General features: G+C 50.1%; 4 protein-coding genes across 6 annotated transcripts; 1 reads left to right on the top strand and 3 right to left on the bottom strand.

Moving 5' to 3' along the window:
• Window positions 1-11,474: 11,474 nt before the first annotated feature.
• On the top strand, window positions 11,475-34,644 carry OGDHL (oxoglutarate dehydrogenase L; the record flags this gene model as incomplete). Of its 3 annotated transcripts, XM_082605290.1 has the most annotated exons (22): window positions 11,475-11,669; window positions 13,444-13,614; window positions 17,010-17,112; window positions 17,538-17,653; window positions 17,800-17,954; window positions 18,671-18,817; window positions 20,556-20,646; window positions 23,299-23,478; window positions 23,622-23,750; window positions 24,860-25,039; window positions 25,315-25,467; window positions 26,033-26,135; window positions 26,673-26,801; window positions 27,844-27,994; window positions 29,050-29,177; window positions 30,104-30,282; window positions 31,707-31,778; window positions 31,891-32,016; window positions 32,122-32,194; window positions 33,558-33,721; window positions 33,905-34,059; window positions 34,521-34,644. In XM_082605290.1, 22 exons carry the CDS (start codon window positions 11,475-11,477, stop codon window positions 34,642-34,644), a joined length of 3,024 nt encoding a protein of 1,007 aa, XP_082461416.1. The 3 variants fall into 3 exon arrangements, with proteins under 3 accessions (XP_082461416.1, XP_082461417.1, XP_082461418.1); XM_082605291.1 differs by lacking the exon at window positions 13,444-13,614; XM_082605292.1 differs by lacking the exon at window positions 24,860-25,039.
• Window positions 34,645-55,185: 20,541 nt separating this feature from the next.
• Window positions 55,186-64,448, bottom strand: LOC309792526 (UPF0728 protein C10orf53 homolog; the record flags this gene model as incomplete). Its single annotated transcript, XM_082602204.1, is given in 5 exon segments — window positions 55,186-55,218; window positions 55,223-55,248; window positions 55,901-56,020; window positions 64,352-64,415; window positions 64,419-64,448. Coding segments are annotated over 5 exon segments (273 nt in total).
• An 8,881-nt stretch (window positions 64,449-73,329) lies between these two features.
• Window positions 73,330-119,972, bottom strand: CHAT (choline O-acetyltransferase; the record flags this gene model as incomplete). The annotated part of the gene is made up of 14 exons (XM_082611392.1): window positions 73,330-73,599; window positions 75,333-75,470; window positions 80,368-80,430; window positions 80,586-80,727; window positions 83,687-83,809; window positions 86,417-86,545; window positions 87,431-87,531; window positions 91,395-91,564; window positions 108,443-108,620; window positions 110,517-110,697; window positions 114,462-114,515; window positions 116,021-116,139; window positions 116,803-116,994; window positions 119,907-119,972. 14 exons carry the CDS (start codon window positions 119,970-119,972, stop codon window positions 73,330-73,332), a joined length of 1,926 nt encoding a protein of 641 aa, XP_082467518.1.
• A 4,292-nt stretch (window positions 119,973-124,264) lies between these two features.
• Window positions 124,265-125,851, bottom strand: SLC18A3 (solute carrier family 18 member A3; the record flags this gene model as incomplete). The annotated part of the gene is made up of 1 exon (XM_082611623.1): window positions 124,265-125,851. One exon carries the CDS (start codon window positions 125,849-125,851, stop codon window positions 124,265-124,267), a length of 1,587 nt encoding a protein of 528 aa, XP_082467749.1.
• Window positions 125,852-130,213: the final 4,362 nt, after the last annotated feature.

Raw genomic sequence — 130,213 nt, 5'->3', positions numbered from 1 at the left:
TGCCCGCTCCACCTGGCCTGGGTCGGAGTGTAAAGAGCCAGCTGGAGGAGAACTGGTGGTAATGCAGAGGCTTGGCAGCAGCGGGTCCATCTTCCCAGGATGAAAACTCTGGCCTGTCCTCTGGAAGTTGGCAGCCAAGTCCCAATGCTGGGAGCAAGTAAGGTCTGTGGGAGGCAGCTGTGACTTGGGGAGCTTGTCGAAGTGCTTCTGGTGGAGCTGACCCCTCCAGGCCTATGATCAGACTACTGACACATCACCGGCTTATCAGAGGAGGCCTGCTATCCACTTTAGGGAACCCAGAGACAATTTTTAAAAAGCCACACGTCTTGGAACCACTTGTTTTTCTTAAGGTGGTAAAAGTTCCCCTTTTGGTTTCTTTTGGGGGTGATGACATGTTCTAAAATTGATTGTGGTGATGGTTTGCACAACTCTGGGAATTTACTAAAAACCATTGAATGGTACATTTTAAATGGGTGAGTTGTATGGTACGGGAATTATACCTCAATAAAGCACAGCCTAGGGATAGAGCCACACAAACATGCCTGATTGAGTTTGGACAAAGGTATAGAATCAATTCAATAGAGGGAGGATAGCCTTTTCAACAAATAGTGCAGGAGCAATTGGGCATCTGTAGGCAAAAAAAAAAAAAAAAATGAAGCTCAACCTAAGTTTCATCCCTTAAACAAAAATTAACTCAAAATGGATAATGGGCTTAAATATAAAACCCAAAAACTCTGAAAAAAATATAGAGGAGAAAATCTTCAGGATCTAGGGCTAGGCAAAAAGTTCTTAGACTGAAAACCAAAGCACAAGCCGTAAAATGAAAAATTAATAAATTGGACTTCATCAGAATTGAAAACTTTAGTTCAATATAAGACCCTGTTTTGAGGATGAAAAGAAACTACAGACTGGGAGAAAATATTTGCATACCACATATGCTGAAGGACTAGTATCTAGAATATATAAAGGACTCTCAAAACTCAACAGTTAAAAAAAAAAAGCAATCCAATTAGAAAGGGGCTTTAAGACATGAACATTTCACTGAAGAAGATACACAGATGGTAAACAAGCACATGAAAAGATAGATGTTCATTAGCTGTCAGAGAAATGCAAAATAAAACCATAATGAGATATCACTAGAAACCTATCAGAAAGACTAAAATTTCAAAAAAATAAAAGTGACAACACCAAATGTGGCTGTAAAAGGGTAACATAAGGGATTCTCCTGGTGATAGAAATGATCTATATATTGGCTGTATTGATAGAAGATGTTGATACCCTGGTTACAATATTGGTTTGCAAGATGTTACCACGGGGGGAAACTGGGTGGAGTACACAGTATCTCTCTGTGTTACTTCTTACAACTGCAAATGAATATAGAATTATCTCAAAATAAGTTTAATTTAAAGTGTTCCTTTTCCATGTCACTGATTTTAATACGTTTGCTATAAAACAATGATGTACAAAAAAAACCCATGTACATAGATTATTAAGGTTAATATGAATGTATCTTGAGAATGAATGATCCTACACTGATTCTGAGCTATTGGAACCTGAATTAATGAAGCTTTCATCTATAGTTCACCACCCACCAAGTGCCAAAAGGAGAGAGTTTGGAGAAGGTGGCAAGTTGAACTTCCCTGGGGTAGAGACTTGTCTGGAGAAGTCCTTGGGAGCTGGGGCCTCCTGGGTTGTGCCCTCTCTAGGAGAGGGTATGAAGCATGTGAGAGGGCAGCCTGGGGCATGGAAAGAGCCAGGGTGAAGAGACAGGAGGCCAGGCTGTAGCCGGATAGGGTAGGGAGGTCCCTGGAGGAAGAGAACCAGGCACGGCTTTCTTGACATAAGAGTAGCTGTTTTAGGCCCAAGCCATTTTGTGATCTAAGCTTGGCCACAAGCTTGCCCTTGCAAAAGAATAGGCCTCGGTATTTAATGATTTTAAAAGAACAAAGAATGTAAGAATAAGCAGCTATTACCAGACCAGGGAAATAACTTAACCATATTGGAGACAATAAATCAGTTGTAAAGGCTCCCAGTTCTGTTTCAAAGGTAAAGATTAGCCTGAAGCACATCCTTGAGCTATTGTGCAGGATCCAAGGATCCAAACCCCCTCAAGCACTCAACCAGCAGAATAACTAGACCCTAAGGAATGACGATGCTGACTTTTGCTGACCCTCGTGATGTCAATCAATCAGAGCCCAGACTCTGTTAAACTTTGCCTCAATTCTATGCTGAATTCTCCTCTGCTCAATCCCCTTCATGAATATGTATGCCCCCCTAGCTTAAATCTTCCCCAATTTTGCTGTTCTGGGAGACATAGCTTTGGCAAATATCCCTGGTGTTCTCCTTACTCATTACAAGTAATAAAATCCTTCCTTCCCCTGCTCTTTGGCTTGGCTGTGTCTTTTGGCTCCACACCCACCAAGAGGCAAACCCAGTTTTTGGGTAACAAGACTTCTTCATCTGGCTGTGTTCTGTGACCCTGTGCAAATATCAGCACCTCAATCAGTGTTCAGCTTTTAGTTGCACTGAATGAGTGTTGGGACTGGAGCTGGAAGTCTCAGAGTTCTATGCTGATATTTCTTTATTGATACACAGAGTGTTACTCTGCCTCCATCTACATCTATAAGTGACCTCTGCAAGTGGCAGTTTCCTCATCTCTCAGTTGTTGTAAAGAATATAAGGGATGGGGCTTCCCTGGTGGCACAGTGGTTAAGAATCCACCTGCCAATGCAGGGGACATGGGTTTGAGCCCTGGTCCAGGAAGATCCTACATGCCACGGAGCAACTAAGCCCGTGAGCCACAGCTACTGAGCCCATGTGCCACAACTACTGAAGCCCGCGCGCCTAGAGCCCGTGCTCTGCAATGAGAAGCCACTGCAATGAGAAGCCCATGCACCACAACGAAGAGTAGCCCCCGCTCGCCACAACTAGAGAAAGCCCGTGCGCAGCAACAAAGACCCAACGCAGCCAAAAATAAATAAATTAAATAAATAAATAAATAAATAATATATGGGATGACACCTGTTAAGTGCTTAGCACATAACCTGGCACTGTGGTGGGAGCAATAATCATGGTAGGAAAAAAGCGAGCAGTGTGAAGTCTGGTCAGAGGCCACAGACAGAGAATGGCTTGTGTTGGAAAAAAAATCGTGCTAGAGGAAACACCCAAGAAAATATATCATTATATACTTGCAGTCATTAAAACCAGGTTTATAAATATTTTAAAACATGGGAAATGCTTAAGTTGTCCTGTTAAGTAAATAACATATTATCTCAACTGTGTTTGTAAAAGATGTATTTTTAAAAGTGAAGATGAAATCTACCCCAAAGCTAACAGTATTTAGCCTCTGAGTGATGATCTGTCCTTTCGGTATCTCTCTTCAAAATAATAATATAATGAGATGGGAGAGGAAAGAGGAAAAGAAATGTACTTGTCAACTGTAAGCAGACTTTAAGGAGCAGCTGTATGAGAGGGTAGAATGGGGCCATCCCTACCCCACCTGGGGATAGAAGGAGCCTTGACCCAGGAGAAGCTGGAATTGAGGGAAAACCCTGGAGTCCTGAGTGGTTCTCAAATTAAGGAATGGAGCCTCCAACAAGAGCATTTTTCATTTCTGTATTCATTTCTAAGGCCACCGTAGCAAAGTACCACAGACAAGGGGGCTTAAACAACAGAAATTAATTTTCTCACAGTTCTGGACGCCAGAAGTCTAAGATCAAGGTGTCATCAGGGTTGGTTTTTTCTGAGGCCTCTCTCCTTGGCTTGCAGATGGCCACGTTCTCCCTCTGTTTTCACATGGTCTTACCTCTGTGTGTAAAGATGTCTGTGTCCAAATTTCTTTTCTTATAAGTACTTATAATGCCCACCCTAACTACCTCATTTTAACTTAATTAAGATCTTTAAAGATCTTATCTCCAAATATGATTATTATGATTCTGAGTACTGGGCGTTAGAACTTCAGCATATAAATTTGGTGGTGGGAGACACAATTCAGCCCATGACAAGTGTTAATTACCATATGGCTAAAACATCTATAAACAAAGTTAAAAGACAAGTGACAGACTGGGGGAAATAAATATTTTCAGTATTTATGACATACCAAAGTATTCTTATCCAGAATATATACAGAGTTTAGACGAATCAATAAGAAAGATGAAAACAACCCAGTAGAAAAATGCGCAAAGAAAATGATTAGGCAATTCACAGAAGAGGAATACAAAATAAACATAAAAGGGTTCTCAACTGCACTTACCAGTTTTATACAAACTAAGACAGTTTTTTTTCATCTATCATAATGGCACAAATTTAAAAGACTGATAATAACAAGTCTTGGCAAGGATGTAAGAAAGTGGGAACTCTCAAATGTTAATGGGGACACATATTGGAATAGTCTTACTGAAGACAGTAGCTATTAAAAATTAAAACATCCATTTCCTTTAACCCAGTGTTACACTTCTAGGAATCAGTATTGCCAAAATAGTTGCATGCGTGCTAAAGGATATACATAGAAGGACTTTTTTTTTTTTTGCTGTAAATGTCTGTTCAATGCAAAAGAAGTTAAATATAATAATTACACACCCCTACAATGAATGCAATATACCCATTAAGAAATAGGAGGTGATCTTACATGTACTGAAATTAAAATAAAGATCTTCAAGATAATTGAAAAAAGGAAGCAAATTGCAGAACTACAGTCTAGTGGATGAATTTTATGTTTTTATAAATGTGTATTTGTACAAGTAGACTTAAATAAATACATAGACAGTTTCATAAAGATGTTCACCCAGCTGTGGCCAGTAATTTCTGGAGGGGGAGGAAGGTGAAGCTGAGGCAGGTGGAAGGGAGATTTTCACATTTTGCTCTGTATCCTTCTGTATTATTTAAATTCTAAAGTCTATACAACCAGAATAAATACAAACTTGCATGCATGTTCTGTCAGAGAGAGAGAAGAAAAGGAAGGTTTCTGCTTCTGAAGATCTTTGCAGAGCCCATAGCCATGCCTCGGTGCTTCTCAGTCTTCTGAGACTAGCAGACATCCTCTTGGGAGTCTTAATTGCCCCAAATGTTTGCTTTAATCAATGTAATTAGCAGAGCATCAATTAGGCTAAAAGGCTCCTACAGCAGCTGCTTCCCTTCACTGCCCGGCCCAGACCGTTCAGCGACTCAGCTTCCCTCCATGGTGTGAGTCTCTCTCCATGGCTCTGTGTTTCCTCTCATGACTCTGAAGACCACTGTGGGCAAATGGGAGGTTCTGAAGTCTATTGATTTGCTAGGGTTTTGTTCCTGCCTGCTGTTGCATGTCATACTCTTCATCTTTCTTAAGTGGCTCATTGGTGGCTCCAACTTGTATACTTTTTCTGTTGTTCTCCCCAACCTGCATCTCCTGTTTCACAGCTCACTGAGATGTTCCACTGTCCCCACAGTCACTAAAGCCAGAAATCTGTGAGTTATCGTTGCGCCCACCACTCATGCCTGGTCAACCATTAAACCCTATGGAGCTGACTCCTAAATGTCTCTTAAATCTGTCCCTCTCTCTCTACCTCTACTGCCAGCCAGTGCATTATTGCCTCTCACCTGGATATATTTTTGCTCTCACCTTTTTACTCCATCTTCCCTCCAGTTGCCACAGAAATCTTTCTAAGAAGCAAATCTGACCACGTCCCTCAGAGCTTAAAATCTTGCTGGTATCCAGTACCCTACTGAATAGAGTTCAAACCCCTTGACATGGTAGACAAAGCCCAGTGTCACCTGGCCTAGGCCACCAGTTCCCTGTGTGCATCCAGGCAGTTACCATTCCCCTGGCCCTTCATACAACTCTGCTTTTGCATATGGTGCTTTCCTGCTGGAGGTCTTCTGTGCACGTGTGTTGATTTTTTTCTTTCCCAGCATCCACTCCTATTTCTTGTGCTACCTGAATCCCATGAACCATCTGCCTTTCTTCTCAATCCATGTGTGTTTCATATGGGTGGCTCCAGGTCCCCTCTTCCCCCCTTCAGGCCAAGCCAGATCATTTAGCATCTCTCTTCTTGGAATTTGAATCTTGAACATCATGAGAGCCTTGAAGAGTCAGTCCATTTCTGGCTCAGCCCTGAGACTAATTCTCCAGTTTTCCTGTGATTCTGAGTTATCCTTTAGCCAACTTTCCCATCAATTCCTTTTTCTTAAGCCAGCCAGATAATTTTCTGGTGCTTTTAATCAAAGAACTCCCAATGAACCCAGCCCTTCTGCATCAGAGAAACTCTTACTTATCCTTCAGGGTCCAAGTTAAGTGCCCACTTACTCCTTCATTTATTCATTCAACAAATATTTACTGAAAACATGCTATGAGTTGGGCACTATGCTAAGTGCTGGGGATACAATAGAAAACAGATATGGTCCTTGTCCATATGGACTTTAAAATATCTCCAAATAAACAATTCTTTTGGAGGGGGGGCTTTAGGTGCAGGATAAAGTTAATTATATTAGTCCATTCTGGCACCCTATCAGTATTGATATGGACAATCATTTAATTACCCCATATCTGCATCCCTCAATCCCCTCCCCTAGGCAACCATATTAATGTGTTTGATATGTATTTGAATGTGTTCAATATGTATTTGAATGTGTTCTTGTGAAATGTATGTTGTAGTTTTATGGGCCGGTGCTTTTAATTAACACCAAGAGTATTACGTTACATATTTCTTTTAGTTTTCTGATTTTCTTTGTGAAGCATGGTAGCATGCACGAAATATTTGAAACGAGATAATGAGCCTTAGAAGCAAATGTTAGGATTTTGCCTTTTACTTTGAGTGAAGTCATTTCAGGGTTTTGAGCAGAGGGGCAACATGATTTGAATTGGTGTTCTACAAGGAAAACTCCAGTGTGTTGAGATTAAAATTCAGGGGTGCAAGTGTGGAAGCAAGAAGGCCAGTTAGGGGCTGTTGCAGTAATCCATGGGAAAGTAGATGGCAGTTTGAACCTCGGATGTATATGTTCCTCTTCCAGGAACTCTTGTATATAAACAAGAGAAAAATGCAAGACAAGTACAGCAGGAAGCCCCCCAAACTAACAAACAACATGAGATACAAATCATTGATAAGCAGAAAAACGTGGATTAAAACAATGATATGACATTGCATCTGTTATTCTGGCAAAAATTATATGACCAGACACTGCCAAGAGTTGGCTGGGATATGAAGATTTTAAAATTCTCTCGCACTGTTTATGGGAATGCAGAATCAAGAAGCAATGTAACACTGCTGAGTCAAGTTAAGTATACACAAACCCATGACCCAGCAATTCAGCACTCTGTTATATATTCCAGAAAAATTTCCACATAGGTTCTTAAGGGAATGTATAGGAAGGTGTTCATTGCAGCAACAAGGAGGTAAAGGCAGCCTAGGTCTCCATAATTTGGACAATGAATGGGTAAAGTGTGTATCAGGTTTTGTGATAAGCACTTATGCGTTATCTCGTCTTTTCTTCAAAATAGCCCTAAGAGTGGGACTTTTAATAGTATCTGTAAATACTGTTTACCGTCTGTAAAACAGAAACTATCCTTCCATACACACAAACGGCCGCTTTTTTTTCTGGTTCACTCTCCTTAGTGTTTGGACGAGGACCCCGGGGTTCAGGGGCTCAGCAGCGTGCCAGGTTTCCCAGACAGACGGGGTCATCTCTCCTTGCGGTCTGCAGGATCTTCACTCTTCCAGGCTCCGAAGCCCTCCTCCCTGGGCCTTCAGCACCGCGGACAGCGCCAACGGGGCAGGGCTGGGCGGGGCGTCCTCAGAGACGTCACGGCGCGCGGAGTCTCCTCGGCGCTCGCTCGCTGGCTGCCGGCGCCGCCACGTCACGTGACCCAGATAATTGGTACAGCTAGTCGCGCACCAACTGCTCGCCTCCCCTGACCTGCAGCCTCTGGATCTCACTGCCGCGCCGACCCCCACTGGCCCGGTGAGCGCGGCGGCCCCTCCCTTCCGGGACCCTGCGCCTCCTCCTCTCCCGCTGTGTCGCGGGAGGCCCTTTCTGCTCCAGTCTCCTGGGTCCCGGGGCGCCGCAGCCCGCAGCCCTAAGCCGGGCCCGGGAGGTGGGAGGGGGAGTGAGCGTGACCTTGGCTCCGCCTTTGTTTGGCTGAGGCGTCCTCAAGGACCCTCAGCCCTTCGCGCGCATCCGACCCTGCGAGTGCAGTTCTTGTGAAGTGTTTTGCGTAAGGGAGCCAAGCTTTTAACGGTGGGGTTTCAGGCATCAGCGTGGGTTCTCCAGCCCAAAGACTACAGACTGTCCACGCCTTTCGTGGCCTGGGGAGGGGCCTGCTGCTCTTCGCCTTCTCAAGGAGCCCTGGCTGCGGAGGGCAGCGCTGGGGATGGGGATGGTCTAGCGCTATGTGCTTGGTGGGACAGGCAAGAAGCTTCGCAGTCTCAGGACCTCGTAGTGGGGGTAGGGGGCAGGGCCTTTATAGACGGCTTTAACAGCGGTTTCCGCTCACAAATGGAGAGACTGAGGCCCTGAGGGAGGCAAGACTGACCTGAGGTGGCAGCCAGCCTAGGAGTGCTTCTCCTTCCCTCAGGGAAATGTGGGGGGATGGGGTGACCCTGAGGTCCCAGCAGGGTGCCATGATGCCCCTCCACCATGGGCCCTAACCCATCCCTGCGTCCCCTGCCCATATATCCTGTAGCATATTGGAACAGGCCCCTTTTACCTTTGGGCTTTTCCCACCTCTGGCCTTTAGCTCAGGCCCTCCATCTCTGCCAAGGAAATAAGCACACCCCCTCCCTACCCTGCTTCCTACCTGGAGTCTGCTTCCGTGGCCCGAGTCTGCTTCCGTGGCTGCCTTTTGGGTTCAGTAAACTAGAGGTGGGGTTTATTCCTGAGAAAAGCCCACCCAGTTCCCAGAACGTGGGGCCATCGTAGGCCTGCCGGAGCATGGGTCCAGGCTCTGCTGCTGTCCAGCTTCAAGGTCTTGGGATCTCTACAGTGGGCGTATTGCAGAGCAGCCCAGATAGGGCCTTGCGTGTGGGAGGCTTAGTGGCCAGGGATGTCTGTCGTCATTATGTGTCTGAGGGTGGCGGTGGGGATGGTACTGAGTTTATCCCTAGAGAGGAGGCCACCAAGAGCTGACCAGAGCAACCTGCCTGTTAGTCCACGGGGGGCTGGGCTGGTCAGGGGGTGTGCACGGTGCCTGACCCTAACTCTTCCCTTTCACCTGTGTGGGCAGGACCTGGCAGGGCAGGCTTGGGCTTTGGCTCCAGATACTGAGGTTGACTCTGTCCCCAGTCCTCTAGGGCTCCTGAGTCCTCAGGCCCTGCTGGGATTGGGGCAGCGGTGGCTGGCTGGCTGTCCTTCTGTCAGGCCGGGTGAAGGCCACAGCAGTGTCCAGCGGCTGCCCAGATTATTCAGTGTTTGTGAAACACAGTGTTCCTGCACTGGGCCAGGCTGGACACAGCCAGGCTTGTCACTACCCCCTGAGCCATCCCATTCCCCTGCGGGGGTGGGTGCCAGCAGAGAGAGCAGCTCTGGCTGCAGCCGTTGGAAGGAGCATTGGCATTAAGAGAAATCTGTGTTTACATCATGACTCTGCAGGGAGGAGGGCACAGGCTCCGGAACCACAGAGCCCTACCACTCACCAGCTTAGCCTCTTTGTGCCTCAGTTCCCCTATTTGTAAAATGGGGCTAATCCAAGTGCCCACCTCTTGAGATTGTTGAGAGGGTTAGATGAGCACAGTGCCTGCCCCCGAATCAGTGCTGACTAATTGTGCTCTTATTTTTATTCCCTCAATGGATGATCTTGGTGTCTGGTTTTCTTTGCCTTAGGATGGGGATGTTAGAGTTTCCCCATTGGGTTGTTTAGATTCTTCTCACATTCCAGGCCAGTAGCTCCTGGGCCCTATGGCCATCTGGGCCGGGGCAGCAATCCTGTATTTGCCCAGGTCTCAGGGACCATCAGAGGGAGAGCAGGGGTTGGGACCCCGGCCCTCTGACCCCAGAACTCAGGCCTTGAGTCCCCACCCAGCACCTGGAGAGGTGCCGCTCCAGGAAGAGCCAGCCCCTAGCAGCCCTCATTAGGGCCTGGTGTCACTGGCTGGCGGGACATGCAGCTGAGCATGTGGATAGGAAGCTTGGGGCACTTGAGGCTCAGGTTCCAGCTGAACCCACCTCCTTCCTCCCTGCAGTGCAGTATATTTTTGCTTTTTAATTTTCCTCTGTTCAGACTTGCTGCTGGTTGCCCTGAGGAGCCCACTGTCCCTCGCTCAAGGAGACTGCGTCTCTGCCCTTTGCCTCATGTAAGTTTGGAGGGAAAGAGGGAGCACGTGGGCTAGGAGGACTGTGCCATGCCTTGCCTTGGGGCCTGACCCCTTGTAGAATAGAAGGTCCAGCCAGCTGGTTCTGGTGACTTGTTTGAGCTGGGGTGGGTTGTGTGCCCTGTGAGCTGGGCACATCTGGCCCCAGGAGCATTGACTCAGGGCCAGGCCCAGGCCCAGGCAGAAAGGCACACTTTCTGGGACTGAGTTATGCAGGCGGAAGCAGGCCCTCCTGCCTGCATGGCCCCTGGTGGGGTGGCCCTGGTGCTGCACCCTATTCACAGGCTGGGATTCTCTGGACAGAAGGGTGTTAGCAAGTATTCAGGGGGAGCTGTCTGTGTCCAGGCGTTGCTGGGGAAGAGGAGGGGGCTCTGCTTACGGTTGTGTTGGGGGGTGATGTAGAGGAACAGAGGTTCTAAGAGGAGCCTCTTATCCGAGAACCTCTGTCTTCTGGGGGGAAGAGGAAGCCCCTCCCCCCCCACCTCCCCATATGTACACACGGACTCCTGAAAGCCCGTCGTTCGAGCATTTTCCCTGGGAAAGAGCAGGTGAGATTGTGGGGGTGAGATGAGCTCCAGGTTCTTTTTCCTCTCCATCCTGAGTGGGCTTCCAGCCTGTATACCCCCTGAGCTGTTAGCTGTCCTGAGTGTAAGCTCTGGGCAGGGTATGGGAGCCAAAGAGGGCAGCTGCACCTGGGAGCTTGGCTGGGCAAGGCGCCTGCCTCTGGTCTGCCCTCCACTGTCCCCCAGTGCCCTTCCCTTCTCTGAGCCTCAGCCATCCCCTATGTGAAGTGGGGCCATTGAGGCCCGTGTGATTGGCCTTCTGGCCTGGGAGGACATGCTGGGCCTATATTGCAGTCAGGGGAAGTCACTGGTCCCTTTTGGTCACAATGACTAGAGACCCAGCAGTGCCATGGGCCTCGAGATAGTGCAGCTCAGCCAGACGCCTTGCTTCCGGCCTTTTCCTGACCGGGCATGGAGCACCCAGTCCCTGGAGGACTCTGCTGCCTGAGTTCTGGGGTGTTCAGGAGGCCTGGCTGACTGTCCCTCTCACCTCTGTCTCATCACTGCCTAGCCCAGGCCCACCTGCCCAGTAGGCCCAGCAAATGCCATATGAGTGGATGAGTGGCTGCCAGAGCCTCCTTCCTTCCATCCCAGTCCTGTGGTTTATGTCTCTCCCTCGTTGCCTGTGTACAGAATGAGTCAGCTGAGGCTGCTGCCATCCCGGCTTGGGGCACAGGCCTCGAGGCTCCTGGCCGCACATGGCGTCCAAAGGTACAGCAGGTCGTCTGGGCCACCGGCCACCTTCCCAAGCAGCACAGTTGGAGGCGGCTCCAGTTACATGGAGGAGATGTACTTCGCCTGGTTGGAAAACCCCCAGAGTGTCCACAAGGTTGGCACCCCAACCCTGCCCTCTGTGCAGAAGAGAAGGTCCTGGGGCTGGGCTATGGAGAGGGGAGTGGGGAGAAGCAACTTGCCTGCTCTGTGACCCCAGGCAGGTTCCTTTGTCTCTCAGGTCCTCCATCATCTTTATGAAAGAGCTTGGTCCTCATATTGGGTGAGGAAAGTGCATTGCTGTCCTGTTGCTGGACCAGCCAGAGGGTGGTGGTCTGGCTTGAGAAGCCCTGATAATGCCCTGCTCAGTCACACCTGGTCTGAGACCTGTCCCTGCCCCCTTTGTCGTGCAGTGCCATCTCCAGATGGCCTCTTGTTATATAGTTAGGAGCATAAGTGTTTACATATATAGTAAGCTGATAAAATAAGTACCCACGGATGGTAAAAAAAATTAAAAAATAAAAATCAGATGCCAGGACAAAAGTGAAAAGCGTAGCTGCTCTCTCTCCTTCACTCACATGCCTCAGAGGAAAGTAATATGTTCACATGATCCAAAACCAAAAAGTATTAAGTTCTACAGTGAAAAGCCTTCCTCCCATTCCCTCCCATATCTGCTCAGCTCCTACCTGTCTGTTCCCCAGTCTATTCTTAATTTCTTCTGTATCCATTCAGATAAACTTATTGCAAACATAACTCTGGATTCTCCCCCTTTACACAAAAAGTAACATGTAACATCCACTGTTTGCCCCAGGCTTTTTTCACTCCACATACATCTCCAAGATTTTCCATGTCAGTACCTCAAGAGCCTCATTTTTCTTTTTCCCAGCTGTATAGTATTCCACTGTTTGGATGGATGTTCTACATCCCCAGGGACAGGCATCTGGCTCATTTCCAGTCTCTGGCTGTCATGACCGGTGCTGTACTACATCATCTTGTACATTCATCATCCTGCACGTGTGCAGCTAACTGTGGCATAAATTCCCCAAAGTGGAATTGTTGGGTTAGAGGGCATCTGTGTACATAATTTTGATGGGTCTTGCCAAATTGCTTTCCACACAGCTTGTACCACCTTATTCTCCCACCAGTACTGTATGAGAGGGCATGGAGGAAAACACTTTTGTATGTGTTCTGCTAGAACGTGGAGGTGCTGGTGCATGTGCCCATCTGCTTTTTGTTTCTGCACGAATAGCAAAGCATACATCCTCTTCTGCTGTGTTCACTTTGCAACATATCTTGGCAATATTCCACATCCACAATAATAAATGCATCTTTTAAAAAAGAGACTACATAATTTTCCAGAATCTAAATTTACCATCATTTATTTAACCAGTTTCCTATTGATCACTGCTTAGATTGTTTTTACATTGTCATTTTTATAAACTATCCTGCAGGGAACATCCTTGTACATGTAGGCACACCTGTCCAAGTACATCTGTAGAATAAATTGCTGGCAGTGGAATTGCTGGTTCAAAAGATACATGCATTGGAAATGTTGAGGGCCTGCCTGCCCTTACCCTCCACAGAGCTGCCTCCAACCCACAGTGTGTGAGGGCATGTTTCGCCTATGGATAGAAGCCCATTTCATACCTAAAGCCCCTTGATCACAGCTTATAACCTCCCCCACCCACTACCAAGCTGGGTCCTGGAGAAATCCAGAATTTGGGTGGGGGCCTTGGGCTGATTGAGAAGGGTATTGTCGGCAGGGTCCTGGGAGGGCCCTGAGAGCTATGGTGATGAAGGAAGACTGATGTCCCCTAGGGCCCCAGCCTGGGCCACCCCCCACTACTCCCAGGCCCTAACCTGGCTGTTTTCTTGCTTCTGCGCCTGCCCAGTCCTGGGACAGCTTCTTCCGGAAAGCCAGTGAGGAAGCCTCTTATGGCCCGGCTCAGCCCCGGCCCCTTTCTGTTGTCCCTGAGAGCAGGCCGGCAGTGTTGAGCCGGACCAAGACCAGTAAGCTGGTGGAGGACCACCTGGCTGTGCAGTCTCTGATCCGGGCCTACCAGGTGAGCGGCTGGGAGGGTACAGGCTCCTGGGGTGTGGCCAGGTGCTGACAGCAAGAAGACTGGCTCAGCTCCAGTGTCACTTCAGAGAGCTTGGTGGCTCTGGTCCCTCCTCCTGCTCTTTGTCACGTTACCATTCACATCACTTACCACCACCCCCCCGTATTTTTTGTGTAAAGTGGTTTGTTTGTGGTCTTTCTCATGGAGTGTTATCTGTCGCCCACACCACTCTGCCCCAGAACCTGGAGAAGTACTTAGTGAGTGACCAGTTTCAGTGAGTGTTGAATGAAAGGTGAGTAGATTGCCCCTTGTTAATGTCTGTTTCCTCCTCTTGACTGAGCATTCCAAGAGGACGGGGGCTGATGTCCAGCAGGTGCTTAATTAGTGTTTGTGGAATGAATGAACAGTTCATTAAGCAGCTCTCCCCCATCAGCTGCTCTGTCCTGGAGACTTACGCTCCCCTCTGCTGGGTTCCCAGGCTGGGCCCTTGCTATGTCAAAGAGTCCTGATGATGTTTCCTATTCTTGGTCTTGACCGAACAGGACTAATTGGAGGGCTGTTCTGTGTGTTCACTCCATAAAAATGTAATCATTTGGGATCTGTCTGGGAATCAGTGGCAGGAGGTATTTCATAAGAGAAACTTGTCTTGAAGACATGCAGAAGGAAGGGTAGGGGCATCCTGGGGTCCTTGGCAGAGACTCCGTGGGAGGGTGCAGCAAGCCGCTGCAGGAACTCGGGGGAGAGGGAGGCCTTAGCAAATGGAAATGGTGCCTTGCCTCTGAATGACGCACTCTGTGTGGGATGGCAGCTGCCCGCCCAGGTGTGCTGGGGCGGAAGAGGAAAGGTGCACAGGACTGGGCTCCCTCACTGGCCTCAGGAGCCATGGATCGTGGGCCACCTGCGAGTAAACAGCAGTGATTGTAATTATGTTTTTCTTGGCTGGCTGAAAGAGGCAGAAAGTGATCTGACTGTTGACTTTGAAAAAGGACAAGGAACATAAAACTCTGTATGAAATACAGAGTAGCATTCGGAGTACGTCCTGAGGGCCTTATCTTCTAAGTACAGTCCGAGTTCTGCAGCAGCTCTTTGTTCTTTCACTGGCCAAGACCAAAGCACTAGGGTCCTTCTGGCAGGATGGTCTCTGGATTCAGGAATGTTACTCCTTACTTGCATGATAAAAATCTGCCTGGTAGTGAGCACCTAATGGGTGGGCTGTAGCCCCTCAAAGGTCACTTGGGGGCTGAGCTCTGGCTTGACTCATCTGCACATAGTACTGAAAAAAAACCCAGGCTGCTTTTTAATGCATGTTTTCAAGCATATAATAGGTAGAAGAATTATGTAGTGAACCCCCATCAATACAGGGCCAGTCTTGATTCATCTTACCCACCTCCGGCTCCACCCATAGGCCACTGATTATTTTGAAGCAAATCCCAGACTTCTTATCATTTCATTCATTGAACGTTTTCAGCATGTACTTCCAAAGGTAAAGCCTCCTTTAAAAATATTCAAATATACCATGATAGTATTATCACACCTAAAAATAGTAATAATCCTTAATGTCATCAAATACCCAGTTGGTATTCATGTTTGCCTGTTTGTCCTAGGATTTCTTTTTACTGCTTGTTTGAATCAGGATCCAAATAAAGCCACAGGTTGTGATATGTTGACATGGCTTTTCAGTCTCTTGTACTCTACTCTGCAGGTTCCTCTCGATTTCTTTTTGTGTTTCTTGCTCTGTGTGTGTGTGTGTGTGTGTGTGTGTATAAGAAACCAGGTTGTTTGTCCTATAGTGTTTTCTCGAGTCTGGATTTTGCTGATTGCATCCCCATGGTGTCACTTCATCTGTCCCTTTGTCCCATGTAATTTCTGTAAATTGGTAGTTAGATCTAGATGCTTGATCCAACTTAGATTTGATTTTTTCTGTTGTTGCAAAATCAGCTTCCTGGTGATGATGGGCACTTCATCAGTTAGCAGCTAAGGATAATTATTTCCTGGATACATTAAGTCATTGGGAGTGGTAAAAGTGGTGATATTCTAATTCTTTCTTTCTTTGTTTATTACCTGAAATACTTCTATCGTGAGAACCTTCCCTTTGTCGGCTCTGTTTATCCTGACGTACAAATTGTATAGGGAGGGCAGGATCAGTGCTTGATTTTTCCTTTTGTTGATGGATTTTCAAAATTATGACATGATTTCCTAGCATCCTCCAAAGATGGCCAATAAAGGTTTTTCTTCTTTTTCATAGTATGGTATGAATGCATGAATTTAAACATATTTAATGAGTTTCAGTCTGCTATAGATATTATCCTTTTTGTTGCTCAAAATGTGTCCTTATTCCCAGCCCCAGTAGTGTTTGAGCACCCCTTTGCTATCTGGTAGGACAAGACAAATAATTCATTTGTTTTGTCTTACTTTCAATTTTTAAAACTTAATTTTGTTTTATAGTGATGTAAAATATTTATAAGATTCCAAAGTCAAATCGTCAATGCAAGATATATTCTTAAAAGTCTAGCTTCTAGCCCTGCTGCTCTGCCCTATTTTGTCCTTTCCCCGTAGGTAATAATTTTCCTTATTTTATAGTTTTCTTATTTTACTATATATTCTTCTAATGCATATATTTCTTTTTTTTTTTTTTTTTTTTTTTTTCTTTTTGCGGTATGCGGGCCTCTCACTGTTGTGGCCTCTCCCGTTGCGGAGCACAGGCTCCGGATGTGCAGGCCCAGCGGCCATGGCTCACGGGCCCAGCCGCTCCGCGGCATATGGGATCCTCCCAGACCGGGGCACGAACCCGTATCCCCTGCATCGGCAGGCGGACTCTCAACCACTGCGCCACCAGGGAGGCCCCATATATTTCTTTGTAGACATGCAAATATATACAAATATATGCAAATGCATGTGTTTACTTTTCTCTTCCCTTTCTCAGATAATGGGTAGTTTACCACACACACTTTCCTGTAATTTGCTTTTTTGCTTAATAATATTTTGTGGAGACAACCTCATAGTGGCAGTTAGGAATTTTCCTCATTCCTTTTAGCAGCTCTGTAGTAGCCCCTGTGTGGATTTCCCATATCCATTTGCCAGTCTCCTGTTGATGGACATTTGGGAAGTTTTTAGAATTTTGCAATTACTAGTAGTACCATAGTAACTACTTCTGTGTATGCATTCTTTCCTGTTTTTAAAAGCTGCATGTTGTACTTTTAAACAGAGTTGAGCTCCTGCCACCTTAGTGGCTCTGGTGGGGTCTCCTAGGCAACTATTCAGTGGCTGGGTGCTGGAGATATGTGGAAACTTGAAATTCTGAAGGGGGACTTGAGGGGGCCAGGGCCCAGAATTTCAGTCTTGGTGAGGGTCTGTCCAGCTGCGTTCCAGCTCCGCCCCAACCTTTTCCCCTTCTCCAGATCCGTGGCCACCATGTGGCCCAACTGGACCCCCTGGGCATTCTGGATGCAGACCTGGACTCCTTTGTGCCCTCAGACTTAATCACCACCATTGATAAATTGGGTGAGTCGGTACCCTTTCCTGTTGGCCTGGCGACGCCAGAGCCAGCTGGTGCCTGTGCCCAGTGAGGGGCTCTGAGCCTACAGTGCCTCTGGGCCTTGAGTTTCAGCAGCCTGGGAGGCTTTCTTCTGACCCTTGCCCAGCTATGCATGGCGTCCCTGCAAGGGAGGTCTCCCCATCTTCCCTAGCTGGTGTGCCACGCTCAGCAAGCTTGAGACACCTGTCCAGACCCACCCTTACGGCGGCAAGCTAGGCTCTGACTCATGCCCTGTGCCCTGCAGACAGAGGGCCTTTGAGCTTTAGGCTAGACATGGCAGGAGGGTCCTGGGGGCACTGTTGGGAGGTCTGGGGATACAGCTGGGCCCCACCTGGGCCTGACCTCCCTCTCTCCTCTCTGCTGCCCGGGCTCTGCCATGTGTGCCTCCTAGCCTTCTACGACCTGCGGGAGGCTGACCTGGATAAGGAGTTCCAGCTGCCCACAACTACCTTTATTGGAGGCTCTGAAAACACCCTTTCTCTGCGGGAGATCATTCGGCGCCTGGAGGTGAGCACAGGCAGGTGTGTCGGGCACAGCTGATGAAGCTCTGTGGCGTGCGATAGAGGGAGGGAGGGCGCTGCCTTTTCTGTTCCAGATCCCAAGGCGGTCGGTCTTCTTCTTGGCCCCTCGTGGAGTGTTCCCCTTTCCCCCAGAACACATACTGCCAGCACATCGGTCTGGAGTTCATGTTCATCAATGATGTGGAGCAGTGTCAATGGATCCGGCAGAAGTTCGAGACCCCTGGTGTGATGCAGTTCTCCAGCGAGGAGAAGCGGACCCTGCTGGCCCGGCTGGTGCGCTCTATGAGGTCAGGCTCCCAGCACCACCCTGGGCAGCCTGAGTGGCTGGGGGGCCTGCTCCAGGGCTGTATGAAACGTCCCAGGCCCTGGCTAAGAAACTAGGAGGGTGCCTGGTAAGGGAAGGCAGGGCTGGATGGTGCTCCAGGAGAACATGACACCGAATGAGTATGGAAGTGGCAGAAAGATGTCCCTGTGTGGAGTGAGTGTAACAGCGCCTTCCTGCAGGTGAGGCACTGCCTGGCTCTGCCCCTGAACTTCTCTGAAGCTGGGTCTGCCCAGGGCTGCGGGGGCCTGGAGGAGCCCCTGGCCCAGCTGCTAGGAGTAAAGTGGCTCCCTGAGCAGTGACTTGTGGGCTGGAATTTGAGTTGAGCCGTGAGGCATCTTTGGGGCATGATGAGAGAGCCCCAGGGCACGTGTGTGCTGGAGGGCAGTGGTCTGGGAGCAGGGGAATGGCTAGTTGGAGCAGTGTGCCTGGAAGGGGAAGAGAGGGTGGTAACTGGGAATGGATGGAGCCAGAGGTCTGTTTAAGTTGGGAGGACCCTCAGCCTCCCCCCCGACCTACGCTTCTTGCTGGTAGGAGCATCATGGTGTCCGTGCCAGGTCCTGGACTGCGCAGAGAGAGGTGGCTTTGCAGCTTCCTGTGTCCTGGCATCCTGCTCCGAGCCCTCATGAACAGCCCCCAGGAGCCCAGCCTCTCCATCCTTCCCCATCTCTCCCCAAGCAGGTTTGAAGACTTCCTGGCCCGGAAGTGGTCCTCGGAGAAGCGGTTTGGCCTGGAGGGCTGTGAGGTCATGATTCCTGCCCTCAAGACCATCATCGACAAATCCAGCGAGATGGGGATCGAGAATGTCATCCTGGGGATGCCACACAGGTGGGCCCTTCTCCTCCCTGCCTCAGCCTTGTGCATTCTCCTCCAGGCCCAGCAAGCTGAGGTGGATAGGAGGCTTTGAAAATCAGAGCAGGGGTGTTGGTGGGACCTGGGGATAGAGGCAAAGTGGTCTAGAAAGTTATCAGAGTCCCTGGGCCCTGGGCTGCTCATCACAGAAAGCACATGGCCAAAGCCACATGGAACCAGGCTCTCTTAAACTGTTTCTCTCTCACCATGTTGCTGTTGTCCCCAGGAGTGTTGAGGTTACAGAAGAGGGGTATATCACGCTACTTGAGGTTCCTGTGGGCAAGGAGATGTGGAGGGGCACATCCCAGGGAAGTGAGGGCAGAGCCTGAGCAGGTGGCCTCAGGTTCACATCCCCTGGTGGGAGGTCTCTGGAGGTGAGCCGAGGGTCTCTTTGCCCGGCTGCGAGCTGGCCACACATTTCCCTGTGACTTTGATAGACTTGGAAGGCTGGTCTGGCCACTGGGCAGTTACCTCTGAGCTGGAGCCTGTGGGCTAATGAGGAATACAGCCAAGGTGGCCAGGAGTCCTGCTGAATGGGCTGGAAGAGGACATGCTGAGCAGTCTGGGGGGCAAAGCCCCTGTATTTCCTGCGCCTGTTTCTAGCTGCTCACAGGTGGGCCAGCCCCAGACTGCATCAGCACCAGGGGCATCAGGATGCAGTGTGAGGAGTGTCCCCACCCTTTTGGGCTGGCCTCCTGGGAGCCCGAGCTTTGCCACACAGGCTCCACGCTCTGGGGGTCCCAGAAATGCCTGGTGTCTGGTCAGAGGGTCGTGCAGAGCTGGCCCCGTGGTCTGAGGAGGCAGGGGCACACGTGGCTTCAGTAGAACTGTGGGAGAGGATGGTGCTGGGCCGTCTGGCGGATCTGGGACTGGGTGGTGGTGCTGGGCAGGCTCCTGGCCTGAGGAGGGCTCCAGAGCCAAGGGCTGCCCTCAGCCAGGCCTCCGTATTTGAGGAGGGGCTTTTGAGGCTGGAGGCTTTGCCCAGAGGGGCTGAGGGTTGTTCATACGGCTCCTGTGATCCCACAGCCCTGCCGCTGCTGCAGAGCAGGAGAGGGGCCTGCTGGAAGAGCGCTGCCCTTGTGTCACTGGGCCGTGCGGGGCTGGAAGTCAGGGTGTGAGCAGGCCTGGGGCCGGCGTCTGCTGGTAGTCTGTGGGGAGCGGGTTCGGAGTCATGTCCTGTGCCCCCATCAGGCTGGTGCCCACCCCTGAATAGCTTGCCCCCGATGGGAAGTTCAGGCTGGACTGGAGAATCCCTGGGCCTGGCTGCTTTCCTCCCCCCGCCCCTCAGTCCTCACTCAGCTCCTCTGGACGGGTCCTCTGGTGACTCCTGATCTTAGGGGCAGCCCAGTCCCCTCCTCCCTCTCCTTATCACTTCCATATCACTGGGCAGGGGTGGGGAGCCATGTGTGAGCAACTGTGATTCGTTAGCAGCTTGGGGTCAAGGTGCTGGGTTGGGCTCAGCTTTTGGTTGGGGAGAGGGGTGAGTAGACACCCTGCCATGAGACTGGGTGGCTCCCTGCTCGCGAGGGCCTCCTGAGTCTGAGTTGTAGGGGGGAAGCCTGCCTGCCCGGGGGGGCCAGCCAGCTGGACCCGCTCACATGCCTTGTAGATTGAGGCGGGATGAGAGGGCGGGGCCTTCCAGCCCCCATGCTAATTCTGATAGGTCCCAGGTGGGCAGGGAGCATGGTAAGAGCCCTGCCCCCTCTGGCTCCAGGGGCAGGCTGAATGTGCTGGCCAACGTCATCCGCAAGGACCTGGAGCAGATCTTCTGCCAGTTTGACCCCAAGCTGGAGGCGGCGGATGAGGTGGGTGCCAGGCCCAGGCCCCAGAGCCTCTGGAGAGCTGGGTATTTGGGGGTGGACTGGAGAGGGCCTGGGCCAGGAGCTTGCAGGCTCAGACAGACCTTGAGGTGAACGGACATGCAGAAGAGTGGGAGAGAGGCTGGGGGTGTCTGTGTGAGGCCCCTAAGGTGTTTTGGAGCCAAGTGCTATGATCTCCAACAGCTGGGAGAGCCCTCGGGTAATCTGGGCTAACCTCCCTCTTTCCAGTTAGGGGGACTGAGGCCCAGAGAGGTGTGCAGGGAAGTGCCTGAAGTTATTCAATTCAGCTCACGTGGCCATACCTCTGTGCCCAGGGTCCTGTCTACCTGCCCTGAAGGGCTGCCTCACTCACTTGTTTGACCAGCACAGCGGGGAGGTCAGGACGGTTTCCTGTGCCCACCGATGAGCAGAGAGAATATTCTTCTGCCCTCATCCCCTTCCTGGCACGTATACGTGTCATGTATGCCTCACACCCCATGCCTCTGCCCATGCTGGGCCCTCAGCCAGATGGCCTTCCTCCTGCTTTCTGCCTCTTTCCCAGCCCTGCCCATCTCCCCTTCTAGTGACTTTCCTGGTCCTCCAGGCAGCAATCCTGTCTCTCCCTCCTCTGTGCCTCCTTTCCCAGCAGATCTGTTTCTATTCTGGCCTTCTCCATCGCGCGCGTGCATGCGTGTCTGTTTTCCCTTCCAGGCTGGTAGCAGGGTGATGGCAGGGACCTCATTCCCGAAGCCCCAGCACTCAGCACAGGTGCATGGTTTGTTAAAATGAACCACATTAAATGACTGCTCCAAAATCATCCAGCACATTAGGCCAGAGCAGGACTAGAATCCACATCTGCTGGCTCCCAATCCAGAATCTTCCTGCCATCATGTTCATTTTGTTCAAGCACCTTCATCTCTCTGAGCCTCAGTTTGCTCTTGTGTAAAATGGGGATAAAAGTTCCTGCCCCCAGAATGGTTGTGAGGAATCAGAGACAACATGTGAGTAAACTGTAAAACCTGGCCAAAGGACACTTTAAACAAATTTACTTTTTTTTTTTTTTTTTTTGAGGTATGTGGACCTCTCACTGTTGTGGCCTCTCCTGTTGCGGAGCACAGGCTCCGGACACGCAGGGTCAGCAGCCATGGCTCATGGGCCCAGCCGCTCCGCGGCATGTGGGATCTTCCCGGACCGGGGCACAAACCCGTGTCCCCTGCATCGGCAGGCGGACTCTCAACCACTGCGCCACCAGGGAAGCCCCCAAATTTACTTTTTTTAAATAGAAAAAGAAATGTGAGCATCGTTTGAAGACAAGATTACACAATGAGAGTGTTTCCCTTCTGAGACCCCTTTCCTGCTCCCCATAGGCTCTGCTGTGGTCAGTTTTTGTGTTAAAAAGTGTGTACTTCCAGAAATGTTCCCCGCAGTGCAAACACACGTATGGATCCAGTACAGCTTTATTTGTAAAAAGCCAGGGGAGCAGCTCATGATGCCGCTGGCCACCTTGCTATTTTCACTTAACGAGCTGTCACTGTTTCAGAGCTGCACACAGAGCTCCCCGAGCTTCGAGTGCCCCTCTGGTTTCTGCTGTCTCCCGTTGATGAGCATTAGGTGGTGGAATGAGTGTCTTTGTGCACATGTGTGCGTGCAGTTTTAGATGGTGTCCGAGACATGCGGTGGCTGGAGCTGAGGAGGTAGGACTGAATTGCCCTCCAAAGAGCTTGCGGACAGCAGCGAGCCCACATGCTGTGTGCGAGGGTCCCAAGCCCCTGTCTTCCCTTACTCTGTCCAACCTTTCCATCTTGGCCAATGTGCTAGGTCCAAAAGTCACTGCATTTGAACATATTTCTCTGTTTCGAATTTGAGCGTCTTTTCACATGTTTAAGTCATGGGTGTCTTTTTCTGTAAATTCCTTTTCCTGGCTTTTGCTTATTTTTCTATGGGTTTTTTGGGCTTTATCTCACCAATTTGTAAAAGTGCCTTATGTACTGAAGGAGTTAGCCCTTTGTCTGCGTTTGTCTGATAAATATTTTCCCAGCTTGATTTTTTTCCCCTAATACTGTGCATGGATCTTCTTCCCCCATGGCAAATATAATAGATTTTAGCTGTCTTATCCTTTATGGCTTCTGAGGTTTGTACATTGTTTAGAAAGACTTTCCCTACTCCAAGATCATAAAGTATGTCATGTTTTCCCCTGATACTATGGCTTTGTCTGTACATTTTTGGTTACTTTGGTGTAAGGAGTTAGGTACGGGTCCTGCTCCAATGTGTGCCCAGAGACCTAGCCCGTGGTCTCCATGCCAATTAAGAGCCACCCTTCATTTCTGTGCCTTCACTGCTGCTGGCTGGCCCCTTCCTACAGGTGCCTTACCCCTTCACCACTCTGCCATCATTAATGCGGAGAGGATGGTTGTTGATAATGTGGTGGGGCTCTGATAAGGGAGCCAAGGCCCAGGGAACCTGCCTGCCTTTCTTAGGCCAGCCTGGAGGGCAAGAAGGGCGTTGTGCTGGGTTTGGGGGAAAGATGCAAGTGTGAATCAGGGACAAAACAGCCTTCCCAGGGAGCAGAATTCAGGGAATGTCCCAGCGCCACTGTAAGCTGGCACGTCTGGGATGGGGCTGGGGGGGAGGTTCATCACAGGCCACCTCAACCTTCAGGGCTCCGGAGATGTCAAATATCACCTCGGCATGTACCATGAGAGGATCAACCGAGTCACAAACAGGAACATCACTCTGTCGCTCGTGGCCAACCCCTCCCACCTGGAAGCTGTGGACCCCGTCGTGCAGGGGAAGACGAAGGCAGAGCAGTTCTACCGCGGGGATGCTCAGGGCAAGAAGGTGAGCTTGCCTGGGCCCTGAGGTCCTGGGTTCTGAGGGGTGAGCCCCGAGGGGTAGGCTCTGAATCTCTGAAGTCCAGGAGCAGGGCTGGGCTGCACGGGCTGGGGCATGGGGGCCCTCCTGGCTTATATCCTGCCCTGCAGGTCATGTCCATCCTGGTCCACGGGGATGCCGCCTTCGCTGGCCAGGGTGTGGTCTATGAGACCTTCCACCTGAGTGACCTGCCCTCTTACACCACCAACGGTACCGTGCACGTCGTCGTCAACAACCAGGTGAGGGCCTGGGCTGTGTGCTGGTCTCTGTCAGTGCCATCCATCCCTGAATCCCGGCAGCACTTTGAGGGGAGGAGTGAGGCGTTTCTGGGTTTAACCCCCCTGCTCTGCTACTTACCAGAGTGTGACTTCAGGCAAGATGCCTGATCTCTCAGCCTCGGTTTCCTGGTCTGTGGAACTGGGAGGTGTATACATCTGTCTGTCTCTGTCTCTGCCTCTCTCTGTCCTTCCCTCTGCAGCCCCCTCCCCCCATATTATATATGTGAGAAAGCAGTAAGGACAGAGGAAGATGGGTATAACCAGCACCTAGCACCGAGGCTGAACATGTAACTAGATGCTGCCTTGAGCTCCATGTGACCCAGGCAGTCTTAGAACACAACTCTCACAGCCTTTGCTTTTTTTTTTTTTTTTTTTTTTTGCGGTACGAGGGCCTCTCGCTGCTGTGGCCTCTCCCGTTGCGGAGCACAGGCTCTGGACGCGCAGGCTCAGCGGCCATGGCTCACGGGCCCAGCCGCTCCGTGGCATGTGGGATCTTCCCGGACCGGGGCACGAACCCGTGCCCCCTGCATTGGCAGGCGGACTCTCAACCACTGCGCCACCAGGGAAGCCCCAGCCTTTGCTTTTAAAAAAGGTAGCTGTGGTTAATAACAGCTCTTCTTCTGAGCCTGTAAAGCCTTGGGTTAACTACCTTATTCGCATATTAAGTCATTTAACCTTCACAGTATAATAACCCTGTGAGGTAGGAATTTAATGAGCCCTTTTAATCGATGAGGAAACAGGCTTTGGGAATTCAGCACCTGGCCCAAGGTTGTACAGTTAGTAACTGGTGAGACTGGGTCTTACCCCAATTTGCGCTCCCCACTCCCACTATATAAAATGATTGCAAGAGAAAGAGCAGGCACAATTCCCCTGGTGTTACTGCCGTCCCCGTGGGCCCCGCGGCTATGTCTGATTTCGAGGTCATCCACTGTTACCCCATCATGTCCCCTGCACCTCCTGAGCACACCCGATGGACCTCGAGGCAAAGGTGCCCCTCCCCTGGCCCCGTGGCCCTCTGGTCTCCCAGGTGGCTGCTGCTGTCTAGCTCTCAGTGCCTCCTGCTTCTGCAGATTGGCTTCACCACAGACCCCCGGATGGCCCGCTCCTCACCATACCCCACCGACGTGGCCCGTGTGGTCAACGCGCCCATCTTCCATGTGAATGCAGACGACCCAGAGGCCGTGATGTATGTGTGCAGTGTGGCGGCCGAGTGGAGGAACACCTTCAATAAAGACGTCGTGGTGGACCTGGTGGGTCTGGGGAACTGAGGTGGAGGTGCTCGGACTGTCCCTGCCGTGGCAAGTGCGCCGGGTCTGCAACATCTTTGCTAATCGGGGCTGAGCGGCAGGTTTAAAACCGCTGAGCACCATCTCTGTGGAGGCCTGGGGGTGGGGCATTTGGTGATGGATCGTAGTGGGGGCTGGTGAGGCCTCACGGGATGTGGCCTGCCAGGTGTGCCCCAGTTGTGCAGTGACTGCGCTAGCCACACCGCCTGGGCGCGGGGACCCACCCTCTGTCCCTGCAGGTCTGTTACCGCCGGCGTGGCCACAACGAGATGGACGAGCCCATGTTCACGCAGCCGCTCATGTACAAGCAGATCCACAGGCAGGTGCCTGTGCTGAAGAAGTATGCAGACAAGCTCATCGCCGAGGGCACAGTGACCCTGCAGGAATTCGAGGTGGGCCCCGTCAGCACCTGGGATCAGCCTTGCTGGAGCCGAGACCCTGAGGTGGTTGCTGATGTCACCAGCCCAGTGCTGGGCACTGGCGATTTATAGAAGTAGCCAATATGGTCCTTGTCCCCAGTAGCCCCCAGTTATCAAGGGGGACAGAGGACCAAAGACATTTACAGCCTGGTGGGATGCAGTGAACGCTGCGATGCATGGAAGCCCATCCTCAGGCCAGAGTCCAAGAAGGCTTCCTGTAGGAGGTAGCCCTGAGCCGGGTTTGTCCCCGTAGTTATCTGTGGATGTGCTTGCCCTCCCGCCTTCAGGGAGCTCTCAGGGCAAGGACTGTGAGTCTCCCCTGCGTTCCCCCAAGTCCCTTGCTGAGTGGAATCACCTGAACTCTTTCCAGGATTCCCTCTGCACTCTGGAACTTTTATCTCTGGTCTCAAGGTCCCTGTGGGCAGACAGTTCCTCTAGAACGTGGTGAGAGGGACCAGGGTTTATGAGTCTGGGTTGACTCAGCCTCTGGCTGCCCAGGGCGTCGCTGCCTCAATCCAGGCCTTCACCCTGATTTCAGGAAGAAATCGCCAAATATGACCGGATCTGTGAGGAGGCGTTTGGCAGGTCCAAGGATAAAAAGATCCTGCATATAAAGCACTGGCTGGACTCCCCCTGGCCTGGTGAGTGAGCAGCGTGTGGCTGAGAGTGATTTGCCTGGGCCCTGGGCTCTGGCACTGGGACCAGGACTGGAGTGATCCTGAATGAGGGCAGTTGCTGCCCAGCCCAGAGGCTGTGGGCTTCGTCCCTGAGACCCCTGAGGCTGTGTGGGGCTGATTCCTGCAGGTGGGGTAGGCGGGAGTAGAGGGAGATAGTGTCGCCCTTAGGATACATGTGATGAGCTGCTTCCTGGAAAGGGCTGGGTCAGGGAGGGTGTACCGCAAAGTGGAGTGGGCCCTGGGGGAGGGGTGCTCAGTGGGCCTCTCTGGGGTGGAGCTAGATGGCTGTGACCCTGGGTCCAGGGAGGGGCCTCGCAGGCGCTGGAGGGGAGGATGTTAGGTGGGTGCTGTCAGCTGTCCCAGGTCCCCAGGATGGGCTCAGGGCTTGAGTGCCATTGGGGTTAAGGGAGAGGTGGCCCCCTGAGTCCTGGGGAGACAGCCTGGCCAGGGGAGCTGAGGCCCCATTGCCACACACAAGTCACAGAGCCTCTGCCCTCTCAGGCTTCTTCACTGTGGACGGGGAGCCCAAGAGCATGACATGCCCAGCCACGGGTATTCCAGAGGACATGCTGACCCACATTGGTGAAGTGGCCAGCTCTGTGCCCCTGGAGGACTTTAAGATCCACACGGGTGAGGTTGCTGTGCAGGCTTCAGCATGGGCCACTGTCCCAGACATCGTGCCCCAAGGGAGATGGCATCAGGAGTCAGGGAGGCCTGGCCCTCATCTTGACTTGGTCTTGGGTAGATCAGCGGAGCTCTCAGTGCCTCCTTTGTGCCCCATGAGGTGCCTGTGTTAACAGCTCCTCTCAGGGTGAGCAGATGTGGATGCCACGCTCCCAGCTGGGTGCTGGTGACCAGGCTTCTGTGGGACACCTTGTATTTTCCCAGTGCCTTTGCCGGGGGCATCCCTGCATCAGGCAGAAGGAGAGCAGGGAAAGAAGGGCTTCCCATGGAGGGGGCGGTTGGGCCTAGAATGTTCGGCGGCAAGAGTGCTGGGCTGGGTGGATGACAGAGGGTGACCCTGGGCTAGTAGGTGGTCACTGGCTGCGCCTCTTGGCCATGATGGTGGCCATCGTGGCCTCTGCTCAGGCAGCCTGGAGGGACCCCGCGATGGTAGTGGGGCCCCTGTGCACCCTCTGAGCAGCCTGTGGGCGTTCCAAGAAGATTCCTCCATATGCACGTGGAGGCCCAGGTGTCTTGGGGTACCGGCTCTGTGCAGTCACACGGGGTCTGTGTGAGTGTAGGGCTGATGGGAGCCCAGCCTGGGCCGGGTGCCTGGGCTCAGATCCAAGCACCTTCATAGCTGTGATCGTGAGTAAATGACTTCCTTCTCCTGAGCCTGTCTTCTCATCTAGGGGTGGGGGAAGTTGGTACCTCTCCTGTGGGCTTATGAGAAACGTCCCTGAATCAACGAATGCAGCGTATGCATGTGGTGGATGCTCCTTCCTGCAGGGAGGGAGGCTGGTGGGGATGTGGGCTCAGGCTGGCCCGGTGTGTTGGCTGGAGTGGTGATGCTGGGGGAGGGGCCTCCTGCATCCTGCCGGGGCCCTGCTCGGTGGGAGGGGTGTACACTGAGTATGTACACAACCAGCCCAGGTCCCAGGGACTACGGCTGTCCCAGATGGGATGGCCAAGCCCCCGTGGCCCTCAGGCTGGCCCTCCCCTCCCACAGGCCTCTCTCGTATCCTGCGGGGCCGTGCGGACATGACCAGGAAGAGGACAGTGGACTGGGCGCTGGCAGAGTACATGGCCTTTGGCTCCCTGCTCAAGGAAGGCATCCATGTGCGGCTCAGTGGGCAGGATGTGGAGAGGGGCACATTCAGGTGAGGGTGGGGGGCTCTGGGCCCTAGGCCCTATGGGCATTAGCCTTGTGCCTGTGGGGAGCTGAGAGCTCAGCTGTGCTGGGGATCTCTCACAGTCGGCCCAGGGCCTCTGGAGTGGAGTGGCCCTTCCTTCTCTTCCTAGACTTGTCTGGCAAGCCAAGGAGGTGCTCTCAGGTAACTCCATCAGCACGCTAGCCCTCACCCTTGGGCCAACCTGTCTGAGGGCTGCTAGGCCGCCTCTCTGTCCCCACGGGGCCAGCGTGCAGAGCTGACTGCTTGGCCTAAGCTGTTGGTTGATGTCAACCCTTGTGGTTATCTATGGTCCTCAAGATCCTTTGTTTCTCTTCTGTGAACTACTGTCAAGCCAGCTCCCTGCCACCATCTTGCTTGTTCGCAGTTGGGTTTTGAGTCCAGATGAGGGACTTTACACTTGCCGGTTGTCCTCATTATATTTCCTCTGTTTGGGACCCCAGATGTTTGGGATCTCAGCTCCGTCTCTGCCATGTTATTGAGTCCTGGAGGTGTGGCTTCCAGTATTCGACAGGCCATCTTTCCCACGTCCCACTCCCTCATCACTGCTGCCCCTGCTCCAACCAGGGTACAGAGAGCCACTCCACTGCACCCTGAGTTGCATGTCAGTCCTCACAAGGCTTGGGGTTTGGCCAGGGAGGCCCCCCTTATGCACAGGAATTCCTGCCTCCTGTAAACCTGGACAGGGCAGGTGAGGTGGTAAAGGGGCTGGCAGGATGGGCAGGGAGATGGTGCCCCTGGGGTGTGGCCTCCTAGGGTCTCAGGCTCCACCCAGCATCTGGGAGATCGGCAAGGCAGGTCTCATCGGATCCCTCCTTAGGTGAGAAGCTGAGCCTCTCATGCCTGTGCTCCAAGACCTCTGGGGCATGTGTGAGGGCACCAGTGGGAGGGGAGGCTGCCCGGAGGAGTGACCAGATTGCTCTGGCTTTCCACGGCCTTCTTGGTGTCGCCATCCTGTGGGACTTTGCCTGGTGTCCTGCTCAGTCCACTCGCCTCCCCTCCCTTCCTGGTCTGTGTCTCTGCAGTCACCGGCACCACGTTCTCCATGACCAGGAAGTTGACCGGAGGACGTGTGTCCCCATGAACCATCTCTGGCCTCACCAGGCCCCCTACACTGTGTGCAACAGCTCCCTATCGGAGTACGGAGTTCTGGGTGGGTCAGAACTCTGCCTGCAGGTTGGGCGGGCCCTGAGATGCTTGGGAACCAGAGAGGGTCTTGCACCTCAGGGTGTCTGTTTTTGTTGTTTTGACCATGGTCTGGGGCTGGGAGGGGCCAAAGAGGCTCAGAGGCCCCTGGGTGGACCTGAGTCCTTGGACAGCCCTGAGGGACAGTGGTTGGGCTGCCCCCACCTGAGGCCACATCAGAGATGAGGTCCTGTCCCATCTGGCCCCTCAGAGAGCCCAGATGGGCGACGGTGCACTCTGGCCTGGGTGGGAGCTCTGGATACCAGAGCCTGTCCCTGGGCAGCAGTGGGCCCAGACAGAAAAGCCCATCGAGTCCACTGACTGCTGCTGCCACTGACCGGCCCTGAGCCTGGCCTGGCCACCTCCACGTTCCTGACCTCTGTCTTGCCCTCTGTGCCACCACACCCAGCAGCCCCGTGTCAAGGCCCCCTCCCTAGACTCGGCTCCCCAGACTTCCCCCCTGCACTCTCCCTTGGCTTGACCTTTAGCCGGCCTGCTTCCTCCCAGAAGCGGGAACCCACCGAGACTGGCCACCGCTTCTGGGGCTGTTGCTGCCCGTTCCCCTGTTCCCCTCGGCAGCCCCACCATATTGGGGGCCCCTTAGCAGGTGGGCCCTGCTGCCTCCCCAGGGTGCCTTTGGAGTTGACTCCTGGCCCACATAAGGCTGACGCTGGCTGTACATGAGGTCAGGGCTGAGAGTGGTACCTCTGTGTTGTCGGCGGCCAGGAAGGGAGATCCTGGCCTTTGGGCGCCAAGGAGTCCCCAGGCGCTTCTGTTCTGCTGGGAGGGACGGGCGGGGCAGGCAGCGCGTGGGAGGAAGGGCTGGGACTGGCCGGAGCCACCACCCCTTGGGGACCGTGTGTGACAGGCTGTGCCTCGGCATCTCCCGTTTAGGCTTCGAGCTGGGCTACGCCATGGCCAGCCCCAACGCCCTGGTCCTCTGGGAGGCGCAGTTTGGTGACTTCCACAACACGGCCCAGTGCATCATCGACCAGTTCATCAGCACGGGCCAGGCCAAGTGGGTTCGGCACAATGGCGTCGTGCTGCTGCTGCCCCACGGCATGGAGGGCATGGTGAGGGCCGTGGGGGCGGGCCCTGGCCGGCCTGGGAGAGGGCGGCTACACCCTTGGCCACTTGCAGAGTTGAGGTGGGGTATGTGCCTCCCAGTGCCCCGGAACCACATGGGTCTGCAGGGTGGGGCCTGCGTGGCTCTGTGTCACCGCTGCTGAAGTTGGTGATGCTACTGTTCTAGCAGTAGAGGGAACGGACATGCCTGAGTGCCCGCTCTGTGCCGGGCTCTGTTTAAAACCTTCTCTGCATGTTAACTCCTCCAGTCCTTACAACAACTTAAGGAGGTGGGACCTGTTCCCACTTTCCAGATGAGGAAACGGGGGCACAGAGAGGTGGAGTAGCTTGCCTAAGGTCACACAGCTAGTAGCTGAAATTTGAACCTATGTTGTCGGGGGAACAACATGTTGGGGAGAAGGAGGATGTGCAGGCCCTCGGGGAGGGGAGGAGCACAGCCTCAGGAGATGCCAGCCTGGTGGGTGTGTAGCCTGACCAGGTGGAGCGTGGGCAGGGCTGTGCTGGCTGCAGTGGATGGCCCCGAGGACCCGCTCAGCTTGGACTGGTCATGTGGTCAGGGATTGATCAGTACTTCTCAGAGTCAGGTCTCCCTGTGCCGTGCACTTTACACGCCACATATAATCCTATGGCATCCTCACAGCTGGACCAGGCAGTCAGTTCTCTTCCCGTTTCACGTGCGAGGAGAGAAGGCCTGTGACTGCCCACGGTCCCCCAGCTGTAAAGGTGGCTGGCATCTCACTGGGTGGAGCTTGAGTCAGGCTGGTTGCGGAGGGTTGGGCCGGCCTGGCTGGTGCCTGTGGCCATGGGTCCTTGGGGCATCCCCACTAAGGGAGGAGCAGGTCACCCCTGTCCCACGGAGAGCCAGCTTGGAGGACAGTGTGGGGGTTCTTGCTGCTCTTACGGAGCAGAGCAGCCAGGTGGGCGAGGGCAGGAGTAGGAGTCAGACCTGGGTTTGAATCTGTCCCTTTCTGGCTGAGTGACCTTGAGGTTGTTTCTTAACCTCTTTGTCCCTCGCCTTCTTCATCTCCATCACAGGGCTGCTTTCACAAGACGAGAGAATAATCTGTGTGGGGTCCGTAGAGCTATGTCTGGCACACCACAGGCACATAGTAAACCGTCACTGCCGTAGGTCAGAATGTTCTAGAGAAAGAGCATCTTGGCCTTTTTGCTTTTTCCTTCTGCCCCACATGTTCACACATGGTGGCTGTGGCCGGACCTTCGTCTGAGGGTACCTCCCTACTCTTGTCCCACATTTCTGGTGCTTTCCTGTGGTTGAGACTCCAGAGTGAGGGCATCTCCTCCAAGAAGCCCTTTAGACTCTCCCCCAAGCCCAGGGTCCCCGTCCTGTGTGACAGATACCCAATGCCCCCCAAACTCTGGCCAGCCTGGGCCATCTGGCATTTGCTTCCAGGGCCCGGAGCACTCCTCAGCCAGGCCCGAGAGGTTCCTGCAGATGAGCAATGATGACTCGGACGCCTACCCCGTGAGTGTTGCCCGCCCTCCCCCAGGACAGGACTGCACGCTGCTGTGCCCAGCAAGGCCAGGGTGTGGATGCCACAGGCAGGCCACCTCCCAGCCGCACCCTGCCCCTCCAGGCGTTCACCCAGGACTTCGAGGTGAGACAGCTCTACGACTGCAACTGGATAGTGGTCAACTGCTCCACGCCGGCCAGCTACTTCCACGTGCTGCGCCGCCAGATCCTGCTGCCCTTCCGCAAGCCGGTGAGCCACCCGCCCTGGTCGTCACTGTGACCGTACGGGGGCCAAGTGCAGGGCACCCTGGCCAAGCAGGGGCGGCTGGCAGCCGGGCACGTGTTTCCCTTCCAGCTGATCATCTTCACACCCAAATCTCTGCTGAGGCACCCAGAAGCCAAGTCCAGCTTTGACCAAATGGTTTCTGGTATGTGCCTGGGCGTGTGGGGGAGGCGGCTGATGGGGGGCCTGGTGGCCCATGTGTGACCTCTGCTCCCGGGACTCTTCCGTTTTTGCCTCTGTCCATGGCTCTGTTGGCCCTGCAGCAGCTTCTGGCATGATCCCCGCCAGCTGCTGGGTTGGGAGATTGGTGCAGCAGCCAGGTGGCTGAACCCACTTGGGTCACTTACATGGAGCACCAGGGCCAGAGGAGTGCACTGGGGTCCCGCAGCCTCCCAGCAGGGCCGGCCTGGCTGCGCCGGAAGAGCTTAGAGGCAGGAGGCCTGGTAGAGGTCTGCTAGTTCGTGGGACACTGAGTATCAGTTCACTCATCCATTGTTTTCTCTCATGAGCCAGACAGACATTTCTGGCCCTGGGGAGCCAGCGCTCCCTCCAAGAGCTCTCAGCCTCATTTAGCTGGGAGTCGGAGGTCAGATAAAGCACCCGAAGGACCAGGTTTTGGAATTGAGACATGACCCAGTGGAGGATCAGGGAGTAACAGGTGTGGGGCCTTGAGGCTTGCCAGAGCAGAGCTGTCTGGGAAAACGGTCCTGGGTTGTAGGCAGAGGGGCAGGGGCTGGCCAGGAGGACCTCAGTGGCGTGGACAGGTGCTTGTTCTTCACGTGTGTATGTGGGCATCCCCTCAGGTGTGGCGGGTGGCTGAGCCAGCAGTGCAGAGCTCTGGCATTGGGCTGGACCGCCTGGGCTGAGTGCCTGGTACTGGTGGGCCCTGGCAGCCAGTGACCCTCTCTGCCTCAGTGTCCTTATCTGGGTTGCAGGGACCCTACAGTACCTTCCTCAGAGGTTTTTGTAGTATTTTTAATCTGGCGCCTGGCACATGGCATGAGCTCAGGAAGGAAAAATGGATGGGACTTGGGGATGGAGGCTGGGCTCTGGGGCTGAGAGAGGGAGGACTGTGCAAGGTTCGCCTTCCAGCTTGGTGACTGGGTGGATTGAGTGTGCCTGGGAGGTAGGCATGGCTGGATGGGGAGCAGGATTGGGACAGTGACGCTGTCAGATGGGGATGTGACATCACCTCTGTCCCCTTCAGGGGCTCTCCCCATCATCCCCAACGCCCCTCCACCCCGTCACCTTATTGTTGATGCTCCCAAGGCTCTGCCCTTGGCTCCAGCCGCTGTCTCCACCCCTGTCCCTATGACGTCTCAGAGTGTCCTCTGTGCCCTGCTCCATTGTTTGGCTCAAGAGGTTCCTATTGCAGCCACAGGTCTAAATCTGGGGCTTGTCTTAGTGGCCAGGGAGAGCCTGGAGGTGCCAGGGATGTGGACCTGATTCCCAAGCTGCTCTGGCCCCTCTGGGAGCAGACGGCCCTGCCATGCCCTGTTGGTCCCCAGGGACCAGCTTCCAGCGGGTGATTCCTGAGGATGGGGCTGCGGTGCAGGCTCCCGGGCAGGTGCGGCGGCTCATCTTCTGCACGGGAAAGGTGTACTATGACCTGGTGAAGGAGCGGAGCAGCCAGGGCCTGGACGAGCATGTGGCCATCACACGCCTGGAGCAGGTGCGCCCAAGCCCCTCAACTGCTCAGAGTGACGAGCAAGGTCATATCGCCAGCCCCCTGTCTCTGGGCAGCGTGCCAGGGCTGGGGCCAGTGAGGGAAGCGGTGGCTGCTCTCCTGGGGGCCTGGCCGTGCGCATGCCCCTCTTCCCCTAGCTATTCCCTTCTTTCTCCCTGTCTGTCCCAGATCTCTCCATTCCCCTTCGACCTGATCAAGCGAGAGGCGGAGAAGTACCCAGGCGCAGAGCTGGTGTGGTGCCAGGAGGAGCACAAGAACATGGGCTACTACGACTACATCAGCCCACGCTTCATGACCATCCTGGGCCGAGCACGGCCCATATGGTACAAGGCTGGGTGCAAGGGGTTGCCCGCCATTTACCCCTCACGTCTGCCAGGCCTGAGGCTCTGGGGGCTTGAGGCCCCATCCTGGCTCTGCCCATCCCATTTGCTGTGTGACCCAGCACTGGCCACTGCTCTGCTCTGGGCTGCATTGGAAACTGAGGAGTTGGGCCCCATAGTCCCTGCTGGCTCTGTGACTGTCAGTGACAGATCAGCTTCCCCATCAGGGATCCTCTTTAATACGGCCTTATGGAAGGGAAACCTTTGTGTTTGTTCTGCAGCCAGAACTGAACTAGAGAACCTCCTGCGTGTCTCAAACCTCCTACCTTTGATCTTAGGCCAGTGACTTGGCCCCTTGGAACCTCAGGCTCTTCGTTTCTGCAGCTGGATTGGACCCGGTGCAGTCCTGGGGTAGCAGCAGGGCCAGGCTCAGCCCTCTGCTTAGCTTGACTCTCCTCCCACAGGTATGTTGGCCGAGACCCAGCAGCTGCACCAGCCACGGGAAACAGGAACACTCACCTGGTGTCTCTGAAGAAGTTTCTGGATACTGCCTTCAATCTCCAGGCCTTTGAGGGCAAGACATTTTAGAGCCTGCCTGGGTCTTGCTGTGGGGTTGTTGAGGACACCGGGGACTGGCTGGCTCTTCTGCCCAGGAGAGGGACTGTCAGGGGCCCCAAGATAAAACATACCCATGCAGTGATTGAGGCCAAAGAGTAGGTACCGCTGGCTTCGGTATTATGCCACCTTGGGCCTTTGTGTTTATTTCAGAATCTCTTAGGGCTGAGAAAGCCAGAGGGGTCTGATAGATGGGCTGTAGTTGTAGAGTGTTTCCCCAGCTTCCCGGGTCTCTCTGGAGTGTTTGTGTGGCTTCTCCGTCTGTGTCGTTCATGTCTCTGCAGCCAGTCAGCCACCCAGGAGCCTGTGTCTCTGGTCTCTTTCTCCCAGCCTGGTAGATTTGACTGCTGCTCACCCTGTCCTTGTTCGTCTGTGGATTCAAGAACTGTTCTCTTTTGTGCTCTTAGAAATAGAGATTTTAGCAATAACAACCAGGTGAAGCAAAACCATGCCAGGTGATTTATATGTGCTCTGTTTTATGGGGCGTGTCGTAATAAAATATGCCAGCTTCTGTGTGAAATACAGCCAAGGCTCACATGTACCAAAGTAGAAAACCAAATAACAGAGAAATTAGAAAATGCTTAAGGGCGACTTCCTGTTGTCACCTCATGTTATAAAGTTGGGGGAAGAGGCAGATGGTTTAGAGACGGTGAGGGATGGGGAGAAAGAAAAACGAAACATGTAGGGGATAAATATCTGCCTCCTGTGGCCAGATTTTCCTTTGAGCACCAGGCGATGTTTGCAGATCTGTCGGCATTGCCAGTCTTTAGCCTTTCATTGGTTTGCTTCCCTGCAAAGATGCTGGGGAAGCAGCAGCACAGGAGGCATGGTTTGCTTTCTGCAAATCATTTATTCCCTGCTCCCCTTCTCAGAGCACTTCCTCTGTGCTAGACGCTGGGACCCAGGGTGAAAGAAACGTGTATCTTGGAGCCCAGCATGGGAGATGGGTAAACAGTTTTCAGTTGGCCCTCCGTATCTGGGGGGGTTCCACATCCACAGATGCAAAAATACTTGGGGAAGAAAATTCCAGAAAGTTCCAAAAAGCAAACTATGTTACATGGCATTTACATTGTATTTACAACTACTTCCTGGCATTTATACCTTATTCGGTATTGTAAGTAATCTAGAGATGGGTTAAAAGTACGTGGGGGGATGTGTGTAGGTTACATGCAAATGCTATACCATTTTATACGAGGGACTTGAGCATCCGTGGAGTTTGGTATCTTCGGGGAGGTCCTGGAACCGATCCCCCATGGATACTGAGGGACTGCTGTCATTCACTGAATTGTGGGTTATGTTGGAGGTAAGTGCAGAGGGCTGTGGAAGTCAGGGAAGTCTCCCTGGAGATGATGGTGTTTGAAGAAAGAGTCCTACAGGACATCTGGGAGAGATGAGCCTCTTACAGAGCAGACCCGGAAATACTGATCATGGGGTTAGAGTGGGGCACCCTAAAGAAAAATATCAACGTGAAGTTGGAGGATAGGGTGTTAACATTCCATCTGCTCAAGTACAGCTTATTGGGGTACACGCTGAATCACACTGCAGGAACGTTCTAAGTGACATAAAGTAAAAGTAATTATAGCTGCCACTTATAGGATGTGTGTCCTGGGTCCTCTGCTGGGTGTTTTGCATATATTACTAAATATTCTTTAACCTTCACCATGGCTTTGCGTGCTGGGAATATGCCCATTTTATAGATGAGGAAATCAAAGTTCACATAAATTTGCAAATAATTTCATGTGAACCTTGAAGTTGAGGGCCACTCGCCAAGTCGACTTGGCCTCTGTCTGTGAGGCTACACTGCTTCCCTTGGGAAATAACCTCTTCCCATAGCATGTATTCCTGACCCTGTGGAAATCTAGCGGTCTGGGGTCTCTCCCTGCAGTTGGGCTGTGGCAGTGAGTGGGGACGCATCCTGTGAGGTGCCTGGGCTCGTAAGGAGCCCTCATGCTCTGGAGTTGGATGGTTGGTGCGTCCTGCCCTACTACACACTGCCCTTTCCTCGCTGTCTGTGTAGGGAGGCTGCAGACAGGCTGGTGGGGACCAATTGCTGGGGTTGCCAAACTGAAGAAAACCAAACACATGAAACGAGGGCTCCAAACTCTACAAAGATAATAACTAACACTGGGAAGTAAAATGGAGCTCATGGAACAAAGGCTTTATATGAACTGTAATAACTTCAGAGGGCAAGGAAGATCTTGCTTCTATGAAACAGTAACAGACTATTTAAAACAAATTAGATGTTTAGAAAATACCAAATATTGCCAAAACAAAGACATCAGTAGATGGGCTGAATGAGTTCTTTCATTGTAAGCCACAGAAATGACCCCTGGAATTTGTACGTAGGAAGCCTGGGAGACAGCTCATGGGGTGGAGTTATTTGACCTGAATAGATCTGGGGATCTGGGCAATAGAAACTAATGGAGAGCCTGGTCCATGCTGTTCTGAAGTTGAATTCTTAGATTTCTAATCGTGTTCAGTCATTTTGTCACTAACCTTAAGAGTTATATTCTAGGAAAGAATGTCTGATTGGCATTTCTTGGGCCATCCATATCTTTCTTGGAGTATTTTGTTTGACAGCCTATCCAAGACTCTGTGCAATGAATGGAAGAGGAACTTGGAAATAAACTTGGGGTGTGGTTTCCAGGAGGTGAGAATATGGATGTTGGGCAGAAGAAACTCTAGATGCCCACTCTACTTACTCTGCCACCAAGTAGGTGTGAGAACAATAACAGCTGATATTTATCAAGTACTTACTATGTGCCAGTCGCTGTTCTTGGTCTCTTCCACCTAATTATACCTGTAAGTTCTCACTGTGCCCCATGAGACATGTATTACTTTCGTGCTACCCGTTAAGATGTTGAGGCTCAGAGAGGTTGAGTAATTTTCCTAAGGTCGCATAGTTGGGATTCACATCCAGTTGGTTGGGGTCTAGTGTCCTTATCCTGAGCCACTGAGCCGCAGTTACCTCTGGACTCAGGTGCTTCTTCATAAGGTTGATTGAGAATTAAGTGAGGCAGTATGGACAGACACAGTGGTCAGTCCATGATGGTGGTTCAGTGTCTAACCATGTTGGTCAGTGTGGGTCCAGTTGGGGCTCGTTGGGTTTTCTCCATATGTGGGGAGTGAGAGAAGGTGATGTGAGCTGTTTTTCCTTTGAATAACTAAGGAAACTTTCATAATAAGGCGGAATTCTCAAAAATTGGAGGCCAGTGTTGAATTGTGTTACAAATGATCTGTCTCCCATTCTGTTTGTCACCTCTCTTTCCAGCTGAAGTGCAAAGTGAAAATACTCTGCAGTCATTTCCTTCTCAGAATTGCTGGACCCAAAAGAAAGGTCAGAGAAAACAGATGCTGCTGCTTTACTGCAGAGGATCTTAAAAATCAAACTTCATCTTTTTTCTCATGGGAAAAGTAATATATGTCCTTTGAGTAATAAAGAGACATTCCAGATAATAATAAAGCATAATAATCCCTAACATGTATTGATGGCTTCACAATGCGCCAGGATCTGGGCTCTGCTCCGTATGTTTTTTCATTTTTATCCTCATAATAGTCACATGAGGAAGATGTTATTACCACCCCCATTTCATAGAGGAGAAAACTGAGAATTGTGAGATTGAGCAATTTCTCAGCCACACAGATCCCAAGAGGGGGATAAGCATTTACACCCCGGCTCTGAATCTCCACCCTGAACTGTGCACATTGTGTTGGCAACAAAGAAAACAGCCATCTTTTTTTTTTTTCCTGTGTCCCCATTCCATAAGTTGACACACATACTTCACTTTGGCCAACCTTCAAAGCACTTTCTCAAACGTACACGTGCCCAGGGTTGTCGTGTTCAGGAAAGGGATTGGGGGTGGGGGCATTTTTTACTGGGATCTTACAGCCTGTAGAAATATATGCTTGGACCACCAAGGGCGCCATCCAGGCTGCGTCTCTGCACGCCAGGGTGGGCATCACTCATGCTGCGAGCAAATCAAGCTGCCTGGAAAACAACAATCACCATGACAAACTGAACAAGTTGGGAGATGGAGTGATTTTCCCAAACATATCACTGTTACGATCGTTTTTCTCAGGAAAGACTCCACAACATATACTCCTGTTTCTTTGCCAAAAGCCCTAACATGTTCTGACACCTTCTCCACATCTGATGAAGTGAGTCCCAGTGTTCCCGACCACCTGTGCTGCCTCTCTCCCTTCCCCACCAGCACACAGCTCGGCCACGCTGTTTTCTGAGCTTCATCTGGGTCACGAAGGCAGACTGGGCTTGAGTCCTGACTGCCCAGCAGCCTTGTGGCCAGGGGCCAGTTGCTTCACTCTCTGAAACTGTTTTTAAGGCTCCAGATAGCAGGCTTGGTAGCCGGCAGTCTGTTGAGAGCTCATTAACATACATGAAGAGCGAGGCATAGTTTCCTAGCTCAGAACAGCTGACCCAGGGAAGCCCTGCAGCCTGCAGCCCATCTTTTGCCTGGAATTGAGACAAGGAAGAGGCGTTTGCTGCCTGAGGAGAAAACAGGAAAGTGTTTGCTTCTGCCAGGAGGGTGAGGTGTGGGGTGATGGCGAGGGCCATGCAGACGAACATGAGGAAGACTGAAATCCCTTCCTGGGAGTATGTGATAGAAGCCCTCTCCCCTCTCCCGAGGGAAGCTTCCATAAATCCAACTTTGTGCGTGGCTGCCTCTAGGCAGGTGGGTTTATTTGGGGGCGCCCTAAGAGGAAGATGGGGTGAGTGCCAACAGTCAGCTCCTGCAGGGGTGAGGGTGGTGATTCAGGTCCCAGACTGGAGTGGGGGTCCCCAGAGCTGCAGCGAGCTGCCTCAGGTCCCAAAGGCCCTCCACCTGCTCTGAGCCGTGGCTGGTTTAATCTTGGTGAGCACCCCTGTTGTGTTTGGTGGCTGATCTAGTGAAAAACGTTTTGGTTCCAGGTGACAGGAAACCTAACTCACAATGGCCTAAGGAAAGCCAATCACACTCGCCTGGGTGGTGTCATGCTCTGATTAGCCGGACATGAGTTTTCAGCTGCAGCAGAGCAGAGTTTGGCTTCCCAGTGGGACCAAGAGTAGGGGAGAGGTGGAGCCCTAACGACAGGGCTGTTCCTGGAAGAAGTTGGAAGGGAAGCAGCAGAAGTGAACAGCCACTGCCCACCACAGTGGCCAAAGGAGAGAGCCAAGTCTTCTGTGCTCCACGGACCCAGAGGTTTTCCAGCTACCAAGAACCCAGGGAGACAGTTTTCTCTAGCAAGTCAACTGATCCCCAGAGGGAGATGCTAAGAAATTGTCAGCAACAGTTTGTACTAAGCACGTTTCTCCAAGGCATTTAAGCAATTTCCAACATGCTTTGTTAAACGAGAAGGCCACACTGCCCCTTCAGTAAGGGTTGATTGCTGGTATCTGAGCCGTCCGTTGTGGACCACCGTGTCGTTGAGAGCTCACTGGGTGACGCTTGCTGTGCGCCAGGCTCTGGGGCAAGAGGCACAGAGACATGAAAGATGACATGGCTGCTCCTTTGAGGAGCTCTATGACCCTCTCAGGAGACAGACACACGCTGATACGAGGTGCCAGGCATTTGTTCAGAGCCAGTGGAGGACGAGGGCTGCAGGAGACTAGAGAAGGGAGCCCACCAGGCTGTCGGGAGAGACAGGGATGAGGAAAGATGAGGAGCCTTTTGAGTCAGGCAGCATTTACCAGATGAAGTAGGGCATGACAGGAGTGCAAAGGCTTATAGACCAGGAGGGCCTGGTCTGGTCACTTAGGGCTGTGGAGCAGACAGTGGGCAAGTGGAGAGGTGAGTGAGGCCTATATCATAAAGGACTCTGATACCCGGCTGAAGAGTTTAGGCTTTATCCTGAAGCCATGTAGGGATGTTTCAGTCTGGGTTCAAGCTGTGAGCCACAGAGCTGACTCTGGCTGAGACAGATTCAAAAGAAAATGTGAGAGGGGAAGCCAGGGAGCTCAAAGAATTGCCAGGAAGTCTGCGAACGCAGGCTGGACTAAAAACAGGGACAAGGGGACTTCCCTGGTGGCGCAGTGGTTAAGAATCCACCTGCCAATGCAGGGGACACGAGTTCGAGCCCTTGTCCGGGAAGATCCCACACGCCGCGGAGCGACTAAGCCTGTGTGCCACAACTACTGAGCCTGTGCTCTAGAGCCAGTGAGCCACAACTACTGAGCCTGCATGCTGCGACTACTGAAGCCCACACACCTAGAGCCTGTGCTCTGCAACAAGAGAAGCCACCACAATGAGAAGCCCGTGCACCACAACGAAGAGTAGCCCCTGCTCACCGCAACTAGAGAAAGCCTGCGCACAGCAATGAAGACCGAACGCAGCCAAAAATAAATAAATAAATAAATTTATAAAGAAAAAAGAAAAAACAGGGACAAGGGGAGCCAGAGGAACACCTCAAGTCACACAACAAAACAGGCCTGGGAGGACCCCCATGGCTGTGGCTGCTGAAATGGCAGCCTGCACCACATGCCTCATTGGATGCTGGATGCTGCGGTTGGCATGACTGCCTGTATGACTCCAGAAACTGGACTAGCTGCCACAGCTGGAGCCACAGAACACCTTATCTGTTCTCTCTTCATCCTTGTGCCAAGAGCTCTAGAGTCAAGGTCTGGGGAAGGTGCATCCAGCTGCCCAAGTGTGAGTTCCTTGCCCATGTCAACACTCGGCTTCCACCAGGGCCCATAGGCGGAGAGACTCCCAAGCACACCATGATGATGGACAGCCAAAAAAACCCCACAAAATATGCACAGGGAAGAAACAGGGTCTGATTTATACTTTAGAAAGATTATTTCAGCAGCAATGTAGAGTGGTTTTCAGGAGGAGATAATGGAGACAGAATAACAAGAATCTAGTGAACTAGTCTAGGCAAGAGACGATGAAATCCCAAACTAGGGCAGAAGCACTGGCATTGTTGAGGGAAGGACAGATTAGCAGTGTTTCAGAAGCAGAAACAAGTGAAGATGTTAAAAGAGTAATTGGCTGTCTCCAAGTTTCCAAATTAAGCAGGATATTGATCATAACTTTAATTATCGAGAGGAATACAGTTGGAGAGATAGAGTTGGGGAGCAGATGTGTTAGGTTTACTGCAGGTTGTCTATGGACATCCCGTTGGAGATGTTCAGGAGATGTGAGACAACTATTTGTTTTTGTTTTAGCTACTCAGCTTCTATTTATTCTGGAAACAGATCCTCTATTTTCCTTTTGGGAAACTAACCTCTCTCCCACACAGTCCTTTAGGTTCCAATAGGATTGAGTCCCCCTCCTCTCAGTTCCAGAAGTGAGCATGACCAACCCAAGTCACAGTGATTAATTCAGAAATGGACACAGGACTCAACCTGAGCCAATGAGAGTCAAGCCCTGGGGCTTTTGCTGGAACATTTGGGAAGGTAAAGTTTTCTTCCTGCTAGGGCTGCTACGCTAGTGAAAGGTCAGCCTGAAGCAGCTTGGGTCAGCTTGCATGAGAATGAAGCCAATTCCAAGAGATGGAGACAGAGTCTGCTGTCACTGAGTGAGCACTTGTATCCAACCAAGCTTGAAGCTGTACATGTCGTTTTCAGTTAGACAAACCAATGCACTTCCTATTTTCTTAAGCCAACTGTATTTGGCTTAAGACATTTGAAGGTAAAATTTCCTGACTAGACCACTGGGATTTGGCAAAGAAATCAGGACTGGGAAAGGTGTTGGGCAATTATAGCTGAAGCTGTGGATGTGACCTTAGAGAGTGAAGGGAGAAGACGACCATGGACAGAATCATGGGGTGAGCCAATATGTGGGCGCTGGTACAGAAATACATTTAGAAACACTTGTAAATACCTTCGCAGTTATAAACAAGTAATACTAGGACCCTTGTTATAAAGTGCTAATCCTTGTAGCAAATTGAGAAAAGTTTTATTTAAGACAATTAAAAACACCATGCTAGTTTTGTTTTTTATTTCTACAGAAAACTACTGAGACATGATTAGATGTTTTGGAAGCATTTTTCAAAACCAGGGAAAATAGATGTTTCTCTAAGGACAGTTCCCAGGAAGGCACACACTATTCAAATGCCATTGGACTGCCTGGCATTAGTTCCAGCCCCCTCCTCACTTCAGAAAGTACAGTAATCAACAAGTAGTTTGGGATGTTTTCCCATTGTGAATTGTGGTCTTTCGTTCATTTAACCCATTTCCCCAGTGATGCTGAATTTCTAATGAATATTTAAACGACTGGAACATTTTAAAGACAAGAATCAGTCAAGCCTTGGAGCCTGATCACCGGCTGCTCTGAGCCTCCTTTGGTGTTATTTAGGCTTTACTTAATTTTGGTGAACTTTGAAATTTGTTGCACAGGCCTGGTTTATTTTATATGACACTTTAACTAGATTATTGTTGTCATCCACTGTTGTTGAAGTAGACTCAAAGGAGGTCGGTTTGGGGAAAATTACAAAAATAGCTCGAGTCTCATTCCAGCAATGGGAGGGGGTGGAGCTGGAATGCTTAGGCTTAGGATGAGGGTTTAGCCCATAGAGGAGGGCTCAGCTTCCAGACTCAGCCACCTCTCAGCTGTGTGAGAGAGCCTGGTTGAGTCCCTCACCTCCTCTGAGACTCAGTCTTCCCACCCAGTAAGAGAAAATACTGTGAAGGGCTGTATAAGAGTCTTTTTTTTTTTTTGTGCGGTACGCGAGCCTCTCACCGCTGTGGCCTCTCCTGTTGCGGAGCACAGGCTCCGGATGCGCAGGCTCAGCGGCCATGGCTCACGGGCCCAGCCACTCCGCTGCATGTGGGATCCTCCCGGACCAGGGCACGAACCCGTGTCCCTTGCATCGGCAGGCGGACTCTCAACCACTGTGCCACCAGGGAAGCCCTGTATAAGAGTCTTTTGAGGATGAGATGAGATCAGGTACATCAGGAGGTCAGAACAGTGTATGGCACTTTGCAAGGGCTCAATAATTGATAGATGTCAGCAAAGGAGCTCAGTTTTTGCCTTTTCTTATTTTTTGTCGTATACTAATAAAACAGCAAGTACTCATTTTTTTAAAATCGAATAACATAGAAGTATATAAAGTAAAAAGGAAAGTTCCCCTCCTATCTATTTGCCTTGATCACAGGTGACCCTGGGCAAGATTCCTTACATATTTTTACTTGTGCAAATGTGTACACACACTATACACAGACTGCACAATTGTTCACATGTATATGATGTGGACATCTTTACAAAACCAGCACCTATAGATAGATATAGATAGTATCTCATTCTTTTTAAAGTTGTTCAAATAGTTTGGAGAGAGGAGGTAACTGACTTTCTTCGGTAACGGTTTTATATATGTATAATTCACATGTCATACAATTCACTAATTTTAAAGTGTACAATTCAATTGTTTTTGATATATTCATGGACTTGTATAGCCATCACCACAATCAATTACAGGACATTTTCATCATGTCAAAAAGAAACCCCATAGTCTATCAGCCCTTCAATTCTCCACCCCCTTAGACCCCCAAGTCTGATGCAACCATTAACCTGCTTTCTATCTCTATTTGCTTATTTGGACATTTCATACAAATTGAATCATATAATATGTGGTATTTTATAATTGGCTTACTTCACTTAGCATAAATGTTTTGAAGTTTCTTCCAAGTTGTAGCATGTACCAGTACTTCATTCCTTTTTATGACCAAACAATAGTCCATTGTATGGATACATCACATTTTGTTTATCCACTTATCAGTTGATGGATATTTGGGTTGTTTCCAACCTTTGGCTATTATGAGTAAATGTTATGAATATTCATGTGCAACTTTTTTGTCAACATATGTTTTCATTGCTCTTGGGAGAGGAATTGCTGGGTAACTCTGTGTTTTAATTTTTTAGGAACGGTCAGACTGTTTTCCAAAGTAGCTGCACCACTTTACTTTCCCACCAACAGTGTATGAGGGTTCTGATTTCTCTATATCCTTACCAAAACTTGTTGACTTTTTGATAATAGCCACCCTAATGCGTGTGAATGATACCTCACTGTAGTTTTGATTTCCATTTCCCTGATGACTAATGGTGTTGAGCATATTTTCATATGCTTGTGTCAGCCATTTGTATATCTTTGAAGAAATGTCTATTCAGATCCTTTCTCCATTTTAAAATTGGATTATTTGCTTTCTTTTATTATTGAATTGTAAGAATTCTGTATGTATTCTAGATACAAGTCCTTTAACAGATGTATGATTAAAAATTTTATCCTCCCATTTCTGTAGGTTGTCTTTTCACTTTCTTGATGCTATCCTTTGAAAGACAGAAGTTTTTAATTTTGATGAAGTCTAATTTATTTTTTTGTTTTGTTGCTTGTGTTTTTGGTGTCATATCTAAGAAACCATTGCCTTATCCAGGGTCATGTGGATTTACCCTTGTGTTTTCTTCTAAGAGTTTTATAGTTTTGGCTCTTACATATGTGTCTTTCATCTATTTTGAGTTATTTTTGTATACAGTGTGAAGTCAGGATCAAACTTCATTCTTTTGCATGTGCTGTCCTGTTGTCCCAGCACCATCTCTTGAGGTAACTAATTTTTGGATCTTCCTCCATATACTGAATTCTCTCTTTAGTTCAGAGAGTCTTTCAGTTGATTCTTGTTTCTTGTGTTGTCAACAGCCCTCTGCTCTGCTGTGATCTGGTTTCTCTGTCAATCTAAACCCAACTGCTTTATTTCTTAAATGTTATTTATGTTATTTTTATTTAATGCTATTGTATAATAAAATATATACAAATTTAAATTTAAATACAAATTTAAAAGGTAAAAAGGGTGTCTAGTGAAGCAGTCTCCCTCTCACTGCTGTCCCTCTGCTACCCCAAGCGTGTTTCTTGGTACTTTATGCAGATTCAATGTATTCTCTTTTTTTTTCACAAATTGTAATAGTATGTACTTTTCTGAGCCATATTTTTCATGCTTCTTTGGACTTAAATAATATATCTTGGTGACTGTTTCATAACAGTGCTCCAGAAATATCTCTCGGTCTTTTTACAGGATGCACAGGTTTCCGCTGCTTGAATGAACCGTGGTTTATTTAACCGATCCCTTGTTAGTGAATATGAGGCAGCTTCCAATCTTCTCTTATTATAAGCCATACTGTAAAGAATTTTTGTACATGTAGAAATTTGTATTTGCAGATGTATATCTTCAGGATAAGAGGAATCTATTGAATCAAAAGATATATGGTTTAAATTTTTGACAAATATTGCCAGATACCTCTGCAGACATTTTATCAGTTTACACTGCTTCCATCAACGCATGAGTGTCTGTTTCCCACATCCTTGCCAACATGGAATGCTATCTCATTTTTTTGATTTAATATCTCATTTTTGATTTGCATTGATCTTATTATGAGTGAGGTTAAACATCTTTTCCTTGTTAAGGACCATTTATATTTCCTTTTTTTTTTTTTGCGGTACGCGGGCCTCTCACTGTTGTGGCCTCTCCCTTGCGGAGCACAGGCTCCGGACACACAGGCTCAGCGGCCATGGCTCACGGGCCCAGCCGCTCCGCGGCATGTGGGATCTTCCCAGACCGGGGCACGAACCCGTGTCCCCTGCATCGGCAGGCGGACTCTCAACCACTGCGCCACCAGGGGAGCCCTATATTTCCTTTTCTGTGAATTGTCTGTTCATGTCCTTTGTCTTTTTTCTGTTGGGTTGTTAATCTTTTTCTTAGTGATTTGTGGGAGCTCTGTATAGATTAAAGATATGAGTTGAAAATACCTTTCCCTATCTGTATTTTAATGTCATTTGCATTTTGATGTCATTTTCATTTTTTAAAACACAAAATCGTTTCTATTCTTGTTCAGTTAAATTTATCCATTTGTTTGTCTATGTCTTTGGGTTTTGAGTCATACTTAGAAAGGCCTTCTTCACTTCAAGTTTATAAAAACTTTCAAGTATGTGACTTTATTTACTACATCTAAATGTTTGATCCATCAGGAATTTATTCTGGGATAAGGTTAGGGGAATCCAGCTTTCCTCCAGATGGCTATCCCGTTGTCTAACAACATTTTCAGAGGAAGCACTCTTTTTTACTAATTTGAAAAGCACTTTATCATACCCTACATTTCTCTGTTTGTCGATTTCAGATTTCTATTCTATTTTTGACTGCTATCGCTTGTTTATATTTCAATGTAAGCTTTAGAATCAGTTTTTCTTGTTTCCAAAAATCCCTGTTGGCATTTTAATTGGGCTAACATTACATTTCTAGATTAACTTAGGGAGAGTTGATTTTTTTTTCTTTTCTTGGTCATGCTGCTCGGTTTGTGGCATCTTAGTTCCCCAACCAGGGATCGAACCCGGGGCTCCGGCAGTGAAAACACCAAGTCCTAACCACTGGACCACCAGGGAATTCCCGAGAGTAGATATTTTGTGATGAGTCTGCCTCAGTATTTAGGAGGAGGAAGGAGATACGAGGAGAGGGGCTTTTGAACTACCTAGAAATGTTCCCAGACCTACAACACTCAGCTTGTCCCAAGACCTGGCACCATAATCCTTCAGCGATGACTGAGACCCCTTTAATAGATATAGGAGATGTCTGGTGAGCATTTACTTTGTGCCAGCATGTGGCTGAGGTTTCTAGTCACCCCACATTAGCTGTACTCCTCATCTTCTTTAGTAATAAGGTGTTTTAGTGCACGTTGCTGCTTGGCTGAACATCTTCATTTCCTGGTCCCTTTTGGCCATGTAAATGCAGGATCATACGGGGCTTCTGAGAATTCTTCTTAAAGAGAAGGGCAAACCCTTTCTATTGCTCCTTCCTCTTTCTGGCTGCTTGCAACACAAGGCTGATGGCTGCAAATCAGTAGCCCTCATGGACTAGGAGGCTTGGTGCTAAGATGGGTGGATCAGTGAGGTGGATGGATTCGGGATCTCTGGTGACTGAGGAGCAGCCACAGTCTGCACTTCTGTGCTGGTCAGAATTCTCCAGAGACACAGAACCAACAGGAGATGTCTATCTATATCTGTATCTATATTTATTTCTTTATCTATATCTATATCTGTTTATATATATATGTGTGTGTGTATATATATATATATATAGCAAGAGAGAGAGAGAGAGATTTATTATAAAGAATTGGATCACATGACTATGGAGGTTGTAAAGTCCCACGATCTACTGTCTGCAGGCTGGAGACCCAGGAAAGCCAGTGGTGTAGCTCCAGTCTGAGTGCAGGAGAAGAAGATGTCCTGGCTCAGAAGGTCGGGCAGAGACAGCAAATTCTCCCTTCCCCTGCCTTTTGTTCCATTCAGGCCCTACGCCGATTGGAGGAGGCCCATCCACGGTGGGGAGGGCAATCCGGTTCACTCAATCTAATGATTCAAATATTAATTTCATCCAGAAACACTCTCATAGACACACCCAGAGTAATGTTTCAGCCAATATCTGGCATCCCGTGTCAAGCTGACACATGAAATTAACCATCATAACTCCCCCAACCCTTTTTTTTTTTTTTTTTTTTTTTTTGCGGGACGCGGGCCTCTCACTGTTGTGGCCTCTCCCGTTGCAGAGCACAGGCTCCGGACGCGCAGGCTCAGCGGCCATGGCTCACAGGCCCAGCCGCTCCGCGGCATGTGGGATCTTCCCAGACTGGGGCATGACCCCGTGTCCCCTGCATCGGCAGGCGGACTCTCAACCACTGCGCCACCAGGAAAGCCCCACAACTTCCCCCTTTAAACTGGTTTCAACCACTGTTATTTTGTGTTTTCCTTCGATGTGCTGCTGAACTTGACCCCACTCATCCAGAGCACAGGGGCAAAGAGTAGAGAGCCTCTTCCTGGATAAGCTCAGCATGTAGAGGAACAGGGAGAGAGGGGAGAGAAGCAAGCCAGCATCCTCCGTGTGGAATACCACACAGTAGGAAGCGCTGGGGGCTGTACCTGGTGCTGTAGGCGGGAGTGCGGTGGGGGCAGGGAAGGCCTAGAGGAGCGCCCGATAGATGAGTGGGAACCTGAAAACTGAGCAAGGTCTTGTCAACCAGAGAACAAAGCAGGGACATTCCAGGAGGTGGAAGCAGTACGAGGAGAAAGGCAGCAAAAAGAGAAACGTTTGCATTGAGGAACTCTGAAAAGTTTGGGGTTTCCTATCTGAGGTATCCTACACCAGATTGCCCTGTGTGTAGGATAAGGTCTAGGTCAGTGGTAGGACTTAAAAGGCATGAAAAAACATAATGAATTTGGGGAACAACTTGTAGCACAATAGTTATAGTAGTTCAGAAATATACTTCCAAGTTTAAAATAAAAGTTAAAAAAGAAGCACTTCACAAAAAATCATAGGCATGGTTCTCAGCCTAGGTTTCCCTGTTCAAAAACACTTGGGGCTTCCCTGGCAGCACAGTGGTTAAGAATCCGCCTGCCAATACAGGGGACACGGGTTCGAGCCCTGGTCCAGGAAGATCTCACATGCCGCAGAGCAACTAAGCCCATGGCCACAACTACTGAGCCTGCACTCTAGAGCCCGCGAGCCACAACTACTGAGCCCCCGTGCCACAACTACTGAAGCCCACACGCCTAGAGCCTGTGCTCCACAACAAGAGAAGCCACTGAAATGAGAAGCCCATGCACTGCGACGAAGAGAAGCCCCCAGTTGCTGCAACTAGAGAAAGCCCGCGTGCAGCAACAAAGACCCAATGCAGCCAATAAATAAATAAATAAAATTAACAAACAAACAAAACACTCACATCAGTAACAGCAGTTCACTTAAGCGCGAGCTCGCTCCCCTGGAGAGGGGCAGTACATAGTGTCAGAATCCACAGAAGGGGACTTCCCTTGTGGCTCAGAGGTTAAGAATCTGCCTGCCAGTGCAGGGGACACAGGTTTGAGCCCTGGTCTGGGAAGATCCCACATGCCGCGGAGCAACTAAGCTCATGTGCCGCCACCACTGAGCCTGCACTCTAGATCCTACGAGCCACAGCTACTGAGCCCTCGTGCCACAACTACTGAAGCCCGTGCGCCTAGAGCCTGTGCTCCACAACAAGAGAAGTCACCGCAATGAGAAGCACGCACACCACAACGAAGAGTAACCCCTGCTCTCTGCAGCTACAGAAAGCCTGTGCGCAGCAACAAAGACCTAACACAGCCATAAATAAATAAATAAATAAATTAAAAAGAAAAACAAAAAAAGAATCCACAGAAGGTGTCTGCAGGTCAAACATGGCCTAACTCTGTTACATTCTCAGGGACATGTGCTTCCCTCTCCATCCCCCTTTTCCCTGCTCAAGAATCAGCACCTACTTTGTCAAGTAAGAACACTTGCATTGTTTTTTATCCAAAGTTAAAAATCTAATCATGTAAGTGTGTGTTTTTATTAAACAGATATATATAGAAAGGCAAATAATTTTTATATGCCTAAACCAAAGGCTGCCTGGCTCTTCTTAGCTCATGAGTACAAGTGAAAGATTAGTAACAGAAGTCCAAGTCTGTACAGTAGTGTCCTCCCGTGTGGCTGAGGACAAGTCCACACTCTCTTTGTCTGGACAGGAGGGTGGAGGGGAACCTCGTTGTCTCCCACCTTCTCCGGGCCTTCCCTTAGGGTGGCTTTCCTCCATATTGCCTGGAGTCACCTCTAGCAGGTTCCGGGCCCACTGCCTTCCAAAGCCTCTGCTGCTGCTGTGCCCATCTTGGGGGCCTGCTTCCTTCCCCCTTGCTCTTCTCTCCAGCCCAAGAGTAGACACAGACCGGGAAGGATAGATCCCTTCCTTAAGTCCCCACATCACAGCTCAGAAGTCCAGAGCTTGCTGGAGGCTCTGGGAGAGTTGGTCACACTCATGGGGTACCAGCCACAGGATACTTTCTGGCCTAACCTCCAACCTACCTCCACGCTGCGGAGACCAGCTTCTCTCATGCTCCAGGACAATGTCCAAGCCCTCTTAGGCTCCTTGGAATCCAGGCCCAAGAACACGAGGCCCAGAGGGAAGGAGCATCCCAGCTCACCTATCTGGGGATAGCCTGCCCTGCCCAGGATGACATAGGGAGGGCAACTCCATTCCATTCACAGGGGAATCCCACCCTTCCTACAGGGATGTGCTCTTGCCCTAACTCCACCGTTAAGACCACTCTTCTCAGAGTGCTGAGGGCTTATGTGGATGGAAATCGCTGAAGCACATGATAAAATGCAGATCCCTGGGTTCCATTGCTGACTCAGAGCTTGGGAATGGAGCCCAGAAACTGCCAAACAGAGATCACAATATCAGTGTATCCCTGGAGTCAGAAGTCTTTGGTCTTAAATATTATATATTTAGGGTGTCAGTAATGCAGGCTAGCCTGAGCTTCCCCAACCTGTTATTCCTGCATGAAGAGGGGGTTGACACTTACCATTCTTCGGGGTCTCAGCTCTTGACCTCTTCTAAACAGCCGCTCAAACAGGAACACACACTTTCAAAAAGGTCTGTAACCATGCAAGCAAGTGTAGTCCAACACCTCGCTTAGAGAAGGAACATTTGCCATCAGGAGACACGACTTGGGGGGTGCAGTTCTACCTACAACTGGGCCCCCTCGTACCTGATCACAGGGAACAGTAAGGAGTTTTAGGGGCCCAGCTTCTCAAATGTCTTCATTTCAGAGATCAGTAAACAGAGTGTTTGCTTTTCATTTGCATAACCAAATGGTTTCACTAGAACAGAGTAGTGGACACACACCACCATCGTAGACAGGAGGGCTATGGGCCTCATGGGAAGGGTGACCTTGTGATTTACAGGGACAATTACATCCAGACCAAAGGAGTAAACTGAAGGGGTCCCAGGTGAACAGGAACAGATGGTCATCCTGCTAATGGGCCGGGTGCAGTGGGTTTTGTTTTGTGCTTGGCACTCTGTTTTTCCAAAAATTGAGCCAACACTTTAAAACCAAGAATTTCAAATAAAAATCCAGATTTCTGGCTCTTCTGCAAAAATTGAGGAGATTGGTATCACCAGGCCCGCCTCCTGCCCAGCAGCAGTGTTGCTCCCGTGAAGCGTGGGCGCCTGCTCCGCAAGGCCAGCATAGCTCTCTCCCCGTGGTGTCCCCCGGAGGCCAGGGCCAGGGGCGGTCACTGTGCTCTTTGTCCTGCTGTTTCCTTTTACCAGCTTAGTGCCACTTAGCCTGCTCCATTCCAACTCTGTGGCCTCACAGAGGGTGACCTCTGGCCCCCATGGAGGAGAACTCGGGTCTCCACCCCAGTCTCAGAGCATCAGCTCACAGACAGGACTGGAACCCCTGATCACACTACTGTACAAGTAACCACAAATAGACACTTTCCCATGAACTGTTTGAGCAGCTTGGGAAGAAAATTTCTCTGTGCCTTATGCTAGCGACCTGGGGTAGCATTTTCTCGTTTTTCACCTGGATCTGGCCAACTGCATGTTTCTTCTGGAAACTTGGCACTCACAGGGTGTACACATGTTGTCCCTTGAGTTGTTCTCCCCCATGGTGCCCACAAAGCGCACAATCTGGGGGTGAATATTTGACGCGGGGGGATTTGAGTGTCAAATCCCAGTATATTTGCTTTTGAGCGTGTTCAGAGTCCTTTGGGGTCCTCCCCATCCTTTCACTGCTCAAATATCCCAGGAGCTTACCTTGGAAACTGATTTTTGACGCAGTTCTCTTACATATGGCCCTGTCACAAGTTTTGTTTGTCAAGGTTTTGAAGGGTGAACTCACCAAGAGAGCAAGTACAGCCAGCAAGGCCCCAGGCAGCAAGCCCAAGGTGACCCCTAAAAATCTCCATTCTTTAAAAAATTTTTAAACTAGATGAAAAAAGCTTCCAAATTTTGTCAAAAAACTAAGATACAGCTATGCTTCTAATTTTATTCTGAGAAGACACTTTCTTTACACATTCCAATAGGGAAGAAATTGATTTGACGTCTTACAAAACTTAGATGTGATTTAATTAAGTGGACTTTAAAAGCATTAAAAGGCATCCAAATGCCTAGTTTGTTGAAGCATGGAGTACTTTTGCCTTCAGTTGGGAGCAAGCCATGTTTCCTGTGTCTCTGCAGGGAGATATCTTTTTAAGAAGACGTAAGACAGAGGGAGGCAGAGGAGAAGGATGAGGGCACATTTCTGTAGACCAAAAAATGATTACATTTCCAAAGACAAAGCTCTTCTTAATCAATGACAGAGAACAGCTAGGTTACATAGACAGATGACCTCTATGCCGAATTCTTGATTTTGTTTTAAATGTTTATTTGAAAAATACCCCCCTCCCGGACACACACACACACACACACACTCTCTCTCTCTCTCTCTCTCTCTCTCTCTCTCTCTCTCACACACACACACTCATATGCAAAGTAAAAATCAATTCCACCATTGAGAACATTTACAAAAAGGAAGAAATGATAGTCCTGCAGGCCTCCTCCCTCCACTCACCCCACCCACCCCTCCAAGCCTACCGCCCAGAGGTAACCCTGGGGCTTTTTCCAGTAGTGCTGATTCATACATCATTTCATTCTGATCTAACTTGGAGCACAGCGCCCTGGGCACAGGATCTCCCAGAAGCTTTCGGCACTTGATTTTTTCTTAGAACTGTGTGCAACCTCCCCTTACCAGCCCTTCTGCTCTGGCCATGGGGGAAAGGAGAGCAGGTTGGGTGTATGGGGGCGCTGCTCTGAGACAAAATACAGGCCAGGGTGGAGGGTGTGTCAGAGGAGGGCAAAGTGGCTGCAGGGTGGACCCTTTGTACCGGTTAACATTGGGGGTCCTGGAGCCTGAGGAGCTGAAGGTACCGCACCAAATGCAGATGGGAAAGCCTGCAATTTTATATCCCAGCAGAAAAGCTTTTGGCAATGAAAATAGGAAGCACCATTCAAGCAGGAAGAAATTTCCCTGGTTCAAGATAGAATGCTTAGACAGTCAGCAAATGTCTTGGTCACATGGGAAGAGGTTCAACATAAAAGGTTAAGTTAAAAAAAAAGATACGTAGTTGGATACATACAGCATGATCCCAAATTGGTGAAATCCATTTCTATGTATGTCTAGCTCTTAATGAACATTCAGATATAAATGGAAGAGACCCCAACTGAAATAAACCAAAATGTTATCAAATTTATACTTTATCTTTACCTGCATTTTTTCATTTTACTGTAATGAAAATATACTTCTTCTGTAGTGAAATGTTTATATGAAAACAAATAATAACTTAAACTGATCTTTGAGAAAAAGGGACTAAATCCAGGGTTACTAAAGACGTGTGAAAACCGACACCAGACACCGGGAAGAAGACTTGTTTTTAGCCTCAGGTTCTCAGCAAAGGTGATTAAATATTTCCAGCATCCTAAGTGATTCGTAATCTCTGAATGAAATCTGATAAAGTGGAACTTGGGCTGAAAATGAAAATTCTATCCCCTATTTCATCACGTGAGTGAAAGAACTTGGCCAAGTGGTTTCATGGAGTACCAGATGCCTTTGCAGTTCTGGGGCGCAGGGGGGTTTGAGGTTCCCTGGAGCAATGGGAAGGATGGCTCCCCAGGTGCAGTGAGGCTGCAGGGAGCAGGGTGGTCCCGCATCCCTGCGGGCTGTGCACCCAGAGCCAGCCGCTGCCTGTCACAGGCCCTGAAAGCCCTTCTCTTTCAACACGGCGCCCGGAGTCTTCTGTGAAGGAATCCAGCTTTCTTCTGTGATGCCTTCTTACCATGACGTCACGGTTAACATCATTAGATCAATATCTGCATTTCTCCCCTCTCCTTTACTCTACAGCTAAGGATGCATGCTACAGTTTGGTGCAAAGATCCTGAAAATAAAATGAACGTCATTTTGACGTGGCTGAGGTTGACACTGACCACAGCTAAAACCCTTCTTTAACTCCGCTGGCTGTGTTTTCCTCCAAGTGAGACAGGGAGCCACTTTCCCTTTCTGTCCCGGCCTCTTTCGGGCCCTCTTCAGACCAGCCTGTTGGATTGGCTAATGCAAAAGAAGGCAGATCATTTTCTTGTGATCTGGAATATAAATAAAGATTTATGTGAAAGAAAATAAATGAAGATATGTCGTTAGGTAATTATATATTACAATGTTATATATTATTCTATTGGGAGCAAGAAGTAAACCTGTAGGAATAGGCAAATTTCCAAATACTGACATTAACTTCTGGTTCAGATGTTCAAAGCCCACTATTCTCCCTCCCACCATCCCCCTCCCGCCTTATCCTTAATTCTACCTCTTCCTAGCTCTTCACTGCTATAGAGTGGAATCTCTGATGCTTCTGGCAACTTTGCGTTATTAGCAAGGGATGGCGCTTTGTTATTAGATTGCATTTTATTTCCTTCAGCTCAATGTGTACCTGATATTGGAGGGCTCTCCCTAGGGGTTGAGATTGAGAGATGCTGCAAATGGTGTCGTTTTATTACTTTGCGGGCCCCGTTTCCTTGCAGCGAGGTGAGAAACCTGGCTGTGCAGGCTGAAGGACAGGGGGTGTTGCCTTGCCTGAGCCCAGCATCCATGGCCTGGAATGGCCGCTTTTGCTTGTAACTGCAGAATGGCAGGAGGCACCTGCTCTTCTGCTGACTTCCGATGCCTGTTCCAATGAAGAGATCAGTAGGCATTTAGTACAGCTCTCCTGGCCTCTGCACAGTGGGTCTAGTTTACCATCGCCTCCTAGGGAAATAGATATAATTTTCTTTTAGCCAGCTTTATATACAATGTCGTGTCATATAAGACAAACATACGGCTTCCACTAGGAGAGCATTTCCAAAGGTCCCAGCCTTTATAGAGTATTAGTGGATTGGGAAAGCTTTTACTTTGAGCAGAGTGAGGCATGCATGATGCCAGCCTGCTGAGCCAGAAGCTCTCTGAGGCAAAGAAATCCATAGAACATAGATGATGATGCCATACACTGCCGACATATTAACTCTGATTGTCTTAGCTAGCCTAGATAGAATAATCAAACAGAGCAAAAACCATTTTCAAGGTAAATAATAATAAAACACACATTATTAAAATGAAAAACAACAAAACAACCTATTCTCCCTAAATTCGCACAGTCCCATTTGACGTCTAGAGCTAAAACTTCATTTTCTTTCCATCCCTCTTCTGTTTCCAGTGTTCTGGGAAGAAGCCCAGAGCATCAAGCACTTTACTGTGTATGGTTTAGGATGCGCTCATTCGTGTGCCACAGAGCATGAGGCTTTGAGTAAGAATTTAAAACTCAGAAAGAAACCCAATTTGAATATGGGCAGGACACATCGACCACTTCAACTAGAAATGGAAGTGCCCCAGAGAAGGCAAAATGCTGGTGGGAAGGGCTTACCATACTCCAAGTCTTTGATGTTGCAGTGGAAGACAACTTCTCCATTCACCACGAGTTCCACCACATTCCAGTCTTCTATCTTCTCTAGGATGGCCTGGTGTCCATCTTTAGCCAACACAGCTGGAAAAGATGGGGAAGTGTGTGGGTGCCATGGGAACAGATGAACCTGATATGCAGGTGTCTTCATGGATGGCAGCGACTGGTCTGCTCTCCAGTCGTTCATGGCTGTAACTCAACATCCCTGGTGGGTGCCCACCTGGTACTGGCCCCGATGTGCCCTCCCCTTTGCTGGGAAGCACAGCCAGAGACCTGAAAAATTTTCGTTTTGGTTGTGATTTGCCCCAGAGCCATATGATCAGTGAAAATATGAGCTTTCTCTAGGAAGAGTTTTTGAGCCTTCCTTAGCGAGGTGATGCTCAGTGTTGGAGGGGATATACAGAATTAGGTAAAGTCTTACCCTGATGATGGGACTATAAATTGGTCACCTTTCTGGAGGGCAGTTTGGAAGTACATACCAAAAGCCTCAAATGCCTCACAAAAATTAGAATTAAAAAAAATTCTAATCTCTGGCCCAGGAAACTGCACTTATAAGAAAGCTCCCTAAGGAAAAAATCAGAAATACAGACTTTTGCAACAAGGCAGACTTTTGCAACAAGATATTCCTTTCTGTACTATTATAATAGCAAAACACTGTGAATAACTTACATGCCCAATAATAAGAAGATGGTCAAGTAAATGGTGGCAAATGCATATGATGAGATTTTATTTGGACATTTCAAAAATGTTTATAAATTTTTAATAGCAAGAAAAATATTTGTAATATAAGCAAAAAATCAGGGTACAGGTATAATATATATTAAAATATGTATTCAGGGACTTCCCTGGTGGTCCAGTGGTTAAGAATCCACCTGCCAATTCAGGGGACACGGGTTTGATCCCTGGTCTGGGAAGATCTCACATGCCGCGGCGGAGCAACTAAGCCCGTGCGCCACAACTACCAAAGCCAGTGCGCTCTAGAGCCCACGTGCCACAACTACTGAGCTTGTGCTCCTAGAGCCCGTGCTCCACCACAAGAGAAGCCACTGCAATGAGAAGCACGTGCACCTCAATGAAGAGTAGCCCCTGCTCAATGCAGCTAGAGAAAGCCCGCACACAGCAGTGAAGATGCAGCACAGCCTAAATCAATAAATCAATAAATAAAAATATGTATTCTGTGCAATTAATGTGTATATATTAGGAAAAAAGAAAATATCCAGTGAGTATCTCTCTGTGGTGAGATTATGAGAAACTTAAAAAAATTCTTTTAGCATATTCTAGATTTTCTATAAAAATCAGGAAAAAAATTTTTTTAAAGCTAATGGACTAAATTTTTACTCTCCCCTTTGGAATCTGCATTTTGGTTATTACTTACATTCAACAGCTCCTTTCCTAAAGATCAGCTATGGGAAAATTGTTAGATTTATTCTCTTTTGTGGAAATGCAAGGGTATATGGGTTTAGGAGAAATGATGTACATGGAACAGCCTGGAGCTCTGTTTTCTCCAACACATTTCTCCCCACGTTTCCTGATATATTCACCCTATAACCTCAGTGTTAGAGTTGGTTCACTAAATCACCACCTTTGGCAGTCTTCATTCGTTGGTGAGAATTGTGGTTAGAATGGAAAGAGAAATCAGATGGTGGGCATGTTTTTTAAAGTCTTAGCATTTCAATCAGTCCTATGTGGAGAAAAGCAAACAGCTATGTCAGTTAATTGCATTTAATTACAGAGACAATTGCTGTTTCAAAATGTTGCCGTGTCCACTTCTTCATCTTTCAATCAGTTCAAGAACATCCAGCCCCAACTGTGAACATCTTAATTGCGTGATTTTAATTTCACTTCTGGAAAGGAACTTCAAAAAGCAGCTCTGCGAGGATCTCCATTAACAAGATAGTGCTCCTTGGGCACCCAGTGGTGGCCCTAATTGTCCTTGTGACTCACTGCTAACACCTCTCTCTACAGAGCACCGGCATCTTTTTCTTTGGCATATTTATGTTATTGTATCCTATTTAAGTGTCTTGTTCTTAAACATCTTTAGAGGAAGGCACTCAGTTTGGACCAGTGACTTGTTTAAATGAAGCAGTCCACCCAGTTTGGAATGGTCAGTGAATCGTCCAGGGAGGCATGAAGGCAAGCTTGTGGTCAGAGATTTCTGGGGATCAGATACTCCCCCAGCAGCGCCCCCTCTGGAGAGGGGAGTTATAGCCAGAGAGGGAAAAGCTGCAAGCTGGTAGGTTGGAGGCAATTTGGCATCCATGACCTTGGCTTTGCATTGTCTGAAGACGCTCCTGGGACATGTACTTCAATTTGATTGGGAGAAATCAGGAACAAAACAGCTTCTCCATGCCCACCTTACACCCCACCTCTGGGGGCAAGGTGCTACCTCTATTCTGATAGCACACAATACCAGCTCTCTAAATCCTGGGGGTTCTGGAGAGAAGGGGTGCAGGTTCCACCTGGGGCCGGTCCCTGTGACCACAGTGTAAGGGAGGGGGGGCTCTGTAGAAGGAGACCCGGGAAGGTGTGTACCCCACAGCCTGCTATGGCCCTTTCCCTGCAGAGCACATCTCACCAAGCCTCATGTAACATCTACGTTTGGGGTTTGTTTTATGAGAACAGCAGCACTCTTTTGTGGCAAGGTTTACCTAAGAAATAGGGTTTAATCCACCGAATAACCCACCCTATGGAGGTGGTGGCAGTGCCCAAAATGGGAATATGCCTCAACCTCTGAGCAAATGAAGTCCCACAGGAAGAAATCCTCCTCAACAGAGCATGTCAGTCCTCACTGTGCCTTACAAAGCCCCGTGTCTCCTTCACTGACCACAGTCCGTCCTCCCCCCACCCCCACCCCGGGCCTGGTGTTAATACAGCTTGTTGAATAAACAAGCTCCTAGTGGCACTGGGCACCTCCAATGACTCTTTTGGACCCCGAGTGACGTAAATCTGAGTCTTATTAAAGCGATAAGCCACCTCTGAGTCTACTTCATCTACTCATCCTCAGGATGCCTGTCCCCTTCTCACCACTCCAGGATGTGTTGAGCCCAGCTGTAGGGCGGCCAGTGCAGGCTTAAGGGATCAAACTCGGAGAAGCACCAGAATTCCTGCAGCTCATCCAAATGCCACCTCTCTACATGTAGGACCCTTTTTTTTCCTATGAGCTGCTATAGGTTGTCTATTCAAAGAAAGGTCAGATAAATATACTCCACGAAACAAAGTCTTTGCAAAGGCAGTGGCTAAACTCCAGCATAAATCAACCAGAATCTGTAAGGCCACCCGCAGAAAGCCTGACTCTTTGAAGTGGCATCTCATTCTTCAAGGGGGATCTGGGTGAACTGGAGGGATATGGAAAAGCCTCCCTCTTCTCAGTACTGGTGGAATTGTGTGCCACCTGCAAATGATTTACATGTTCCTGGTTAGGAAGTCAAGGCAAACAGACAGGCATCTCCCCCTCCTCTGCTCAGCACAGGTGCAAAGCCAATGACTATTAACGTGTGTAGCTAATGCATAGCTAGGGACAGGAGGATGGTACACAGAGCAACTTAGCTAAATAAGGATGGATTCTATGCTTATGAGTCTTTTCCTTTTTAGCAGGTCATTTGGCAGACTTAAGTACAGCAGGCAAGGCACAACCATGGCGAGGGAAATTAACACTTCTTGTTAAGCCTTAGTTAGTTTAATTTCATCAGTATTGAGGCCATAGTCAGGATATTTTTGCTAAGCTATTATAATTCATGGGTAATAAAGAAAGAAATAAGCTTTTCAGATTGCTTAAGGCATGGTAAGTTCAGGAGAGATCAGGCATATTTCCAAAGCCAGCAGGGTTTCGGGAAATGATAAAGGGCTATGATTTTTAAAGAAATGCACAGACCTCAGAGGCAGATTTTACAAATGAGAGCCTGCAAATGCACCACTCTGTGCTTGGTGTGATGTTAGTTGGGTCTAAAATGATGGGGGGAGTGTTGAACAGAGAAAGGGGAGCAGATGCTCCCTGCTTTGCTTCTGTTAACACCCCGGCATTTGTCACCAGCCCTCAGTAAATGTTGGCTGCCAGTATTATATGAACTACCATTCAGGGATATACAAAGCTAACTTTAAAAATCAACCACCTGCTGATACCTTGCAATACTCAAGTCTCCTTCAACCATAAAAATTCTCCCCTTGATCCTCTTAAAATACGCCTTCCCCTCCTCTACTGTGGGAAGAGCTGCCTGAGCTCTTTATTTCCTCATCTCTACCACTCCTTTACCTCCTGCAGTTGGAGCCTCTGCCCACCTTCTCCTGAACTTGCATCCTCAGAGTTGAAGACCCGTTAGCACATTCAGTGGCTCACCCAGTTCTCCCCCACCCTTCCAGCAGATTCATGCTCTGACCCATCTCCTTTCTTGCTTCTTAAAACACTTGTGCTGGTAAAAACATATTTTAAACTCTAAAACTTTATCAGATTATAAATGTAATGCAGACTGATGAGTTCTTAAAAACCTTAAAAATTACAGAAAAGTAAAGGACACAGATTTAAAAATCACCTATAATTCTTCCCCTCCCCCTCCTTTTGTCTTTTTCAGTGGAAGTGAGCTCATAGTGTATATAAAATTCAGGAATATGCTTTATTCCTTTAACACAATGGTTGTGGCAATCCAGCCCCATCGGTACACACAGATCTGCTGTGTTGCGTTTCATGTGACAGGTGTACTGCAGTGTATCCAGTCATTCCTTTTTCCGGTTGTTTCCAATTTTTCAAGATGACCAAGGAATGCAGAAAATCTTCATGGGCATGTTTCCATGTACATGTGCGAGTTTTTTTATATTTATGAAACTGAGAAATGGAGTAGCTGGATTCTACAGCATACAGGTAAATTTTAAGACACTGCCAGGTTGCCCCCCAAAGTTACTGTGCCAACTTCCCCTCCCATCAGAGGTCTTTGGGAGCACTCTCTATGTCATTCATCAGCCACGGATTTATCTTTTTCTAGAGATAACTCCTGCTAACAGTTTGGTGCCTATTAGCTATTTTCTTCTTGAAATCCTCATCTCACTTGCCTTCTGTACCTCCAGGTTCTCTCTTACCATTGCAGCCCTCAGAGGGACCACTGCCCATGTCCTGTGGTCTGCCTGGTTCTGACTTTCCTTGCTTCTTCCACAGTCTCACCTTCTGTGGTTCCAGCGTTCACTCCATGCAGGTTCATTTTAACTAGTATTTATCAGTCCTTCAGATATGCCAGGCACAGTTCCAGACTCTGGGACACAGCAGAGAACAGAACAGACAAGAATCCCTGAGCCCCTGAAGCATTCATCCCAGTAGGAGAGAAGGATAACAAGAGAAATAGGTGAAATATATGTTATGTTGGGTACTAATGAGTGCTAGGAAGAAATAAAAGAGGAGGGAAGGGAGATAAGGAAGAGGGAGGCTGAGGGAAGTGTCGACATTGTCAGTGGAGATGCTCAAGGAAGACCTGTCTGTGAAGGTGACTTTTGAGAAAGACCTAAAGGCTGAGAGAGTAAAGAGAAAAGACCAGGGACTTCCCTGGTGGCGCAGTGGTTAAGAATCCACCTGCCAATGCAGGGGACATGGGTTCGAGCCCTGGTCCGAGAGGGTAAGTAGCAACAGGGGGAAATGAGGTCAGGGAAGTCATCAGGAGCCTGGCAGGCCACTGTAGGAGCAACCAGAATGTTCTCGGAGGCAAGGGCCATGCTCTGACTCAGGTTTAATGGCATCACCTGGCTTTGAGAACATACTGCAGGGGACAAGGTGGTCGCAGGGGGCTCAGTGAGGAGGCCAGGGTGGTGATCCAGGCAAGAGATGACTGACGGTGGCTTGGACAAAGAGGCCGAGGGTGGTGGCAGGGAGGTTAAGGCGTGGTTGAATTCTGTCGGGATACTTTGAAGATAGAGCCAACGGAATGTGCTCCTAGACTAGATGGGGAATGTGAGGGAAAGAGAGGAGAGAAAGATGCCTGAGAGGTTTTTGGCTTGAGTAAGTGAAAGAATGGCGCTGCTATGAACCGAGATGGAAAAAATGCAGGAGGGACTGGTGAGTATTAGGAGTTTGGTTTAGGTATTTTGGATATATTAGTCCGAGATGCCTATTAAGCATCCCAATGACAATGAGAGGTCTTGACTGCAAATATATGATTTGCAAATCTTTTCTCCCATTCTATAGATTGTCTTTTCACTTTCTTAGTAGTGTCCTTCGATGCACAAAAGTTTTTAACTGTAATGAATTTCAGTTGTTCTGTTTTTTGTTTTGTTGCCTATGTTTTTGGTGTTCAAGACATACTTGCCAAGTCTAAGGTCATTCAGAATTGCCCCTGTTTCCTTCTAAGAGCTTTTTAGTTTCTAAATTTAGACCTCTGATCAATTTCGAGTTAGTTTTTATATATGGTATAAGGGTCTAACTTCATTCAAAAGATATTCACGTAGATATCCACTTTCCCCAGTACAAATTGTTAAAGAGAATGTTCTTTACGCATTGAATAGTCCTGACTCTCACGACAAAAGTCAATTGACTATAAAGGTGATGGTTTACTTCTAGACTCTCGATTCTATTCCATTGGTCTATATACTTATCCTTATGACAGTACCACACTATTTTGATTACTGTAACTTTGAGCAAGTTATGAAATCAGCAAGTGTGATACCTCCAACTTTGTTCTTTCTTGAGATTGTTTGGGCTAGTCTCAGTCCCTTGAAATTACCTATGAATTTTAGGATGAGTTTTTCCATTTCTGCAAAAACACCACCATTGAGATTTTGATAGGAATTGCATTGAATCTGTATACTGCTTTGGGAAGTATTGTCATCTTAACAATATTAAGTCTTTCAATCCATGCACATGGTATATTTTTCCATTTATTTAGGTTTTCTTTGAGTTCTTTTAGCAATTTTTGTAGTTTTCAGTGTATAAGGTTTGCACCTCCTTGGTTAGATCTGTTCATATGTGTTTTGTTCTTTTAGATGCTATTGTAAATGGAATTGTTAATTTCCTTTTGAGATGGTTTACTGTTAGTTACAGAATTACAATTGATTTTTGTGTGTTGATATTTTTAAATTAATTAATTACTTTTGGGCTGCATTGGGTCCTTGTTGCTGCACGTGGGCTTTAGTTGCGGCGAGCCGGGGCTACTCTTTGTTGTGGAGCACGGGCTCTAGGCACGCAGGCTCAGTAGTTGTCGTGCACGGGCTTAGTTGCTCCGTGGCATGTGGAATCTTCCCGGACCAGGGCTCAAACCTGTGTCCCCTGCATTGGCAGGCGGATTCTTAACCACTGCACCACCAGGGAAGTCCTGTGTGTTGATTTTGTATAGTTAAACTGTGCTGATTTTTTTATTAGTTCAAACAGTGTTTTTGTGAACTCTAGGGTTTTCTAGCCAGACACTGACTGGATCTGGAGCACAGCCCCCTGAACCTCGCCTCCCATCTCCATCCTCTTAGGGAGTACTGTTACTTTTACTTTAATCCATCACCCCTTTAAGGCTGTCCTGGTCCAAGATACTATCATCTCTCCCCTGGACCACCACAACAGTCCCTTGTCTCCCTGCTTCCATTCTTGGCCCCCTCTAATCTGTTCTACTCAAAGCAGCCACAGTTTCATTCCCCTGCCTAAAACTACACAGCCCTGCAGGATCTGGCCCCTGTCCACCTCTCTAGCCTCATCTTCCCATCAGTTCAACAAATACATAGGTCATTTGTTCATGCTTCCAGCATTTGCAGATATTAGTCCCCCTACCCGGAATGCTCTTTCTTCCTTTACCTGGTTAGCTTCTCCTCATTCTTTAAAGCTCAACTCAGATGTAATTCAGGCAAGTAAACCCTTCCAGATCTCTGTCCTCTCCCCTCCAATTATGGCCAGTGGCAGGTCCCACTATGATTACGCTCCTGTGTCAGAGCCTTGGCACAGCTGTCAGTTAGCAGTCAACAATGCCGCAGTCACTTCAAGGACACGTATCATGTTCATCAGTGTGTCCCCAGTACCTGGAAGAGTGTCCAACACATATTACTTGCTCAGTGAAGGTTTGTTGTGGGAATGGATGATCAAGGGACAGACTCTCTGCCATTTTTCAGCCACGTACCTTGGAAAAGTCACTTAATATTCCTGCTTCTCAGTTTCCCAATGTGTAAAGCAGGGTATGTAATATTTTCTATCCAGGTAATTTGCATTTACTACCCAGAACCCAGTGGACTCACAGTGTATGTTTCTTCCTGCTCTAATATTGAGGCAACAGAAGCCAGAGGAAGATGCTAAAACATCCTGCAGCTGTGGGGCTTAGGGCCGACTTTCCAGAGGAAGTAGCAATTGGTCTAGGTCTGAGGAATGAAGGAAGTCTAGGCAGAGGGCACAGCCTGCACAGATGCTCAGAGGCTGGGGTGCACCTGGGCGCACTCAGCTGGGTGGCCCTTTGGCGCTCAGCTGCCTACCTAGCAGGCCCTCCAAGCGGTAGGTGCGGTGCTCCACTGACAGGCCAACTGAGCTGTATGGCCCCTAGGGCATGATGACCGACGCGTTCCTGGGCATGGCCAGGCCTCCTGCTGGGGCTACGGGGCAATACACACTGCTAGGCAACTGCTTTTCAGGCCCTTGGAAATGGGCGTAGTCGTGCGTGGGTGGGCGGGGCCATGGAGGGTGGGCATGGAGCTCGAAGATCCCCTGCACCCCAAGTCCTCTGCCAAGTGCCTGGCGTAGGGACTGGGGGTGAGGAGTCTCCCTTCTTGAATGCCTGCACGAACTACTGTGTGCCCGCCTCTGGGGTGCAAAAAGGCCACTTGCTCTCGTAAGTGGCGCAGCCCGGTAAACACAGAATTTCAACTTGGTATGGCAAGTGTTAATGATAAATAACAACAATAGCCAGCGTTTACAGCTAGTTACAGAAAGTATGTGTCAGGCGACAAGCTAAGCACCTTCCATGTTATCTCGTTTAATCATTTTACCGTTTCTATGAAATAGGTTGTAATTTGTATTTACAAAACTGAGTGTCAGAGGTGCCAAGTAACCTTCCCAGGCAAGTCAGGCATGTAGCATGGATTGGAAACCTTTGTAAGGTATGCATAGATGTCTTTTTATTTATCTTGCCTGGGATTTGTTGGGACTCTTAAAACTTTGAATTTAAATCCTTCACCTGTTTTCGGAAAATTTTGAGCCATTATCTCTTCACATATTGCTTCTGTCCCATTTTCTCACTTTCCAGGGACTCCAGTTAAATGTATGTTAGACTTTCTCAATGTATTCTCACTGTATTCCTGCTGTATTCTTCGCACAGTCTCTTCTCTCCTGTGTTTTTCTCTCTTTCTTTCTTCCATGCTTCTTTTGGGATTGTATGTATGTGTGTATTCATGGATTGATTGATTGACTCATTCATTCATTCATTTTTACCTGTAATCCATTTTACTAATTTTTCTGCAGTTGTGTCTTAAATACTATCAAAGCCATTAATCTGGTTATTTCAGTTATTTATTTTTCAATTCAAGAATTTTAGTTTGGTCCCTTTTCAAATTTGCTGTGCCACTTTTTATAGAGTTCAGTTTCTTGCCAAGTTTTTCAGTTTGGTTTTATCTTCTTGATCATAGTAAAAATACTTGTTTTATAGTCTGTGTTTGGGAATTCCACTCTCTGGAGACCCCATGTGTCTGTTTCTGTTGTTATTTCTGCTAGTTTCTGTCATTTTGTCTTGTCTCCTAGAGTGCTTGGTTTACTTTAATTGTGTACTGGACATTGTACTAGAAAAATTATTTGTAGAAATAATTTGAGGCCAAGAAAGATGTTATTTTCTCTATAGATGACTTTATTTTTCACTTCTTGCCAGGTCCTGGTGGCACCAGCAACCCAGGATCATCTTAATACAATTTCAGGGCTTGAGATTTTCTGAGCCATCCAGATGGCCTGAAACTGGGCTGCAGTCCATGTGGAGGTTGGTTTATTTATATTTTTTCCTCATTTCTGTGGTGCAGGCTTTTTGGATCCTAGCCCAATGAGGATTGTAGATTACCAGGGTTCCCCCCCTTGGTGGTGTTAGGCTCCAATTTTTGTAAGCCTAACTCTGTAAACTCCAAATTACATCTCATCTTCTAGGTTGCCTATTCAATATCACTAGATATTTCCAGAGAAAAAGTATCTCCAGTGCTATGCTCTTCCTGATCTTAATCCAGTTAGCTCTTTTCTGATTTTCAAGAAGATTTTAAAAAACATATGTGACAGATTTTTAAAGATGTCTTATGTAGGAAGCGTAGTCTGAATTAAACTACTCTACCGTTATCAGAAACAGAAGTTCACCCATTGAGAATTTCGCCAGAGTTGCACTGAATCTAGAAATCGATTTGGGGAAAACTGAATCTTTCTGACGCCTTCCTATTTATTATATTGAAATACCTCTCCTTTATTTAGATCTTCTTCAATGCCTTTAAGTATAGTTTATTATTATCTGTGCATGGCTCTGCATGTCTTTTGTTAAATTTATTGCAAGTTTCTATTGTAAGTCGTGTATTTCTCATTGTGATTCTATTGCTGTATAAAATGAAGTTGACTTTATATATTGATTTTATATAAGCTACCTTGACCGTTTCTTATGATTTCTATTAATTGTAGATTCTTTTGGGTTTCCTATGTAGACAATCACATTGTCTACAAACAATGATAATTTTATTTACTTGAGTAAGCCTTTCTTTTTTCCTTCTTATTGGACAGGCTAGAACCTCTAGTGAAATGATGAATAGAAGTGATAATACTGCCTATTGTCTCCTTACCCTGGTTTTATTTTAGTTTTATTTTTAAAATATTTATTTATTTATTTTTGGCTGCGTCGGGTCTTAGCTGCGGCACACGGGCTTCTCTCTAGTTGTGGCACGTGGGCTCTAGCGTGCATGGGCTTAGTTGCCCCACGCATGTGGGATCTCAGTTCCCCGACCAGGGATTGAACCCAGGTCCCCTGCATTGGAAGGCGGATTCTTAACCACTGGACTGCCAGGGAAGTCCCCTTACCCTGATTTTAAAGGATAGAAAACATTTCCAATATTTCCCTATTTAGGATGATGTATATTGTATGTTTTTATAGATCTTTGTCAAGCTAAGTTCTTTTCTAATTCCATTTTACTATGAGTTTTTTAAAATTATGAATGACTGTTGAATTTTTTGAATGTATTTTTGTGATTTTAATGATTAGAATGATCCTATTATTTTTATTTTTTAGGCTGTTAATGAGTAAATGACATTTAGATATCTTCTGATATTAAAATACTTTGCATTCTTAGATAAACCTGAATTGATCATGGGTGTATTATTTCTTTTATATTCTGTTAGAATTTGTTTGCTAGTATTTCATTTAGGATTTTTGGATATACATGCATGAGTTAAATGGGCCTGTAGTTTTTCTTTATCGTATGTCCTAGTCTGGTTTGGATATTAAAGTTACACTGGCTTCAGAGAATAAATAAGGGAGTATAGAAGAAGAGGGAATATCCCTTTATTTATTTTGTATACAACTGAAATGAGCACTTCTTAGAATGTTTGGTAGAACATGCCTATAAAATTTAATGTTCTTGACACCCCCCTTTTTTCCCCTGAGTGGGAAGACTTTAAATTATCACTTTGGTTTAAGATTTATAAGACTATCCAGAAATTATATTTCTTCTTACATCAGTTTTAGTCAATTATATTTTTCTAAGAATTTTTCTCTTTTTAATCTGTTTTTAAATTTATTGCCATAAAGTGGTTGATGTGTTTTTGTTATCCTTTTATCATCTACTTTATTGTAGTTATGTCAGCTTTTTATTCATAATATTATTTATTTCTGAACTTCTCTTTTTATTTTATTGGTTTTACCAGAGACTTGTCTATTTTGTTAGCCTTTTCAAAGAATCAACTTTTCCTTTATTTAGCTTCTCTATTGTTTTTTGCTTTCTCTTTCACTGAGAGCTGTTTTTATGTTTATTACTTTCTTTGAGTTTACTGTTCCTTCTGCTTTCTTTGAGTCTATTGTTTGGTCCTTTTTTCTCACTTTTAAAGTTACACTTAGCTCATCAATCTTGAGTCTTTCCTCTTTTCTGATGTAAGTATAAATTTCCCTCAAAGCATCACTTTTGCTGTATCCCAGAGGTTTTGATATGCAGTATCTTTATTATCATCCTGCTCTAAGTATTTTAAAATTCCCATTATTATCTCTTTTTTGACCATGAGTTTTAGAATGGTGTGTTTTCTGGATTTTGTAATATTCTTAGTCATTTTCTCTTTGAATAGTGCTTTCCTCCCACTGTATCTAATCTCTCCCTTGTGAACTTCTATATGTATCTCTCCTGTATTTTTATTTTTTTAATAATGTTAAACACATCTATGTCATGTCTTCTCTTTGAGTCATCTCTTTTCTCCAGCCTTTGTGATATTATTCACCTGTTTCTTTTATCTGCTGCTTTCCCTCCTGTGAGCCATTTCTTGTGCTGTTTGTATTTTTTGACTGTGAGCTCATTTTTTTGGGGGGGGGGTACGCGGGCCTTTCACCGTTGTGGCCTCTCCCGTTGCGGAGCACAGGCTCCGGACACGCAGGCTCAGCGGCCATGGCTCACGGGCCCAGCCATTCTGCGGCATGTGGGATCTTCCCGGACCGGGGCACGAACCCGTGTCCCCTTCATCAGCAGGCGGACTCTCAACCACTGCGCCACCAGGGAAGCCCTGAGCTCATTTTTAATGGAGTGTTTTCCCCCTGGGGGTTTGGTGTGTCCAGGGTTGTGGAGAGTGGTTTTGTACTTGATTCTGCTGAGGCCCTTCGGATCTTACTAACCCAGGCAATTTAAATAAATTATTGGCTTGAATTACTGCTTTACAGATAAGGTGTATACATTCAGGTTCTACATCCACATGTGGCATAAGCTTATAATTAAATTTCTCAAGGATGTCTTTTTTCCACCATCTGCAGCCCTGAGTGAATGGCATGGTTCCTTAATGTTCCCCTGGGCTGATGGGAAGAGTGTTTCTAGTCCTTTTTAAAAAAGTATTGGGACACCCCTCTGAGGTTCTGGTTTTGTGAGGGATGTGTAGCTGTATCTCCCACCTTGGCTGGGCTGAGGTCATGTCCTGTCAACTTGCAGGGGTAGAAAAGCCCACTGTCAACCACTGGAGTCTGTGTCTGGTCCGACATAGCTTTAGCTCCCACTCACTGCTCTGTTTTGAACAGCTTTTTCTTCTGGAATGTGGGGATTTATTTTCTTTCTTTTGAACTTGACTATATGTTTAAAATTTCCTTCCTCTTTGTGTGTATGTTTTTATAGGTAGAAGGGGCCCTTCTGTATCAGCTCAGCCTGCCATTTTGCAGCTCCTTAAATATAAGAAATAGAGACCAAGGACAGAATTCTGGGGTCCAATGATATAAAAGGAACAGAAATAGGAAGTGAAATCCCACAAGGAGATGAAAGAAGCAGTAAGAAAAGAACAAGGAGAGAGCTGGTCCTTAGGAAACGAGGGAGAACAGGGCTTTGAGAAAGGTGAGGCCAGCTTTTCCCCCAGATGCCATACTGTTCATCCTGCAGACTCAAGAGGCCTCTTTGGAAAGAAAACTCAGAGAAACATAAAAGCAGGGAGACTGCCTGAATTTATAAAGGGAAACCAAGGTACTGGTTCTCTCTCTACCCCCAAGAAGAACTGCTTAGGGATAATTTGGAAGCTCGTGGTTGCTCTTGTGAACCTAGGAAGGACTCCTCCTTACATTTTTACCTGAATGTACCGATGGCTACCTCTCAGGACCTTCAGAGACAACAAGGAGGGGGTGGCATTATTTTGCATGTTGGGGGTTGGCTTGCCTGTTGGTACTCTTCTCTATCACCTATATCTTGTTATTTTGGGGCCACGTGTGATATATGTGATCAATAAGAGCAAACCCACATTACTTTCCTCCTGTTCCTTCCTATCCCCTCCATTGCTCCTGGAATGTTCTTAGCCATTGTCTTTTTGGATAATGCTTTTCTGCATCCCAGTCACACAAATTCATACATTTTAAGGTTCGATTTGGGCTTCTATTTGAAGGAATCTCAGTTCTGGTTCTGTGGATCCTTGGGGCTGTGGAGGGGATGTTGCAGCTGGGAATATACCTGTGCAGGATGCAGGGCCGTGCAGGGTGCAGGAACCTGTGTGCACATATACCTATGAGCCTGCAGTAAGGATGTTAAGTTTTTACATCACTTCTAAGTTTTCGAACAGTGACCATCTTCTGTCATCTTGCTACAACCCTGGAAATGGGTAGTGCTGATATCAACATGCCCATTTTACAGGTGAGGGAACTGAGGGCTAGAGAGGTGAAAGTGACATCCCCAAAGTCACTCTGTCTCTAACAGCAAGCTAGAGATAGAGCTGGGGCTCCAGTTTAGTCATCCCACCTCTGAGCCTGATCTTCATTCTGCTTATGCATGTTCGTGCAGGCTTAAATGGAAACACTCATCTCTACACCCAGGTTTCTGCCAACCTGATCACAAACATCCCGTGAAGCCTCTCTGACCCTCATCCCCACCCTGTGGTGGCATGCCACACACTAGGAGAGACTAAGTTCCTTCCTCCCTTTTCTCTCCCAACCCCTGTCTTTTAGACATCTGCCACTGCTGCTGTCAGACCTCAGAGGCGAATGAATTGTTGACCCAGCTCACAGAATACTACAGAATTTTTATAGCATTTCTGGGTAGAAACAATAGCCAACACCATCTTTCTTGGCATTACTTTTTATTGAATACGGACTTACAGTCTTTAAATAATTTGAATATAGTGCTTTCAATATACAGTTCTTTAGTCATACATATATTTCTTTAGAGCACAAAACTGTAACCGAAAATTGAAAGGCTATAAATACACATGTACATATCGCCATAAATCTAGAACTATTTTATAAAAATAGAACTCAAATATCAACTTTATATATTTTGGAAACTTAGCAATATTGTAAGGTGGCCACATTCATTTTTATTATGCATCACTGTCCCCCAAATGTCTGTCCCCAAGTTTCATTTTCCATCCCTTTGGGGACACTTGGAACAGTCTCCTTTACCAGAGTCCCCACAGAGATGCCCATGGCCATGGCTCAGCATTGCCTTTACATAAAGGCTCAGTGCACCCACCTGTTCTTGGAGGGGGAAGACCAGCTTCCAGCCCCTTCCTCAGAGGGAGGAGGTGTTCCCTCCAGCCAAACGTCTGCCATCCACACATGGCTGATATCTGAATATACAGAGTCAGGTTCCTTTCCCTATGCTCAGAGGATGGCAGATATGAGTTTGGTTGTGTCAAATCAGTGTAGAAAGGTTGAAACAAACATCACCTGAACAACGCCTGCTGGGGTAACATCATCCTGACAGCGGGCACCAGTGCCCACCTGCTTGTGGAAAGCCCTTTACACACGTGATATACAATCCTGACAACCTCACAAGGCTGGGACACTCTTTTCCCCATTTGATGATGGAGGCAATTGAGTCTCTGGGCTTTTAAGTTTCTTGGCCAAGGTCAGTGGGGCTGCCTGATCCCCAAACCAGAGTTCTCTGCCTGCCCAGAAATCCATGGAGAGAAACCAGAAGAGAACTCAGATCTTCACTGTGGTCATTTGATGAGAACAGATAAGTGGCTTTGGGTCAACCTACGGCAGGTGGACAGCAGTTCCCCAAACATTCGCAGAACTCTTGGGCTGCACCTTTCTAGGGGGAGCAGGAAGGTGGACGTGTGAGGGAAGGAGCATGGACCTATAGACCAATAATTTTGAAGGGCAGTGCCAGAATCTCTCAGATCATCCAATAGAAATCCTCAATCTAAAACCAGGGGTTTAAGGAATTCACTACATTGGGCTGTTTGTGTTACAAAGAGCCCCGTAAAGGTGAAAATGCCCATCCCATCTCAGACCTGCCGGCTTCCGTACAGGTCAAAGTGCAGAGAGTTGGCACAGTGGTCTGAAGAAGGGACACGTGCAGGGTCCCTGGGCCAGTGTGGAGGGCTCAGAGTGATACAGAGCAGGATGGGCAGGGGCAGGGAGGCTTTTCCAGAAAACCCCTCAGGGAGCATGGCAGAACTCAGTGTGATGGGAGCCCAGTTCTGCACCTCCTCTGGACAGAGGCAGGCTGCCTCAGCTATTTGCAGTTTTGATTTTTCTGGTTGCTTTCCCATAAAACTATGCCCCAGCAGAAAGTGCCTCTCACATCTCCTCCATGAGCACAGCCCCCCGAGACAATCTCACCTCGGCTCTGTGGACTGTCTGCCCCTCTGTCAGGGCTGGCTCTCCATGTGGCCATTCCCTTCTCCCAACCCCACTCTCTGCCAGCTGTGCCCTCAGCCCCCAGGCCAGTGGAGAGCCCTGCTCTGGGCTCCTCCACATGAGTTTTAGGCAGAATCCCTAGATAACATCCTCCACATAAAGGAGCCCAGCTGTCCAAGGGTGCCCTGCTTAGGCCGCTGAGATCATATTCTGAAATTAAAGTCACAGTGGTTTTCTTAAAAGCCTCTCTTAAGAATGAACAGAACAAAACAAATAAACAACAGCAGCAGAAAACCCCTGAAGCATCCCTCTCTCCTCTAAAAGACAGATCACTTATCAGGGCATGTTTCTTGTGAAGGCGGGTGGGAACGCAACCAGAAAAAATGCAAGTGGCAGGATCCCTGGGGAAGTGGTCCCCGCCACGTCCCCGGGGAAAGCAGGGAGCAGCAGCTACTCCAGGGCAATGGTAGACCATTTCTTTTCCCTTTTAGACTAGCCGGACCAGATTTTTTGAACTCAGTGGAAAGCTGCTTCCGGGAGGCAAAAGGAGAAATGTGTCTGCAGGCCCAGATCATTATATTTTAAATTAACTTGTGCTCTGTGTGTGTGTGTGTGTGTGTGTATGTGTGTATGTCGGGGGGTGGGTTAGTGCTTACAGGACTGTGTGTCTCGGGGCAGGTCACTCTGACTGCCATGATCAGACTGCTTTGAATCTGAAAACAAAGCCCCCTACTCCTCCCAAAAAGACACAAGGTAATGACCTGGAGTTAGCCTCTTCCTTTGTGGTTCATTTGGGTACATTGCACATAATAAGGTGACTCTTTCGTTGGGCAAAAACATCACCTGGACACGCTAGGTCCTGCTGGGAAGCAAACCAATATTAAGCTTCCATGGCCATGGAGGGAAGTCAGTGGTGCCTTCCCCATCTCGCCCAGGCCACCTCCGGGCCAGGCTGGTTTTATATCCCAGTGTGCAGGCCTGAGGGCACCTTGATCAATAATGACGATTCCCATTCATCAGGAGGGACGCTTTCCTCCTAATATCCAGCTTTGTGTGATGCCTCAGTGTGGTCTGTGTGTTGGGTCCAGAGTTACAGGGGAGCTACAGAAAGCTGGGGTAAGTGTTGGGACAGGGGTTCGGCAGGGTCTGGCAGCTGCAGGATGCTGGGTTTGAGGAGGTGAAACCTAGTGGTAGCAGTCAAGGTTGGTGCCCCTGGCTGGGCCTCGTTACTTTTTCCTTTGTCGTCAGTGGCTTGCCTGTGGCACACGGTGGCCGACAGCAGAGGCCTCTCATTTCAATGAGGCTTTCTTCCACAGCTTTTGCAAACTTGGTTGAAGAGGTCTCTTTGCAGCCATGGAAGCTGGAGATGCAGAAAAGGATGCTCTCTGGCTGGGGGTTGTAGCAGGCGCCATAGCCATTAGGTACCACAGGACCATAGCAGCAAAACATCTCCATGGTGGTGGGCACCTGGGGAAGAGGACAGGTCAGAAGCTGCTTGTTCTGAAAGTCTGCTATAAAGCATGGCGTTCCAACAACCCAGGGGCCTCGGTGGGATATTTGCTTCTCTTTGACTATTTTCCACCTGGGTGTTTGACTGAATTAACCACATCAACTGATTGCTTCATCATGGATGGCCACAGCCAGAGTCGTCAAAACAAACCCATCTAACTGCATGAAATCAGAAGAAGAAGGGCCATAAGGCCCTCCCTGGTGTGAAATCTGCTCTACTTGTGAAGTCAGAAGCTCCCAGAGTGACCTGGTGCTGGGTCTCAGCCGAGTCTCTCCTTCACCTGGGGGCTGTTTGAATCACCGAGGCAATCAGAGCAATTTACTAAATGGTACCCTGGTGGCACCCAACAGTTAGATGGCTTCCCAGAGGGAGTAATTTATGAACTGGAGGAAATCTGGCTCGTCTTCTCTGTCGATTTTTCCCACATCCTTAATTACTGTCAGTATTGCCTGGCTGGTCTGATTTTCTCCCCACAGCCTGGCCACGCACAATTACCCAGCACTGGGCGTTTCAAAGATTGCCATCAACTGGAGTTTTAGTTATGTACCTGATATGTTTTGAATTCAGAGGGCAGAGATTTTGTAATTTGGATCACAAACCAAGAAAGTGTTTCTGAAGGCATTCAAGCCATAAATGTTCATTCCAGTTGGAAAAAAGAGTCACCACACCCTAAATTAATTTTATTAGCTGGCTTTAGAGGGAAAATAGAGCACATTCTTGAGCAGGTGCAGGGTGGGGTTTGCTTTAAACCCACAGGCTCTGTGTGCTCAGGCCTTCAGAAATGACACTGGCCATTTTAATGGGGCAGAACAAACCATTAGTCTTGCTAATAGAGTCACCTCATTGTCAGATAAATTTGCCGTGTAACAGCCGAAGGCCATAAAGCCATTCCGAAGCACCTTTTGCCCATGGATGGTTTCCTGAAGAATTTATGTTGCTGTGTTCTGCCCTCGTTTATTCGTGTCTGCAAGCTCACTGCCATAATGCCAAAATGAAATTACTGAGTGGGCTTTTATCCTCAAACACAACTTTATCAGCCCTTTTTATTGCCCACGTCCAGCTTTTCGCAGATGAGGTGGAGTTTTAGTAAATTGACATTCGCGGGGGGCGGGGGTGGGGGGAATAGGTAATTTCTCCCCTAAATGGCTGCCTTCCTCTAATGGATTGCATTCTGTTTTTGTGTCAGTGGTTCTCCAACAGAACAAGCCTGTAGCACTGGTTAGGAGATGCTGGGCCAGCAGTGGCCCCTTAGAATAATGGCTGTGACTTGTTTGGAGGACCCTGTCCATGCCAGGCACGGTGCTGGGCTTTCCACTGATATTGTCGCATCTGGTTGAGCCAGGACTTTGCTGTGGGCCTGTCGGGCTTCAGAACCTGTGGTCACCATGGTGGAACACCACGTCTCAGGCAACATTGGAAGGAGTAAGCATAATGGTTAGGGCACCAGAATGGGTATTCTCCCATCCTGCCCACCTCTGCTAAGGTGGCATTCATGATTATGCCCATTTAGAAGGTGGGGAGACCTGCACTCTGAGCATTCAGGTCCTTCTGCTGAAGGCCACACAGCTCACTGGAAGCAGAGCCAGGACTTGCCTGACTCTAAGCAGTGGGCTGTAGACACCGAGCTCTTTAGAGAGCCCACTGCTTCCACTAAGTGGCTTCTTGGGTGACGGCCGTGCTAGGGCTGTACCTGGCTGGTGGAGAGGACAAACCGGTTGCTCATCAGGTATGTTTCATCCGTGAACATCTCGGGCAGTTCCTTGCACACTTCCCGAGCCAGCTCCTGCAGCCCCAGCAGGTGGTTGTCAATGGCCATCCCTGTTATGGCCTGGGTAGTTGGGGACAAAGAACAGGACATGAGACATGGACTCTCCCTCCTCCCCTCCTCTCTAGTCCGCAGTGCTAAAGGGGACTCTAACTGCTCTCGCCTACCCAGTTCTTGCTGCAGACCACGTGTGTGGGTGACCACTCAGGACCGACCACTGTACTACATGGCCTCTGCTCCTTGGGCCCTTGTGCATTTCTACATACACAGGATGAGCCAGAGCAGGTTGGGTTCTAACACGAGGATGCCTGAGTTAAAAGTCAGTGAGTCTGAGTCCTCCCAACAGCATGGTCCCTGCTGGTGTTCACTGTGTATAACTACTCCGTGCTTTAAGTGGAGAGAGTGGGGTTGGCTGGGCCATCCCCAGTGCCTTCTCAGGTAGGGCAGGAATCTGGGTAGGAGCACGGGTGCTGGGCCCCATCCAAGCATGGGGAGGGGTGCCCCGGGCTGTCACTGGACAGACTCTCACCACAACCAACACTTCATACTCCAGCAGGAGCCCAAGGAATGAGGGGTAGAGAGCACTGAGGTCTGTTCCTGAGTCTTGGCTGCTGTTTCGTAGGCTCAGAATCAATTCAACTAAACTGGATTCGTAACCTAAGAATAATTTTGAGACAGGAACTAGACAGCTTAGCAGAGGCTCAGCTCACATTTTCAAGGGCTTTTGGATGAAGAAAGGGTTTTCCTTTTTGTCACAGGTATTTGAACTCTTAACAAAGGATAAAAGAGGGACTTTCCTGGCGGTCCAGTGATTACGACTTTGCCTTCCAATGCAGGGGGTGCGGGTTCAGTCCCTGGTCGGGGAGCTAAAATCCCACATGCCTTGCGGCCAAAAAACCAAAACATAAAACAGAAGCAATATTGTAACTAATTCAATAAAGACTAAAAATGGTCCATATCAAAAAAATCTTTTTGAAAAAGGGCAGGTAAGAGAATAGCAGTGGAAGCAGTGGTAAGAGAATTTCTATGTAGGAGGAGCCCAGGGGTGGTGGTGGTGTGGCTGCAAGTGTGGCAGTGAGGCCAGGGCACTCACTCTTCATATTCCCCACTGGAGGCTGCATGTGTAGCACGCACATGGGTTTTGCTTGGATTACATGCTTATTTGGGGCAATTTGGGGGGCTGATGGAGACATGGGGGCCACATCTGGCCTCTCGTATTAACCTCTGGATCAACATCAGGGTAATTGTGAGTAACTCTTGGGGGTTTCACGGTTACATAAGATGGCCACTTAGCTGTTAACCCCCGACCTAGGAGGAAACCTCCCATCACAATGAACTTTGTCCAGGTTTACAAGTCACGTTTTGGAATTTGACAGCTGTTTTCTTTCAGTTGACAATGAATGCATAAAGATGACTCAGAGGCCCCAGTCTCTCCAAATGCCCCTAATTATGGGCTGAAAAGACATGTTATACAACCACCACTCACTTTAGACATGCCCCCTTAGGACAGAGGGGAAGAACTGTGAGACAGACCAGCTATGAAGTAGATGCACTTTTAATTTCTCTGGTTGCCTCTGTTTAATGACTGATTTGTGTAGATCTATCAAAGCAGCTACTCTGTGCAGCAGCCAATCTACCCCTGTTTTCACCATCTCTGAAGTCACTGTAGCAACTGGGGTTGATTTAACAGGTTGTTTGGATCAGAGCCATGAGTAGTAATGAGTAAAATGACTCGGCATTCAGTCTTTCGTTCATTCAAGGGATCTTAATTGAGTACCTACTATGTGCCTGAGCAGCTGCTAGAGAACAAAGCAGTCACAGACTCAGCCTCACGGAGGCTTAGGTGTGATGGGAGACAGATGTTAACCAACCATACAAATAAGCTTGTGATCATAAACTGAGTAAATGCTAGGAAGGAAAAGCATAAGGTGCTGTGAGAGTATGTGATAGCGAGTCTAGATCACATTTGCTTCTTTCCCTGGAATTTCCTTTCTCCACTACCACTACCAAATATACTTGCCAGATATCTGGAGGTTTCCTGACTTCCTTCCTCTGTCCCTTACCCTGCACGGCCAACCAGGTACCAGATTTACCTACAAAGCATCTTTATAGCTCTCCTCTTCCCATCCCTTGTCTCTTTTACGTAGTTGTTTCCACCAACTTAAAATAGTTAAACCAACAGAAGCCTATGGCAATGTTTTGGAGGATATTTTTCTAAATTTTTCATAAAAATTTAAATTATTATCAAAGTTGTATATTTATAGTTAAAAAAAAAAAAACCCCAAGTAAGCCAAAGGCTTATGTCACTTTGCCAGCACTGAGTCTCACTTCACAGAAGCAATCACTTGGAACCCTTTTAGCGACTGACTTTCTTAGTTCTAAACAACATGCTTAGACTGCCGTTACTGCATTTTTCAGTTTTCTTATTATAGAAGATGAAACTTTGGCTCTTTTATATCCCCACTCCCCAAATACACTTTCACTCTCCTATGCTCCCAAATAGAGTTACATTTGAACTCCTTGTTGCTTGATCAATATTCAGTGTTTACATGGTTATAATTATACAGGTACTCACAGCTGAGTCCTGTAGTGTATTAGGATTAGATTTCCTTTCTTATTCAGTTTTTTGTTTTCCCTAGAAATGACAATTTGTAAATAATTAAACTGTGATTTTCCCACTTGCTTACCTTTCTATGTATCTGTAACTAATTGATTCCTAAACCCTTAGCTGGAAGTGTAAAACTTCCCTTAATACATTAAAATGTATCAGGTAATTTATCAGTTTAATTTCTCCTTTCACTTCTTGCTTCTCTGTGGACCCTCTGTTCTCTGGGTCTGCTGAACAGCTGTCAACTTGGGATCTCCCTTTACTCTCATCCTCTTTCTCTACCTCTTTCTTGTGTTGAATCTTCTGATGTTTGAGCTTATGACTTTCTTTTTTGTGCTTTATTCTCTTACATTAGTGGTCTATATCCTCCAATAGTTTTACAAGAAAGAGAGCTTAATAAGTAAACATTTTAAGACCTTATCTGTATAAAATGTCTTTATTCTAGCTTCAAATTTGATAGTTTAGCTGGGTATAGAATATGCATTAAAAATCATTTTCCCTTAGAATTTGAAGGCATTGTTTCAGTATCTTCCACCTCCCAGTGATGTTAAGCCCAATTATGTTTTTATTCCTGATCTTTGTATTTGAATTTTTTTCCTCTCAGACTTTTTTTTTTTCATACCAAGGAAATTGGACAACACTAAGGTCAAAAGAGGAACTGAGGGGCTAACTGCTTCTCATATAGATCATCAGTGAATCCTCTTCTTTTCAGCCCCACATGCACTCCTACTTTTGGTGGAGCCTCCAACACCTGAGCCATTCTGAGGTTCTGCAGTGCACTTCACTGGGCTCCTGGGTCTCCCTCACTGTTTGCTTGGGTTTTAGCTTTCTCTGGTCTGCTAAGTCAGATGTCATCTGTTCTGCTTTCCAGCTCTGAAACTTTGTTCTCATCTCCTTTCTCGTTCTCTTTGCTCTAGTGTATTTATGGCTTAAAAAAAACCCCTTTGCTGATGCTTTTGAGGGTTTTAGAGGGAGTGACAGTGAACCCTTGTGTTCAGTTCACCATGTTTGATCAGAAGTTTGTGTCTTCCTCTTCAACACCCCCTGCCCCTGCTCTACATCAGTCCTTTTACCAGCTCTCCCTAAACATTATATAGGTCCCTAATTCTGTCTCTTGGCAGACCACCCCACGCTCCAACCAGTCCTTCTACCTGGTCACCAGGGTAAGCTTTGTGACAGGGAAATCCAGCATCATGAGCTTTCCTGCTTTTCTGTCCTTTGCAAGCTGCACATATGGAACTATTTGCTTTTCCTCCAATATGTCTTATTCTCTCAAGACTCTTTGCCGTTGCATGTACTGTTCCCTTCTGGGGCCATCCTTCCCTTCTATACCCACCTGACAAGCACTTCTTCATGCAAGTCTCATATTAAGCACCACTTCCTCTGAAAAGTCTTCCTGGCTTTCCCAAGCAGAAGAAGGAGCTTGCTCCTCCATGTTCTCTGCTACTTCCTGAAGCATGTAAGGCCTCTTCTCCCAACTACACGGTACACTCCCCAAGCATAGGGCTTCATTTTTTATTTCCTAGTACCCAGGGCCTTGCCTGGCATAAAGCGGGAAAACAAAGGCTACCCACTGAACACAGGACAGCAAGCTTGATTTTCCCCAAACAGAACAAACACTTAACTATTCCAAAGAAATCGGGGACCTAGCAACTGAATTACAGAAAAGCCTACATTGGCTAGTTCTAAAACCCAGATGTGTGCTGTGCTTGCTTTCAAGTATATAGAGTGAAATCAGTCAACTCCTTTTCACAGATTAGATGATCCTTCAAAGACTGTATCAGAATGATTTGCCATTCATACATTGACCACCAGCCCAAGTAGTAGCTTATTCTCTGTCTGTATGCACATGGTGGCTTTGCAGTGCTAGAAAGTACATTATTTCCCTAAACTAGGGAAACATTTCCCTTACAATTTCGATTTCACCGTTAACTTTCAGCAAATATTATTTTTTAATTCACAGGCAGTATAAATAAATACATGGAGAATAAAAAGACAAAACCAGTCCTGAGTGGGAATAAATACCGCCTCACCTGAGATTGTGCCAAGTGTGCAAACCACCGCACATCTGACTCTCTTGTATAAACTGTAAAGTGCTATACATGTTGGTGCTATTATTATTGTGGTGGTTGTTGTTTCAAAGACCATTCGCTGTATTCTTGTAAAATCCGTGTGTAAACCAGGAGTGGTGCGTTACCCAGGTTCTAAAAATAAGGAAGAGGAGGCTCTGAGAGGTGAGGTGCCCTCACCAAGTCGCTGCACAGGTCGTGGCCCGGCTGTCACCCAGAGCCCATGCCGAGGCCCCAGCTCTGGGCACAGCCCACAGTCCTGAGCTGAGACGAGGTCACTCACCATGACTGTGTACTCGGTCTGGGCTCGGATGGCATCCTTCAGGAGCAGTAGCTTCTCTGAATCCTGTAAATGGACCAGAGACACAGCGCATGGGGCTTTAAGAGGGTGCTCAGCGGCAGACAAGCTAAAGGAGCTGGTTGTCTCAGGGCCGAGAGGACAGGCGGTCCACAGCTGCCTCACTGGTTCCCCCTGAGACTCCTCGGGCCAGCAGGACTTACCGGCACGGTGGCCGTGTGGTCAGTGATGGTCTTCACAAAACGCAGCGCCTCCAGAGTGGCTGATCGAATGTTGTCCACCCGTCCCTCGCGGAACCGACGGATGGACGCGCTCTCGTAGGTGGGCACGAGTCTCCTGTGGAGCCTGCACAGGATGAAGGAGGAATGGCAGACAGTGCTGCCTTCTCAGGGAGTCATAAATGCTGAAATAGCCTCGTCTGCCCTTATTTTTACAATCCTGCCTTCGCTCTGCACAGTATTTCATTTTAACGCTAATAGAATTCTGGAGGAGATTCCCCAAAGATGAATGTCGGGGAGCCTCGGATACGAAGAGCTGAGCACACTTTCCTGCGTGGGTGATATTGTGTGGATATAAAATAAGGAAGATGTGACTGGTAGTTTTTTTAAAGTCCCAGTCTGGTGGGAAACCTAGAGTTTTCTGTGAGATCCAATTAGTGTTTGATTAATAGCACAGCATGGACTAATTCATCATTCGCACTCTTGAGGGAATCCTGTTTTATTTAAAAACAATTCAAGCATGACCTATAGATCGAGGCAGGGAGGGGGCCTTAGTGGCCGTGGGTGTCAGCTGCTGCAGAGGCTCACCGTCCAGGGCCAGCAGGGCTTCCAAACAGACCCATGGGCACAAGGACTGTGCCTCTCGTCCCTCACGTCTGTGACCGGAAGAGCAGTGGCCGCTGTCCCCACCAGCCAGAGCAAGTCTCTTCCCCTTGCACACCAGGCTGGCACATGCCCTTCTCATCAGTCAGGAAAGTTGTTGGTGTTGGGGTCAGGGAGGGGAAAGACACAGAACTCAGAGAGGGGCAGTGACACCCCGAAGTCACACAGCAAGCTGGGGCCCTGTATCTTGGCCTTCTCGGGGCATGTCTCTCCCACCCTGGGTGAGCTCCAGGAGGAGGGAAGGCCGAGTCTGATTTGGCACAGTGCTTGGCACTGTATGGCTTGCCAAGCAAATGGCACTTTCTGTACACTTATGTCTCATTTCCCCAAGACTCTGGCAGGGAGCTCATTTCCTGTATCTCTCTAGCCCCTGGGGGCAAACGCCATGCCGAGCACAAAAGTAGACGCCATCACTGGCTGGTCGCTGATCACCCCCAATTTAGGTAGCTTCCAGGTTTCTGCTGAATCTAGGAGCAGATTAAAAAATATCTTTTTTGTTACAGCTGAAACTCTGAAGAATGCATTCCATGGGCAGCAGGTCGTATTTTGCCTATTCAATGAGCCTGGGAGCCTCTGGCCACATCTATTCCTGGCCATGTCCAGTGACAGCAAAGATCCCTGGAGGGTGGAGTTGGGAGGCTCTATGCAGTGTCCACCAGCCCCTCCGGGCTCTGGATCTGAAGCTCTGAAGTGCTTGCCAGGGGGGTACCAGTGCAGCAGTGTCCCCAGTTATGACACCAGCAGGACACTGACCTTGTGGCCCATTTTAGCCACATACCATCTGAGTATCAGAACGGCATTGATTGCAGTTCCAGAGGCCAGGTCCTGCCGGCGAGGTCTCCATGTCCTGGTGACGAGCACAGTCCTTGCGTGGGGTTATGTCAGCCTGACAGATGACAGAGTGGCTGCACTCCCTTCCCCATGAGTCACAGCCCCCTGCGTGGGACACTGGGCTCTGGGATGCCGCCTGCTCATTAGTGACTACACTCCTTGCCCCGGCTTTCTCCAAGGTCGCTTTTTGCCTCCCCTGGTTGCAAACCGAAAGCAGGTTCTGGTGGGGGCATAGTGCTATTTACTGCCCATGCCAGTTTATGAGCTATAGCTTCTGGAACGCTGAAACCAACAGGGGCCAGCCCTGTCTTGAGGAAGATCTACTTTGCATTTTACTTTTTGCCTCCTGTAAGAGACCAGTTAGGCTCCCAACCCTGCCTTCAACCCTTACCTCCCTACGCTGCGTCCCTTCCCCAACACACAGCTACCATTATAGAGATTTTTCTAAACCATACACCTCACTGTGCCACCCTGGGCTAAAACTCCTGCAGTGTCTTCTCATGTCTGTGACAGTCCCTGATGCCTACTCTGTCCCAGGCGTGCAAGATACCCAGAACATCATGCCTGGGGGAGACAGTCTAGAAAACAAAGTCAGCAAATCAGTGAATGAGGGAGACCACATGGATAATGACTGCCATGAAGGAAAAAGAGCACAATGTGCTGTGACAGAGAACTGGGTGGCAAGGAGCCCCGAGGTGGCCTCTGAGGGCTGGCACCTGGGCTGAGACCTGAGCAGTGGGAAGGAGCTGGTATGTGAAGAGCAGTGGTGACAGGTGGGTGGGCAGAGCCAGAGCCACAGCAAAGATCTGCAGGTGGAAGAGAGCTTGGGGGCAGGGCCCCAGGGAAGGCTGGTTCACAGGGAGCCCTTCAGGGAGCTGGACTTTGTTCTAAGCGTGAAGGGAAACACGGTAGGTGATAAAGACTGATTTGCATATTTCAAAGTTCATGCTTCATGAAGACAGGATTAGAGGGGACAAGAGTGGAAGCAGAGACCCCCAGGGGCATGCTACAGTTGACTAAGCACTAGATGACGGGGGCTTGGGAGGGGCCGATGGCAGTGGAGGTGAAGGAAAGAGGATGGAGGGTAGACATTTGGAGGAGGATTGACATGGGGATGAGGGGAATGAGAGACAGAGACAAATCAAGCCCCAAATCTTTGACTTGACCCCCTTGCCAGGGCGGGCAGGGTGGGGATGCTAGTTCCGTTTCCTTATCAAGGCCAGGAAAAGTGGAGAGGAACAGGTCACAATTATACAGGGACCCAGGTGGGCTGGGTGAGATCAGCAGGAGAAGCAGCCTCCCTACCTGACGTCCTCATCACCTGCCTGGCCCTTGTGAGTTCTGCGTTCCTCCCCTGTGAGCTCTGTGCCCCTGGGCCATCGCTTGCCCGCTCCTTGACTGCAATATCCTTCTTTTCATTTCTGAGGTTGGACTCACACTTTGAAACCCAGTTAGGTGACACCTCCTTCCATGCAGCCTGCCCTGATCATACCCCCTTCCTCTAGGCCCACAGAAAGTCATCTCTCCCTCCAAGATGCTTCTAGACTCTAGAGTAGCTTGTCAGTCAGCCCACCTTGGCAGGCTGTACTTACCTATAGAAGGCCAGCTGGAGGGCCACCTGAATAAAGGCATCGGGGCTGCATTTCTGCTGCTTAATGAATGTTTTCCCATAGTCATCAAATTTATAAACGGTGAAGTCGAGATTCTTTACTATTCTGTGGAAGAAAAAGAAAAGATGCATTCATCGCATGCAAAATAGAATGCACTCACCACAGGGTCTAACGAAGTTTCTCGATCCTGTTCTACGTCCCAGCACGCTAGATATCCAGTGCACTGTCAGAGACAGGCCTTGACGTTTGGAAGTGGCAGAAGGCATGCCAAGCAGGGTGACTCTGAGCTAAAGGTGAGGCTTGGCTGGGTAGTGGCCCTGCTCGGGGGTAGGGGAGGTGGGCCTGGCTGCAGGGAAGGACACGGAAGCACAAGGGACATTTGCATGGGCAGGGAGAACACTGCCCACAAACAAAGTCCTAAAACTTCATTGCCTACAGAAGAAGGCCTGAAACAAGCCATGCATTCGATCTGTTTGGGAAGGTGTGTCCAGCATCCCTATGGACTCTTTTGGCATCCCGACCATCCTGCCAGACCTGCAAATCCCCTATGTCCAGGGAAAAGCCCATTTCTCTGATGGCTGCAAGCAGCATCTCCTCACTGAGACTCGTCCCTGTTGTGCTATGGAAGAAAGGCCTGGAGCCTGGCCACTGGTCACGGTCACCACAGCAAGAGCTGCTCATCTGGGCTTTGCTGGTGACTGAAAACCCATTTTACCCAGAAAGGGCTGCTGAGCCTCCCCTGACATGCATAGGTCTTTGCTGCTCACGAATCATTGTCAGAGAAGCAGGAAGAGTCCCTGAGTCCACACTGAGACCTTTCAGCGCTGGTCTCCCCCCACGCCCACCGTCACATATTGACCAGTCTCCTCCTTCATAATGAGTCTGGGGTCCGGGCTGCCTGCTGCCTGAAGCAATGTCCAGCAAGGTCCTCGCCACCCGTCCACCAGCCGCGCGTGTGTGCGTGCGCGCAGAGCCCTAGGTGGGCAGCCCTGAGCCCCCTCCCACACTCCCTCAGGATTTGCTGTTCCCTGCCTGCCTTGCCTTGGATTATTCCTCCAGCCATGTAAGCTCAGCTCTCGGTGGGCCATGCCAGGCTCTGGGGACCCATCAGGACTCGGACAGGGCCCAGTGCTCACGGGAACTCACTGCTCAGTCGGGCCTGTTGACCCACCGTCCCCCAACAGGCTGAGCTTACAGTTACCACAGACACCTGGGAACCTCTTGTCCAAGCCCTGGCCATCAGACCCTACCTGCCTTCCGTGGCAGCTCAAGACCCCCCTCAGCTCCTGCTGCTTCCCCACCCACAGGCCTCTCTTGGCTTTTCTGGTCCTCCAGAAAGGGAAGCTGGGGGTCTCGGGACCACGTGACGCCTGCTTGAATCCCTGAAAGCAAACGGGCTCCTTCCTCAGCCCAGGGCTCACCAGCCCACCAGCTCACTCTCCTAGCAGCCTGTGTGTCCCAAGAACAGCCCCGTAGGGTTGAGATGTGAGTACTGCTTTACAGATGAACACCCGAGGCCTCTCCTCCTCCCCGTGGAAAGCCATTCAACCTCCCCAGCAGCTCGCTGTGGGCTCATCCTCCCCATCCCTCGGCCTCTGAGCCCAGCCATGTTCTGTCCTGCTCACCTGTGCTATTCCCACAGTCTCCTCACTGGCTCCCCGAAACCCCATGCACCAAATCCTCCAGCGGCTCCTCACTGCTACAGGACAGCTTCCAGTCCGCATAACATAAAGACATGAAGCTCTTCACAATGTGACCCCGACTTCCCTTTATTGTCCCAACTCTGGCCATTCTCTCACTTGCTGGCCTCCAAACCAGCCTGATCTCTTATGAACCTATCTCTCCCCCAGCTGCTGGTACCACGAACTCCTAGTCATCCTTCACGGCCCAACTCTGTAAAGCCCTCCCTCAACATCCTGGCAGAACCCAGCTCCCATGTCCTCTGTGTGTTCAGGTTCGAATGCCTCTCTCTGGTTTTGGTGCTTATTGCATCTGATATTTTTGTGTTGGGGGTCCACTTCCTCCACTAAAGTATGGAGGGCAGGCCCTGTGGCACATTGATCTCTGTGTCCCCAGAGCCCTACCAGAGGCCTGGCACACACCAGAGCTCTACACGTGTTTGATGAATGAATGAATGAATCAATGAATCAATGTACTCATGCTCACTTATTGAATGAGGGAATGAACAGCCAAAGTCCAGATCTAGTTGCCAGCCCGTGGCTCCCAGCACACCTTGCCACTGTCAGCGAGGGCTCACATCCATCCCTGGCCCTCCTGCCTAGGTCCCATTAGGGCCAGCATGGCCCTTGAGGAAAAAAGGCCCCTTGTCAAGTTGCAGTGTAAATTCAAGGAAATTGAAATAGCTTGGATTCAAATGACCTATTCAAACCCGTTGTTTATGACTCCCCCGAAAGCAGAGGATGATTTCCTTGCCTTGACTCTGCTCAGTCAGGTGAAACCTGCGGAAAAAAATAGCTCCACGTTTGCATTTTATGGAAATGATGGATACTTCAGCAAGGTTATTTCCCCAAGAGTTATAACTCCCCTTCTGTTTGACTACATTTCCATGAGGGGGTGGGCGGAGGCAGGTGAGAGGAGGCAGAGTGGCTGGGGTCTTTGGAAGCTTCCAGGGTGCCTTGGCAGCTGGTGGGGCAGGGGGATTGTAGGGTGACCCCCGGAGCATCACCCCCAAAGACCTGGGATTCTCCTTACTGTTGAAGTTTTTCTGCCGAGGAGGCTAAGAGGCCTTGAATTTCCGGAGAACATTTCCACCTCAGTCTCCTGGGTGCTGGGAGCTCGCTGACTGAGTCGGCTCGGACCATTTTCTTGCCGGTCTTCACCCTGCAAGACAAAGGGGTGACCTCCTGTGGCCCGCAAGCTGGGGGGCTGCGGGCAGCTTGTTTCTTTGTGCTGCAGTCATCTTAGCTGTTGGAGTTTGATTTACCCCAAACCATGAAACAGATGAACAGACTGAAGCTCAGTGAGGCCACCTAAATTAGTGAGTGGCAAAGCTAGGATTCCATCCGGTTCCACCTGACTCCAAAGCCCAGTATGTCTTTTCACGTCTTCCATCTGACCACGCTACACCGCTAACTCTTAAAAAACACTCGGGGACAAATGGAACAAGCAAAGTGTGTTGTTCTGTTTACGAGGGCAGGTTTGGGTTTTCAGTGATCCTGAAGAGTTCCTAAATCACGGAAGAACTTATAGATGCAGGGAGAAGGTCCTAGAAGGAGAGAATGAGCAAAATTGTGAATGGAGGAAGGAACCTGGTGTGATTAAGGGACACAGAAGTACTCAGTCTGTCCAGGATGGGAGTTGGAGAGAGAGACCCAGCCCAGGGGAAAGGAAAGAGGCGCAGCTCAGAGACCTCCCCTCTGTGCTGGGTCAACAGCAGGCCCAGCCCTGACTCTGGACAAGCACGACATCGACCTGGACTTCCCTGGACCGAAGCAGATGTTCCTTTAAAGCTGAGAATTCTTGGCTAAGCCTTGCCCTAACTGCCCCTAACCTGTTGTTCAGTCTGCCCCTTCTGTCCATGACCGATAAAGCATATGATGCCTTGTTCAGGCTGGTTTTCAAATTCATCTTTTGCTGAGACACTTTCCAGACTAGCGCGGCCCCCCAGAGGCCGCCCACATTTTTCTTGGCCTAGCTTGGCGGCTGCTTGGCAGTCTGGCTTTGCCTCCTCTGGCTGCTCGGGAGGGGCCCTGCTCCCCGACTCACATGTGCTGGAGCAGATGCTCTGTGCACTGCACCAGGACGATGCCGTCGAAAGGGGAGTGTTCGCACACCACGCCACAGGTGCCGTCTCGTCCCACCACAAACTGCAATAGGAAAGAGAAGTGAGTGGACCTCTGGGACAGTCAATATTTCAAACCAGCCCCTTGGCCCCAGGTCAGGAACCCCGCATTCTCCCTCTGCCCCCACCTCTCAGGGGGAAACTCTTCTCTAGGGACACCAAAGCACATCATTTCCTGAAAAGAACGCTGCATGCAATTGCCATGGTCTGAGAGTATGGGAGCCTCAAGACAGCTCTAAACTGTGTGACCTCCTTCCCAGAAATGCCCCAGGCAGTGAAGGTGGAGCCCAAACTCCCTGGCTCAAGTAGCCCAGCGATTCCTAAGACCTCACGCCGAGGCTGTACACACTCTCCTCAGGTCCTGGGCAAGCTCCTTAGGCTCCTGTTAGCCCTGTTTTCCCTTCACGGTGCACATCAGGGCTACCATCCTGGTCTTCTTTGTGTGATTATGTGTCTGATGGACACTGTGTGTTTGGCCACCACTGATATTATTCCCAGGATCACCCCATAGTAGGTGCTTAATAATTTTGTTAAATGAGTAATGAAAGATAATGATCCATTTTGGATGGTGTGCAGATTCCTAGGGAGAAATAAAATATCCCTTGATGGGAGTGAAAGAAAGGTGAACGAAGGATGCCCCATTAACTGCTGCCTGGGCTTCAAGTCAGGGACCCTGATCCCAGTTCTGTGGTTGCCGCCTGCCAGCTGGGAGAGCTTTGACAAGACACTTCAACTCTCTGGCTTCAGTTTGCTCTCATTTAAAATGGATCCAATAAGGCCCAGTTCACCAGATCGATGTGAGGATTAGAGAGAAGGCATATGAAAGGCCCACGGGAACTGTGAAGATTACTTATGATTTTTATGACTATACAAAGGCTGGATTTAGTTGACTTGGAAAAGGGACATACTCAGTATGTACAAAAGGACTAGGAGAAAATAATGAGAAGAATGAGACCTGATTCTTAAAGCACAACCCGAATAAAGTGGGGCTGCCTTGAGGTCCACCTCAGCACAGCATCACACTCAAGAGGTACTAGCCTGTCATCCATAGGCAAACAAACCAACAAGCAAACAAATAAACGAGCTACTGAAATCTTTATGAGACCTTCCAGGGAACTGTGGCACAGCACACCTCTGAGCTGTCTCCCTGTCTCCTCCAATCTCAGAGCTGCCCGAATCTTTTCTCCCATTCTTCAAGCAAACACACTTCCCACAGAGTTTCTCTCAAGATTCCTCCCTTGTAGGCTCTTTTCTCTCTCCCTTTGTGTCCCCTGCCTTTGTGTCCTGAGACTTGCTCTTGAACTTTTCAGTTCACGTTCATGGAGCCTGTTTGGCTTTTCCAGCTCCCCTGATAATCTGTCCTGCCTGCAAAAAGAGCCCAGACGTGGGCATGGTCATCCACGTGAGGCAGGAGGGAAGGGCTGTGCCCACTCACACATGAGTGTTTTTCTGTCCCTGTCGCTAAAGAAAGGGAGGAAAATGGTACCCTTTAAAAACCACCACCAAGGCTTACTATATTTCAGATCCTGTACATCCATTATATCATTTCAATCCCACAGCTGCTCCATGAAAGATTGCAAGCCATTAGCACCACTGGTGGAGGCTAAATAGCCAGCGCAGCAGGGAGAGAACTCAGCAGAAATAGCAGAATCAATATGCAAACCAATAAAAAGGATAACCTGCAGAATGTAGGGTACAGAGAGGGAGAAAAACGAGAGGCGGCCTAGAAATGCTTGCCAGTGTGAGTGATGCTAAATCAAAACATAAAGATCATTGCATGCTACTTAATATGGTCATTGTGAAAGTGTGGGGGTTTTACAAATAAGATTAGATACAGGATCGGCGTGCTGGGGTAAAAGAATGGGGGACGGGAATGAATGGCCCAATCTTCATCCTCATCTGTGTGAGTATTTTTCTCCAGGTCAAAGTGAATGTCTTGTTTCTGGGCTGATGTCATATGAATGAAAAATATATGAACAGGGACTTCCCTGGTGGCGCAGTGGTTAAGAATCTGCCTGCCGATGTAGGGGACACAGGTTCGAGCCCTGGTCCGGGAAGATCCCACATGCCGCGGAGCCACTAAGCCCATGCGCCACAACTACAGAGCCTGCACTCTAGAGCCCGCGAGCCACAACTACTGAAGCCCGTGTGCCTAGAGCTCGTGCTCCGCAACAAGTGAAGCCACCGCAATGAGAAGGCCACACACCGCAACGAAGAGTAGCCCCTGCTCGCCGCAACTAGAGAAAGCCTGCGTGCAGCAAAGAAGACCCAACGCAGCCAAAAATAAAAATAAATTTTAAAAGTATATATATGAATGGTTTTGTTTCATTTCATGACTTTTCTTCTGTGGAGATGCTGGGCTACCCTACTCCTCAGGGATGAAGGGAGGTGTATCGAAATGGCCAGGCCAGGGTGACGGAAATTCAGAACAGCTGACATCTTCAGGCATCAGACATGATTCTTTTTTTTTTTTAATTGGAGTATAGTTGCTTTACAATATTGTGTTAGTTCCTGCTGTACAGAGAAGTGAATCAGCTACATGTATACCCATAGCCCCTCTTTTTTGGATTTCCTTCCCATTTAGGTCACCACAGAGCACTGAGTAGAGTTTCCTGTGCTGTACAGTAGGTTCTCATTAGTTATCTGTTTTATACATAGTAGTGTATATATGTCAATCCCAATCTCCCAGTTCATCCCACCCTCCCTTTCCCTCCCTTGGTGTCTATATGTTTGTTCTCTACGTCTGGGTCTCTATTTCTGCTTTGCAGATACGTTCATCTGTACCATTTTTCTAGATTCCACATATATGCATTAATACACGATATTAGTTTTTTTCTTTCTGACTTACTTCACTTTGTACAACAGTCCCTAGGTCTATCCACGTCTCTACAAATGACCCAACTTCGTTTCTTTTTATGGCTGAGTAATATTTCATTGTATATATCAGCGGTCCCCAACCTTTTTGGGACTGGTTTCGTGGAAGACAATTTTTCCATGGAGTGGGGGGAGAGGGGGATGGTTCAGGCGGTAATGGGAGCAATGGGGAGCCGCAGATGAAGCTTTGCTCGCTCCCCCGCCGCTCGCCTCCTGCTGTGCAGCCCGATTCTTAACAGGCCGCAGCCTGACACCGGTCCATGGCCCGACACCCTAGATGATATATGTATCACACCTTCTTTATCCATTCATCTGTGGATGAGCATTTAGGTTGCTTCCATGACCTGGCTATTGTAAACAGTGCTGCAATGAACATTGGGGTGCACGTGTCTTTTTGAATTATGGTTTTCTCAGGGTATATGCCCAGTAGTGGGATTGCTAGATCATAAGGCAGCTCTATTTTTAGGTTTTTAAGCAACCTCCATACTGTTCTCCATAGTGGCTGTATCAATTTGCATTCCCACCAACAGTGCAAGAGGGTTCCCTTTTCTCCACACCCTCTCCAGCATTTATTGTTTGTAGATTTTTTGATGATGGCCATTCTGACTGGTGTGAGGTGATACCTTGTTGTAGTATTGATTTGCATTTCTCTAATAATTGGTGTTGAGCATCTTTTCATGTGCCTTCTTGTTGAATGTGTTGAGGATGTGTTTGATAGGAGCCCCTGGTATGCCCCCACCTTACAGTGTGTGATGGGAGATGGGGAATGAGCCCCAGGTCTGACCCTGAGGCCCCCTAGGCTGGGCTGCAGGAAGGTTAGGGGGTTGGAGCTGGGTTTGGCCACTTGCTCCTGAGAAGAGTTCTGGCCAGTCCAGGGCCTGACACCAATGGCACATGTCCTCCACTCCCTCGGCCCCAGGTGCAGCCTCCTGGGCAGCAGAAGCCAGCAAGAGAGCCTGCTGGATGTAAGCACGAGGCGGCTCCGGCCACTGGCCCTGCCAGGGGGAGGCTTACCTGCAGGGACTTGTCGTACCAGCGGTTGGCCCCATTCTTGCTGCAGCCCCCGCCGTGGAGGAGCTGGAGTGCCCTGTTGGTGTCGCTGAGCTCCATGCCTCCCGGGGCATCCAGGCACACCAGGCAGATGCAGCGCTCGATCATATCCAGAGAGTCCCTGTTGGTGGAGTCTGCAGGGCAGGTAAGCACGGCCTTACTTAGCACTTGCTCTGCCCCGGGCCTGGGGTCCCCTCTGCAGAGCCCCACATGCCACAGGCGGACACACGTATGGACACCCAGATCTTGAGCCAGTCCTGAGTCCCCCATCACCCCACGGGGTGGGCCGGGGAAGTCAGCCTGACTGTCCTGAGCTTCTGTGCTAACCCCAGGGGCCAGCTCACCCTCAGGGTCCCTGCAAGAGTCCTGCCCTTCAGCTGTAGCCAGTTCTGACCCCAGATGTGAGGTCACTGGTCCCAGCTGCCAGGATGAAAAGGGGTGGTGTGGGACCTTCCCCATAAATGTTGGAACCTCGGGCCAGCCTGTGCCAGAGAAGGAGCTCCAATTCCCCCATCCAGCGGTACCCTCCACTCAGACCTGCGGGCCACATCTGGCACATAGGCAAGTTCATTTGTCCTGAACTATAATTTTCAAACATTAGTTGCCAAAATATTTTAATTAGTCAATTTCACATGAAAATCGGAAGTAAGGGAGTGAGGGTGTTGCTCTCCCAGGCCCCTCCCACCACCATCACCCCAGCTGTTGTTTCCACGCAGAGGGTAAGTGGAAGGGCCAGGTTGCCCCTTAACCTATATCCAGATGAGATCATTGGGGCAGTTTCAGGCACGTAGAACTCATCTAAAAGCCACTGAGTTGTGCAGGAGACACATCACCAAGGGAGCCTGACTCCTCCATGGGGGACACTGGGTATGGAGTTCCTCCCGGAATAGAGCTGGGCCGGCCAGATGGGCTGCCCCAGGCAGCTTCCTCCAATAAGGACAGGAAGATTCACAAAGCCTGCCCAGTGGGACCTGACTGTATGCTGCTGTGTATCCCTTCTCCCAATCAGGAGTCTTTACTGTGGTGACAGTATTCTTTCTCCACCATCCCACACAGGGTGTGCGGGCATCAGGACACGATGGCGAGGGATGCACGTCACCCAGACCTCCTGACCTCTGGGCTGGATGAGGTGCAGGGTTACACCCCTCCCCCAGCCCCAGTGTGTTCTATGCGTGAGAAGACGGAATGCCTGTTATTTGGAAGCAAAGGGGCATTACGTGGCGTATTCCAATATCCATACCCCCTTTAGTCATCGAACACCTGGTTTTTGGCATGGCACAGGGAAGAGCAGCACTACAGCTACATTTCCTGGCTTCTCTTACAGCTCGGGGAAATCTTGTGTTCAATTCTGCCAGCAAAATCTAGAAACACCGTATGACAGCTTCCAAGAAACCTCCTTAAATACAACTAGCACATGCTCTTTGCCCTTCTTTCCATCTTCCTCCATCCTGCTGCCTGGAACACAGGTGTGATGGCCAGAGCTCTAGCCTCCGTTTTGGGCCAGGAGGCTGTGGGCCACACCCTTGGGGTGAGATGGAAGAAGCCTAGCCACCTATCAGCTCTGGAGGGCTCAGTTCTGGTATACGTGAGAGGGAGAGGAAGAGAGAGAGAAATCTCTATTTTTTTTTAAGCCACTATTATTTTGGGTTTTCAGTCACATGTGGCCAAATCTAATACTAACTTATACAGTCTGGTTATGCTGGATTCACATCTTCACACTGCAGGAATTAGCTGGAGCTGAGAGGCTGTGCCCTTGGTTTGCCCCAGTCCTCTCCCATTTATTTAACCCTCTTGTCCCTGAAGGTATTTAAGTACAAGATCCATGTCCAGAATGCTATTCTCTGTGTCAGAGAGAAACACTCTGGGGGCTGAAGATCCCTCCAAGAAGGCAGTCGAGCCCCCTCCCAGCTCCCTCCTGTCTCAGCATTAACACAGACCCTTGGGCGGCCCTGGTCCTGGGTGCTGGCTCTGCTCTTTCCTGCAGTCAGCTCTGTGCCCCTCGATTCTGAGCCTGGACACGCAGCCCTCTGCTTCTGCAGCCACAGCTCCTCTCCCCTCCTGCCCCTCCCACTGGAACCCCAGGGACTGCTGAATCAGAACTTCTCTTTTCAGAGCCCTCACCCCCACCCCAGCCCCCAGCTCTGGAGCCTTCTTTCCTTCCAGAGCCTGAAGCCAAGAAATATACCCATCGTGTGTCATAGTCATCTGGAATCTGCCTTCCTGAAGTCCAAGGAATGTGTGGGAGCAGGTACAGCTTCCACACCCTCAGGCTCAGGTCCCCCTGCGCTGTTCACCAGCCAGGTCTTGCCCATGGGTTGAGCTAAGCACAGCAGCACCTTCCCCAGTCAGTGGGAGGCTGAGTACACAGCTGACGCTGCCAGTGAGGACCACAGCCGGACTCTGCCCATCCTTTCCTCTGTCCAGTTAGGGGTCTGGAACGGCCATCAAGAAAGTCCTGTCTGCTCCTCCCTCCTCTTGGCCTCACCCCAGGCTCTCTGGGCTGCCTCCCTTCCTGGCATAGGCAGCCTCGAGTGAGGCAATCCCTGAGACCCTCCCCTGGGTCTCCTCAACACCTACTGGGCGCACAGATGCTAAGGCCACCTGTGCAGTCCCCGCCATGCCAGGGTGATTTCTCCAGGTTCATGAGAGGGATCCACAGACGTCCTCGAGTGAAAGGAGTCTGCAGTCCCCACTATCCCCTTCCTCCTTCCTCTTGCAAATCCTGGGGGAAGGAGATGTCTCTCAGAGGAGACCTTCTAGTCTGGGAATGAGGCTAACCAGCAAGCCAGCCCATCCTCGGCTTTTCCTTCCCCGCTTCCTGTCTAGAATATGGATTTGGGGAGCGCTGGGAGTTCAGGATCCCTCTTGACACCTATGGGTCCAGGATGACTCATCACCTTCCACGTGGCCTCTTGGACTTTCTTGCCTCATCTGATCCACTTCAAGGTTTTGGGCCATGCCCTGGGGACTGAAAGGCAAATGAGACACCATTGTGCTGGGGGTGGAGAACTCCCCTCCGCCCTTCCTTAAGTGTGATACAGTCACCACATCACCCTCTTCGACCTGAAACAACTTTTACGGCCCACAAGGAAGGATCCAAACTTCTCAGCGTGGCTCCTGGGCTCCACTGCTCACGTCTGCTGCCCCTCCGGGTCGCCTCACCATCACGCAGGCTGCCCCTGGATGGGGGCCCTTCTCCTTCTCTGCCTATCAAAGCTCTACTGGTCAAATCCTCCCAAGTTCCCTAACCCTCTAATGGTACCGACCCTGCACCCGGCGTGGGTGGGAGCAGCCCAGAGAGCTCCTGCCCTCCAGGACGCCTCACACCGGGAACAAGCCGGCTTGGCTGTGTGCTCAGGGCAGATGAGGACCCTCTGCTCGCTCCATGTAGCCACCACCTCCTACCGCATTGTGCATGACCCTACAGTGCGTGACCCTGTCACGCCCCAAACCCCTGTCACCGACAGTCCAGCTCCAGGAGCCCTGATCTGGCCCCCTCTTCCCACGCCTTTGAGCTCAGAGAGAGCAGGGCCTGGGTCCCCAGCCCCGGTGGGCACAGGAAAGTGTCCATGGCTGGCAATGGACTTGAGTGTGCATGGATAGGTGAGGCTGAGATCTGTGGGCACAGCTCAGAGAGGGAGCTCAGAGGAGCCCAGCCAGCCCCTTGAAAGTCAGGAAACCACTACCTTTGGGGCATGGAGCTTCATGGGATGGAAGGGACGGGGGAGAGATGGAGACAGGAAAGGAATTCCTCACTCTCTGCAAAGCTTCCCACCCTGCCCCTCTCTGCTCCTCTAGGAGTCCCTGCCAATGGCCATGGTGCCTGGTCCTGCACTGTGCGCTATTCTGGGAGTCCTTTGGGATCAGGGTGGCTGGGGACTTCAAAGCACGGGAGGTCTTGGCTAGGCCTGGGTCTGATTCAAATAGGCAGAGAGGAAGGGAGATAACAGTGCTGGAAAAGGCTCTGAGGCTAGGCAGTAGACACCCAGGCTTGTGGGTGGAGCTTGTCAGTGATGCCTAGTCTCTTGGGGAGGGCCTGGGCCTGGGGACCATGGGCAACCCCGATGTTACACACGTTGGCCCATGTCTCAGTGAGCTCTGAGAGCCCAGGCTTGGTATTTGCCTATGAAACAGCCCCAAGGCCAGTGTGGGGTGGGCAGGCTGCAGCTCCCCAGGAAGCCCACGGCAGGCCTGTCCATCTCGGAGGCTGGGGAGCAGGTCTGATGCCGCCTCTATGCAGAAGAGTGGGAGTTTGGCACACTCCTTCCCAGATGGGTGACTTGAGGCTGGCAGCAAAAAAGGACAGCTCCCTGGGCATCAGTGCCCCAGCCACCTCCAGGCAGGAGAGAGGGACCCCTGAGGAGGGGCTGAACTATCACCACTGCGTGCAGGTTGAGCAGGGCCCCGGAGTGCAGCACCAACCAACAGGAATGGGTCCTAGCTCATTAGACAGAGTGAAATGGGAGCAGGACAGTAGAGCTGGGATGCCAGGTCGCCTTGCAAATGAACTCCCTGCATACAAGCAGCTGATCGGTCAAATGCTGACAAGTTTATCGTGTAAGGCAGAAAATGAACTACACCCAGACTCATCCACCATGACTCTGGCCCAAACGTAATGGAAACACGGGGCAGTGGGCTGGAGGCACACGGCAGGAGCCATTTGTCTTGTGACATCCTCATCGAGCACATGGAGGCTCATTTAATGTGGTAAATCAATCTTCCTCAAGGAGCCCCTGCTTAATAGGTAGAAGTCGGAGTTGAGTAATAGGAGGAGCTGCCACCCATGCCTGGGGAGTTGACAGCTTCGGCGATGCAGAAATTCCAGAGGCCGTGAGGCCTTGGAGGGCCCTGGAGCTTCTGTTAGAGGTTGAAAGCATCCAGACTGTGACTAAGGTGAGCAAAGATAAAATGAACACAGCACCTCTGCCTTTAGAGGGCTGCAGACCCCTCAGGTGTTGCTCCCCAACACACCCACCTGTGCACACGCATACACACAGACAGACACACAGCCCTCTGGGATCTATTCCCCGGGAATAGATAGTCTGGGAGATGGAGGCACTGGGCTCCTTCTCAGACACTTAGAGCTTCTAAATATTTGTCAATCACATCTGAGCATCTTTCCTCCCCAGATAAAGGAGTCATAGCTCCTTTTGGGAGGGAAGTCTGCCATCACACCTCTCAAATTCTTCTCTAATCTATGGCTTATGGGGTGATCTTTATACTCCCAGCCCCTAGAGGCTATGAGGAGGCCAACAAAAGTATGTCCAAGCTATATTCTATCTTCAAGAAACTCACATCAAATATAATGATATAGGTTGGGTGAAAGGAAATGGAAAAGGACATATCCAGCAAATATTAATGAGAAGAAAGCAGGAGTGGCTATATTAATATCAGATTAAGTAAACTTCGGAGCAAAGAAAATTACAAGAGATGTCGAGGGATATTACATTAAAAAAAAAAAGGTCAATCTACCAAGAAGACATAGCAATCCTAAATGTGTATCTACCAAACATACCTCAAAATATGTGAAGCAAAAACTAACAGAACTGAAGGAAAAATTGACAAATCCACAAGTGTATTGGAGACTTCAAACCCCTCTCTTGATACTTGACAGAACAGCTACAGAAAGTCAGCAAGGATATAAAAGAACTTAACAACACCATCAATCAACAGGATCTATTGATAGAACACTTCACCCAATAACAGCAGAATGCACATTCTCTTCAAGTGCCCATGGAATATATATGCCACAGTAGACCATATCCTAGGCCATAAAACACCCTCAACTAATTGAAAAGAATTGAAATCATACAAAATGTGTTCTCTGACCACTGGAATCAAGATTTTTAAAAACAGCAGAAAAATAAATGTTCCAAACATTTGGAAACTAAACAACACTCTTCCAAATAATCCATGGGTCAAAGAGGAAATATTAAAGGAAATTTTAAAAAAACCATAGAAATAAATGAAAATAAAAATACACCATATCAAAATTTGTGAGACACAGCTAAAGCTTTGTTGAGAGGGAAATGTATAGCACAAATGCTGACATCAGAAAAGAGGAAAAGTCTCAAATGAATAATATAAGCTCTCAACTCAAAAACTTAGGGAAAAAAAGCAAAACAAGGAGGAAGAAAGAAATAACAAAGAGCAGAAATCAATGATATTGAAAACAGGGAAAATAAAGAAAGAAAATCAATGAAAAGAAAGCTGTTTATTTTCAAAAATCAATCAAATCTCTAGCAAGACTAATGAAGAAAAACAAAAGAGATAAAAGACACAATATCAGGGATTAAACAGGCACATCACTGTGGATCTTGCAGATATCAAAAAGATAACTTTTCAGAAATACTATGAGCAACTCTACAGACATAAATTTGACAACTTAGATGAAATGGACCAATCCCTTAAAAAGTATAAACTACCACAATGCATCAAATATGAAACAGATAATTTGGAGACCCTGTAATTATTAAGGAAATTGAATTTGTAAGATTAAACTTTCCCCTCCCCACGAAAATCTCCAAGCCCAGATGGTTCTAGAGAAGTCTACCAAACAGGGAAGAATTAACTTCAATCTACACAATTTCTTCCAGATAATATAAGAGGCAGGAACACTTCCCAATGTTACCCTGACACCAAAACCAGATAAAACAGTACACCTCCACCACGACCCCCAAACACATGAAAAAAACAACCAACTACAAGACAAATAACCCTCATGAATATAGATACAAAGATAGTTAACAATATATCAGCAAATAGAATTAAGCAACATATAAAAAGAATTATACACTGTGACTAAGTGGGTCTTATTCCAGGGATGCAAACCTGGTTCAATATTTGAAAATCAATTGATGTAATCCACTGTATTAACAGACTACAGAAAAATCACACGATTATATCAATTGATGAAGTGTAAGTGACAAAATTCAACATCTTGTCATGATAAAATCTCAGAAAACTAGGAATAGAAGGGAATTTCCTCAACTTCATAAACAGCATCTACAAAAAAAGCCTATAGCTAACATCATACTTAAGGGTGAAAAGACTGCATGCTTTGCCCCTAAGATGAGGAACAAGAAAGAATACCCATTCTTTTTTTTTTTTTTTTAAGAATACCCATTCTTAACCACTGCTATTCAACATAGTACTGGAAGTTCTGGACAGCACAAAAAGGCAAGAAAAGGGAATAAAAAAGAAACATATAAGAAAGAAAAAACAACTGCCTATTTTCATACTACATGATCTGTCTATGTAGAAAATTATAAGGAATCTACAAAAAAAACCCATATAGAACTAATAAGTGAGTTAGAAGTTCACAACGTACAAGATAAACATACAAAAATCAATTGTATCTCTGCGTACCAGTGACAAGGCAAGAACACCGAAATTAAAAATACGATGTGATTTAAATCATGCAAAACAAATGAAGTACTCCAGTGTAAATCCAACAAAACCATACAGGACTTGTATACTGAAACTACAAAACACTAATGCAAAAAATCAAAGATCTAAGTAAATGGAGAGACATACCGTGTTCACGCATTGGAACACTCAACAGGGTGAAGATGCCAATACTCCCAAATTGATATACAAGCTTAACACAGCTCCCATCAAAATCTCAGAAGACTTTTTGTAGATATAGACAAGATTATTCTAAAATCTATGTGAAAAGGCAAAGGAACTAGAATAGCTAAAACAATTTTAAAAAACAATAAAGTTGGAGGAGTCAGTGTATCCAATTTAAAGACTTATCACATAGTTACATAGCCAAGAATGTGTGGTATTGGCAGAGAGCTGAACACATAGATCAATGGAAGCGAACAGAAAACCCCAAAATAGTCTAACACAAATATGTCCATTTGATATTGACCAAGGTGCAAAAGTAATTCAGTGGAGGAAGAATGGCCTTTTCAACAAATATTATTGGAGTAATTGGACACTCATAGGCACCCCTCCTCAAAAAAGCTTGGATAAAAATCTCGTATATTAACGCATATGTGTGGAATCTAGAAAAATGGTATAGATGAACTGGTTTGCAAGGCAGAAATAGAGACACAGGTGTAGCGAACAAACGTGTGGACACCAAGGGGGGAAAGCAGGGCGGGGGGGATAAACTGGGAGATTGGGATTGACATATATACACTAATATGTATAAAATAGATAACTAATAAGAACCTGCTGTACAGCACAGGGAACTCTACTTTGCTGTATAGGAGAAACGAACACAGCATTGTAAAACAACTATACCCAAATAAAAAAATATTTTTTTAATCTCATATCTTATAAAAAATTTAATGCAAAATGGATTGTCAACTTAAATGTACAATATTATAAAACTTTTAGAAAAAAATAGGAGAAATTCATCTTTGGGATCTCAGGCTAGGCAAAGAATTCTTAGAGTTGATGCCAAATGTATGATCCATAAAAGAAAAAATTGATAAATTGGATTTCATCAAAACTAAAAACATTTCCTTAGTGAAACACCCTGTTAAGAAGATGAAAAGATAAGCTACATATTGGGAGAAAATATAAAGCCACATATCCAATAAAAGGCTAGTAAAGAATATAGAAACAGGGCTTCCCTGGTGGCGCAGTGGTTGAGAGTCTGCCTGCCAATGCAGGGGACACGGGTTCGTGCCCGGGTCTGGGAAGATCCCACATGCTGCAGAGCGGCTGGGCCCGTGAGCCATGGCCACTGAGCCTGTGCGTCCGAAGCCTGTGGCTCCTCAACGGGAGAGGCCCCAACAGTGAGAGGCCCGCGTACCGCAAAAAAAAAAAAAAGAAAAGAAAAAGAATATAGAAACAATTCTTAGAACTCACAGTAAAAAGAAAACCCCAAAACCCAAAACCCGAACCCCAAACAATCCAATTAGAAAATAAGCAGAAGACATGAAATGATATTTCCCAAAAGATGAGCTATAGAGGGAAATTAGCCATGAAAAGATATTCAACATCATTAGTCATAAGAGAAATGTAAATTACAACTATAGTAAGATCACTACACACCTATCAGAAGGGTAAAAAAAAAAAAATAGTGACAATCCCAAATGCTGGTAAGGATGCAGAGAAACTGGATCACTTATACGTTGCTGATGGGAATGTAAAATGGTACAGTCACTCTGAAAAACATTTTAGCAGTTTCTTGAAAAATTAAGCATGCAAATATCATATGACCTAGCAATTTCATTCCTGAACATTTTTTTCTGAAATGAAAACTTATGATCACACAAAAACCTATACATATATGTTCATAGTAGCTTTATTTGTAATAGGCAAAAAGTAGAAACAACTCAGATATCCTTCAATGGTTATATCACTCATTGTGATATATCCATACTGTGGAATGCAGTATGAACTATTCACACATGCAATAACTTGGATGAATCTCCAGAGAATTATACTGAGTGAAAGAGCCAATCTCAGAAGGTTACATACTGCATGACTCCATTTATATGACATTCTTGAAACAACATCATAGAAATGAAGGATAGATTAGTGGTTGCTAGGGGTTAAGGAGGGATGGGGCTGGAAGGGAGGGGGGTGTGGCTATTAAGGGAACAGAGGGATCCTTGTGGGGATGGAAATGTTCTGTATCTTGACTGTATCAATGTCAATGTCCTGGTTGTGATATTGTAAGATTTGCAAGATGTTACCATTCGGGGGGAAAATGGTACAGGCGAGTTTATTTCTTACAAGTGCATGTGTAATTATCCCCAAATAAGTTTAATTTAATTTTTTTTTAAAAGTCAGGAGCCAAGAATTTCTTTCCTCTGGGTTCTAGCCACCTTTCTCACAAAGGCAGATTTAAAGAGCTGTCATACTTCTAGAATATAGGGGAGAGGTGGTGAGTGGAGAAGGTCAGGAGATACAAAAAATCCCCAAAACCTCTTAGCTGCCTTGTAACCAAATATCATAGTGCTGCTCATGAAATGGACAGTGAGGGCCAGAGAGATGGCACCCAGCGAGAAATGAAAGAGGACAGGTGTCTGGAGTGCATGCACACAGAGCATGTGGTATGTGGGGAGCCCGGGGGAGGCAAAAGAGCACCCCAGAGTCAATAAGGGTTAGGGCTCCACACAAGGACTATAGGCCATTGAGTCTGAGGCCATGGGCCACTGTCACTGACTTCAGGGGCAGTGCCCATCAACAGGTGTCCATTTTCAGTTCACCAGATTTTTCCAGAGAGGTTGTGGGCTTGGGCAAAACATCCCCAGAGTGTTTCCCCCAATCTAATAAGAGTTATCCCTTAGCGATCACCCTCAGTGTGCCAGGCACCAGGCCACCAGCTTCGCATCCCCTTGGTCCTATCCACAGGTGGGGCTGCTATTTCCACATCCTGGCCTAGGAAGCCAGGCTCCAGGGGACAGCAGTGAGGCACAGGTCAAGCTCAGGCCTCTTGTCTTGGACCACATGCCTCTCCCTGCCTGGATGCTCTCATCCATAAAAGCCTTCATGCTTCCACTGTAGGAGGGAGGGGTTGGCCCCAAGAAACAGCATTCAGCCTCCAGAGACCAGGAGGTATTTCTGGGCCAGTTAAATCAGACATGCTGTTATTGCTAATGTGCAATTGTTTTCCAAATCAGCAGACTTGCCTATCTCTGGATGACAATATTTAAAGAGCAAAATGCCCCATCCCGAGTGGTTCTTGTAAACCATGACCGAGGAGGCTTTCTGCAGACACAGCTACCTTCTGTCAGTTCCCTCCTTGAAAGCAGTGGCTCAGCTCTAATTGGCTGCTGGGGATAAATATTTACAGGACTGTGTAAATGGCAGCATATGCCTCCTAAGTCTGCTTGCAGGTTCTCCACGGCAGCACCCATGCAAGCCAGCGGGCTGCGGTGGGTGAGCGGGGTGGAGGTATCTCCAGCTGGCTATCCTTTTCCTACAAATTGACAAGTGCTGTAGTCTTCCAGACTCAGGGCTGGATGTCTAATTAAATTTCCAGACCAGGATAACAGTGTTGGCTCCTCCTGGGTTCGGGAAGGCCATAGCTTCGCGTTGGGCGGGGAGGGAGGAACTGAGAGGACGTGCACGGCCCTCCTGAGGCCTGAATCCCACCCCTGCCCACCGGGCCCCGCAGATCTCAGGCTGGGGAGACAGATGTTCCCTATTCAGTCCTGGCTCCACTGCCCACCACCTGTAAGGGTGGGGACTCCCTCAAACTGTGGGAGACACAGCCTCCTCTGCTCTGTGGGGATGAAATTCTCGCCTCATAGGCTATTATGAAGACAGATGGCAACAAGGGACAGAAAGCGCCCAGGACAGGGCCCAGCACCAAGGGGAACCGCCATGCACAGTAGCCGCTGATATCTGAATAAGTGGGTCCCAACCTGGGCTACACCTGAGGATGCTTTAAGAATACAAATCCCTTGGCCTCACTCCAGTCCCACTGGAAAATCACCAGCACCCAGGAATCTGGGTTTTTTTGGGGTTTTTTAGGATCTCTCTAGATGATCCTGATATTGTCAGCTAGCCCCAGTCCCACTGACCTCAACCCACCTGGGTTTACCTCTAGTCCCACTTGACACAGGAAACCCTCCTGGGCTATGACGTGCAGAGGGGTGAGCCCTCCAAACGCCCGCAGGACTCCTGATGGAGACCCTCCTTTGGTTTTATCCTGTCCACTCTTGCCCTAACGATTCTGCTTATTCTGGTCTCCCCAGCAAGTTGGCAGGCCTCAGGGGCAGTAACGGTTCCAGCAGGTCTTGTAGCCCTTGGCCTCCCCGGAGGGCACTCCATGTGGGCTGTGCCCCACTGGCAGTTACTGGACCTCCATGAGCTCCACCCTCTTGATGTCATGGCAGAGGGTCAGGGGCTGGGCAGCCTGGGGGTTCACAGAGGTAGCCATCCTGGTTGGGGGATCAAGGGACCATCTCTGGAAAGAGAGCGGGTTGATGAAATCAACTGCCCCTGGGTCTCAGCTGACCCTGTGAGAATTCAGGGGTGGATTTTGTCTGAGTTCAGGCTCCTTGGTCCAGGCCTCCATCAGGACAAGCGGAGCTCAGCATGTCTAAAGCCTCCTGCTGGACAGTGCCAGCCTGGGCCCAGTGCTCATGGACTGAGTCTCTGCCTGGGTCCCAGGAAGGGAGGTGGAGCCCTTGGGACTTCAGCTGAGGTACCCTGGAAAGCTCAACCCATTTCACAGAATTAACTGTGGTTTTACTGTGAGCCAGGAAGACCCCCAAGCCTCACAACCACAGCCAGCAGCTGCTCCTGGAACCAGGAGAGAGGCTTCCCCAAGGTTAGGGCTTTGGGAGCATCATTTGCAACGATGACCACCATCCTTGGGTCTTTCCCTGGCACTCTCATCCCCTGCTGTTCCAGTGTCCCCTGTGTGGACACAGCCCTCCCTCTCCCCCTCTCCTCCTTCCTGGACTCTTCACGGTGACTGACTGGGTATTCCCTTGTGTTGTTAACCTCTTCTGAAAGTGTTCTGTTCACCTTCTGCCTCAACTGGAGGGTGGCCCCCCTGAGGGTCCACTTCCCTGAACCCCCTCTTAAGAGACTGTTGTGTCTCCTCACACTCACCAGGGGGCCAGATTGGTAGGGGGCTTCCCCTTCTCTGTTCCTGCTCCTAAATGACTCCTCCTCCTCCCTTTCCCTTTGGAGCTGCGGCTGTTAGGCTTTCATCCCTCCCATCACACCCTCCTCCTTGCTGCTGGGCTCCACTGACTTCTTCACAGTGCCCGGCCATGATGACCTGGGCTCCTGGCTCATCTTCTTCCTCCCCATCAGCACTCTGGCCATCCTTCCGGTAGCTTGGACATTCCTGTGTGTGTGACCTGGCTGGCATACTCCTCTCTCAGCCCCTTGACTTCTCACTTTTGACAGTCTAACCTCAGTACCCACTCCCACCATCACATCTGGGGGTGTACCTCTATGAGGAGCCAACCCCCTCTGAAGCTTAGTTCAAGCATGCCGCACCGTGACCACACTCTTGACTCCTGCTTCACACTCTCTTACCTCCCACTGCAACACGTCTCACCTCACTGACACCCTCAAAACTCTTGGGCCCCACTGCTTATTTCAACTCTCCACCACCCACTCCTGTCTTTCACTTCCCTTCTGTGATGGGCTGAACTATGTCCCCCCAAAATTCCCAAGTTGAAGTCCTAACCCCCTGTACCTCAGAATTGGACTGTATTTGGAGATGGGGATCTTTACAGAGGTAATTAAATTAAAATGAGGTCACTGGGGTGGGGCCCTAATCCAACATGACTGGTGTCCTTATAAGAAGAGGAGATGAGAACACAGACATCCACACACACAGAGGGAAGACAATGTGAAGACACAGGGAGAAGACGGCCATCCATGAGCCAAGGAGAGAGGCCTCAGAAGAAACCAACTCTGTTGACATCTTGATCTTGGACTTCTAGCCTCCAGAAGTGGGGGAGGATAAATGGCTGTTGTCTAAGCCCCCCAGTGTGTCGTACGTTGTTATGGCAGCCTGAGCAGACTAACGAATCTCCTTACTCAGTTCAGATTCCAGCATTATAGTCATTCTCCTGCCACACCTGCCCCCCACTCCCTCCGTTATGCTCACCAACCTTGGCTGAACCCAGCGACCCACCTTCTCCTTGCTTGAACCTCAGGACCTGAACACTATGGGGAGGGGAAATGCAAAACAATGCTAATTAATTTCTTCTAAAATGTACGACCCCAAGCCCTCAAATACGAGCTCGACACAGTCCATGAATCTTAGCAAGTTTCCTGAGTAGGCTGCCTTTCCCACTTTGCAAGAGGCTATTTCATGTATTCTCTTCTGCCTCCAGTGTCCCACCTTCACCTCTCTTGGTGCATAGCCGTGGCTCTGCGGATCTGAAGCCAGAAGCCTCTAGTCAGGAACCTCCTCTTATTCCTGCCACCACAGCCACATCCCCGAGGACCTCGGGCCCAGATCCTGTTTTCCCTGTACTAGTCAAAGGCCTCTGATTCTCTGGGTTCCATTTCCTTTTGCCTTTGCAAGAATTCCACCCCTCTGTTTGTCTCCTCTCTCCTCATTAACAATTTCACTTCCTGGATTACTTCCATGCACTTGCCTCTCCTACTAAAAACACTGCTCTTGAGCCCCATCCTCTTCCCACCACTCCCATTTTTCTGAACCACCCACCCTTCAAGATTCTACTCAGTGACCGTCTCATCAACAATTCCCTCCTGCTGTTGGATGGCTTCCATCAGCATACAACCATTCACCCTTCTTAGCACTCTAGTCTGGCTTTGGTGAAGACCACGGATGACTTAGGGTTGCTAAGCCCAGGGTTTCCTCTCTGTCCTGTTCTTCCGTGAGCTCTCAGCAGCATCCCACGTGGTCAGCGGCTCTCTCCTTCTCTCTTGGATTTTTGTGACTCATCTCCTGGTTTCCTCTTGACTTCACAGGCTGCTCTTTTGCAATCCCCTTTGCATCTTTCTCTACCTGACCCCCAAGGCCCCATTCTTCCGTTTCCAGATGATCTCATCCAAGTCCGTGACTTTAAATATCACTTCTGTGCTGATGGCTCTCAAATTTATATCTCTGTACCGACCTCTCCCTTGAACACCAGACACATAGATCTAACTTGACTCAAGGCGTCTCAGGCCTAACATACTTGGAAAGGACTTCTCCATTCTGTTGCCACTTCCCTCACCTGGTTCTCATCTCAGTGAATGGTACCACCATCTACTCAGTTGCTCACATCAAAAACTTAGGACTCTAGCTCATTCCTCTTTTCCTTATTGTCACTTCTAGTTTGAAACGTATCTAGACCCCACCCATGTCTTTCCATCTTCAGTCTCCACTCTAGTCCAAGCTGCCTTAATCTTTCATTTTTACACCAAAATTGTATCCTAAGTGGTTTCCCTGTTTTCCTTCCATGGGAAGGGGCGCTCCGGAGAGGAGAGTTCTGTGAAAGATTGGCTTCCTGCTGTGCAGATGACACACTCAGTGCTAACTGGATTAATTAGATTTCCAAAGGGAAGGCGTGTATGCGCCCCCTCCTTTCTGCAGTGCTTCCTTTAGAAACAGCACTTCCATTCAGAAAGCCAGATCAAGTGCCATTAACAAATTAATTCTGATTAGCGCACCCAAGCACTCAAACCCCAAGGCAGTCCCGGTCAGTTCTGCAGAGAGATGGCTTGGACCTGGCCTGCTAATAAAGTGGGAACCGTACTGGAAGCAGAGGCGATTCTTTTGATGCCTGTCTCTTTCCCTGGAGGGGAGAAGAATGGGATTTGATTACACTATGGTCTGCTGAGGGAATCACCTCACTTTCAAATCATAAGTTATTAATTCCCCCACTTGGCAGTGAGGTCGGTGAGAACAGGGTCAACTCTTACACCTCTCTGTGACCCATTCAGCCTCCGATTTAAGACCAAGCACTTGAAGATACCCAAGAATCGAATGAAAGAAAAATTCATTGGTAAGTGGAAAATAAGTCTGGAGCCCAGTATCCTTAGTAGTCCTTCATTCTTTTATTTAACAAATATAATTGGGGACCAACTGTGTTTGGGACAGCAGATTCAGAAGTTAAACCAGGTAAGGCCCCTGTTCTCCTGGACCTTATAGACTTGAGGGGTGGGGCAGGACAGATCATCAGCATCAAATCAATCAGAATCAAACAAGTGAAAAGCTGACTTCAGAGGGTGAGAAATGCAATCAAGATGAGAAAACAGGACAAGGGGACAGAGTGTGCTGGGGAGAGCTGGGGGATGCTCAAGGAAGGTCTAGGGTGGGGCACCTGAGCTGAGTTTGGGATGGTGCAAGGAGCCAGCCAGCCTTGGGGGAAGAACTTCCTAGGGAGAGGGAAGTGCCTGTGGCCATACATCCAAGCCCCACCACCTTCTCATTCTCTCAGTACATTTAGCATGGCCACCTTTGCCGGCCAGACTGCTCTCCTCATGGTACTGGGCAGGTCAGACATGGCCCTGCTGGGCGGTCGACTTTGCTTGCAGTTGGTCTGCTTGCCTGGACACTGTCCCTCTCTCCTGCCCCTCTCACTCATGTCACAGGGCTTTGCTCAATTCCCACCTCTTCCTACAAAGCCTTTCAAAAGCCTCCCAATTAAAATGGTTCCCTCCCCTCTCTGAAGTCCTGGAGCATTTATTTGGCCCCTGCTGGCTCCACTGCCTTACATGGGTAGACACTGCATTACTATGTACTTAAATCTGCTCCCTCATCTGCCATCCGTTCCCCGATTCCTATTGAAGGGGCTGCTCAGGGCCAGGGGTTCATCCTCTCTGTCCCTTACACTCCCTAGGCCTATCCCAGGTCCTCAGCTTACAGACACTCAGGGAGTCTGAATGGTCACCTGGCTGCATCAAAACCTGAGGGGCAGACAGAGGCTCACAGAAGTGTCACCCCTCATCTGGGAATCTCTAATGTAGGCAAGCAAGGAAGGCTCTCCATCCAGTTTCTGAGAATAGGGCTCACTTTGGGTTTGAAAAGTAGTTTCCAGAAGGACGGTTTGAAAATGTTAAGGCTCTTCCTGGATTTCTTATGGGAACGCTCAGAAACTTTCATAAGAGCAGCAGCCTGAAGGATAAGGTCAGCTTGAAGACGAAGAGTTCTGGGACCATGAAATCACAGGAAGGAGGTAGCCAACCCCCCTCCCAGAGGTGGGCTCCATCCCAAATTCCCACCTGACAGCTCTCCCAGTGACTCAGACTCTTGAAATGAGTACCATCCCTGCCCACCAGTAAAACACAACTGCTTCATTGCAGCTGGCCTTCATCCAGCTCATAACCTTCCCTCCCTCAATATTCCTGGACATCCTCAGATTCCAGGGCTAGTCAGCCTCACCCAGAAAGCTAGCACATTGTCAGATGAATTACAAGGGTACAAAAGGTGCCTTCAGTTTCAAGGCACCCCGGCTGACAGCAGGACATGCCATCGGTTCTGGGTTGGAGGGAGGCCTGAGCTCCCCGCGCTATGGCAAATGGGGATGAGGCATGGCGCCCGGCCCTGGAGGGAGGGGAGCTGATGGGTGTGAGGATGAGATGAGCGTGGAGACGCACTGGGCACTGCTGCTAACCTTTCACGAGGACCGTCCTGGCCTCAGCCCACTCGCTCCTCCCGTCTGACGTCAGCAGGCCGATTGGAGGTGAGCGTTCATCCTCGTTGGAAGCCATTCTGACTATCTTTCTCAACTGAGTGAACAGATCCCCCTCACTGAGACGGCGGAAATTAATCACAACATCCAAGACAAAGAACTGTGGGGGAAACAGGTCAAAGACGTCACTCAGGGAGGCCAGCCCAAGGCGTCAGGCCCTCCCTGAGCCTCCACGCGAGAGCAGGGCAGGGATGCTCGGGCCCATGGTTCCCAAGGTACGTGATGGTTCTGAAGAGTCATAATGTGGGGACCAGCCCAACACTGCCGACTGTGCTGGACTCCAAACTGCCCCAAATCAAAGAAGGTCAGGTTAAACTTACTAAAGAAAGCTTGTTTCTGTAGGTCCTAGATTACATAAAACCATTATGTTTGTGGGGAATTGAGTAGAAATGGATACAACTTCTGTTGGAGGGCTGTGTCAATCAAAACTGAAAATGTGCATGCCCTGTGATTCAGCAGTTGCTCTTATAAATACATACTCTAGCCTAAGGCTTAGAGAAACATATACTCTTGTGCCCGGAAAGACATATAAAGGAATGTGCATATCAGCCTATTTGCAATAGCAAAGCGGTACAGAGAGCCCAAATTTTCTCCAGTAGAGGAATGGTTAAGTAAATTGTGGTGTACTCGTCCAGTGCATGTCCACCCAGCAGATAAAGGGAATGAACTAGCTCTAGGTACAGCTACAGGGATAGATCTCAAACACACTGGTGAGTGGAGAAAAAAGCAAGTCAGCGAATAATATGCAGAGGAAGATTAAAATGGAAAAACAACACATAAAATGCTCTACGTGTACGTGTACACATATACAAGGGCACCCACGTGTGCTCTGTGTGTAAGGCTTGTGAGCTGTCGTTCAGCAGTTTTGAAGCTAGAGCCTCGGGCATTGTAAAGGGTTTTATTCCTAGCCCCAGATCAAGAACGCTTGTCAGCTAGTTGACATGAGTGCCTGGTCCCACACGCTGAACAGCATACAGGTGGCCCGGCTTAGGGTGGGAGCCTGAGAGTGTTTCTGGAAGGGATGGACGCTAGGGTGCGTGGGTGCTGGGAAATTCTGGGTTTGACTTTTGAACGAAGATGGAGAAAGGTCCTCGTTTTGTGGCCGGCCAGGTGTCAGGTGGGCTTCGAACCTGGGAACAGCCATCCTCCGATGGCAGACTTAGGGCTCCTGGCTTAGACTGAAAATGTCAGGTGAGCCCAAGAAGAAAACACTGTAGAACAAATACCAGGGGAGTCCCCAGGGTGGGTGTCAAACTTGGGTTTTGACAGAAAAGAAAACAGCTTTTAGTCAAGTGGAATATTTATGTGGAGCCTCAATATATAGAATATACTGTCTGTTGTCAGAAGTCCTCACGCTCGGCCTGTCCCCTGGGCCCCCATGGACTCTTTTCTGTTCTCTGGAACCCAGTCTGAGGACCTTGTGGGCTTGTGACACTGGCAGACCTGGGAGGACTTCTCACCCTTGGACAAGCCACTTAACCTAAGTCTCGTTTCCTCATCTGTCGAATGGAGATTCCAAGGCCCCCTCTGCAGGGCCATCGTAGGATCAGGTGGGATGAACGGAAGTGCCAAGCCCACGGTCTGGACATGGAAGTCCTGACAGTCAGTCTGTAAGCTGTTCGTCTGTCTGTATGTGGTCTCCAGGAAGGCCACAGCCTGGGTGACTGCATGTGGAAGGGCTAAGGACATGCTGGGTCTCATTAACGACTCTCAGTCCATCCAGGCTGTTCTTTGAACCTGACCTGGCTGGTCAGGACTGAAATGGGAACCCACTGAAGGCATTCTCAATTGATGACTCTCCTCGTTCTTAAAATCCAACCATTGGAGAGAAATGGGACTGACCAGGAATCAAGACACCCCACTTTGGGGCCACCCTGCCCCAACTCACCGTGTGACTCCGGGAGGGGGTTGAACACCCTTGGAGAAGCAGGAATGGATGAACACACGTGCGCCCCTCCCCAGGCCTGAGAGGCTGCAGCAGCAAGGGGCCGCCTACCTGGTTGCAGCAGGCCACAATGACGTGCTCAGGCTCCGGCATGACACTGCTCTTCTGGGCCACCAGCGTGTCCTGGGTGTGGCCAGGGAGCCGGTAGGAGGAGAAGAGCCCGTGGTATTGCTTCATACAGAGCTGCTGCCCTGACAGCTGGCCCTTGGCACAGTCAGTGGGGATGGAGTGGCTGGAGGGGAGGGAGGGGAGGGAGGCAGGGAATCAGAGTTGATTCTACTCTAATCTGATTAGGCAAAGTGGAGCAGAAACACCAGAACTGCATGACGATGGCTGTCAAAGAGCTCGATTTGCCACTTTCTAAGGTAGTGGAGTGCCCCGTGGAGCCCCTCGGGGTGTTCTCTGGTCTCCGTTAGTCTCCCTCACCTTGGCCTCATGCACTACATGTACCCAGGTGCGGATCTGGCCATTTCAGCCCCCTGGGCCTTTGCTTCTGCTGCTCTGCTTGGCATGATTTCACCCTCACTCCTGCTCTCAACTAATGTATTTAGAAAACTCCCTCTACTCTTTTTTTTTTTTTTTTTTTTTTGTGGTACGCGGGCCTCTCACTGTTGTGGCCTCTCCCGTTGCGGAGCACAGGCTCCGGACGCGCAGGCTCAGCGGCCGTGGCTCACGGGCCCAGCTGCTCCACGGCATGTGGGATCTTCCCGGACCGGGGCACGAACCCGTGTCCCCTGCATCGGCAGGCGGACTCTCAACCACTGCGCCACCAGGGAAGCCCCCCTCTACATTTTTTAGAGCCTACTCCTTCATCACCTCTTCTAGAAACCTCCTCTGAGTTCAAGGTGGAAAGTTCTCTTTCTCCTGTGGTCTCGGCGTGTCTCGTGTCCTTTCTTCCCTCCTTTTTTCTCCTCCTCCCTCTCTCTCACTTTCTCTCTTTCCCTGTCTTTCCTCCTTCTGTCTCCTCCTCCTCTCCCCACCTTCCGCCTTCCCCTCCTTTTCCTCTTCCTCTTCCTCCTTTTTCTTCTCTCTCTTTCTGTCTCTTTCTCCCCTCCCTCCTTCCCTTCCTTCCTTCTTTCCCTTCTTCCTTCCCTCCTTCCTCCTTCCTTCCTTCCAGCCTTTCAGCCAACAAATGTGACTGAGCACTCTCCGGGGCTAGGCACCAGGATCTGGGCATATAGCTGCAAACAAGACCTGAGTTTCCTGTTCTAATGGGGTGCAGGTCTGGGGTATGTAGTGGGGCAAAGACAGCAAGCAGGTAGTGAGACAGGGTGATGAAACAGTGACTGGTGGGGCAGAAGGAGCGACCAGGGCCAGCCTCACTGTGGACCAGACCTGTGAGCTGAGCCCTGAGGGTAAGAAGCAGGCAGGAGGTGTGCTGGGTGGGGTGTCCCACGGCCCTGCTGCTCCAACTGTGGGTGTCAGACTGAACTGTAATGACCAGCTCACGACAGGGTGAGTGTGGGACTCCAGAAGGAACTTTCAGAAACTTGTTAACAGGTTGACAGAGGACGTTTGTGTGTGTTGAATCTAACGATAAAACAAATGGTGTCGTATTTTGTACCTTTGGGTCATTTTTCTGCTAATTCATTTCTGCGGTGTTTTACAAACACTTTGCTAAATTAAAAGAATATATTGGTCCTTTACCATAGGTCATTTGAGGAACACTCGTCCAAGGTGAAAGGAAGCCAGTGCACTGAAACTGAGTAAAGAGATGGCCAGACAGGTGGGGAGACTTGTGAGTCTCCTTGGCAGTGGAAAGGTGGTACCATTTCATTCTTGGGGCAGTGAAAGCCCCAGAAGGCGAGAGCTTTCAGGGCCAGGATTTGATCTGTTTTGCTTTTGTAATGGCCCTGGTTCTGTGTGGACAATGGGTGGAAGTGGGTCAAAGGAAGAACCAGGAAGGAGGCTGTGGGCTGCTGGGAAGGTGATGGGCCTGGGGAGGGTGGTGGGAGGAGGGGAAGGGAGGCATGGGAATGGGTTCTGGAGGGAGAGTGATGCACCTGCACTTGGACTAGATGAGCAGGCGAGGGAGAAAGACACCTCAGGTGATTTCTAGGGTCCTGGATTCACCACCGGGGGTGTGTGGTGCGTTTACTGAGATGGCAGGACAAGGCGAGGGTCCAGCTGGGGTGTGAGGAGGGACCGCAAGGGCCCACTGGGGATGACTCAGCTTGCAATGACTGGGAGGCGCCCTGGTGGGGAGGTCAGGGGGTCAGATAATGGAGTATGGGGCTCATGGGGACCGACACAGCTGTATTCTGTGCTGTTGATGTGTCTGTCTTGCCAAATGGTCTGAGAACCTTTTGAAGACAGGGATGGGGCCTTATTTCCCTTCACCTTCCCAACATCAATTTGCAAAGTGAGCAAATGAATAAATGAGTAAATGAAGCGTCTCAAACAGGCGCTCGGGCACTGGCATAAATTTCCAGCCTTATGACATTTACGGTAATCAGATGTGGGAAGCTTCACGTGGATACGTATGGGTATGCATGTCTGTGTGAGTGTGCCCACATGCATGCATACAAGTGCACGCACACACACGTGGGAGTCTGGGGTCTAGACTGTCAGCGATGGAAGGGTACAAGGTCGTGGGTGGTGCCCTTCCTCCTCTGCTGTCCAGCTGGACAAGGTAAGGGATGAAGCTCTCTGAAATCAAAGAGTCGGAGTGTCAGCAGCACTGAGTTCTGGGGGATGGCAGAGCTCTCCCAGCGAGGAAGAGAGACACCAAAAAAACACCACGAGTAGCAGTAGCCGGAAGGTCTGGTGACCCAGCGAGGGAATGGTACGGTGAGGAGTGAGCAGACAGAAGTCTAGGAGTGCTTGGTTCAGAAATGAATGGAAAGCCTGCTGTGTGCCTAACTTAGGGCTGAAAGCTTTGAAGGCGTCATCTCATAGGACAGTTGCAGAAGCCCCAAGAGGTTGCTACTATCATTATTTCCATTTGACAGACAGGGGTATATAGCTAGGAGGGATTACTCACCCAAGATCGACACGTCCTGTGCTGCGGGTGTCAGAATTCAGACTCAGGTCTGCTGACCCCAGGGCCCAAGCCCTGAGCTACTCTGCACTTTGGGTCTGGGGGCCTGCCCCCTCCTCTCCAGAGGAAACAGCCCTACCCTGGAGGGGCTGCAGGTCTAAGCCTCCCCCACAAGTCTGGGTAAGACTGGGTTGGATCAAGTTAAAAAGAAAGTGAAGTTTGCCCCTGTGCCTTCCTCACTCTGACACCTGCTGGCTGTGTGACCACGGACAAGGCCCTTAACCTCTCTGAGCCTCAGCTTCCTCGTCTGTGCAATGGACACTGCTTTGGGCCCTTCTTTCTTTCTGGCATCTGATGCCCTTACATTTCCTGCCTCTGGGGACTCAGAGACCCTCTCACGGGGTCCCTCACGCCCTCTCACTCTCTCTGCTGCTCCTGGGCACCTGGGGCTCGGCTGGAAAAGGGACTTTCCTCCTAAAATCAGTGATGATCCACTGTGCTTATGCAGCCCTCTCCATCTGTCAGGACACCTTTGGGTCCACTGAGTCGGCTCACCCATTTCTCAAGCTTGATGGGGTTGAGGAGACAGGCTCAGAGTGGGGAGCCCATTTCTTTCAAGTAGTGAGTAACGAGGCTGAACTCAGCATCACCGCGCTCCAACAACTTTTCCTTCCCCACCTTTTGATATGTTCTCTATATTCCTGACACACTGAATCATGGCATGTGTATATATAAGACGTATGGAGGGAGGGGGGCATTTTAAAGAGATCAAGGAGGGATCGTGCTTACCCCGGGCAAAGTAACCATTAATGGCTAGGCCAGCTGGGGTAAAGGTCATTCTGATGCTCAGGAAGTTCAGGGGGGTTGTTTGCTCTGTGATGGGGCCCAGAACACAGAGCTGGAAAAAGGCAAGTTCTCTGCCCTCTGGGAGCTCCTTGGCTAGTGTGGTAGGGAGACAGATGGGTCAACAGACTGTGAACAGGGTACTACCCTTCTCAGGCTGGGCTCGGTCCTACCTGTCCAGCAGGGCCTTGTAGCTGAGCACACCAGAGATGAGGTTGGCTGCAAACCTGCAGAGAGATATGAGGCCTTAGTTTTTCCTCTCCAGGGCCCAGCTCCCTCCCTCCCTCCCTCCCTTCTTCCTTCATTTCTTCTTACTTCTTCTCTCTCCACCTTCCTCTGCCCCTCCCTCCCACCTCCTCTCTGTCTCTCCCAAACTCATGGACCACCCACCAGATGTCTGGCCTTGATGGTACACTAATCAGGTGGGGTCCCAGCTGCCCCGCCCCTACCCCCATGCTGTCGGTCTTTCACAAACCTTGGATTAAAAATGGTCCTGAGGAGAGAACTGGGGAGGGGAGGAGAGGAAACTGGAAGGTGACTGAAGAGGAGGAGGAGGAGGGAGAGGAAGCCAGGAGAGGCCACAGAGCAGGCAAGAGGGGGTTGGACCGTCAGGGATGGGGTTCTTCCAGGTGAAGGCCTGTGCTGGGGCTGGACTGGGCCAAAACCCGGGGGTTCTGGGAAATCCAATCTCCTGGGGAAAGTCAGTCATTTTGTCCCCTTAATGCTAATGAAAAGGAAAGTGGGTGCTGGCGTGGGGAAAAAAGGCACCAGACAACCTTACCACGCGACCCTGTCATCTTAACGTCCCATGGATGATGAGCCTGGCTTAATTGCATCAGGAGGAAAACGCCCCCTTCGATGCAATTTTGAGAACTGTTTCCGGAAGTTGTTCATCCATCCACACACTTCCTTCTGCCCAGGGAAGGCCTGGCTGCAGGGGAAGGGGGAAGACTGCCCCCGGCCAGCAGGTTGGCCAAGCTGGTCTTGGTGAAGAAGGAGGGGGGCAGGGGTCTTCCAGCATAGTTCAGCCCTGCTCAGAGGCCGAGGTGGGCCCTGCCTCTTGTTTTTTTTTTCCTCCCTCTGAACCATCCCCATGCTGTGCCACATGTGGGTCTTGAGGCCAGAGACCTGGGTTTGGCTCTGAGAGACTCCGGCAGGGAGACCCTTCCTCCCGACCCGACCCTTGCGTAAATGGCCCCTCCGTTGTCATCAGTGGGCCCAGAGGCTGTTCCAGGGGCTCAGTGAGCTCTGAAATTGCAGCAGATGGCAGAGACTCTGGCGGTGGCTGGCGGGAAGAAACCATTTCCACTCCCTCAGAGCCTCTGTCCAGAGCTGGGGGCTGCGGGGCAGCAGAGGCCCTCTGAGATAGCCTGGGGCCGTGGGTCCCAGTAAGAAGCCCCAGCCTCAAGCGCTGGCAGGATCAGAGGCTACAGGCTTCCTCCCAGGGCCTCAACCAGGCCCAGACTGCCATGGGGACTCCTGGGGGCCCGTGACCTCCCCACCCCACCCCAAATAGATACATTCTGAGGAAGACCCTGTGTTTGTTACCCACGTGCCGCTTGCCTAACCTCCTTCTGACACCATGGCCTGGATGCCACTGTCTCAGGGCCATTCGGCCGCAGAAAGCTCAGCCGAGGCACGAGTTTCAACCTCTCCTTCCTGGTGCTGGTGCCAGGCCCCCCTCATCCAGGCAGACTCCCAAGCTGTGAGCCCAGGGGCAGGGGGGCCTCACCTTAGCTGGTCACTGGTATCTTGGAAGTACTGCCGGGCAAAGATCACAGCTGGGCTGGAGTTGACAGGCAGGGCCAGTCGGTTATTGAGATACATGTCATTCAGCCAGTACTCAGACACCTGCCAGGGAGGGTGGGGAAGGGGGCCATTACCCTCAATGGCCACACACATCTCGCCTGTGGAGTGCACCAGTCCCATCCTGGCAGCCCCAAGGGAAAATGGGGACCCTTCACTAGATCATGTACTTTTTTCATTCATTCATTCATTCCACAAACATACGCTGAGCCCCACTTATGGGCTAGGGCCTGTGTGCTCCCCGTCTACCACGCCTGTCCTTCAGCTTTGTCCCATACTATCTCCTTTCTTCCATCCCAGTGTTCATCCTGGTTGTTTACTGCTTCATCCATGTCCCCTGCCCATTCTTATGAGTGTCTCATTCCTGCCCTTCACCCCTCTCTGCTCCCCTGACCTCATGCTATCCTCTGCTGCTCCCGTCCCTGTTACTCATCTGCCCCCCCATTTCTGTCCCCCATCTGCCCCATCTCTGTCCCTGTCTGTCCCCCATCCTTCTCCCCATCTGTCCCCTCTCTGTCCCCATCCCCATCTTGTCTGGCCTTCACCCTTGCTCCTCACTATCGCTCTGTTGCCTCCCCCATGCCTGTCCCTCCATCTGCCCCATCTTTGTCACCTACCTGCCCCACACCCACATCCCTCTGTCTCCATGACTGCTTTCTGCCCCCTGCCCCATGGGTTCCTTGTTTGCCCCCTCCCAGCAGCTCTTACCCAGTTGGCTGTCTTCTCCTGCCGTTCCAGGAGCTTCTGCTGCAGGGTCTCACCGAGGCCACCAGGAGCCCCAAACCGCTGCACGATGGCCTGGCTCCTCCTGAATTGCTCCTCAGGCACCAGGTGCTGCATGCACCGCAGGTAGGTGGCCAGGGTCTGCTGCAGCGGGGGCACGGGGAGTTTGGGCAGCCCCTGGAAGAGAAGGTTCACAGGCTTTGGTTCCTCTTCTCATGTGTGGCCCATGCCTGTCCCCAAATTGATCCCCTGTGTCTATTTCGATCTGCCCCATCTTTGTTCCCTATCCTGGGACTCATCTGTTTCCAGGGCTCAGCTCAGCAGAATTGTGAACTTAGGAAGCTCCTGTTAGCTTTCTCCTACACCCCAGCCTGGCCTCTAGGAGGGGACAAAGTGCAGAGGAAAAGACCTTGATGCTGACACCAGACAGACATGGGTTCATGCCCCGACCCTGATGCTGACCATCTGTGTGATCTTGAGCAAAGCACCCCTACCTCTGTGCCTCAGTTTCCTACCCTGTAAAACAGAATAACCTCTATCTCTCATAAGATCAAAAAGATCATGAATATGAAAGTGCCTATAAACCATAAAGAATGAGTGTAAGATGAAATGGTCCTGTTATTGATATTGACTGCTGGCCACTCTTAATTTAGGACTTGTTCCCAGCTGGGGCTCCACAATCCAATTGTTCTCCGGACCTAAAGGGTGTGACTCTAATGGAGAGATTTGGAGAGTTGAAAGGTGGTGTGAGGTATAGTTCACTGCTTGCCCTAATGACCAGAATTCTGCATGATATTTCCTGGGAAGGTGACTCATGCACTGGGCCCCTTATTAAATCCCTGTCAGTTATGAAACACAGGGAGGGGCATTTAGCTCCATGTGGGTATGGGGCACAGGTAGGGGGGAATTCATTGGAAGTTTTCCCACTCTTAATCTCTCCAAGCCTCAGCTTCCTCATTCATAGGACATAAATAACAATTCCTATGTGAGAGGGGCACAGAGAGAATTAAATAAGAGAAACAACTGGCTCCAATTAGTCACATCATAAAACATTATGATATTACTATCCTTATCCCTCCAGATGGATTCCTAAGAGAAAACCCATAATACCTGGGGGCCCCCAAAGTGTCTCAAGAATCTAAGTAGAACTCGCCACCCATGTCCTCCTGATCCGGGCTTCTCAGTTTACGAGCTCTGTCACCCTGGGATCTTGTGTGTGCTCAACAGTGTTATGCCTTAGCCTGGGAAGGAAATTTTGTCCCATTTTCAGATGAGGAAACTGAGGACCAGAGGGTGAAGAGGCTAGTCCAAAGTCATCCAGCCATTCTATGGCAGAGGCAGGACCTGAAATCAGTCCCCGCTCCCCACCACCGACAGCCCTTCTGCTCCTTCCTCCTTGGTCATTCTCTCCCTTGCTCCCTTTTCCATCCATCCTTTTCCTTCTTCCTCACTTAGCTGGTCACAATCGGAAACCAGGACTTTTCATACTACTACTTAAACTTTACAAAGCTGGCAGATGGTGGGCTGCCTTCTTTTCAGGGGTTTCTCCTCTGTGGGGTGGTGGGGTCAGTGAATTTCCACCCCGGCTAGGCTTTGGAGTGAAGGGGGTCCATTGAATGCTTACCTGTGTTCTGCTCTTGCTGCTACAGGGACTGAAGCGGACCCCCACCCCCATCCCTGGGAGCTCTGGGCAGGCGGACCCCAAGTGTGAGTGAGCCGGAGCGCATGTGCTGATGAGGGAAGGGGCTCTGCCTGTCTGAGCCTGTCTCTAGAGTTTACTGCCCTAGGAGGAGGGAGGAGGGTGTCAGTGCCAACTACGGGCTGCTCCTGCCCTGGGTAACCCTTGAGGATGGTCCGGGCAGCATTCTAAGTTGCTCAGCACACTCCCAGAGAGCCAGGTCCAGCCTCCCCACCAAGCTACTCTAGTTCCCTCTTCCTTCTCTTGGGGTCTTGGGGGTCTGTGTGGTGGGTGAGTGGGGAAGCATCTACAGAAAGCGCAGTCCAGCTGGTGGCTTGGCCAAGAGTGCCAGCAGATCTGGCTAGAGCCCCTGCTAGAAACAGGCTACCCTTCTTTGGAGCTCTGACAGTGACTCAGCCTAGGTCATGGGGAATCAGTGATGGGGAAGAAGGAGTGAAGCAGGAAATCTCTGCTCAGATGTCTCAGCCCCTTGGGGCTCTTCCCAGACTCTCGTGGGCTTCTGGCCTTGCCTGGGTACAGAGGCAGGGACCTGTACAAATGAGGGTCTTTGGGCCCTGGGGTCTTAGATCAGTAAACATTTCTGGGCAATTTATGTGAGCCAGGGCTCACATTTCTGGGCTGGACTCAGGGACAATAGAGATACAGAGCCTGCTCTCAAGGCAGCCACAGACCAAAGGGAGGGATGTGCCACGGACCAGAGGCAACAACAGAGGTGTTTGTCAGGTTGTTTGGACAATGTGGTGAGCAACTTCATGAGAAGAAGTCAGAAAGTTCCGATCAGGTTTTCAAATGAAGCCCTGGGGTTAGGGTTGGGGTAAAGGGATGTCAAGAAGACAGGAACCGCCATGTGCAACAGCCTGAAGATCAGATGTGTCGCTCTATCACTCTGGAAGGTGGGTTGAGTGTGGTGGGGAAGGAAGATGCCTGCCCAGGGAAGTGTGGCATTGTCTCAAACCAGTGGGGAAGATGGCGCTTGAGGCTCCAGGGCTGACAGCAGCTGGGGCTGGGATGTGACAAGGCTTAGAGTAGGGAATTCAGCCTCATCCTAAGGCAGTTCCACTGGGCTCACAGCCATTGGAGGTGGAACTTGGAGAGAGGGGAGGCCCTGAGAGAAAAGAGAGTGCCTGGCTCAGGTCAAGGGCTCTCCCTGGCCTTGGAGGTTAGGAAGTGTGGCTGTCAGCATTCCCTCAGTATTCCATGACACCACTCCCAGCCCCTCCAGTCCTCCCCGGGCTCCTCAGCAAACTTGGGGCAGGGCTGCAGCCTGGGCCTCCTGCCCAGGAGAGCACAGGGCTAGGGGCCAGGCAAGAGTTGGGGGTCAGTCCCACTCAGGACTGTTCTGGAAGCAAGAGTTTGTGAGTGGGGAGAGAGGGATCCAAATGTCACTTACAGGCTCCTCCTCACTGCCGGGACTTTTTGCTGCCGTCTTAGGGGGCGTTTTTTCGAGGATGGGCATCTTGGTGACTCCTGTTTGGGGAAGCAGAGGTGTGGACCTGGGGACCAAGAAGCAGAGAGGCATCAATACAAGAGCCACCTAGACCGGACCCTTCACTTCCCATAGCCTGGCACTCTGCCCCTGCCCTGTGAGGATGCCAGAGCTGGGCAGTAGTGTTCACAGCCCTCCTTGTGGGCCTGGTCCCAAACTCCTGACCTCCAGACCAGTCCACACACTGACCACAGTGTCCTGTCTGACTCCAAATAGGAGGGGGGGGGCCTGAAATGAGTCTCCAGTTGGCACCTGCTCCACAAAACTGCTGCCATCCAGCCTCAACTGACCGCCCCAGAGCAGCGTGGGAGAGAGCAGGGCTGGGCTTGCTCATTCCAGATCCATGAGGGGTCACTGGCAGAGCACTTGCGTTGTTCCTGCCTGGGACCCGATAGATACGTGCTTTGCAGATTAAAATCTCTCTTTCCCACTAGACCGTGAGCTTCTCCAGGGCAAGACTACGCCTGCCGTGTTCAGTACTTCACCTCTGGGCCCCAGCCCTGTGCCTGGCATGGAGTAAAATCAGTGTTGGGTAGCTGAGTACAAGGAATGCATGCGCACATGAATGAATACAAGGTCCTTTAAGGCTCTGGGCTCCAGGAGACACTCTAGGCTTATCGGAGACTGGCCCGTGGCCAAGGCAGGGAGGACCCTGCTGGATGGGCTGTGACTTAGGCAGTCTCTGGTTGGCTGGCTCCCAGTGTAGGTGGCATGAGAATGCTGAGGGAGATGTACAGGGAAGTTAGGCAGCCCAAGCCCCTAGGGGCCCCCTGAATAGGCCTGTAAGGAGATGGATTAATTCTGAAGGTACAGTAGAAGTGAGCCAGGCCAAGAGGGGCAAAAGCCAGTTTTTAAGGCTACTGGGGCCCAACCTCTACCCTCAGGGCCCAACTTCTATCCCTAAGCATAAGCCTGCATAAGCATAAGCACCCACCCATGGTTTCCACTCATCCATCCCCTATTCTCTCCCAAGAGCCTAAAGCTAAGACTTAGCCCATTCTACCCCCAGGCAGACACAGTGGGAGAGGGGGGTTGGGTGCAAGGCACAGCTGACCCTAAGACACAGCATCCAGAAAGATAGATAATCCCGGTCCAGGGGTAGAGGAGTCTGGGGTTGCCTGGTAGCACTGGGCAGAGGATGTAGAGTCCTTGCGGGCACTGTGACACAGCACTCGGGACTAGGTGGTCCCCAGACCGGTGAGCGCCCTGTAGCATAGGGGCTGCTGCTACCCACTGCAAAGCAGAAGCAACAGCATCCAGATGAGAGTCGACCCCAGTGCCACAGGAGTTTTGAGGGGCCGAGTAGGGCAAGGGCAAGGTGGTAAGGGCCCTACAGACAATGCAGCCAATGCCTCCTCTTGCTCTGGCCCCCAGCCAGCCCATAGCGGGAAGACACTAGTCAAGCCTCAGAGACACCAAGTCCTGGAGAGGCACAGGAGATTGAAGTAGGATGGTTGCATGGGTGCCAAATGGGAGGGCCTTGTTCCTGCCGGCCAGCTGCTCTTCCTCACTGGCCCTGGCGCCTAAAGGGTGTATTTGTGTCGGTATCTTTCTATGTCAGTTTGGTGCCCTCCACTCCACACTCCCACCAGCCTGGCTTCTGAAGCCTGCCTGAAGGGGGCTCTGCTTTGCCCTGGAAGCCGAAGCCCAGCTCAGCCCGGGCACCACAGGCTGCCCGCGTGCTCCAGGGGCTCCCTGCCACCCGGCTTACACTTGCTACTCGCGCCCACGCCTTCACCCCATCTCCCGCCTCCGCGACAGAGTCGGAGAGGCAGGTGCATGCCAGCACTTCAGGGGGTTGCAGTGAGACCTGCAGACCCTCCAACTGGGCACGGAAAGTGCACACCTTGGCACTTAGCAGATGGGGGTTCAGAAGTGTGGGCACACACGTGAAGCCGCGAAGCTGACAGTCAAGCCTGTCCAAGCCCTTTCCCCCAACTTCGCACCATACAGCTCCCCGCCCCCTGCCCCCACCCTGGGTGGAGAAACACCAGAGCCACAGAATCCCGCACCCTCCCGGCCGTCCCCCGACGGCCGCTGCCCTTTGGGACTCGGAGGACTCCGCGGGTTCTGGGGCCTCCCGGCCCCGGCGCGGTCCCTGGACGGAGCCTCCCTCCGCTCCCGGCTCCCCGCGCTGTGCTCCGCCAGTCCAGCCCTACTCACCTGCTCTCCTCGTCTCTGCTGCCTCGGCCGCCGCTGCACCGCACCCAGCAGAACTAGGGGCTAGAATGTGAGCCGGAAGGGATTCGGGGGCGCGTCAGCAGTGCGGGGGTGGGGGCCACCGCCTCAGTCGGTGGCAGAGCCTCCGACGTCGCCGGGTCCCCAGGCCTCGCGACTGGCTGCGAGCGAGCCGGCCGCGCCAGTCACCTCCCCTCTTTCCTCCTGTTCCTCCTCCCTCCCCTTTCTCCCTTTTCCTCCCTCCCCCCAGCCCCACCCCTACCTCTCACCCTCTCCATCCTTTGTCCCCCCCCACCATCACTCCGCCGCCTTCCGGGATCCCACCTCCCGGCCCCCATCCCGTGCTCTGACGGCTTCCCGGACGATCTCTAGCAAAGGCAGCGGAATCCAGGCCCGAGATGGGGGGTGCAGAACGTGGCCCCGCCCGTGCCCATCGCCCTCAGCTCAGCCTTCCCCAGTCCCTGCGCTCCCCTAACCCCTGGCCGTGGCTGCCTCTGCAGAACCCTGGGGAGGGTTGGGTCTGGATAAATCTGTGCCCTCCCCACTGTCTAGGGCAGGCTCAAACCTTATTACAACTCCTTTTACAATATAATTAATAATAATAATAATAATATAATAATAATAAATAAAAACAACCTGTTTGTCGATCACTGCAGGTCCTTTTCTGTTCCCACTCATCCCGGCTGGCACTACGGGGAATATGCAGGATACAGACCTAGGGATGCTTAGAGACACACAGCCAGAGGCAGACATTCCTCCCAGACAATGCATTCCCCCCCACCCCATATAGATCCTTACACACGAACACACACAGACAGACTCACAAAGAGAGACCCTGCTCAGACAGACACACACACAGCCGGACACACAGAGTCAGAACAGACGTGCACACACCAGCAGTACAGACCCCCACAGACGTTGTCTAATACACAGGCATACCCCAACAAGGCGACCTCTCCATGCCGGAATCTGAGGACTCTGCAGCCCTCAGGAGGCCGCAGGTTACAGGACTGGGAGTGGTGCACACACGCTGGTCTGGGACTCTGGGGACCCCCACTCAAGGTGGGGAGACTTCTCTGGCAGCCCTGGGAACTTGCTTGCACTCAGGACCGTGTAGGGTGGAGTTGGTATCAGCTCTCACACTATCATTCTCTCCAGCCCTGACTCAAGCCCGCATAGCTGGGACACAGCGGACACATCGACAACTGTTCCTCCACTCCTCGTAGGATAGAGTCCAGCGGTCTAATGAACACACACACATCACACACACGCATCTCGAGAAATCAAGCCCTTAAAGATTTGGCCAGTTTTTTTTCAGCTGCTCATAACAGTTCCACCCCTATTCCCTTTCGGAGACTGGCCGGGACAGGTTGCCAGGGTGTGTCCTCAAGGGGCGGGACCAGCGCACCCGGAGGGAGAGGGTCCTCAGGCTCCCCCGGGCGGCGCCCTGGGGCGCTGCGCTAGGCCTGGGTGAGGGAGGGGCTGTCGCGGGCTGAGACCGGCCTAGGCACCAGGGTGTTTGTGGGTGGGAGCCCTTGTTGAGTTTGCTTCTTTCGTATCTCCTTTTCCAGGTAGCAAAAGAGCAACAGGCTTCCTGCGTGCCCGCTGGACTGAGACCTGGATTTGGGTTAGACCCAGCTCACCCTCCCATTCTGCCCTGGCCCCTTGCCCGGCCGCCCACCTCATCAGTAAAGAGACTCGGTCTCGTACAGATATAGTTTATTGATTCGGCCCGGAGGCACCGCGGCGCAGCGGGCCAAGTTGGCACTGGGAGGAAGGGAAGGAAGGACAAACAGAGGCACGGCTCTACATCGGGGAGCCCCGAGGTGGCGACCCGCGCGCCTCTTCCTCTTTGCCAGGAGCACATCAGTTCACGTGCCTCGGTGCTCCACGCCCCATTGGAGGAAAGGGAGGAGGACACAGAAAGGGTCATAGAGAGGGGACTCGGGCAGGGGAAATCAAGACAGAGGAGGGGCTGGGACCTGAGCCTGAGCTGGCCAGTGTGCTCACAGAGCAGCCACCTTGACCCGGGGGTGGGAGTGGGGTGGGGAGTGGGCGGGTGGCCTGGAGGAGAAGCGGGGCTGCTAGCTGCGGGTGTAGTAGTCGTAGTCGTCCTCGCATGCGTCAAAGGGGCCTGGCGGGCTGCGAGGCGCGCCTTCCCGGTCGGACAGAGGACGCTCCCGCAGGCGCACAGCATCGTATAGACCCTGCGGTGGCTCATCCAGCAGCACATCGCGCTCGGAGCGGGAGCGCTTCAGGCGGCCCACGTTGCGCAGCAGCAGCAGGACGGGCGCATACAGCAGGTTGGCCAGGCCCATAACAAGGCTAAGCTGCTCAAAGCCAAGCGAGTGCACGATGTGGCCCGCCACTATGGGCCCGAGCGCATAGGCCACGCAATAGGATATATCGGCAATGGCGTAGACGCTGCCGTAGACCGAGACGTGGCGCACGTCCACAAGAAAGGCGAGCGTGGGCAGCAGCGCCGTGTCCACCAGCGCAATGCCGAAGCAGAGGCCGCAGAGCGAGGCCACTAGTGGTGCGAAGGAGCGGCAGGCGGGCACCAAGCACGAGCTGGCGCCTATCACTGCCAGCCCGAAGGCGCCGTACAGCCACTGCAGGTGGGGGTAGCGCGCTGCCAGTCGCACTGTGAGGTACACGCCTAGCACGTGAGGCACGAAGGCTGGCAGCCAGGCTATGCCTGCGTCCCACTCGGACGCCGCCATCGTGTGCTCCATCCACGTGGCGATGGTGGGCTCGAGAAAGGCGAGGGGGATGTTGCAGGTGGTGAGCGCGCCTGCCACCACGGCGATGTAGGGGTCCAGCATGAGGCGGTGGATAGGCGTGCCCACTGGCAGGTTGGCCCGCGCCCGCGCCGCGGCGGAGAAGGGCTTGGCCACGACCAGCAGCAGCAGGGCGTCGAGCAGCGAAACCATGGCGAGCACCAGAAAGGGCGCGGTCTTGCCCACGAACTTGTGGAGAAACCCCCCGAAGGGCGGCGCCACTAGGCTTCCGAAGCTGATGAAGGCCAGCGCCAAGCCCAGGGCACGACTGCGCTCCGGCTCCTCAGGATACTTGTCGGCGATCATGGCAATGCCAGACGTGTCCGCGAAGGCCGAGCCGAGACCCTGCAGGCTGCGCGCGGCGAAGAGCGTCGCGTAGTCCTCCGCGAAGGCAAACATCACTGTAGAGGCGAACAGTACGCCCAGGCCCATAAGCAGCGGCAAGTCATAGCTCATGCGGTCGATGAAGGTCCCGCTCAGGGGGTTCACCAGCAGCTGCAGGATGGCCTTGGAGGCAAACAGCACCCCGATCTTCACGTCCTCGTTGTCGGTGGGGTATCGGGGCTGCGCGGTAGACCTGGCCGGCATCGCGGCCGTCGAGGACTCCGAGGTGTTGACAGTGTCGGCACTGGCATTGGCCGGAGTGGGCGGCGGCAGGGCGGTCACACACACTTTGGAAGTCAGGGTGGGCTTCTCGCTGGCCGAGTGCACATAGAAGGGCACGATGGGCACGATGACCATGTACAGCATGTTGTCCAGGAGCAGCGCCACGCACACGATGACCAGCACCAGGCGCCGCTGCCGCCGGGGATCTTGCAGCGCCGCGCCCACCGCCTCCGACAGCTTGCTGGCTGCCGCCGGGGCCTGACCCGCCGGCGCCTCGGGTTCCATCACCCGCACCCCGCCGCTCTTCCGAGGACGCTTCGGCCGGGGCCGGGCGCGCGCGCCCTGCAGTGCAGAGACCAGGGCGCGGAACTTCGGGGGACCCTGCTCGCCGGGAAAGGCAAGGACCCTGTCCGGCGAGGCGCCGCCGCTGTCCGGAACCGAGCTCGGGACCCGCCGCCGCTGGGCTCAGGGGCGGTCAGGAAAGGCGGCCGTGCCAAGGCGCCGGAGCCGGAGAATGAGCGCTCTGAGGCTCGGGCGCGCAGGGAGCCACCCCCGCAGCGCTGAGAGGCCGCCTGAGCAGGCCGAGGGGCATGCTGCTGCCGCCCGCCCGCCGGCTCGCTCGCCCCGCCGCCCTCCCCTCCCCTCGCGTCGGCTCTTGCCTCCTCCGCCGCCGCCTACTCTTTTTTTCTTTTACACTCGGGGCTGTGACGCGGCGAGTCTCGGCCCCCGAGTGGTGCCCGGGCCACTTGCGTCGCTCATGCTAATGCGACGTCGGCGGGGCGGGGGCTGGGGGCGGGGCGCTGCCGGGAGGGGGTCCTCTCCCCAGATGCGCCAAGGCTGGAAGCCCCAGAAAGGGGTCTCGGTGCGGAAAGAGTCCTGGCCAAGCCCCTGAGGATGGGTGCGCCGCGCGACAAGCGGGTTCTCCGCCCCCGCAGTTCTAGGACTCGTGGGGTCCGCGCCCGCTCTTCTCCCCGCGGAAGGGGGCACACAGCGGCCGCTTTCCCCCGGCCCCGCGGGAGAGGGGTCGCTAGGGGCTCCAGATCTCCGCCTTAGCCTGGATCTCAGCGCGCAGCGGGTAAGGAGTCCCCGAGGTGAGCTGCGGCTACGTCCATCTGTTCTCGCAGCTGGAATGTGGGGCGGTGACTGGAGGGGCGCCGACGACCGATCCCTCAACCCTTTCTCTGGCCCCGCCCCCTGGCCCCTTCCACGCCGGGGAGGGGAGGCGCAGGCTGCTGGACTGGGTTCCGACCGACCGGCCCTTCGGGAGAATGTCACAGTAGAGAACTCCTGACTGTGAGCATCTGGGGATTGAGGGGAGAAGTCGCTTCGTCCCCACCCGGGGCCCCCAGTATCAGCTCTGCCCCGCCCACCGTACCGCTTTCCCCACCTCCTTCTCCTAACCAGTGCGCCCCCTTTCCGTTTTAACTGTCCGGGTTCGGCAGCTCCGCCTCTTCTCCCTTCCCGCCTCCTCACGCCCTCCCCGTTCTAACTCCTCCCAGGCAGTCTTCGCACTACACCAAGCCCTCCCTCCGCTCCTGCGAGGTCCCGCCCCCTTCCCAACCCCACCCCCACCTCCAATCTCCAGAGCTGCCTCCAAGTCCCGGGTGGGTTCAGGGAGTGATGTGGCAGGGGTCTACGCCTGGAGCTGTAAGAGACCCCGCGTGGGCGCCGAAACCATTTCCTGGGCAGGATCCAGCAGCTTTGCTCTCAGCAGAGAGGCTCAAGGGGGGCTCACCCTAAGAGGGCCACACCCGCTGAGACGCCCCGTTCTCAGAAGACAAGGTGAGCGGCCCTGGCTTTGCGCTGGGCCTAATACGTCCCCAGCGTGGACCATGGATGGCACATCGAGTCCATGTTCGGGTCTGCGGACTGGCCGGAGAGAGGCTCTGAGGCAGTGGAGGCTGGGAGATTTGTGCTGTTGAGATTACAGTTTGTCTCTTTCTACCAGAGTCAGAGAGGATTCTTCCCATCCTTCTGGCCTCAGAAGCAAACTACCATTAGATACGGCTTCTTCCCTTACGGTGCTCCCCACCCCGAAGGATGCATCCTGATACAGTGGAAAGAACTTGGGCTTTAGAGGCAAAGGACTGAGATGGCTCCTGGCTCTGCCACCTACTAGTTAGGGCGCCTGGGAGGAAGGGGGGGAATCACTTCGCCTCTCTATCCCTCAGTTTCTTTATCTGTAAAATGGTTAATAGTACCCACTGCTTAGGGTGCCTGGCACACAATAAGAGCAATGTAAGTGGCTGCTGTGGTTATTATTATCATCTGTAAGATGTGTTGTTTTATCTTCATTTTACACTTGTGGGTCTTGTAAAGAGCAGATAAAAGTTTCAGGGGTACGCTGGCTTCCTGGCTAGCCCCGCTGGTTAAGCAGGCATTATCATTCCAGGCTGTGTCTTGGCTGGTGAGAGGCCCAGAAGGCATTGGAAAGTTGGCTTCTGTCCCTGAGATAGCTGTCGGATGAGGTGATGGAGACCAGCACACCAGGGTGAGAGGCGGCAGCCTTGCCACCCATTGCCCAATCTCTCCACCCACCCAGACACCCCAGGGAAGGAGAAGAAACTCTTCCACTTAAGGAGTTGCCAACACCTGCTCTGAAGTGGCCAAACTGTCCTCTGTCTGAGGGAGGGAAAAAGTTCCAGTATGGGGACAGGCCTGGCTCTGGATGACCTTGGGCAAGTCACAGCCTCTCTCTGGGCTCCAGCCTTGGGCTCTGTTAAGTAAGGGGTTAGGGGACTCCTAATTCGCTGCAGCCCTCAGCAGGAAATGGGTGCTGTAGAAGGGCTCTGTTGAGTGAGATAATTACTTTAAATTTTATTTGAAGGCCATTAGTCAGTACACACCCTCTCTAGCTCATTGCAGTCTTTCTCCAGCTGGCTTCACAAATTTGCATCACCTGCCTCGCTCTCTGGTCTTTTGAGTTTGAGACCTCTGGTCCCCTCTGACTCTCCCATTATGAGTCTTTTAAAGGGGCAGTCTTCCAACCTACTGAGCAATTATTATTTATGCATATGTTGTTTGCCTTATCTGATTTGAAAAAGGGGGGTTGGAATTTAAGGCAGAAGTTTTCTGTCTCGTGGCTAAAGAACAGTGGAAAGTTCTTTGAGAAGAGAAACTTTCCCAGGGTCTTCAAGATGCAGATCCCTTCTTCCAGCTCTCTGGCCCACAGAATTCATGGCTGTTCCTGAGCATGAAGGCAAGTTATCTCTGGGCTCATGCCTAATTCTCCAGTCCTCTGTTCCTCTCTGGCAGGAAACAGGTTCATTTATTAAGCACACCTCTGGCACAGAGGTGTTGTGTGTGCTGCTTTATTTAATTCTCACTCAATCCTGGTCCAGTGTAGGCGCTATTTCCCCTGTCTTATTGATGAGGAAGTTGGGCATGGAGAAGCTGGGTCACTTGCCTGAGATTCCAGCAGTAGAGCCTAAATTTAAACCCAGGCCATGGGGACCAGTCTTGTTGTCCTCATGCTGCTTCCCTATTCCTTGTGCCTCGTCAAACCCCTGCTGCTCTTAGTACAAGGTGACCACACCCTCCCTGGCAGTGCCAAGGAGAGGGGCGAATGAAGATCCATGGAAGGAAAAGAGGCCAGGATGGACTGATGCCTCCCTCCAGAGCAGCAGCCCTCCACACAAAACTCCCCCAGGACATCCCCCCCAAAACACACACACACACACACGCACCCCAGACTTCACCCAGGCAGGCAGGCAGGCAGGCAGGCAAGAAGGAAGGAAGGAAGGAAGAAAGAAAGATGGTCCAGGACCAGCTCCTTAAGGAAGCTCCAGGGACACTAAATTCTCTCACCCTCCAACTTCCAGCTTAGAAGGCAACCCCCTACCCGTGCATCAGCAGCCCCAAGGACTAGGGTGGAGGAGTTGGCAGCAGACCAGGACGCCTTGCCTCAGCAAAAAGCTGAGCCTTGGCAGGAGGGGAACAACCTCTATTCTGGCACTGGCCTGCGGGGAGCTGTCCAGGGTGCTGGTACAGGCTTTGCAACTTGCCAACCAGCCTCCCTCAAGGGCCCTGACCCTCCATCTTCCTGCACCTGTGGCTTCCTCTTCACCAGAACTCTTGGTAAATTCCTTCCCAGAGAGTTCTCTATCTGAGCATAACTTGCAGGCAAAAGGGAACTTCCCATCCAATTCTTTTGGAGAAAATGAAAGCAATTTTTTCTCTCTTTTCCTCAACCAGATGTAGTAACTATTACTAGAGAGTACATATCTAGTAAGTGGAATGCGTAAAGCAAGGAACTTATTTATAAGACACATAGATGTGTTTATAAAGTGCCAGGCACTGTTCTAAGCATTTTATAAACATTAAATCATTTAATCCTTTATCAACCTTCATACTACCTTTTTGCGGGTAAGGACACCAAGGTATAGAAATTCATCCACAGTCAGAGAGCTCACAAGTGGTGGAGACAGACTTCATATGCAGGCTAGCTCCAGCATCCAGCTCTCAGCCACCATGCTGTCCTGCTCCAGGATGAATGAAGATTATGAGATGACTTACTTGAAAGTATCTAGCTCAAGGCCTGACACTTAGTGGGAGCTTAATTATTATTGCTTTGTATGGATAGAGACAGGTTGATAATTTCTGGCTGACAATCTTCCTTCTCATTTTATCCATTGCCTACAGTTGTGA

The sequence above is a fragment of the Mesoplodon mirus genome (assembly GCF_964341445.2).
Source record: "Mesoplodon mirus genome assembly, chromosome: 2".
In the NCBI taxonomy this organism is placed as follows: Eukaryota; Metazoa; Chordata; class Mammalia; order Artiodactyla; family Ziphiidae; genus Mesoplodon; species Mesoplodon mirus.
The sequence above is the reverse complement of the archived record's forward strand: the minus strand, read 5'-3'. Positions and strand labels throughout refer to the sequence as shown.